The 102,150-nt window shown below is 42.3% G+C and overlaps 2 protein-coding genes across 8 annotated transcripts; one reads left to right on the forward strand and one right to left on the reverse strand.

Annotated features, from left to right (window-relative positions):
- Positions 1-2,664: 2,664 nt before the first annotated feature.
- On the reverse strand, positions 2,665-6,873 carry Dok2 (docking protein 2). Its single transcript, XM_052190991.1, is given in 6 exon segments — positions 2,665-3,679; positions 4,202-4,222; positions 4,224-4,384; positions 5,130-5,217; positions 5,445-5,726; positions 6,681-6,873. Coding segments are annotated over 6 exon segments (1,239 nt in total). The 5' UTR covers positions 6,753-6,873; the 3' UTR covers positions 2,665-3,064.
- Positions 6,874-15,169: 8,296 nt separating this feature from the next.
- On the forward strand, positions 15,170-100,835 carry Xpo7 (exportin 7). 7 transcript variants are annotated; one of them, XM_052190985.1, is made up of 29 exons: positions 15,170-15,282; positions 60,397-60,543; positions 63,164-63,257; positions 63,973-64,139; positions 65,385-65,477; positions 68,363-68,467; positions 70,562-70,727; positions 71,550-71,623; positions 73,048-73,167; positions 74,331-74,477; positions 76,099-76,271; positions 77,157-77,350; positions 77,733-77,838; positions 79,617-79,752; positions 80,173-80,246; positions 81,392-81,472; positions 82,458-82,521; positions 82,871-82,979; positions 83,863-83,969; positions 87,691-87,779; positions 89,092-89,199; positions 93,397-93,479; positions 93,863-94,077; positions 94,440-94,578; positions 95,803-95,963; positions 96,380-96,478; positions 96,676-96,831; positions 98,198-98,325; positions 99,270-100,835. In XM_052190985.1, exons 1-29 carry the CDS (start codon positions 15,265-15,267, stop codon positions 99,361-99,363), a joined length of 3,447 nt encoding a protein of 1,148 aa, XP_052046945.1. In that variant the 5' UTR covers positions 15,170-15,264; the 3' UTR covers positions 99,364-100,835. The 7 variants fall into 7 exon arrangements, with proteins under 7 accessions (XP_052046945.1, XP_052046944.1, XP_052046946.1 ...); XM_052190984.1 differs by lacking the exon at positions 15,170-15,282 and adding an exon at positions 59,734-59,845; XM_052190986.1 differs by lacking the exon at positions 15,170-15,282 and adding an exon at positions 59,734-59,845 and having other exon boundaries at positions 65,385-65,450.
- The last annotated feature ends 1,315 nt before the right edge of the window (positions 100,836-102,150 follow it).

Here is a 102,150-nt window from a genome sequence, read left to right on the forward strand (position 1 = left end):
ACCAACCCCCTCACTCCACTTTCCCCCAGTCAAGCTGCCCACCACTTCCCCTGGTGAGATCACGTGATCTTAGAGTAGCGCAACCAGAAAAGTTCTGTCTCTAGAAGGTGAAGGGCGCAGAGATAGGGATCGGCTCAAGAGCCCATATTTTGAAAACGTGTCCACACTTCCAAGGGTCCGAAGGGACCCGCTCTAAAATGTAGACTCCTGAAGCTGCCTCCCCACCCCCGCCCCCCAGATCCTTCAGGTAGAGAAATTCCTCCCTCAGGACCAGGCACCCACCGCGCCTCGCAAGCTTAATCCCTAGTTGCAGTTTCCGCAGGCTAACACTGCCCCCTGCTGGGCACATTCGGGATGAGCCGGCCAAGTGCCACGTGAGGAAATTAGCAATGTGGCCTCCTTTGCTTGGAGACACAAAGCATCTACCTGACTCACGCCCCAAGTGCTCCTCCCCTGCGTCCTGAGGAGCCTGGGAGCCTTGGGGAACTGGTCCCGCAAATTGACTGCAAAGCTTGGCACAGACAAACGAGGCAGAGAACCTCTTACCTGCTCCAGCTTACTTACTCCGTTAATAACTGACAAAAGCTACCCTGAGACAAAACCTAGGAGGCCACACACCCGGGGTCTTGAAGGCATCGATCTGCCTGTCTGTTGCTCACTAGTCTCCTGGACGCTAGAACCTCACTGTGGCTGGATGTAATGCGGCCACCTTTTAGTTTGGTGGGGGTCTTTTTTTGCTTTTTTGTTTGTTTGTTTTTTAGTTTTGCGACACGGGGTTTCTGAATGTAGCCTTGACTGCCCTGGAACTCTGCTTTGTAGAACAGGCTGGTCCTGAACTCAGAGATCTGTCTGCCTCCAGCGGGCAGGGATTAAAGACACACACCCCTGACTACTGTAGCCATCTTAACCTCAGCATGTGAGGTTACTACATTTCACTACCTGAAACGTAAGTGTCTCCTGGAAAGGTCCCTTCTCCAGCAGGAGCTAACTGTAACATCTTTTGAGGGCCAGGAGCCCCTTAGTGGAGGCTCTAAGCTCTCTCTCACCCCCAAGTCCCGCTTCCCGAGCTGCTGTCCGAAATGTATTCCTGTACCATTCCTTATCCAAAAGCTTCAAACGTCCCTTCCTTCTCCCACTAACCACAAGCCTCCCACCACGGACTCCGAATCTGCTGCTGCAGAAGTCGTTCCTCCTCCTGTAGCAGGTTTCTGTGCTGATAAGACCTCGTTCATGTTATCCTAAGTCAAAGTTGCATGTGGCACACCTGACCTAGCAAGAGATTGGAGGCCATCGGGCACTGAGGATAAGGAGCCCACCCAGAGATCAACTGGGGAGAGGTCAAAGTTCAGCATTCAGATGTGATTTCTACCGGATGGATGCTTCCTGCGATCACTAAGTCAACATTACAACTGAACAGTGACTCAGTTCATTCTGAGTCTCCAATTGTTTCCTGATCTTCTCCTGTAGCTTCATTATTGTTACTCCCTTCCAAAACACTCTCTCTCTCTCTCTCTCTCTCTCTCTCTCTCTCTCTCTCTCTCTCTCTCTCTCTCTCTCTCCTTTTTCTCTCCAGACCCCTTAAGTACCATCAAACTCCTTACCACCCTGAAAAGTCCACCTCAAACACACCTTTTGCTATGAAGCCTTTCTTGGACAGTTATTGCTTGAAGCACAGCCTTGGGCCACCTCTTGTGGCCCTTAACATTCCCTTCTCAAGGACAGACATCTGTGCCCGGTCTCAACGTCACACATATACACATTCAGGAGAGTGGGGGTGGGGGTTCAAGTCCTAGGAAAGGCCAGCCCGGGCCACACGACAGGTAAGTCTTATTTCTAGTGCATAAAAGATACAAAAAGCCACTCAGGGCTTGCGGCTCGCGAGATGGCGCAGCAGGGAAAGATCACCCAGCTGAGGTCCATCCTGGAAGCCGCACGATGAAAGACGAGAACTAACTCCTGCAAGTGCCCTTCCCCCTCCACGGGAACTGTGGCACACTCCCTGCCTGCCCGTAAACACAAACGGGAAATAAATGTAAACCCTGTCACATGCTAAGTCTCTCTCACAATCCAGACTTGCCATCAGCCCTCACACGTCCACTGCCATTTTGTAAACAAGTAGACCCTTGAAGGCTTTTTCACGCTTTGAATGGACCTCACATTTCATATGCTGAAAACGGGCTCTCCAAAGTCATATGCTCATGGATGTGGAGACCAGGATGTGGGGCTGGACGACAAAGGTGCTGCTTTTATACATGAATGAAGTCACTCAAGCCAGTGCATGATCCAGGGACGAGCTCTGCTCTCTCTGTATGCTTGCTTTCTTCTTGATGAGTCATGTCCACTGTGGTATTATCATGCAAGAAGGCGGCCCTCGCTCGATACCACAAACACTCTGTGTTCGGGGACTCCCCAGCCTTAAGATCCATGACCTGAAAATCTTTTTTCTTCATAAACTACCTAGCCTGTGGCATTCAGTTATAGCAACAAAAGACAAACTAAAATAAACATTTTCCTAGGGTCCCGACCTTCTGGGGCCTCTGACCCTGTAGACAAATGCTGAGGACCCGGCATAGGCCCAGGGAAAGCATCCCAGCCAGGGGAAGAAGCACTCAGCAGGTCAGCCCCAGCGTTCTCCCCACTCACAGGATCCAGGCCACAAAGGAGTAGTTCGAAATTGGTTTAATGTCTAGAAAACTCTGGGAGCTAGAGGGACAAGAGCCGTCCTCGTTCCTAAGCAGAAGCCAGGTTGTCCCAGGGACAGAGCATCTGTAGGCAGGAGGCCTGCACATCTGTGGAAATCCTCTGTCTTTCCAGAGAAATGGCCCCAGTTCCCTTTAGACCCAAGGCAGTGGGAGGAAGTGGAAAAGCGTAGGAGGAGGGTGGGTCCCTCCAGACCCTCTTCCTGCTCCAGGTTAGTGACTCACACAGTGCACAACTACAGCACAGCAAGCCTGGGGCCCAGGAAAGGGCAGGAACCAGAGGTCTCTACCAGAAGCCCCCATTTCCCCTCCACAGCTTCCAAAGGCCTCCCTGGGAACCACATATCTCACCTCCTGGCCATCCCCTACTTTGGGCCTTTTTTAAGTATGACATTGTCATACTCAGTTGCCTGTGGCCAGCCGGGCACAGAGGAGTCTTGCTGGAGGGAATTGGGAGCCCCATCAGCAGTGGTGTGCTCCCTCCATGGCTCCCCTGAGGACCTCTGTGTTCTTTCATAGAGGGACAGGGCAGCCATACCCTCGGGCTCATCATATATGTGGTCAGGTAGAGGGGCCACAGGGCCCTCCTGAATGCTGTCATACAGCGGATCAGGAAGGGGTAGAGGAGGACCTGCCAGGATGCCCCTGAGGCTCTTCCTCAGGGAATGAGCCACTGTATCAAAGGGTACGGCATACTCCCCCTCAGGGCCCCCTGGCCTCATGCCAGGCACCAGTGTGCCAGGAGGTGGAGAAGGCAGAGAGTCGTGGGGCCGGGAATAGGGGCTTTCGGGTCGAGGCAGCGCAGTGGGCATCACGGACCCTGAGGCTGGCAGGGGTGGAGGCCCAGAAGGGGTGGCATTCTTCTGGGCAGCGATGGCCTTTTCTAGGGCTTGGAAGATCTCATTGCCTTGTCGTGTTTCGAACTCAAAGCTGCCCTCTCCAGAGATGCAGCGTCTGCCAGCCTCAAAGGAAAAAGTCACCTATAGTGAGGAGGAGAGGGGTTATGGAGCTGTTCTTTCGTGGACCTCCACCCCACATGTCGATGTTCTGGCCCTGGCACCAGAAACTTCTCTTCGAGCCCTTGTCCCTCTGCCACTGCGTTCTGGTTGTTGGGGTTGGTTGTTTACTTGGAGAAAGGTTCTCACTATGTGGCACAGGCAGGGCCTTCAACTCTGTCATCTCCTGCCTCAGCCTCCTCCACTGACATCATAGCTGTGTGCCACCACACCTGGCGAGAACTCTCCTCTCCCTCCCTTCCGTGTGTGAGCTGACTGAGGCTCAAAAAATGTCAACAGCTCTTCATCCCTCCCCGGCCTTCTCCACCTCTTCTCTCCTCACCTAGGCCTCTTGGCTTTCACTCCTTCCCCTCCCAGGTCTGCTGTCTCCCGATGGCCTTCCTCCTCCCCCCACTCTCTCTTTATTGGTGCTCTGCCCCTCCCTGGTTGTTCCTCTTAGGTAACTCATTTTTGGCCTCAGCCAGCTCAGTTCAGCCCTTCACTCACCTTGTCACGCCCAAAGCGTCGGAAGAAACCTGTAGGGCCAGTCGTAGAGCTGTATGCCAGGCTCAGGGCCACCCCACAGCTCCAGGGCACTCACCCCGGTCCGGAGAGTGTAGGACCCTCGGAGCTGGCAGCGCTCACTGGCTTCTGTGGGTCGTATGGTCACTGCATATTCCTTGCAGACCCCTGGGGAGGAGAAGAAAAAGAGGCAGCCTCAGGGGACAGTGAGCTGCTTCTCCACCGACCCACCCTTGGTAAGCATGCCAGAAATTCTCAAGAAAAACCTGTTCCACTACCTGTGATCCCACCACAGATCTTAAAACCTAGGCTGTGACACCGCCTTCTCCCCGGAAGGCATCCTTCATGCCTTCAGCCACGCCACCCCAACACTGGGCCCACATCCTTCCTGCCACTGGTGCCAGAGTCACAGCTTGGTTTTCTCGGCATCACCTCTCCCCAAGTCCCTGCTGTTAAGCTGCTGGTGAAACCTGACCCTAAGACCCTCCGGTAACCAGCACCCATTCCCATGGGTGGAGCTTAAAGGAAGAGTTTCTCTCCTGCGTCTTGGACCGCAGTGTAGAAAGCACAAAGAAAGCAAAAACTAGGCCTCCCTTATCAGCACGGCAGTTCCCTATCCACGGGACGCCCGGCACACCAGACACAAAGTCATGCTCTCCTCACACAATCACTTCAGAACCCACAAGAGAGAGTCAAGAGCAAGACCCTCAGCCTCAGTCAGTCAGGACAGGCTGAGCCAAGGGTGAATGACATGGGGACAGGCAGGGTTCCAACAACCTTGAGTCACCCCAAGACGTCAGGAAGAGAAGCTGATAAGCGGGCCCAGGGCAACCACAAGGCAGGAAGACTTGACCTTGCAGCCCGCCCATGCCTCCTCCTCCAGCCCTGAGTGCCCCTCAGCCCCAACCCTCACCTGTAGTGGCGCTGCTGTACAACTCGTTCTCCTCCATGCAGGGACTGCCCTTCTTCTCCTCCAGTCCTGGTGACTCTTTCCTCTGCCCCTGAGGAGGCAGGTCCCAGGTCTTAGCACCAGAATGCACCTCAAGGCCTCCCTCTGACCCACGCTTTCAGTGCACACCCAGCCTGCTGGTTCTGGGTGCACTTCAAACTAGGTTCCCTTAAGGAAGAACTCCCTAAAAAGGAGTTTTGTTTCTTCTACCACCTGCCCACAGGAAGTATCTAACATTGCCCTCCCCTGTGTGCCCGCAGTGCCCTGTGTGCCCCTCACCGGGAAAGCCAGCAGGCAGATGGCCTGTATCCAGTCGCTGCGCTCTGCTGAGGGGGCTGCCAGCATGTAAAGACGCTCCGTGGTCTCCAGGATGAAGGCACTAGTGTCCCGGGGACTGTTGGCCTCGCTGCCTGCCTCTGCTACCCGTAAGCAGTCACTGAGGCGGACAACCTTCCTAGTGGCCTCTCCACGCCGTGTCTTCTCGGGGCCATCCTGGAGCTCTAGTCTGGCTAGGGCACAGCCAGACTCTCCATATAACACGGCTGTGAACCGGCGCCACTTCTGAGTCCAGGTATGGCAGGTAGAGGCCAAGTGGGAACCATTGGAGATGGAGAGACGGTCATGAGAGGGGAGAAGAGGAACTGAGCGAGAGGGAGCTGGGGCAGCCACTCAGGATGGGGAGAAAAGGTAAATATCACAGACAGACAGACAGACAGACAGACACCATGGAATGACAGAGCTTAGCCAGGAAGCCAAGATCTTCAGGCTAGTCAGGGGCCACAGTAAATGTCCTATGGACACAGAGTCCAGGAAGATGACAGGCCCATCTGCCAGGTGGTGGGGACAAAAGTTACCCAGCCCAGACAGTAACAGTGAGGAGAGGGTAGCCTAGACCAGGGACACGTCTTCATTTCATAGGAAGGCTCTGGCTCCAAAGATTCCCAACTCCCCTCCTTCTTTGTCTCACTGATTAACGGATTGGACCACGAGAGACAGAGAGACAGAGACCTAGACAGGGCCAGGCAGAGGTGGGGTAAGCACAGCTGGGTAACAGTAGGAAGCAGAGGGGCTTCTCCTTCAAAGGCTAGGGAAGGAAGCGGTTGGAACACCCTGGGGCCACAGCTTAGTAGCAGTCAAAGGTGAGAGGAACCTCTGCTGTCATCCCGAACTGGCCCCCCAACTCTTCCTTCAGTACCCTCCCAAGATACCCCCAAATTCAATACTGAGCAAAAGAACCAAAAAGAGAGAGAGAAAGAGAAGAGATGATGTCAGCATCTGCTTCCTTCCCCATAGGCAAGGACAAAGAGCCCTCAGCAAAGAGCCATTTGGGGCCTGGTTTAGGAGGCAAAGCACCTTGAGAGGGTAGACATCTTCCCCAAGTAGTGTTCTTGTCTAAACTGGTGGGGCACATGGTCTCAGAAGGGTCAGGGACATTAACATACCCCTCTACCCCAGATAGTAAGGAGGCCCTCCCCCAGGGCACTCCGCCCAGCCAGAGCCCAACCCTACTCTTACCTTGCCAAAGGTCTGCTGCTGCTGAAGATGCAGGAAGCCCTGCTTCACGGCCATCTCCTCCATCCTGACCATCGCAGCAGCCTCAGCGCGCCACGGCCATCGCCTCTGCCCTCCCTCCTCTCTCTCTGGGCCTGTTCCCCCTTCTCTCTAGTTCATTTCCTCTCTGCCTAGAGTTTTCTACACTATTCTAGCTGCTTGATGACGACAGGCTGATAGGCCTGTGGTTTCTTGCTCTCTGTGTGCCTCTTTTTTTTTTTTTTTTTTTTAGTTCGCGATCAAGCTTCCTTCCTGCATTTCCAGTGAGTAACATGCAATTTCCAAAAAAAGCCAAATTTCACACTTCTGCAGAAGCTGGTACGAAGGACTAACTGAGCCATAAGAACCAAGAGACCCCCAAAACCAAGTTGTTGGAGAAAGGCAGCAGCGAGCCAGGGTTCGCCATTCAGGCAGGATGCTGAGTGTGAGGGCTGGAAAGTCACCACAACCTACTCACTGAATAGAGAAAACCGAGCAGTTAAGAGCACTCACTGGCTGCTCTTCCAGAGGTCCTGAGTTCGAGTCCCAGCAACCACATGGTGGCTCCCAACCATCTGTACTGGGATCTGATGCCCTCCTATGGTTTGTCTGAAGAGAGCAATGGGGTGTACTCATAAGCATAAAATAAATAAATAAACCTTTTAAAAAGAGAGAGAGAAAACTGAAGGTAGAGATGGTCTGAAGGGCCTATAAGGCCACCAGCCCAGAGCCCAAGTGTCCCAGCTCAGGCACCCTGAGCCATAATACCTGGGAATGTGCAGACAGATAACACACACACACACACACACAGACATGCACACGCCTCGTATGAAAATATTTCCTGCCTGCCAACAGCACATACAATACACAACCCTATGGAGACTCTGGAAATGAGAACATTCTCTCCAGAAAGAGCTTTATTCTCCAGGTACATCTCAGCTGTTGGCCCCCTTCCTCACGAGTGTTCCACAGACACTTGGGGTTCAATTGGAACTTACCTTAAACCAAGGGAGCTTCAGAACTCCCAGTTCTTCTATACTTGCCGAGCCTGGTGTGGCCCTGGTGGAGACAGAGTGACATGACACAGCCCTACCCCTGGGACAGGGCCCTGGTGTGAGCCTCCACAAGAGTCCATGGCTGCTCTGGGCATGAGGCTTGTTTGTGAAATAATGTTTTCACATTCCTCTGAGGAAGGTCCTCTCGGTCAATGTTAGTGACTCCATGATAATCTGAGACAACTTGGGTCTAGGAGGCAAAGGTGTTGCTGTGTCTTCTGGAAAAATGGCAAACTGAGATGTTCAGGACAGCACTTAAGGCTATGGGAAAGAACTCTAAATGCATGAGTTAAAAATAAATATAATTTCTCAACTATGCAAAATATAAAGATACAATATGAATTATGAGGGGCTTCATGAATCTAAGGGACACTAGTCAGCTTATCAGAAAGATACAAAAGAAAAAAAAAGAAAGAAAGATACAAAGACAGACAGATTCCTGAGTTCAAGGTCAGCCTAGGACAGAGGGAAGTTAGGCCCAAGTGTGGTCAGGGCAGTGCCCCTCCTAACTATCTTATCGTCTATTCTTCACAAAGGCAGACAGATCTCTGAATTCTTTTGCAATATTAAGAAAAAAATGGGGGGCTAGAGAGATGGCTCAGTGCTTAAGAGCACTGACTGCTCTTTCAAAGGTCCTGAATTCGAATCCCAGCAACCACATGGTGGCTCACGACCATTCATAATGAGATCTGACACCCTCTTCTGGTGTCTGAAGGCAGCTACAGTGTACTTACATATAATAAATAAATAAATCTTTTAAACGAAAGAAATAAAAGGAAAAATATGTATGTTTGCTGTCTCCTAAGAATCAAAGGGCTGGGGTCATGGGGTGCCAATTCATAAGGTAATCTAAGGAAGCCTGGAGGGAAAGACTGGAGTGATGTGTGGAATAAGAGACTGGGCATGCGTTCTGCAGGAGATGGGCTAGCCAGAGAATGTTTAGGATAAAAAGAGAACTACTTGGAGAGTAAGCAGACATATGCACATAGAGACAGACAGACAACACACACACACAAGGAAGCATGACGTGGACAGAGAGAACTCTTAGAACAGCAAGCAAGCAGAAGATATGTGAGAAATCTCCAGAGAGAAAGCAGAACATAGAGAGACACAGGTTGTAGCAAGCAGAACATAGAGAGAAGCAGGCTGTAGCAAGCAGAACATAGAGAGAAGCAGGCTGTAGCAAGCAGAACACAGGTCATGGGCTTGGACCCATGATTTGACTTTGAGTCATTCCTTCTGCTGTTCCCGGAAACTCCTTCTCTCAGAACCCCTCCATGCCCAGGCTAACCCCTTCTCTCAGAACCCCTCCATGCCCAGACTGGTCCTTCCCATCTACTGTCTCACCAGCCATGTTTTATTCTGACAGAGGCAGGGTAGGCACAAGCACACCTGCTTGCAACTTATCTGAGATCACAGAACTGGTAAGGGGTGCAGGAAGACTGTTAATGCAACTGGGTTTTTGTTTGTTTGTTTCATTGGTTGTTCTTTGATCTTTGAGACAGAGTCTTACATATCATGGGCTAGTCTCTAATACATGTGCCTACCTAGTACAAGTTCTTTTCAACGTGTGTGTGTGTGTGTGTGTGTGTGTGTGTGTGTGCACGTGCATGCACATGCACACACGCAAGTGAGAGAAAGAGACAGAGAGAGAGAGAGAGAGAGAGAGAGAGAGAGAGAGAGAGATACAAGCATACCTGTGGAAGTCAGAGACCAACCTCAGGTATCCCTCCTCACCTCCCACACTGTTTGAGGCAGGATCTCTTGTTTGCCTTCCCACAAGTCAAAGTAGCTGGCCCATGAATGGCAGTTTCTGGAAATTCTCCTGCATCTGCCTCCCACTGTGCCTGCGGTGATTGAAGGCACCACTACTATGATAGCGACTTACAAACACTCTGGAGATCTGAACTCGTCCTCAGGCGTGCACTGCAAGCCATTTAGCCATGGACTCATCTTCCCAAATCTGTAACACAACTTCTCTCAGGCCCTAATCAGAATTCAGATGCCATGCAGAAAGAGAATCTCTTTTGGAGAAAGCAATGTTCCATGGATAAACTCACCTTAGAGCCAGGTGACTTGAAGAAGCAATATGGAGTACTTAGAGAAACCTGAGTACCAGACCTGGGAGCAATCCTATGAAGGGTGTTTATATAACTTAGTCCATTTCTTCTACTGAGCAGTTCAGTTGCATGTTGTTCAAGCTCTCTGCTGTAGATGTGGGTGCAGACCAAAACAGCTGGGAAAAATGAACATGAGAGCTCTGGGGTTTGGAGGTGTGGAGTCCAGCTCATTGCCCTCAACCCTTCTGCCAGGACCTTAGCAAGTTGGGCCAAACACTAAAGGAGAACCATGGAGTTAGAGCACGATTTGGGAAATGGCTAGGAGTATAAAATAGGGCGTGGCCGCCTCTGCCTTTAGAGCATCGTAGACTCTTTGCTTCTGAATCATTTTCACCTGGGGAATTTTACTTGAGCTCAGGTATATAAAACAGAAATACAAATCAAGCATTTACTGATAACCAATCATAAACTTTAAACATTAAAGTGTTTGGTGTATGCATTGCCATTCATTAATGACAAGCAGGACCAGAGAGATGGTTCAGCCATTAAAAGGCTCGGCTCACAACCACAACTATAAAAGCAGAAGCAAACTCACATACTGCGATGGCCACCCTTGCTCATTTTCACACAACACCTTCACGACGGCTGAATATTTGATGATGAAGCACATGGATACCTCATGAATCAATTAGTCCCCACAACCTCCTCACCGACAAGGAAGGAACTGAAGTTGGGGTGGACTGGAGAGCCCCTGAAAGGGAGCCAGAGTCTTCCGGCTCAGGCAAAGCCAAGCCACACACCCAGTACTGAAGAGCAATTTTTAAAAATTCTCCTCTCTCCATGTCCCATCTTGCCCCAGGAATTGCAGGTGCTACTACAGTATCAATTTACATAACTCTGGTTCTCAGTGCTTTTCAGAGGTAAATGCTATTCCAATTTTATAATCATTAATGCTGAGAATTCACTTCACACTCACATAGTACAGCTGGACATGGTGGTCTATACCTGGAATCCTAACACTTGGGAGGTGGAGGCAGGAGGATTGGAAGTTCAAAGTCATCCTTGGCTACACAAGTAGCTGACAAGGTAAGCCTTTGATATAGAAGACACCTCCACAACTGCATACATCCAAACATACATACATACATACATACATAGTATAAAGTGGCACTGGTATGTTTAGGGTCATATCAGAAACTATTGGAAATTTTATGCAAATCCCAAGTCAAAATACATGTAATATCTCTTGTGAAACAAGTGAGCAACTCAAAAAGCAGTTTTTAAAATAAAATATTCTAATAATATAATCCAAGGATACACTAATTTTATAGGTGCTGAGGAAGGATTGTAGGAAAATATTGGTTTTGTTTTTCTATTATTAAGCCATTATGTTTCTATAGCAGCAGATAAAGATGCATCAATTCATGGTATATGATAATTTTGGATCTGAACTAAGGCATAGTCTTTCCGGCATTACAGGGTCTGATGGTGCACACAGCAGCAGTGAGCTTGTTGTCTGTTCAGAACTGTGGCTGCAATGAAGTCTCACAGAAAAAAACAGAGAGCGCGGCCAGAATTCCCCCAGCTTCATTAGACATGTGGTTTTGAATTAATTTTTAGTTTTGCATGTCCAGAGACCTTTTACAGTTGCCAATTTTTTTTTTGCTACTCCCTCTCCCTCCATGTTCAGTTTCAAGATCCGATATGGAGTTGACTCAAGAGTTTAAGAACTTAGGCTCGGGCTGCAGAGAAGGCTCAGTGGTTAAGAGAACTGACTGCTCTTCTGAAGGTCCTGAGTTCAAATCCCCAGCAACCAAATGGTGGCTCACGACAATCCGTAAAAGAGATCTGACGCCCTCTTCTAGTGTGTCTGAAGACAGCTACAGTGTACTTACATATAATAATAAATAAATCCTTAAAAAAAAAAAAAAAGAACTTAGGCTCTAGAGAGTCTGGTCTACCTCTGTGGTCTTTGACTCTGCCTCTTGGAGAGAGACCAATAGCCTTCAAACTCTAATGTGCTGATCTTGTTAAAATGTAGGTTTGCACAGTAATGGAACATGCCTTTAATCTGGGCATTCAGGAGACAGAGGCAGGTGGATCTCTGTGAGTTCGAGGCTAGCCTGGTCTACAGAAAGAGGTCCAGAACAGCCAGGCCTACACAGAGACACTCTCTCTCAAAACAACAACAAAAATAACAACAACAACAACCAAAGTGCAGATTCTATAATCCCAACACTTGGGAGGTAGAGACAAGAGGATTGCAGTAAGTTCAAGGCTGGCCTGGTCTTCATAGTGAGTTCCAAGCTAGCAAGGGTTACACAATGGGACTGTGACTTGAAAGCATCAAAAGAAAAACGATCATAAAAAGGATACAGATTCTTATCATCAGATGGCTCTGGTGTGACAGTGCGGTGGAGTTCACCAGCACATGCCTCACAGGAATGCCAAGGACACTTTCTCAAACATCCTGCTTACCTTCCAACCAGTAGGGAAACGGGATATATACTACTCGGAACCACAAGGGGGCGCCCGAGTTTACCAGATTCCTTGGAAACTTTTTAAACCTGACCCCACATATTCCAGACACACCTCCCCCCCACCCTCACCCCGATCCCATCCCTGGCCTGCGGAAGCTTGAGACTCTTCTCATAGCCATAGTCTGAAAGGAGCTAGAATCTACTAAGAACACATCTTCCATCAAACTGAACTTCACCCAGCTAAGATGGGAATCCTGTCCGGGAGGCACTAACCACAATACCTTCTGCTTGGCCTCTGCGGAGCCACATGAGCCCAGACACAACAGAGGTGCAGAGAATTGGAGGACTTCCGGGTCTCCAGGCATCGGTGTTGGAAACAAAGGAAAGAATTCCCATAGTCCATACTGAGGGACAGGTGGGGTTTGGGCGGCTCTTGGCCCCTTTACTCAGGGATTAGGTAACTCTGAAAGATCTTCTAGGTAAAGACAGCTACCCCACGGGCAGCTCTGGGCACACCAGAGAAAGCATTAAAATGGACAGAGAGTCGCGGACATGAAAAAGATGGACTGGTCAAAGAAATGAGGATGAGGACAGATCTGGTGCCTGCCGTCCTCAGCTCGAGGTTCCTGACTGTAGGGGGTAGGGCAGTATCATCCCTACTCTCATTGCTAGCCCTTGCCCTTTCCCCATTAAGTATGTACAATGGTCCTCCCATATCCATGGTTTCATAAACTATAATTCAAAAATACAAATGGAATACAATGGAACACTCCAGAAACAAGCAACCCTTTAAAAAAATGTGTAATGTCACATTGTCACTGTTCTATTTTATTTATCTATTATTATTCATCTTACTGTGGCTACTTTATAAACTTTATCTTAGGCATATATGGAGAAAAGAGCATAGAGCTATGGCCTGTTATGTAGCTTCAGGATAAGGGAGACATATTGCACTAAGAAAAGAGTGGGTTTAGTTCCTGGCACCTTCGGACCGGAAAGGCACTGAGTTATGAATGGCAAAAGCAAGAAGAGCAGAGCTGAGCCAGAAACGAGCCGAGCATTTTGACGAGCAGGGGGACAGGAGAGGCAAGTCAGACCTACAGCGCATGCTCAGTAAGAGTCCTCTCAACGCCTTTAAAACGAGTGTAAATGATCTGTTTTGTGGGGTTAATTTTGCAGAGGTATGGGGACTGAGCTACCAAGGAGAAATACAGGAAGAAGGGAAACTATATCAGGAATCAAAATAGGACTTAAAAAAAATGTAGTCTCAGACCAGGATTTCAGCAGAGAAGACAGGAGCGGAGTGGGGTGTGCATTATATACACTCAGCAGGCATGGTGATGAAGGCTGTGGAGGACTGAATAATCAAGATTATTCCTAAGCTTATTTTAAGAAAGTTTATTTGAGCAAGGTGGTTAAGAGAAAGGGAGAACCAAACGAATCAGGAAATAGTGGACAGAGTTGTGAGTAGTCTGGCCTACCAAAAAGCTACCTAATCAATGAGTCAAGAAGAATGTCACTGCCACTGAGATCCCAAGAATCTACAACTGTAGTGTCACACAAAGTCAGGAATCCCCCGACACTACTTCCCCTACACACACCCTTGCCTATTTATACTCATGGAATTAATGATTGGCTACTGGAAGGATGGAGAAAGAGGGAGAGGGAGAAAAGAGGGCGAGAAAGTGAAAGATTAACAGGAAGAGCGTGCCAGAAACAACAGTTGAAAGCTCTGCCTTACTTCTGCCTCCTAAATCTTCTGAGTCAGTCTCTTTCACTGAGTCAATTTTGCTGGCCGAACCCCAGTTACAAGGAAGTCTGGGTAATGTAGTTCCTACTTGTCCTACCTTTGCGAACTAGAAGATACACTGCTGAAAACCAGCCCAATAAATCCGCAACAGTAATACTGTGGGCCTCACTACCACCTTCATTTGCCCCCCAAAACAAGGCAGATGTAGCCCTGTTAGCAAACTTAAAATACCTAATGCTATCAAAACCCTGCTGATTTAATCTCGGAGCCTTGAGTACAAACCGGAGTGGAATCCAATAGAAAATTAGGAATCGGCATTATCCCAGAAAATTAACACAGTAAATTGATGGGGACTCGGCCTCGGCGTTCAAACATTGCCTCACCCGACCCATCTGACCCTTTCGGGGGCTGGCGGGGACGGGGGGGGGGGGGGCTGCCTGTAGCACTGGTTAAAGTAGCAATCGATTTCGGAAGATTAAACGGCGACTTGTTACATTATTGATCATTAGTATTTGGCGGCTATATCCATGTTTATAGAGGAGAAGACGGAATTAATAAAAAAACAAAAACAAAACAAGGCGATTGCTACTGGGGTTGTTGGTGAAACCCGGATCAGAAAACAATGACCATGGTCCAGTAGAACAGGCTAGAAAAGCACAAACACAATCGCGGCCCAGTTAAGAACAGTGTCCTTGGAAGTCGTGAATGGTGCAGGTATCCCAGGTAGGAAGTCTCTGGCCCTAGGGGAGGAACGTCCAGAGACAAGTCAAGCAGGCCGCACGTGGCAGGCAATGCCCCGGGTGCAGAGTGCAGGGTGGAGCCCTGACAGCACACGGAACCACCGGCAGCGTGGTCCACTTCCACGCGGTGCTGGCCCGCGAGCGAGTTCGAGCGCGGCCCCTTTAAAACCCATGTAAACAAAGCTTTGTTCCCCCAGCTCCCCTCCCTTGCGCTACCAAGGCCCTCCGCTTCCTCCCACCCGGCGTCTCCGGGCCGCTGACGTTGCCCACGCCTCTACGCCGTCCCAGCCACGCTGCGCATTCTCCAACCCAGACCGGCCGGCCCGGGCCTGCGCAGCCGAGCGGCGCTACGCCGCGAGCGTAGAGCGCCGAGCCCCCAGCGCGCAGGCGCAGCGGCGACGGCGGCAGCAGCGGCGGCGGCAGCCCCGGCCGAGGTGCGCGCTGGGGGGGAGGGGGGGCCTGAGAGGAGCATGAATGGAGCAAAATGGCGGATCATGTGCAGGTGAGCGAGCGCCGGGGGAGGGGGCGGCCGCGGGAGCGGGGCCACCGAGTGCGGGGCGCACGCGGGCCCCAGGGCTCGAGCCCACCCGGGGCCCGACAGGCCGCGTCGCCGCCGCTCGGAGCCGCCGAGCCGCCGCCCGTCCCGCAGCGCGGGGCCTTTCCCGCCTCCCGGACCGGGGGCCTCCTCCATCCCCTCCCACCCGGCCCCATGCCTCCCGCGAGGCGCTGGAAGGACGGACTGGTCAGCGGGCGCGCACAGCCGCGGCCCGAGGCCTCCGCGCAGCCCTTGGGGAACCCTCCAAACCGGGAGGGAGAGGACCCCTCGCTGACTGTCCTAAGGGGCCCCCCAGGTCACACCGCCGGCTCTCCGTGATTAACAAAAAGAGAGCCTTACCACGCGAACCCCGCTCTCCTGACTCTTTCCGGTCGCCTTCCTCCTCACGCCCCCGAATCCGAGAGACCCCTTTCTCTGTCTGGCCCTCTGCCTCTGCCCCGAAACGCCCTCCGCTCCCACTTTCCATTGGCAAAGCCAGGAGGCCCGAGCACCCCGTCCTCCAAAATGGGAGCTGAGGCCTTGCTCGCCTCCCCTCGCGTCCCCCTGGCCAGAGCCTAGGAGTTGAGCGCCCACACCTCCAGTGAAACACGGGGTGGAGGGGGGTGTGTCTGAAACCAGAGCTGCTGGGTTGGGTGCAGACAGCCCTCGGAAGGGTCTTGATCATGCTCGGGAGCTGAGCTGGGGATGCTTTGGGGCCAAGCCACTTTCTCCTTATAGAATAACACAGGCCGGAAAAAAAAGTAGCCCACACCTAACCCAGTAGTAGCTGAAGCAAGTGCAAGCTGTTTCTTGCAAACTAGGTAAAGTTTTTGCTATCTGGGGCTTCTGATACTCCCGACAGTTACTGATGCAAATCCATTGTCAGGAACCTTTAGATTTTCTATGTAACGAACCCCACAGGTTTGAGGCTATGGGAAGTAAAGATTCGCCAGCAGAGTCGCCTTTATTTACTTTGCATACTGTGTGGCATCTTTATCCAAGTTCTAAGAGTAATCTTATTCTGAGTATGTTCAAAGAAAGTGGAATGGTGAGACTTCTACTTTTTTCTGTGATAGAGAAGAGACTGATAAAAAAAAAAAAAAGACTCACTTCGAAGGCTTGAGATTGGTGGAGTTGCACTCTGGAGTGGGTGGGACTTATCAGGGTAGAATTATATCGCAAAACTTAACCACAAATAGAAGACCACAAGATTCCTGTTCTGAAGCAGTGTGGTGGCCTACTTCAGAAAGAGCAGTAAAACCTGACAGAGTGGTGATGATAATAGTGTAGAAGGTACAGTAGTAGCTGTTTCTACTACAAAGACATGAAGGTGTTCATGTGAATTTTTTTCATCATAAAAAGTAGGTAGTGTGGTTACCCCTTTTTTCCTTTTTTTTTTCGAGACAGGGTTTCTCTCTATAGCCCTGGCTGTCCTGGAACTCACTCTTGTAGACCAGGCTGGCCTCGAACTCAGAAATCCGCCTGGCTCTGCCTCCCAGAGTGCTGGGAGTACAGGTGTGGGCCACCACCGCCCCGGCTGTATGGTTACTTCTTGAACTTAAGAGAACAGAACCAAAACGCAGAACTGCTGTGAAACTTGCTTAAAGTAAACCCAGGTGAACCAAAATTGTTGTTAAATTTTGAGCCCAGCTTCTGCTAAGGGGGTGGGATGAGCAATGAGTATTCCAGAACTTTCTGTTTGTGCTGGGGCTCAAACCCAGGGCCTTGAGAATAAAGCTCATAAACAATGCTTTGGAGAGTGCAGGAGAAGTCACTAGTTTTAAAACTATGTATGTGTATATGCCTATATAGAGAGGAAGGTAAGGGATGGCTCCCAGCACACACATGGTTACCCACAGATATCCAGAACTCCATATCTCAGGGATCAGACACCTGACCACTACAGGCATCAGGTACACACATGGTATACATACATACATGCAAGCCCTCATATATGTTGAATATATTTTTTAATTTTTAAATGAGTACGCATCTGTGGGTTCTGTCTCCCCTAAAGAAGTGTCTCTTCATGGAGCCCTCCAGTCCAGGGTTTTTTAAAGCAATACTGTTATCATTACTTATTAGAGTGTCAAAATGCATCAAAGCCACCTTCATAGCCTTTTTGCCACAAAAAAAAGGTCTCATTTTTTAGAAGGATGTTTTTCTCCCACCTATCCAAAAGTAAGTAGACCAAAGTAAGACTTAATCAACTTGTAGATGAAGGGAAGCATACTCAAGACTATAATGTGTTACTCTGAATTAATTTGGAGTGCTGGGACATGCTGGGTTTTATTTTATTAGACCAACAAGCTAAGTGTTGGTATTGGATATTTAGACTCTTTATAGTAGTAGTTAATACAGACCCTTCCCATGAAAAAGACACATTTCATGTGTCTCCCCCGGGTTGGTTAGAAACTAGTCTGCAGAACTCTGAAGGAGGTACCTGATCACACTATTGATCACACAGCTTACTAAAGGAGTGTACAGCTGACGATGGGGAAGTTGCATGTGTAGAACTATGCAGAGTGTATCTATACTTTTGTAGAACCACTAGGGTGAGCAAATTTTTTCTCTTAATGACAAGTAAGTGTTATGACAGATCTTCTCACGCTTCTGAAATCTTAAGGCATTATTTTTCTAAGGTATGTAGGGGCTTGGGGTTCTTTCCAGTATGTGTGTGAGGGGCTGGATGGAGTCCCCATCTGACCCCAAACTTCCTATGTACACAGTGCTGGCCTTGAACTTCTGATCCTCCTTCCTCCACCTCTGTGTGCTGGGATTATAGCTGTGTGCCAGGTTGTGTTTTATTGAAGATTTTAAGTGCTGCGAAACTTTAGTCATGGAAAAGTTATAATACTTGGTTTGTCTGTGAGCCCTGTTATTGTCATAGTCAAGAGTCTTTTGAAGAGTGCCCTTAATGTAATGATTTTCTTACTTAAAAGGTGTGATCTAACCTTGAATAATATAGTTACAAAGCATTACCTGGTTGGGGGGCTAAGACTATGCAATCATGAAGGATGGGTGGGTGGGTGGATAGATAGGCAGAGAAAAAGAGAGGATGTTATATAAAGTTAAGTGGAGGTGATGTGGCAATTCAGTATCTTCCCATACTAACTTGTTAATTCGACTGAATCACGATAACTCAGAGAACAGTGATATTGCAGAAGATTAAGAAGGAACGTGCTATTTCAATAGCTAACAAGAACTTGAGACTGAGCTCTGCCTTATAACTATATAACAGGGAAAACTTTGCAAAGTAATCGTAGTTTGAAATTTCAGGTGCAGTAATTAAATATTGACTGTGAATGTAACTCTAGGAAGTTATGAAGAATCAGTACAGCTGGCAGGTTAAAGTTTAACAGAGTCCAAAAATTTAGCCTGATTATATAGCAGAAGTGGTTGTTTCAGGTTTTTGAAATATACAAGGAAGGGATAGCACAATAAGTCCATTTTGAGAACTCCCCATGAAAATAGTAACTTTCATAACTTTTTCAACTAAACATATTAGTACCAAGATTCTTACTGTTTACTGTGTAAAAGATGCAAAATGAGAAAGACCCAGGAGCTTGAAGCTGAAGTACTACATACTCACGTTCTCTCTGCGCAAGCGCCAGAGAGCAGGCGTCTGTCACACAGAAGGAGACAGAGGAGACACATTCAGTGCATCTCAAATGGGAATTTACAAAAAACTGTCTGGGATTTATTTTATTTTTGTCATGGGCTCTCCTTGTGTTGTCCTGGCTAGCATTGCACTCCCCAGGGTCCAGTGATTCTCATTCAGCCTCCTAATAGCTAGAGCTGTAAGAGTGGGCTAAGCCGCAGGCGGATCTGCCAGGCAAGTTTGTCTCCGGTAGGATCACCTGTTTATATCCACTTGATAACTCTGCCACTTGTTAGATTTCCTCCTGCTCTATATGTGTGTGTGTTGGGGGGGGGGGGGTACTGTTCAAACACTAAGCAGTAAAATTGGAGTGTGACTAGGATGAAATGGTCTCTGATTTGGATTGAGATGATAGAAGCATCAAGAAGATCCCTGTCCATGTCTTACAGGAAGTAGCTTCCATAGTCACCAGCTGCATTTTTTGTTCCGGTTTGGATTTTAGAGGCAATATTGTACCATTGCCCTTCAAGAAGGGAGAATAGTCCATTTAAGCCAATAAGCTAATAGTTCTCTGTAGGTACAGCTACTTTGCTCCCTTCAAGGTGGTAAAGAAGATAGTGTTTTGAAATTTTTTCTTATTTTAATGCCAGACATCTTATCTCACAGATTTTCTCAGGGTCAGGGACCTGGGAGTGGCTTATCTCAATGGTCCTGGTTCAGGGTCTAGTGTACCGTCTACACTGTCAGCTGGGGCTGCAGTCTCAAGGCTTGACTGAGGATGGAGAATCTGCACCTTTAATAGGCTCAGTTCCCTGAAGGTTCTTGGTTGGAGTAAGGGCTTTAAGTTTCACACTAGCTACTGTTTGGAGGCTTCAGTTTTTTACCACCAGCCTCACCTAGTACAGCATTTTACAAACTTAACTTTTTAAACTCTCTAATAATGTCTACTCAGTATGAGTGACGCGTCTTTGTTTCTTGTCTAAGTTACTAAAATAGGGTCTGCCTCAAGACAGGTCAAGAAATTTCATTATTCAGCTTGATAAAATTTCATCAAGTGAATATTCCTTTGTAACAGCTCCAAAATTAATATTGTCAGTACCCAGAATTCTCCTGATGCCCCTGCTTGTACCCTGTTACACCACCACCCTCTTCCAGATAACTCCTACCCAGTTATTTAGTTTTTAGGTATGCTTTCACAACTAAGGCTTAGTAACTTAAATTCAATTGGAAGGCCAGGAGAAAAGAAGTAGTTATTCAACGTTTAGGGTATTTTCACTCATCTTTGAGAACACATTGGAAGCTGTGTGAGTACTCTGGTGAGAGAAAGAGGAAGTGTACCTATACAAAATTTTGCCCGTAATTTCAAATCATTCATGAGACTTGGAACTATAGTTTAAGGTAATGGTCCTTTATAAGTATAAATGACCACAATATTTTATTAAGTTTACAAATGGTTCTCTTTTGGCCTCTTGATCCTAGTGGAAGGGCATAATATATGTTCCTAGACAGTTGTACCCAAAGTGAAATTTTAGGTAATGAGTTATATTCCCTTTTTAATCCCACAGTAGCAGAGTCTGAAACCAGGGCCTTGCATATATGCAAGAGCCATACCTCACTTTTCACCCATCAACAATTTCTCCAGCTCTTGCTTTTCTTCTCTCCCCACCCCCTCTGGTTGGTTGGTTGGTTGGTTGGTTGGTTGGTTGGCTTTTTTTGCTTTTGTTTTTGTTTGTTTCACTAGGTTTTGGGGTTTGGGTTTGGGTTTTTGTTTGATTTGTTTTGTTTTTGAGACATGGTTTCTGTGTAACCCTGACTGAAACTTGCTCTGAAGACTAGGCTGGCCTCCATCTCATAGATTCCCCCTGCCTCTGTCTCCCTGGTGCTGAGATTAAAGGAGCGTGCCACCTCCACTACCTCCAGCCCCTACTTTTTACATTTTGAGACATATTCCCAATATTATTCAGAATAGCCTTAAACTTTGAATCCTCCTGCCTCAACCTCCCAAGTAGCTAAAATACAGGCATGTGCAACCAATCTGGATTATGAATTTCATTCTTGAGAATGATTTGTACTGACCCGTAAACCATCTTCTGTGTTCGGACCTGGAAAGGATGCACAAATGTGGTGTTCTACCTTCAGGGTTTTCTGTGTGAATTGGAGAGATAAGAGATTGTGGAGTTAAGACTTCATAATGAGAGTCCACACTTTTGTCAACGTGTCCCTAAATATGGGATTATTAATTACTCTTTCCTCACATTATAGTACTTCTGAAGAGAGCCGTTCACTCTTATTTATAGGCTCTTCAAAGGCAAGAAATTCTTAATAGAATGAGGATAGCATGAGGGGCCTGACTTAAGAGTTTGTGTTGCTGCAAAGAAACACCATGACCAGAAAGCCTGCTGGGGAGGAAAGGGTTTATTTGGCTTACACTTCCACATCAAGGCAGGAACTCAGGGGAGGAACCTGAAGGTAGGAGCTAATGCAGAGGCCATGGAGGGGTGCTGCTTACTGGCTTGCTCATCCTGCTTTCTAATAGAACCCAGAACCAGAGGTGGTGCCACACACAATAGGCTGGGCCTTCCTCCATCAATCACTGATTAAGAAAATGCCCTACAGATTCGCCTACAGCCCCATTTTATGGAGACATTTTCTTAATTAAGGTTTCCTCCTCTCTGATGACTTTAGCTTATGTCAAGTTGACATAAAACTGTCCAGGACAGGAGCATATATTAAAGTCATTTGGAAAGGAAAGTAATTGTTAACTACAAAAACTAGAACCTTAGTAATCCTCTTATCTGCATCCTTGGTCTTGACCATCCCACACAAATATGTACTTTTATGTATGCCCACACTCTTACTGCCATAAAAGTAAGATGGATATATTTGAGAGAAAATAGAAACTACCTACACATTAGCACTAATTGGACTTTTAGGTGTTTGCCATTTTATAGTGTTCTCATTTGACATTCAGAGCCATTCTATAAGATAGGTATTATAGAGATGTTAGTAATGGCATTTTCCTAAAATGGTTTGACTAAAGACCTGCTATCTCTAGAAGACTGGAGAAACACTGGAATATTTAGATATGAGTTTAGTGACTGTAACTATCAGACTTAATGAAGTTAGGGAGAGAAGGATATCATCATTTGACCTTCGAAGGAGTTTGCAGATTTCTGATATATCTTCTTTGGGAAAATGTCACACCTCACTTCTCTTGCCTTAATCTTGGAAAGGGTTAGTACTAACCCAGCATGTCTGTAGTCAAAGCCCAGATTGGCAGGAACCAAACTCAGAAATTACTTGATACATTTGTTTGCTGTTTCATTCTGGGATTTACTGCACTGTCCAAATAATAACCTCTGGCAACAAGTCACTGTTTGAATTAAATTTAAAATTAAGTTCTTTAGTCATACTATGTATCTAATTGCTGTCATAATACATCATGCAAGTACAAAATATTTACATTATCATGGACATTTTGGTGTGTGTGTTCATGTACAGGCCAGAGCTAGACATAGGAAATCTTTCTCAATCACTGTCCACCTTATCTTTCAGACAAGGTCTCTCTGAACCTGGAGCTCACCAATTAGGCAATACTAGCTGACCAGCAAGCCCCAGAGTTTCTCTTGTATTTGCCTCCTCCACACTGGAATTCTAGGTACCTGGCTTTTTGTGTGGGTGCTGGGAATCCACTTTCAGGTCCTCATTCTTACCTGGCAATGTTTTATCAACTGAGCCACCTCATCCTATCACAGACATTTCTTTTGAACAGTGCTAATCTAAAAAGCATGCTTTTGGACCAAAGAATATGCAGAAGTGGAACATGAGTTTGAAAGTGGTGTGTCCATATGCCAATAAAAATAAGCTAAAGTATCCTTTCAAGTGTGTATGAATGCAAATAGATATATTGGGTGATTTACTTAAGATTATTTCCTACATTGTGTTCTGTTCTCTTGGGTAAGTGATGACAAGAAGCATTAAACTCATAAATGAAATTTAATAGAAAAAAAACTTAATTTTTCTTGCCCAAAGCACTTAGCAAAAGCAAACCTAGGTAACAATCTTTATATATGTGTAAACAAAAATATGTCACAAACTTAAAGGTGTCTTGGAAGCTTTTCAAAGGTTCATGATAAAACAGCTTCTGCCATTTGTGATTTTAGACATAACTTGTCACATTGTTACATGTCTGGCTGTTTTTCAGATGTCCCCTAAATTGATGCCACCTAATAGCTAAGTAACAGACTGGCATTGTTTAAGACAGAATTAATGTATTGATTGATAAGGTGAAGAAATGATGGCTAAATATAGTTATCAGTAAACATTTATTAATCGGGTTTTTAAAAATCCTATTCTGTATCAAGATTGCTAGGCATATGAGGATATAAATGAGAATAAGACATTAACAGCTAGAGATATATAGCTCTAAGGGTTATCAAGTGATACCAGAGATGATATGTACACATAGAACATGAAACACAGGTGTCAGTTTTCCGTCACAGAGCCAAGAAAGTCTTCTTCATCTGAAGTGGTTGGATGGTCAAGCTAGATGTAAGAATACCTGGCAGTCTCCAAGTTGATAAGTACACACAGCAGAGAGAGTACCATATGGTTCCCAGATTACTCCAGGAAAATAGAAGTAAAATAAAGTGGGGAATAGGCTGATGGTTAGAAGAGACCAAAACATGAAGAAACCTGGTAGGTGGCAGAAACTGGCAAACATGGAAAAAAGACTAAGAAGCGAAGCAGTAGAACACACCAGATGCAGAGCTTGAGGGGAGGTAGTAACTGGGGATAGAAAATAGAGGCTAGCCCAGATACAAGTCAGGTGACAAGTACAGTGTGTATGTATACATGGCTTTGTGTGTGCGTGTGTATGGTGCAGGTATTTGTACAACACAGCTCAGTGGCAGGTAGCTTTCTCAGGCCCTCATTCCCTTATTTTTTTTAAAACTGTCTCAACCAATTAATAGTGGTATGAATGTGGAAAGAAAGAAAACCGGCTCTCATCTTTCTCGGCTGCCAAGTGGCGTGTGGGTGAGTAGAATACTGAAGCAGTGAGTAGGGCCCAAGAGTGGAGCGCGGGGTACTACATACATGTGAACACAGGTATCCCATCAGCATTGCTTTTCAGTTACCACACTGGATTAGAATCCATATTTTCTCTATGTTTTGTTTAGCTTTTGAGACAGGCTTTCACTATGTAGTGGGCCCAGGCCAGCTGCAAATTCATACGCTGCCTTAGCTTTCTGTCTTCTGTCATTTCATACATGTGCCACCTGCGTCCGGCTCATATCTTCATAGTGAAAAACATTTAGCCTTATATGTTATAAATGTTTAAGTGCTATATGTCTAGCTGGTCACAATGTATACCTATCCTGGCCTGAGTGCCAGGACTAAAAGTGTGCATCTCTACACTTGGCTAACTATCTTATCACTGACAGCAAATGAACTTGAGTAAATCCCTGATGGGTTTTTTGTTTGGTTTCTGTGGGTTGGTTTTTTTTTTTTTTTTTTTTTTTTTTTTTTTTTTTTTTGCAATAGTAGTATCTTAGTTAGTTATAATTGCTGTGATGAAACACCAGGACCAAGTGGGAGGAAAGGCTTGTCTTACATTTTCATATCACTGGGTTTTTTTTGTTTTTTTGTTTTTTTTTTTAAAGATTTATTTATTTATTATATATAAGTACACTGTAGCTGTCTTCGACACTCCAGAAGAGGGCGTCAGATCTTGTTAAGGATGGTTGTGAGCCACCATGTGGTTGCTGGGATTTGAACTCAGGACCTCTGGAAGAGCAGTCAGTGCTCTTAACCGCTGAGCCATCTCTCCAGCCCTTCATATCACTGTTTATCATTGAATGAACTCAGAACAGGGCAGGAACGTGGAGGCAGGAGCTGATGCAGAGGCAGTGGAGGGTGCTTACTGGCTTGTTTTGTCAGCCCACAGTCGGCTAGGCCCATATTAGTTACTAATTAAATAAATGCTTGATCTTATGGAGACTTTTCTTAACTGAGCTCACTCCTCATGACTCTAGTTTCTTTTTTAAAGATTTATTTATATGAGTACACTGTAGCTGTCTTAAGACACACCAGGAGAGGTCACCAGATCCCATTACAGATGGTTGTAGGCCGCCATGTGGTTGCTGAGAATTGAACTCAGGACCTCTGGAAGAGCAGTCAGTGCTCTTAATCACTGAGCCATCTCTCCAGCCCATGAATCTAGTTTCTATCAATCAAGTTGACATAAAACTAATCAGCACAACTGACCTCTTATTAAGCTTAAAACACATAACTGTTATGCCACAACTTTTCCTTTCTTGTTCATATCCAAGATCACACATTAATATAAGCATTACAATATAAAACATTTTACAAACTTAAAAAGTCCCAGTCTTTACAAATTCAAACTTTAAAATTCAGTTTCTTTAAAATCCAGAGTCTATAACTGTGGGTGACAACTGTGGGCTTTTGTAAAATCAAAATCAAGTTAAACACTTCCTTCAAGAATGAAGAGCCAGAGCCAGAGCACAGTCACGGTGGGACAAAGCATCTATTTAAATACCTCAGTGTCTTAATGTCTGGGATCCACTCAAGATCTTTTGGCTCCTCCCGAGGCTTGGGTCACCCCCTCTGGCTCCAGTCCCTGCAGCAGACACAGCTTGTTTCTATGCTCTGGCTGGCTCCACTCTGCCGCTGGTGCTGGAGGTGCTGGAGGTGCTGGAGGTGCTGGAGGAGGAGGAGGAGGAGGAGGAGGAGGAGGAGGAGGAGGAGGAGGAGGAGGTGGTGGTGGTGGTGGTGGTGGTGGAAGAGGAGGAGGAGGAGGAGGAGGTGGTGGCAGGGGTGGTGGGTGGTGGTGGTGGTGGTAGTGGTGGTCATCCCATCCATGGTTCTAGCCTCTACAACGGGCTGGGGTCTTCTTGCTGCAACTGACCTGTGCTTTCACCGGTAACCTCTTCTATGGTCTCTTCAGGGACTCCAGTTCTGCCACACAGTGCCAAGCCTCTGCTGCTCTCCATGACCCCCTTCATGCTTTCAAAACCAGTACTACATAGGTGACTTATTTTTTAAGTAAAGAATAGAGTTTATTCAGGGCATGGGGAGGGGGGTTAAGAGGTTAGTAGAAGCAGAGAAAGGCAGAGAGAGGGAGAGAGTAGAGAAATAGAGGCTGGCCATGGCCATGAGCATGTGGAGAGAGGGGAAAAGGAAGGGGGAAGGGAAGAGCCCAAGAGGGCAAGAGAGAAGCAAGCGGGAAGCAGGAGTAAGAGCCACAGGTGCCTCTTAGACGACTGAGTTGGGCTGCCAGCATGTGATACAACTTTGGCAATCTCTGGAACACACCTTTTGACTCTCAGGAAACACTTCCAGAAGATTTCACCTCACTTATGCTGTTTGCTTCTTAATCACTGCTAATTTCTCAGCTTAGCAGGCTCTTAAACCTCAGCTAACCAGAACCACATATTCTTAATTTAAAATATGCAGCAGCCCCAGTAGAGTCTTTTTTTTTAAGATTTATTTATTTATTTATTATATTTAAGGACACTGTAACTGTCTTCAGGCACTCTAGAAGAAGAGTAAGATCTCATTATGGATGGTTGTGAGCTACCATATGGTTGCTGGGATTTGAACTCAGGACCTTCGGAAGAGGAGTCAGTGTTCTTAACCGCTGAGCCATCTCTCCAGCTCCCCAGTAGAGTCTTTAAGTGACTTTCCTACTTACCTCTGGATTGTCACAAACCAGGCCCCCATTGTCTGCATTGCTTTCAACAGTCATTTCTTCCAAGCTTACACAGCTCACCAAGCTTCGAACACTCAGTGACCTTTCTACCCAAAAGTTCCAAAGTTCTTCCACAGTCCTCCTCAAAACATGTGGTCAGGTCTCTCACAGCGGTACCCCCACTCTCCTGGTACCAGTTTCTGTGTTAGTTGGGGTTTTTGTTGTAATGAAATACCATGACCAAAGCAATGTGGGGAGGAAAGGTTTATTTGGCTTACATCAGTGTTCATCAGTGGAGGCGATCAGAACAGGAACTCAAACAGAGCAAGAGCCTAGAGGCAGGAAGCTGTTGCAGAGACCAGATGCTTGCTGGCTTGTTCCTTACGTTTGCTCAGCCTGCTCTTCTAGAACCCAGGACCACCATCCTAGGAATAACATCACCCACAGTGGTGGTGGTGGTGGTGGGGGGTGGTGTCCTACAGTTAGCTCTTATTAAGGTCTTTTCTCAATTGAGGTTCAGGCCCTCCCCCTCCCTCTCCTCTCTCCCTCCCTCCCTCCCTCCCTTTCTCTCTCTCTCTCTCTCTCTCTCTCTCCCTCTCCCTCTCCCTCTCCCTCTCCCCCCCCCCACCTCCCTCTTCTAGCTTCTAGCTTGTGTTAAAATGACATAAAACTAGCCAGTACAAGTAAATTCAGATTCTGTTACCATTGGCAAGATCACAATCTTTGTGACAGTACTGAAATTAGCATTCTTGGGGGTTTGCATAAACTATACAACATTGACCACTGTGGTCATTGTGACCTCTTAGAAGTGTTTGTTAGTTTGTTTGTTTTATAATTGAGGTAAATGAAAGCAAATCTTGTTTTAAGGAAGTTCATTTTGTGAGATGGTCACAGTGTGTTGCCTTGGTTGACTTGTGACTTGCTGTGGAAACCGGCTGGCTGCCATCTCACAGGTATCCTGCTTCTATGCTATCTAAATAACCCAGCAACTAAAAGTAATTCAGCGTTAAACTGCTTTTGATTTGTTTTATGTCTATAAATGGATGGACATTATTAGTTCTAGGATCCAGGGATGAACCTAGGGCTTTACACATTATAGGAAAGAACTCTATCAAGCCTCCTCATCCTATGTTTCCTCTTGGAAAAGCCTTTTCCACATTGGCCTCATCTGCTTATCCCCCATCAACTTGTTTTGGAAATATCCAGATAAGACTTCTTTTTAAAACTTCTATAAGAAGATTCTTTTAAATCTTTTACACCACAATCTGTCTGGTCTTTCTTACTTGCTGACTTAATTTTCATGAAAAGTGTTTTTCATAGTTTATACAGCAGTTTTAAGTTTGAAAAACAAATTGAAAATGCTTTAGATTTCCAGAGACTTAAGAAGAACCAGCAGTATGGGGTGTGTATGCCAAGCCTCTTAAGAAGTATCTACTTGGGATTCTCTCACTTTGTTTTTTAAGAGAATAAATATGGAACTACGTTTTTTTTTCTTCTCAGAATCAAAGTACAGTGATCCAAGATTAAGTGTTTCTGATTTCTTTTATCTTTCTTTGCCTTAATGTTCCGTTTTGAATTTTCATACACTTCTGCCATGTTGAGTCTTTTAAAAGAGCTCCGAGTGTGTTCTGGGTTTTCTCGTGGGAAGAGATAAGGGCGATGAGAAGCTTTCTTGTGGATTTTTATGTCAGTAAGAACTCTGTGTCCTTTTTGTGCCTATATCTCTTGTCTTCTTTTTCATTCTTCTAACTTTCAAATGTTTGTATCAGGAGTTAGGCTACATGTAAGTAGGCCAGAGGAGATTCTAAGTCTTCAAATACTAACAGCTAGTCTCAAAATTATAGTTTGTTCATTATGTATGTGATATGAGTCTAAAGAAATAAAAGTCAGAATGAGAGCATTTAAGGAAAGTTAGCTGGCTGTTAACATGTTAGGGAATCAAGGGCATGTTTCTATGCAGTAGGAAAATATTACTTTGTATATGATAGATATTCTGTCATACTGTTCTGTCAAGATTATAGGCACAAATCACATTCTAGGACTTTAGAAGAGAGGTAAATTGCCTTCTCATTTTGGTGGATTTTTTAAATTAATGTTTTATGTGTACAGATACTTTGCCTTCATGTATGTCTCTGTACCACAAGCATGTCTGGTACCTGCAGAGGCCAAAATGGGCAGGGCACTGGATCCCCTAGAACTAGACAGAGTCAGTTGTGATTTACCATGTAAATGCTAGGAGTCGCCTTGTAGAAGAACAACTAGTGCTCTTCTTAACCATATGACTAGCCCGACGGTGGTGGTGCACACCTGTAATCCCAGCACTCTGAGAGGCAGAGTCAGGCAGATTCTGAGTTCGAGGACAGCCTGGTCTACAGAGTGAGCTCTAGGACAGCCAGGGCTACACAGAGAAACCCTGTCTCAAGAAAACCATATGACTATCTCTCTGGCTCCAGTTTTTTGCTGTATTTGATCTTAGTATTTTTACTGTTCTCTAATAATGTACTATAATTTGAAAATTCTTGTACTTTGAGGCTTCAAAGCTTTATAAATCATTGGTTCCCCAGGCATGTATACTTTTTTTTAACATTAGAATATCGTCCTGACCCTCATTTTTAAACAGAGATGGGAGCTGTAGAGATGGCTCAGTGGCTGAAGAGTACTAGCTGCTCTTCCAAGGGATACAGGTTCTATTCCCAGCACCCACATAGTGACTTACAACTGTCTTACTCTAATTCCAGGAGATCCAACAACCTCTTCTGGCCTCCATAGGCACCAACTGCACACAAGATACACCATTTTAACACCTATAAACATAAAATTAAAATAAAAAAATTAAGTATATAAATAAATAGATTTATGTAAAACAGTAGTTTGCTTCATGTTGAGTATTTTATTTTTATTACTATGTGACAGTTAACACTTCTCTGCCAATCTACTGGTGTTTTTGTTTACTCATAGCTGAATATTTGGAATCTTTCATTTGTGAATGCAATAATTTTACTATATGTTGGTATTTATCTGAATAATAGCTGTCATGCTAATGAAATATGATTTATTTTTATGTGTATTGAGTGCTTTCCTGTATTAATTTATATGTACCATGTATGTGTCTAATATCCACAGATGCCAGAAGAGGGCATTGGATCTCTGGAACTGGAGTTGCAGGCAGTCATTTGGTGCTGGGAACTGAACCCATGTTCACTGCTTTTTACCCTCTGAGCCATCTCTCAAATTTGTGTACCATCTGAATTTCAGTTTCACGGGTTATAAAAGAAAAAAGATTAAGAAAAGCAAAAAGATTAAAAAACGATTAAGATTAAGTATCATTAACTGTGATTAATTAAAATAAAAAGGTCTCAGCTTGGCTTCTTGTTAGAATTTACTTTTAAAAAAAATAGTGTAAAACAAGTCATGGTGGCACACACCCTTATAGCACTCAGGAGGCAGAGGCAGGTGGATCACTGAGTTCAAGACTCTAGAACAGTCAGAGCTACATAGAGAAACCCTGTCTCCAAAAACCAAACAATTAAAATAAAATATAAAAAAAGAAATAATATTAAGCCAGGTGTGGCCGGGCGGTGGTGGCGCATGCCTGTAATCCCAGCACTCTGGGAGGCAGAGGCAGGCGGATTTCTGAGTTCGAGGACAGCCAGGGCTGTACAGAGAAACCCTGTCTCGAAAAAACCAAATCAAAAAAAAAAAAAAAAAAAAAAAAAAAAAAGCCAGATGTGGTAGATTTCTGATTTGAATTCTAGGACAGCCGGGGATACGTAGAGAGACCCAATCTAAATAAATAAATAAATAAATAAATAAATAAATAAATAAATAAATAGGAAAGAAAGAACTAAAGTAAGGACATTTGCATTAGTAAATAGGCTGTCTTTCAATAAATTGCTGTTTTCCAACATGATGATCTCTTAGCACTATACTAGTTATGGTAACCATTTTCAAAAGGCTTAGCACCACAAATATTTCAGATGTGTGATTTTGTGGGGTTTTGTTGGTTGTTTTTTTGTGTGTGTATATTTGTTTGTTTTTTAGCATTTTGGAATATAGACCATATATTTTATAAGATCTTAAGAGATGGGACAGAAGTTTAAGCATGAAATTTGTTCTGTATTACTTTTTGCATAGTCTAGTTATTTTACCTAGTATTTTCAGCGTACTTGGACTGTGAACCCTCACTTAAGGTCACTTACAGAATTTTCTGTTTGTGGGTTCATATCAGCCTTTAGAAAGTTTTGTACTTTGGGTTTTCAGACTAGAAATGGCCTACCTATGTACTTAAGTTGAAGTTATATGTTATCATGTATGTGCTCAAGCACAGATCCATTTACTTACAACTTACTATGTCAGAAAAATATAACCTAATTTTTAATTCAAATTGGCTCTTAATATCTATTCTAGTATTTTACAGTATCTCTTTTCAGCCTTATGGCTAAGATCAAGTGTAGTATTTTACAATAACCTAAACTTTTCATTAAGAAAATTTAATATTCTTTGATTGAATCTATTCTATGTTGCTATTTGTATGAAAAAAAAGAACAAATGTATGTTTCATTGGATTTGGTTGTATATGTTGAAAATCATGTTGAATCAAGATCTAGTCTTGTTCCTTCCCACCCCCAAGAAGTTTTTCAGATTTTGGTTGTACAGTCCTCTTAACCTTTGTCTGGGATCTGTATCTCTGTATTTATGATGCAGGCTTCTTTCTCAGTGTTTATTCCATGAGAGTCACCCCCTTGCCCCCATGTGTGTGTGTACACCCGTGACTTTCCTTTTTCCTCTTCCACCCCTACCTTTGCTGTTTTCCAGAACAAAAACCGTAAGATTGGTATTTTTTACTTAGAATGTGCATCGACCAAGCTTTTTTGTCTGTCTGCTTGTTTGTGTGTCATATTGGGGATCAGTTCAACATTTTACTGATGCCAGGCAAGAGCTCTTCTGCTGAGCTTATTTAAATACTAGCCGTTGATGTTTGTGGCAGGAAAATTTGAAGCTTACTAGTTTTTCATATTGCTGGACCCAACACTTGCTCAGGCGCGCGCTTGCTTAACTTACTTAGTGTCTCTTAGTAGTAAGAACTACTTAGGGTAGATCTGGATGGGTTTACATTCTCAAATCCTTCTGCCTCTTCCTATGTACTGGGATTGAAGGTTTGTACCACCACACCTGACTCACACAGTCTAATTTGCAGAGTATTTTCATGGTTTTTTTTTTTTTATTTCTCAAGATTCAAGCTTCTTCCAGAATAACAAACTTTGTAAAGTGATCTTTTTACCCAAAGCCATATAACCAAAGAGATCCAGGATTAAAGTTTTAATCTCAAACTCTAGTTTAAATGACAAATGTTCCCATAGTCTCTTGTACTTGAATACTTACTTGGTCAGTGATGGTCCTTTTAGGAGGGTTTGGGGGGGGGGGGTGGCCATCTAGTACTCCCTCCTCTCTGCTAAAAGCACAGACAAACGTTCCCTCTTTCTCATAGTTAGAACTTTAAGGAAAATTACTTATTTTATATAGTATGGTTTAATAGAACAAGCATTGGATTTGAAGAAATACCTAAATTTAATATTGAATAGAGGTCCAACCTTGAATAAGTAACTTTAGCCCTTGGAGCTTTAGTTTTCTTGTGTGTAAAATGGTGTTGAGGCTTTATACTGACTAAATCCACATTAAACCTGTCAGGACACTAGAGAGGAGAGTGCACAGAGGATGAGACCCAGCTAACTGCCTGCCTGCTGCGCTGCTTCTCTATCTCCCTAACTCACATTAGGGACTCCTGGGAACCCTCTTTTTTTTTTTTTCTTGTTTATTTGTGTGTCTGTTTAAGTGTGTGCAACATGTGTGTAGGTGCCCATGGAGGCCAGAAAAGGGGATTGAGTCCCCTGAGAGCTATAGTTACAGGTGGATCAAACTCAGGTCCTCTAGAAGAGCAACAAATGCTCCTAAACACTGAGCTATCCTTCCAGTGAGGTTTTCTTTTTAAAACAGTTATAACAACAAGAATGTAAGGTTTCTCATAGACCTGTGTTCCCTCAGGCTGTTTTCCTCTTACCCACTAGTGGGTAGACTGGTCCACGGTAATAACAGCAGCAGTCTCAGCCAATGAGGTGCTGGAACCGCAGGCATGCATGAGGGAGAAGTCTCGTTCCGACATTTTTCTTTTCTTTCTTTCTTTTTTAAATAGCACCTACGGGTACTTCTAGATAACTATTACTCTGCCATGGCCACCTAGTGTCAGTAGATGTAGCCAGTGGATGATTCTTTTGTCTTTTTGCTTCCTTGTGACAGGGCATAGCATCTGTGGTCCTGCAGAACATCCAGGGCACTGGTTTTCTGCCTTTAAAGAGTGTTCTGTTCAGTAGTTCACTTATCAGTGTTATTTGCCGGGATTAAGCAATACATTCACCAGTCTGCAAAAATAATCTCCAAAGGGCCCAGAAAAGCAGCATTTCCTAAGCATTTCATGACTGTAGGTCTTAGAAATTGGGAAACTGCATATTGTTGTATATGTTTTAGTTTAAAACTGCTTTTATTTTTCAATTGGTAGTTCCCAAACTGAAATTTCTTTGATTCGTAGAAATGTTTGCTGTTGTGTAGGTAATGTTTTCTGGAGGTTGGTTTTGTTCCCATTGGGTATAAAATAATCTTCCTTCCTTTCTAGATGGTATTGAGGGTAAAAGCAAGTAGGAGTTGAGAGCTGAGTGGTTTACTGTGCTGCTGCTCGCTGTCTAACTTAATGTCCGCTACCCAAGTCAACTAAGTGCCTTAGCACAGTCAAAACTTAGGTTGGAGCCCACAGGATAGCTCAGTAAAAGTATAAAGGTGCTTGCTGCCGCAACATTTAGTGCAGAAGGAGAAAACTGATTCCTGTAGTTATTCTCTGAACGTTACATGGGCACTATAGTGCATAAGTATACACGCAGAAGTAAATAAGTATATGTTTTTAATATGTTAATTAAAATGTTTTAAGTTTTCACTTGGGATCCCTTTGTTTGTTTGTTTATTCACTTTTATGACCCAATATCAGCTCTTCTCCTCCCATTCCAAGAGAAGGGGAACCTCCCCTGGGTGTCACCTCCTCCCCACCACCACCACTAACACCACACTTCCCTTACCCCTCCCCTGCACATGGAGTTCTGAAGGACTAAGCACATCCTCTCCCACTGAGGCCAGACAAGGTCTCATTTAGGGACACAGGATCCACAGGCAGGCAGGCAACAGGATCAGGGACAACCCATGCTCCAGTCGTTGGGAGAACCACATGAAGACCAAGCTCCTCATCTGCTACAAATGTGCAGGGGGTCTAGGTGTATCCCATGTGTGCTTTTTGGTTTGTGATTCGGTCTCTGGGAGCCCCAACGGTCCAGGTTGGCTCTGTTGGACTTCCTGTGGAGTCCCCCTTTTCAGAACCCTCAATCCTTCTTCCAACTCTTCTGTAAGATTTCCTGAGTTCCATCTAATGTTTGGGTGTGAGTCTCTGCATCTCTTTTCATTGACAGCTTAGTGGAGCCTCTCAGAGGACAGTTAGGCCTGGTTCCTGTCAGCAAGCACAACAAAGTATCATTAATAGTGTCAGGAATTAGTTCTTGCCTATGGGATAGGTCTCAATTTGGGGCTGGCCATTCCCTCACTTTCTGCTTTTTCTTTGTCCCTTCACATATTGTAGGCAGCACACACTTGGGTTGAGGGTTTTGTGGGTGGATTGTCCTTATCCCCTCCACTGGGAGTCCTGCCTGGCCTCAGGAAGTAGATGAGATCCCATTTATTAATTGTTGATCTTAGTGCCTATGCTAACAGTGTTCTGTTCAGAAAGGATTTTTCTGTGCCAATGACTTCAAGGCCATTCCCTGCTTTCTCCTCCATCAGGTTCAGTGTATCTGGTTTTATGTTGAGGAGTGGGTGTGTGTGTGTGTGTGTGTGATATTTTTAAAAAAAATAGCTGTCTTCTGTTTTTGCTGAAGCAGACACGGGCAAAGATGTTTCACTAAAAGCAGACCCATAGTGTTTTGCTGGAGGCAGCTTAGAAAAAAAGACATGTGATATTTTACTAGAGCGAATGCCTGAAAGAACACGTGATGTTCAGAAGGGCCATAAATAAAGCCCGACAGGTAGTGGGTGATACTGAACAGTACTGGTACGCCTTGCCGTCCTTGCTGGTCATGGCAGGCTTGGCTGACGTCGGGTGGTATTAGTATACTTTATCATTCTTTATTGGTCATCATCTGTCATGACTTCATAGAGAAACACATACCGAAAAGCTCCTGATGATATTCTGGCAGCTTCTTGCCACCCCACGCAGTCAGGCAAATTGGCAGAGACTTAGAGTTTCTTCTAGATCAACCTGCTGTTCGTAAATAGTGTTTTCCAGTCCTGTTGTGAGTCCTGCCATTGCTGATTCATAAATGGTATTTACAAGTAGTTCGAGCTGCCACTACTAATTTGTATAAACTAAACTACTGATATTGTGACAGCACAACTTAGATTACTCCAAAAAAATACTTCTAAACAAATTCATGTCCTTCTTTGCTCTAGTAACCTTTCCACCACCTCTAATAGGCGATAGACTAAAAAAAATATATTAAATTTAAAAACTCTTATTAAAAATAAATTTAACAAAACAAAACAAACAAACAAAAAAAGCCGGGCGGTGGTGGCGCACGCCTGTAATCCCAGCACTCTGGGAGGCAGAGGCAGGCGGATTTCTGAGTTCGAGGCCAGCCTGGTCTACAGAGTGAGCTCCAGGACAGCCAGGGCTATACAGAGAAACCCTGTCTCGAAAAAACCAAAATCCAAAAAAACAAAACAAAATAAAAATAAATTTTAAAAAATCTAAACCTACAGTGGACAACCTTATCTGTTCCTAATTTTAATGGAATTACTTCGATCTTTTCTCCATTTAAGTTGATGTTGGTTATAGGATTTCTTTATGCCTTTATTATATTGAGATAAGTCTCTTACATCTCTTCGGCTTTTATCACGAAGGGGTGTTGGATTTTGTCAAAGGCCTTTTTTGCATCTACTGATGTGATCATGTAGTATTTTTCCTTTCAGTTTGTTTATATAGTGGATTATATTTGTTGATTTTCATGTATTGAACCATCGTCCCTGCATCTCTGGGATGAAGCCTACTTGATCATGGTGGATGATCCTTTTGGTGTGTTCTTGGATTTGATTTGCAAGTATTTTATTGAGAATTTTTACATCTATGTTTGTAAAGGAAATTGATCTGTAATCTGTAATTCTTTTTCTTTGTTGGATCCTTATGTGGTTTGGGTATCAGAGTAAATGTGGTCTTGTAAAATGAATTGGGGAGCATTTCTTGTTGCTATTTTGTAGAATAACTTGAGGACGATTGGTGTAAACTCTTTGAAATCCTCTGTAGAATCTTCACTAAAACCATCTGGCCCTAGGTTTCTTTTGTTTGGGAGACCTTTTTTTTTTTTCCTTAACCACTGAACCATTTTCCAGCCCTGGTTGGGAGACATTTAATGACTGCTTTTATTTCCCTAGGGGTATTAGGTCTGTTTAAATTACTTATTTAATCTTGACTTGACCTTGAGAAATGGTTTTGGTTTTTCCAACATGGTGGATTACTGGGTTTAAAAGTATGTCTGGATTCCCTAAGTGTTTTTATGTCCCCCTTTTCATTTCTGATTTTATTAATTTGGATTAATCAGTGTTTTAGTAAATTTGAATAACAGTTTATCAATCTTACTGATTTTTCTCAAGAACCAACTCTTCCTATTGATTCTTTCTATTGTTTTTGTTATTAATGTTGTTTCTTTTCTTTTTTTCCCAGCCCTGAGTTTGATTACTTCTTGCCTTCTACTCCTTTTTCAGGTGTGGTTTCTTATTTTTGTTCTAGCGCTTTCAGGTTTTGTTTATTTGTTTGTTTGTTCTTATGTAGACACTTAGTGCTATGAACTTACCTCTTAGAACCACTTTCACTGTGACCTATGAGTTTGAGTAGGTTATTAATTCCTTTCATTCAGTTCTAGAAAGCTTTTCTTTCTTAATTTCTGTCTTGACCCACATTTCATTCAATAGTGAGTTCAGTTTCCATCAGTTTGTAAGCTTTCTGCTCTTTCTGTTGTTGTTGTTGTTGTTGATAACAACTTTAATCTGTGGTAAGATAGGATGCAGGATATTATTTCAATTTTCTTGTATCCATTGAGACTTGCTTTGTGTCTGAGTATGTAGTCAGGAAAGTTGTCTGAGGTACAGAGAAGAAGGTGTATTCTTTTGTGTCTGGATGAAATGTTCTGTAGATAACTGTTAAGTCCAAATTGTGTTTGGTGCATAGATGTTAAGAATTATAATGTCCTCTTGGTGAACTTTTCTTTTGATGAGTATGTGGTGTCTTTCTAGTCTCTTCTGATTAGTTTTGGTTTTAAGTCTATTTGGTCAGATACTAAAATGGCTTCATCAGCCTTAGGTTCATTTGTTTAGAATCTCTTTTTACATCCTTTTATTTTGAGGTGATGTCTAATCTTGACGTTAAGGTGTGTTTTAGATGCAGCAAAAGGATGGATCCTCTTTTCACATCCATTTTGCTAATCTGTGTTAGTTATTGGGAAATTAAGACCATTGATATTGAGAAATATTAATGAGCAGTGTTTGTTGATTCCTGTTATTTCAGGAATCAACACCTGTGATGATAGTGGTGGTGGTGGTGGTGGTGGTGGTAGTGGTTCTGCTGCTGGTGTGTGTGTGTCTGTGTGTGTGTGTGTGTGTGTGTGTCTGTGTGTTTCCTTCCTCTTCTATTTGCTAGTCTGTGGTTATCTATTCCCTGTGTTTTCTTAGGTTTAGTTAACCTCTTTATGTTGGACTTTTTCTTGAAGCACAATGTTTCTCAACCTTCCTAATGCTGCAACGCTTTGATACAGTTCTTCATGTTGTGATGACCCCCAACCATAGAATTATTTGTTGCTACTTCATAACTATTATGAATTGTAATATAAGTATCTGATGATGTGCAACCTCTATGAAAGGGTTATTGGACCTTCTGAGGTGTCACCATCCACAAGCTGAGAATCGCTGGCTAGATTTCTAATAGATACTGTTTTAATTTGGTTTTCTTACAAATGTCTTATTTTTCTCCATCTATTATGACTGAAAACCTTGCTGGGTATAGTAGTCTAGGCTGGCATCTATGGTTTCTTAGAGTCTAGCTTATCTGTGGAGGTCCTTCTGGCTTTTAGAGTCTCCATTAAGAAATCAGGTGTAATTTTAATGGCTCTGCCTTTATATGCCTTTATATTCTTTCTTTGTTCTGTACACTTAGTGTTTTGATTTTGATTTTTTTTTTTTTAAATTATGTGGCAAGGAGACTTTTTTTCTGGTTCAGTCTATTTGGTGTTCTGTATGCTTCTTGTACCTTGATAGAGTTTGGGGAAATTTTATATATTTTCTGTGCCTTTTGTGCATTTGATTTGGGTTTATTTTCTTTCCTGTTTGTGTGTGTGTGTGTGTGTGTGTGTGTGTGTGTGTGTGTTACAGTTATTCTTAAATTTGGTTTTCTCATGGTGTCCCAGATTTCTGGATTTTTTTTGTGCCGGGAGTTTCTTAGATTTAACATTTTCTTTGACCCAAGTACCCATTTTTTCTATCCTGTCTTCAGAGCCTGTGATTCTCCTGTCTGGTGAGACTTATCACTATGGTTCTTATTCAGGTTCCTAAATTTTTGATTTCCAGATTTTCCTCAGAGTTTTCCTTATTGAGTAGGTTTCCACTTTCAGGTCTTGAACTATTTTCATTTCCTTCTACTGTTGGCTGGCTGGCTGGCTGGCTGGCTGGCTGGTTGGTTGGTTGGTTGGTTGGTTAGTTTTATAGATTTTTTGTTTTGTTTTGTTTTTTCGAGACAGTTTCTGTGTAGCCCTGGCTGTCATGGAACTCACTCTGTAGACCAGGCTGACCTTGAACTCAGAAATCCACCTGCCTCTGCCTCCCAAGTGCTAGTATTTAAAGGCGTGCGCTACCACCGCTCGACTTTTTATAGATTTCTTTAAAGGACTTACCCATTTCCTGTCTAAGGACCTCTGTCATATTCACGGAAGCTGTTTCAGGGTCTGTCTTGTGCTTCAGCTATGCTGGAATACTCAGGGCCTGCTGTGGGAGGGCTGCTGGGCTCTCGTGGAGACACGCTGTCCTGGCTGTTATTGGTTGTGTTCTTAAGTTGATGGCTAAGACATCTGGAATTGGGAAGACTGTAATTCTAGGTGCTGAGATCTGTCCTTGTCTTTGTTGGGTGGATATTTTGTTTCTTGGTTTTTGTGTCCTCTCTGGTTCTTGGGAGAGTGTGGTGTCTGTGTTGCCTGGTAGGAAATCCTTCTGGGATTCTGATAGGCATAGCTGCTGAAAGCTCCTGGTAAAAATGTGTTTCTGGATATTGGGAACTAACACTTAGGAATGGGATGGACTGGCCTGGGCTGAGGGGTCCACAGAAGCAAGGAGAGCTGGGTATTCCACAGGTTCTGCTTAGTCCCCTGAAAATGGGGGCAGAGACTAAACAGAGGCCTTAAACAGAACATCTGCTACAGGGCTGGGAGTAAGACTAGGGAAATTAGAGTGGCCTGTGGGTTGCTTCCAAGGGAGTGCCTGCTACAGTTGAGATCTGAGATAAAACAATGAGTGAGGGGAGGAAGTTAGGAGATCTGTGTGATCCACTGGAGATTGTGAAGAGGGAGTGACTGTCTCGTCCACCGTTCTATTGATGTGAAGATACCCTGAAAAATGATGTGAAGCTACACCATGACCAAGGCAACTGTCAAAAGAAAAAGCCTGTTTCTGGGAGCTTGCTTACAGTTTCAGAGGTTTAGTCCATTATCATTGTGGCAGGAAGCATGGTGGTAGGCATGTGGGCACTTGGAGCAGTAACTGAGAGCTACATTCTGATCCATTGGCATAGAGGTAGAACTGAGCCTGGCATGGGTTTTTAAAAGTCCACTCCCAGTGACATGTTTTCTCCAACAAGGCCACACTACTCCTAATCCTTGTCTAATAGTGCTACTTCCTGATGACTAAGCGTTCAAATATGAGCCTCGGGGGGGGGGGGGGGGGGCTTTTTTTTTTTTTTTGGTTTTTTTTTTTTTTTTTTTGGTTTTTCGAGACAGGGTTTTTCTGTGTAGCCCTGGCTGTCCTGGAACTCACTCTGTAGACCAGGCTTGGCCTCGAACTCAGAAATCCGCCTGCCTCTGCCTCCCAGAGTGCTAGGATTACAGGCGTGCGCCACCACCACCCGGCTTCGGGGAGCCATTTTTATTCAAACCACCACAGTAGCCACAGCTGGTGATCAGCTGAAGAGCTAGGATTGAGCTTGAAGATTGAATTTAAAGAAAAAGGAGAGGCTCTGCAGTTAGTTTACCTGCTTCCCAGGTCAGAGTGCTCATTTAGGCATTGTTTAAGAACATAATTAGGAAACACATTTGATCTAAGTTTGTTATCTAAACATATGGGTAAAGGTCCATGAGTTCTTATTGATAATTTAAAAGCATAACGAAGTGATCAACTTCAAGCCAGGTTGGAAATCAATGTATTGTCTACAAAGTTGATAAGGAAAGGAAAAGAATTAAAATGGAACTGGTACAATGGCTCCGTGAGTTAGATTGTACTATTGGGTATTTCCTCCGTGGAGCCCCTCCCACTTCTTTCTTACTTTTTCTTAATAAATCTTCCTTTGACCCAAAAATGTACTGTCCTTACATGGCTGCCAGGGATTCAGCACACTCTCATGGACTCTTGAGGGCACTTGAATCCTGGTGAACATACCACACATATATGCGTGTGTGTGTGTGTGTGTGTGTGTGTGTGTATGTGTGTGTATGTATGTGTGAGATGGATCACATTTGATGGATCTGAGTTTGATCCCCAGAACATGGGTGGTGGAAAACAAGAACTGACTCCTACAAGATACCCTCTGAGCAGGGATTGATAGCATACACCTATATAACCTGAGTATTTCAGAGATAGGCTGAGTTCAAGTATATATGGACTGCTGGGGTTGGTTTTGAAACTGGCTCAGCATATAATAACCCAGACGGGCGTTTAAAGCTCTCCCCTACCTCAGCTTCCTGGTGTTTCAGTTTTTGTAAATTTCTTCCAAATCTGGCTTGGTAGAATATGGCTGAATTCTCATGTTTAATCCCATATTTAGCTTATGATGATTCATTCATTGTATAGAATACAGTGTTCGAACAGAATCCAGTTTCACACAAATATTGTAGTGGAAAGGGAAGAGTATTTTACTAGCCTTTCCAGATTGTTTTGGGTATTCTACAAGTGGTAGTTTTGTGAAAGTTAGCTGCATTTTTTTATCTAAAATCTTTTCTGAACATTCATTCCTCTGGTTAGTGAAAACCAGTGGTGTGCAGAAGTATTTTATATTTCTCATATTGTTACATACAAATACTTTATATCCACGGTTTTAATTGCACCACTGACTGTGCATGTCAGGAAGCAGGATGTGAGAGTGGTCCAAGTGATACCATCTGTGTCCAAGGGTATCAAACTCAGGTCATCAGGCCTGGCAGTAAGTGTCTATACCTGCTGAGTCATTTCTCTGGTCCTTAAGATTGAGATTTAGTAAAAGTAATTTTTCTCCATTAAGCACAATCTCAAGTAAAACTGGCTAAGTTTTTATTTTGCTTTAAAGGAATGGGTGGCAGCCAAGAATTCAAAGACTGGCCATATGCTTTGAAGTCGTCGTGGTTTGTGCTAAAGACCTATGGAATTATCTACCATTACTATAGTGCCTTTTCTATACCATTTGTGCAAGTGTCAGTACAATAAAAAGATATAAACTATTTTCATGCAGTTGTGTACAGTCTTAGAGATCTTGGAAGTCTCAGGAAGCTCCAGGGGTCTGTGAACTCTATTTTTGAGAGCTTTAAACCAGAGGATTTTGTATTTGTTGTATCTATTCAGCATGCTTCTTGTTTGTATTTGGAAGAAAAAATTTTAAATAACATGTTTGTAAGTATCTGGCACACAATATGGCTTTCCTTGGCTCATGAGAAGTTAAGAACTTGATATTTTATGGCTGTTCCTTTAGAATGTCATCAGTTAAATAAAGTATTTAGAATTGTTGTGTTAGAATTGTAGAGTGATTGACCGACAGTGTGTTTCAAAACACTCATTCACATCATCTGAGATATGTAAGCCCCTCCTCTTTGTACTGCTGCACCTGAGCACATTCTTTTACAAGCGTGTGTTTGTTTTAATGCATATGTTTGAAGAAAAGGATTTTATGATAGAAAAACAAATTTTGATAATACTAAGGGATGGGTTATATTATTAAACAGGCATAATATTCCTTATGTTGTTCCCATTCTAAGGGTAAAACTAAAATGAGACTTCTCATTTTCTCCCCAAGTATCACAGACATTTAAATGTCTCTATAATAAAGAAATCTGTATTTGGGCCTCTTGACACTTGCCAGTAATCCAAGCATTTGGGAGGCTATGACAGAATTGCTGTGAGTTCAAAGCCTGAGCTACATAGTGAGTTCCAAGCAGATCTGCTTTGTCTCACAAAACAAAATAACCAAAGGTACCTATTTATTGGCTGTATGCATACATATACCATATACATATATACCAAGTATACATTCAAAATATTTGAATATTGTAATCAAGTAAGTTATAAACTCATCCTACTGTATGTGTGGGTCTGAGCTAGGTCTCTGCATATATGTACTTTATGGTTGTATAGCTTGATGTTCTTGTGGGACTCCCAACGGTGGAAGTTGGGAGTGTCTCTGACCCTTTTGTCATCACTTAGGACCCCTTTCCTCCTACTGGGTTGCCCTGTCTAGCCTTGATATAAGGGTTTGTGCCTAGTTTTACTGTAGCTTGTGTCATGTTTGCTTGATATCTTTTGGAGGCCTCCCAGAGGAGGAGTGGGTCTGGGAGAGAGTAGGTGGGAGAAGGAACTGAGACGAGTAGAGGGAAAGAAACTTGGTAGGGATGTAATGTATGAAAGAAGAATAATTGAAAATTACAGATCAAAGGTATAAACTTATTAAGCAAAAAATAAGTTAACATGATTATGTTGTAAAAATATGTCCTGCTGAGTACTTGAAATCAGTCAAAGTAATGTTGTAAGGTTTGCTGATAAGATTTGGGGGAAAGCTCTGGATACATTGCAGCTAGTTTGTGTTTTACTGTGGAATTGCAGCTTTCCCCCAAATCTCATAGACTGATTTAGTTGCAGAGGCTTACACCACAAGCCAGGTTCATTTATTATCAACTTCCATATTTATGTTAAGTGGCTTCAGGTGTAGTCTCCTAGTAGAATCATCCGTTGCTCTTTGGAATTCAGTTGTTCCAACAACCATCAGAGACTGACCCAGCTTCTTGCCTGCAGAGCCACTACCCTCCGGCAGGGCCACTTTCCCCTGAATAGCATGGCCCTGACAGAAACTGAGATGTGTGAGGCCGCCCCATAACTGCCATTCAGGGGAAATTGATTTTATGCATTAATTGTTCCTGAGTAGTTGCAGATATTTGAAGTTTAGAAAGTTCGTTCTGATATTTCTGATAAAATGGTTGCTAACTGTGAGCACTTTAATTACCAAAATGGCTAAGATAAGTTAAAAATACAAAATCTGTTTTTGTTTTGTTTAATTTAATGACAGCATTAATCTGTGTAGCCCTGGCTGTCCTGGAACTTGCTTTGTAGATCAGGCTGGCCTTGAACTCAGAGGTTGGCCTGCCTCTGCCTTCTAAATTCTGGGATTAAAGGCATACACAACCACAGCCCAACAACTTGGATCATTCTTACTTGGGATTTAAGTTTTGTTTGTTTGAGGTTTTAAGAACTGTATGCACACTAGGTAGTTTGGTTTTGCTTTGTTTTGCTGCTTCACAGTCATACCCTAAAATATTTACATATCCAGTTGGGCTGAATGGACCTAAAATTACCTCATTTCCTCAGCTGAAATGCGTTTAATCTTACTTATTTCTAGACTTTTAAGGACATTTCCAAAGAAACACTTGCCTGAAGATTTAATTAGCATAGTACCATTTGTGGAAAGAATACTTCATGCTCAGAAGCTACAGGAGCTAATTTCTGCTCATCCGAGGAGGAGCAGATTGTGTCCCTGTCAGCCGTGTAAGATTTGTTAGTGGGGTTCTGCTGAGATGTTTAGGAAGCTCACGTCTGTGTTCTGGGAACGTGGTTGTTGTCAGCTTCTACAACGTCAAGTGACTTCCAAGTGACCATGTACACAGAGGGTCTGCTGCCACCTCAGGATAAAACCTTAAGCTAGCTGATGTAAAACAGCATGTGTACCTTTTATTATATTTAAAATAAGAATTACTACAAATCTTAAATTTATACAGAAAACAAAACATGTATAAAGTGCCTTGCACATTGTTGGCATCTAACAAACTAATCTTCTTAGGAAGACTTAGTGTGCTGTCATATCCACTGAAGACACAAGTATATGTCCCTGCCTATTTAGCTAACCCCACTTGACAGCTAAAAGTTTGGACTCATTTTTTTTTTTACCTGAGAGCTGTCATAACTATCCAAGACTAGCCTGCAACCCTGTACACCTTACGATGCTTTCTGGCTTTCATAGTGTTGATCACCCCTCACATTCCGTATAACGTGCTTCATATGTCTGGTACATTTACCTTCCCTTACTGATGCCAACGCCAGAAGGCCAACAATCTTTATTTTGCTCACTAGTATTACCAAGCATTTAGAACGGTATCGGCACATAGATTATGTCTGTCATGCAATGGATCTTATTTTGCATGTGATAGAAAAGGGACTTTGAAGAGTAAGGCTATTTCTGATGTTATGAAAGCAGTCCAGCAGAACTACACATAAACTACTGCAAACCCTCCTCGGTGTTCTTTTCATTAGCCTACCATTCTACCCATTTAGCTTCAATATCAATTCAGCCCTCAGCTCTTGGTCTCACTTGAAGAAAATAGTAGCCTTAGATAGGTGATCAATTGGTGTGCTACTGAGTTACTGCTGTTTTCAGAACATTATGTTCTTAGCCAGTAGTTTGAGAAATACTTTTTAAAGAATATTTATGGTACTTAGACTTAACTTTATGCTGACAATAATTATATACATAATTGGCTTGTATCTGACTATGAGTCATGTGATTATAATGATGCCAATGCTGTCAAGACAGTGGGAATCCCTACCTGTGATGGAGGATTGGTGACAGCCCAACCAAGTTTTAGCAGGCGGAAGTAAAAATCATCCAGTCCCACACTCATTGTAACCTCCAAACATGTCAGATACATTCTCCCTATCTTTTTTCTTTATGAGAATTTAGTTTGGAAAAAACATGATCCCAGTTTAGGAAGTAAAATGAAGGTAAATTACCTTTAGTAAATTATCTGCAATAAGTTTTAAATATATAGCTAAAAATAAAGAATTTGTAGTGTTCTTTTACGTCTTCTGCAAACAGATCTTAGCAATAAATTGATTTTGAGTTTGTGGGTTTCTTATTGACTATTTTTATTGCCTATTATAAAAGTGCTTTGGTTTTTTTTGTTTGTTTGTTTGTTTGTTTGTTTTGGGAGGTGTGATGACAGCGCCTGCACTGCCATGGTACCGAGTATTGGGCATAGGCCTGGGGGATTGACAGAAGAGACAGACACGGGTCATTCTGTAAGGAGAATGCCAAAGCTTTACTGAGGGACCAGCAATATATACTAGAGGCCAGGGAAGGGAACAGGAAAAAACAGTTATAGCCATAGGTTAGACACCTGGGAAGTCCCTACCACACCGGGAGGGAAGGCAGGAATCAAGCTAAGCTGCTGGATGTTTTACTCTCAAGAAACCTGTGCAAACACCTCAGCTGGGGGCGTTGAGCTAAGCTCGCAGATTCTTAACAGTGTTGGGTTGTTTGGGTTTGATTGATTGATTGATTGATTGAGACAGGCTTTCTTTCTATTATCCGTGGCTGTCCTGGAACTTGATCTGTGGACCATGCAAGTCTCAAACTCAGAATCAACCTGCCTCTGTGTGTAATACTTCCTAGGTGCTGAAATTAAAGGTGTGTATACCTCTCTGCCCCTCCCCCATTGTGGGTTTTTTTTGTTGTTGCTGTTTTAAGGATTTATTTATTTTTAATTACGAGTACACTGTAGCTGTCTTCAGACCCACCAGAAGAAGGCATCAGATCTATTACAGATTGTTGTGAGCCACCATATGGTTGCTGGGAACTGGACTCAGGACCTCTGGAAGAACAGTCAGAGGATTAAGCAGGCTCTTAATCACTGAGCCATCTCTCCAGCCCTCCTGTGTTTTTCTCTTTCTTTTCTTTCTTTTCTTTTCTTTTCTGTCTTTCTCTCTCTCTCTCTCTCTCTCTCTCTCTCTCTTTCTTTCTTTCTTTCTTTCTTTCTTTCTTTCTTTCTTTCTTTCTGTTTGCTTGTTTTTTCGATGCAGAGTTTCTCTGTGTAGCCCTGGCTGTCCTGGACTCACTTTGTAGACCAGGCTGGCCTTGAACTCAGAAATCTACCTACCTCTACCTCCCAATTGCTGGGATTAAAGGCGTGCGCCACCACCGCCCAGCTGTTTTTCTCTTTTATTACTATATTTATTTATTGGGTGAATGTAGAAGTCAGATGACAACTTTCCAGGAGTTGGTGCTTCCCTTCCACATGTGAATCCCACAAACTAAATTCAGGTCATCAGGCTTGCTAGTAATTTTTACCCAGTGAACCATCTTACCAGCCCTGTTTTTTAATTTTATTGTTAAATTTATTTTTCTGCACTTGACTTTTTTTCTAATTTACTGGAATTTTGAGTAAAAAGCACAGTTCCTATATAACCGCTCATCTCCTGTCCTATGCTCCATAGTTTACTTATATTTCTCATTTCTACCCTCCGTGGAATGTGTTGTTAATGTTTGAGTGTTAACAGGGCTGATAGTAATATTTATTTGCTCTGGTATCATACAGTCATTTCCCTGCTCTAAACACCCCTGTGCTCTCCTGTTCCCCCAGCCGACTCTGAACGGGCAAGCACTAATTTTTTACTTCTTCTACTCTGTGGTGTTTGCCTTTCCCAGAATGTTTACAGTTGGGATCATTCAATATGTCACTTTTTCAGTTTGGCTTTGTGTATATTTAAGTTCTTATTTCTTATCCAAATTTTGCTATAAAGATTGTGTACGGGTTTTGAGGCAGACATGAGTTTTTAATTTTGAGGGATATATATGAAAAAAATCAGTTGGTATATGTTAAGTATGTTTAATTTCATAAGAAACTGCCAAACTGCCATCAGAAGTGGCTGTGCAGGTGTACGCCCTCACCAGCAGTCTTTATGGTTTATATCTTTGCTAGTATCTATATTGTGGGTGTTTACGTGAGGGTAGCTCCCTGATGTTTGAAATTAAGTGCTTGTCACATACTTACCTGCCAGTTGTGTAGTTAGTGAATGTCATAGTCTTCGAGAGATTTGGGGGTCAGAGATTGGTTTGCTTTAGGAAGTTTTTGGTTATTTTGTTTTGTTTTCTGGTTTGGGTTGGCTTGGTTTTGTTTTGTTTTATTAAGACAGGGTTAGGCCAGGTGGTGGTGGCGGCCCGCCTGTAATTAATCCCAGCGCTTTGGGAAGCAGAAGCAGGTGGATTTCTGAGTTCGAGGCCAACCTGGTCTACAGAGTGAATTCCAGGACAGCCAGGGCTATACAGAGAAACCCAGTCTGGAAAAAACCAAATCCAAAAAAACAAACAAACAAAAAAGTAAGATAGTGTTGAACTCTAGCCCAGGCTAGCCTCAGACTCAGAACAGTCTACCTGCCTCAGCCTCCCAAGTATGGTGAAGTTAGAGATATGAGCCACTCTGCCCAACTTGTGTGTGTGTGTGTGTGTGTGTGTGTGTGTGTGTGTGTGTGTTTAATTGGGATGTTTTCTTATTTTTTAGGTGGAATTTTAAAGGAATTGTTGAGTTTTAAGCAGTCTTTGTATTGTTTTTAGTGCCTGCCTGGTTTCAGGTTTTGGCAAAGATTTTTCTTTTATTCTATTGCTAGTCTTTTCATTCCTTTAAACAAGTTAGATTTCCTTTGTTAGTGTACTTTATGTTAATCATAGAAACTGTAAGGGCTAGAATTGTAGAAAGAACAGGAGATCCTGGCGTTCAGACAATCTAATCACTGAGTGTCGTTCTTGGCAACATAGCTAAAGCCTGGAATAGATAAATATGATCACTTCTCTCCTTTGTTCTGTTGGATACGATTCAACTATTTTAATTTTAATATTTTACTATTTTAATAGGATTTTGCATAAAATACTCTTAAGTTTGAATGTGATGCAAAAATATTATTAAATGCATAGATTTAAAATCATTAATGTACACTACGCAGCAGGAGCCCATTATAGTGTAAGTTACCTAATAATTCAAATAGCTCTTGAAAAGTAAGTCTACCAACTTAAAAGTTTATGTAACATTCACACATTGACTCCTTATCACTTTCTGAACTTTGAGAGTCAACTGTTTAACTATTCTTGCTACATAATAAAGATCACTATTACATTTCTTTAAAATCTGATAATATCTACATAGTATCACACCAGTTTAACTTGTTAGAGTTATGGGGTGACATGTTAACAGAAATGTTGAACTGTTGGGAGGATTGATTGTTCTTCCTATATAGTCCTGCTTATAGAAACACAGTTTTTAGGGGAATGGTTTGTTAGTTATATTCTTGTTGCTGTTATAGAATACTTGGAAAAAGCAACTTAAAAGAAGAAGTACTTATTTGTCTCACAGTTTAAGGAATAGGATGGTGTGGCGGTGGAATAATCGCTGCGCTTTGGTGGTAGAACATTTAATGTCTGGTTCACATCTCTTGGCAAGAACTAAGACTTCAGCCTCTAATCATAAGCTTCTGCGGCCTTATAACATTGAGGCCTTGTCTACAGTGTTCCATAACTTCCCAAACCAGTGTTTCCAGTTGACGACCAAGTACATGAGATATGGGGACCAAACCATAACAAATGCTAAAATAGCAGATAACGTGTATTTACATGTGGCTGTTTTAAACTGCAGGTTTGTGCTCCCAAATAACTAGGTCTGCTTACTTTCTTGGGGTGACCTGCTTGCCGTACATATTTCTTTTTTTACCTTGCTATTTTCATAGCGGTGTACATTGTTTTTGGCCTTTCAATGCTGTTAATATGACAGAATCAAGTTTTATAAAACAACATTAGAGAGACAGCTTGGTGGCTTTTATGAAGAAGGAAGTGAAGGTAACAAACACTAGTGGGGGTTTTTGTTTGTTTGTTTTTTGTTTTCCTTATTAGAACACCATTTATAAAGCAAACACACACACACACACACACACACACACACACACACACACACGAGGTGGGGGGGGGGGGGGGCTGTGGAGATTCAAACCAAGTGGGTACCAGAACGGAGAAACTGAGAAGGGAAAATAGACATGGGCTCCAACCCCTGACCAAGAACCTTTGTTGAGTTGATACCTACTAGCAATAGAAAAATCACTCTTTCTCCAACAGTCTCACTGGGTCTATTAAATCACTTCTCAGGGCAGGCCCTGCGCTCAGTCGTTGTTGACCAACACAAATGAAATTGTATTAGAGTTTTTGTTTCATTTTGCTTTGTTTGGCTTTTGGGTGAAGGATTATTGATCTTTTGCTTATATATTTTCATTTGTGGGTTTGGTGGAGGGTGTTTCTTGGGTTTTGGGGTTACCAGCCTGGCTGCTTTCTTTCTATGAACTAAACTTTAACATGGATTAAGCAGTAATGGCTAACCTCTGCTGTGTATATTGCAATGTCAGAAGGTTAGAAATCCCTACACTTAGGTGAAAGCTTAAAGTGAGAATTCACCCCCTCCTCAAATATTCTGTCTTCAGTCAGGGATTGAAAGTGCTAGATGACTAAGCATGACTTCCCCTTAAACTATTTTGCTTTTATATGACTGCTCTCTGCAGCCAGCTCACAGTTGTCTCCTTGGGACTCTTTGGTATTCTTGGCCTATCTTGCATTTCTCATACCTTCTTAAGGATTCCCCCTGTTTAAGTGAAGCACTTTCTTAAGCAGTTCCTAGAAAGGAGGAACATAGAGAAATTAGTGTAACTTTGCATGTCCCTTTGTTCAGCCTTCACTCTGCCTAAGTAGAGCCTTCCTGGTTGAAGATCATTTCTCTTCAGTTATCTGAAGGCATTGTTATTGGAGCTTCTTCTGTGGTCACTAGTGTTTTTATGATGGCAAGCGCCATCAGATTCTTTTATTGATTTGTATTTGCCCTATGTGTATACATATGTACCACAACACACATGTGGAGGTCAGAGGACAATTGAGAAATCAGTTTTAGACTTCCAGTCCATGTGGTTCTCATAGATTGAATTCAGGCCATCCAGGCTTGAGAGCAGGTGGCTTTCCGTGCTGAGCCGTATACCATTGTTTCCGTTTGTACTCGGGGCTCTTGGATATAGGCTGCTTTTCATCCATTACACTGGGCACATCCATTACAATGGACCTTTCCAGTCTGCTGTTCTTGAGTTCTGAGAAAGCCTTTGAAATTACTCTGCTGAGAAGTTCTTTCCCATCTCTGTTCTGTCTGTAACTCCTATTACCTGGATGTTACAAGAACCTAGACTCACTGCTCCTTCTCATAACTTTGCTCTGATTTTCTGTCTTAGGCTTTTTGTTCCTTTATTACCAACCTCTTTCTCTGCTGCCATATTTTTATTTTCTAAGATCTCTTCAGTGTCTCTTCTCCCCTTACATCCTAGTATTTCACAGTCATGGTTTATTATTGTTTTAAATCTGGTGAGGTCATCCCTTTCCCTTTCTTCTCAACCTTTCCTGCTTAGTTTCTGTTTGTTCTCAGTTGGTTCTTGTTCTTGTTTATTGTTTAGCTCTGCTTTCTAAACTAAGGTCTTCTGCAGATTGCTGCTTATCCTTAATTAATTGTTCATAATCAAGATGAAGAGTCCATTCTGAAACTAATGGGGAGCTCATAGGATGAGGTAAGTGAGCTTGGGTGTCAGTAGAGCTCTCCATGTGCATTTGTTGTGTCCATGTCAGGATATCTTCAACACTCAGTATTTGAAGGGGAAATTTGTCCAAGCTCCTGCCTGAAGAGTGGGGTCTGTCCACCAGAATGATGAGGAGAGACTCAGTCGTACTCCATGTGAAAGCAACCAGTTGTGAGCCTGCTTGGTATATACAGTGCATGTCCTCAAGTGTATTGTCTCTCTGTCTCCCATACTTATAAAGAAGCATTTAGAACCATAGAGTAAGAGAGAATAGCTACGTATCTGACTTTTTAAAAGCTTGCCTGTACTTTTTGGGGGGCCAGCCACTTCACTCTCCTCTGAGCATGCATTATAAATCAAGATAAAGGAGGATACAACCTGCTGGATAAAGGAGAAAACAAAATCTTAGACCAAAATCTTAGACCATTTAAATCCGTTACTGCTGACATTTCTGGACTTGAAAGTCCTCTCTTTCCTATCCTTGTTTGGTTGAGTTGACATCTTTTTTTTCCCTCACTAATCTTTTTACTTGTTTTAGTTGAGTTTAGGGAAGAGTAAAATTAATGTGTGCACAATCACAATTTTAACCCAACGTCGCTTTAGAACTTTTCTTAAGAATTTAGCGTTACCTATCTAAGACATGTTCTCCTACTGTGTGCCAGACATACTCTTGTCTTTTTCATTCAGTGTTTGTATTAGTGCTTAGTAAGACTGTGTGTGTGTGTGTGTGTGTGTGTGTGTGTGTGTGTGTGCGTGCGCGCGCTAGTAGTAGCAGCAACAGCAGTTAAAGCAAACACTTAAAATAATGGTCCAAGAATTTGAACTACATTATAGACATTAATATAAAAGTTATACAAATAGAAAAAGTAAATTCCTATTTGATCAACTATGAGGTCAGAAACACAACTGTATTATAGCCTCATTATTTCCTGCAATTATGCTGAATAAAATGACTGGGGACACTGACTTGGCAGCTTCTGGAATATTTCTCCTAGGACAAATACAGGGTTAGGTTCCTGCCAACCTTTGGACACATTTTAATCATCCAGTCAGGCTGGCTTCTATTTAAAGACATATTATTTAGTATTTATTATTGACACATTAACATTGAAAACCCTTGGCCAAGAGCACTATATAATTCATGCCTCAACAGAACTTTATTTGAACACATACAATTTCTTCATAAAGCACATCACAGCCTTCATAAACACAGGAGCACTAATTAAAAACTACCCCTTGAGCACTGTGTTTGAGGGCCATTTTCAACAGTGAAATCATCAATAAGAAGCACAAAACTTCAAAAAGTGAAAGCCCAAAACATAGTATTAAATAAAACACAAAAAAGGCAATTCTGGCCTTTCCCTGTGTATGTCCAATGACTTAGAGAACTGTGAGTGAGTATAGATTAGTGGGCTATAAATATGTTTTAGCAAGTAAATGAGTTCAGAAGAACAGAATTCATAAAGAGTAAGAACCTTTGTCCTCAATTCCTCTAGCTCCATAGGAAAAAGACATTTATCCCTTTAGTAGAACCATTGCAGATTTTATGTACATTTATATGCAAGCAAATGTAAAGGCTCCTCTAGTGATAACCAGTATGTATGTATGTATGTATGTATGTATATGTATATATGTATATATTATTATATTTATTTAATGTGTGTATATATATTATATATTATATATTATATATATTGGTTTTTACAGCCTTATGGCAGCTTCTGGAACACCTTATGAAGTAGGTGTGACTTCTGTTTAAAAGAAGGAGAAATTAAGATGATTTCAAATACATTCTCTTTCCTTCTCTATCCTCAGCTAATAGAATAGAATAAATGTAATTCACTCCTTATGGAAGTCAAAGGTCAACGCCGGGTATATTCTTCAAGAGCTGTCCATCTTGGGTGTTTTGAGAAGGGCCTTACTGGAACCAAGGAGTTCACTGTTTAAACTGGGCTGGCTGACTTGCAGTTTCTGGGATCCACTTGTCTCAGCCTCTCAGCACTGAAGTTTTAAGCATATGCCACCATGCCCAGCTTTTTTAACCCCTAACAGAAATTTAAACTCAGATACAAGCACTTTTTTGAGTCCAACTCCCCCGCCTATAATTCACTCTTTTTTTGTTTTGTTTTGTTTTGTTTTTTTGTTTTTTGAGACAGGGTTTCTCTGTGTAGCTCTGGCTATCCTGGAACTCACTCTGTAGATCAGGCCAGCCTCAAACTCAGAAATCCGCCTGCCTCTGCCTCCCAAGTGCTGGGCTTAAAGGCTTGTACCACCACCGCCCGGCCTATAATTCACTCTTTAAAAAAGGGGGGGGGGGGGGTCCTAATTGTTGTTCTCATAACCACTTCAATTTTCTTGTCTTATTAAAAGTAGAAGGATAAGCCAGGCATAGTGACTTATGCCTTCAATCCCATCACAGAGAGGCAGAGGCAGCTGCTTCTCTTAAGTTCCGAGACAGCCTGGTCTACATAGTAAGTTTCAGCATAGCCAGAACTATGCAGTGAGACCCTATCTCCAAAAAACAGACATTCATATAATAAAATCTGCTCATTTCTACAGGAAATGAGATCCTGTAATTAACTGGCCCAGAGTAACACATTTACAAGATCAGTATCTAGGCTGCTTTACATTTAGAATTACTCTTCTCTACCTAAGTTTTATAGCCCTCTGTTCAAAGGATTATATTGGCAAATTTTGGCAGAGTTAATAGCAGTGTTAACTCAAAATTTGGCAGTGTTAATAGCAGAGCTTAGCCAAAGTTTATGGTACATTTAGAATCGATCAGGATCATTACACCAGTCTTCCTGGAGTGAACCACTAGAGTGAGAGTTTGTTGTAGGACACAAGGAAAGAGCCAGGTCCCTAAAAGAATTTCCTTCTTGGCAACATCTGTCTAATGACACTACAAAATAAAGAACCAGGGTTTTCCAACCTAACTTTTTGTGGAAAGCTGGAAAACCAGATTTTGTTCAACAATTTTGTCAAACTTTAAAGCTACATCTTGAGGCCAAAATAAGAAATGTCTGTTATTTCAAGCTGTTTGTGTGAAACCTCTATTTGCAAATACATCTAAATGCTGTAACTTGTGGGCCTCTATATTGTTTGTCACTGTGACAAGGAACCTAAGTCAGCTTCTAGTGACAGATTAAATGAATGCTGATGGGTTAAATATATAATCAAAAAGAACATTAAATGTTCGAATAGTCAGTCTGCTTACTTCATAAAATAATCTGTTAACATTTGGCTATATATTACCCACATTTCAAAGATCATGTGTGTTTATTATGTAAGATTGATTCATATTTTGAGTTCATATGGTATTTTGCAGTCTCACATGGTGGCACATTTGCTATCCTTATCTAATACACACAGCCCTCTGCAGAGCAGTATCAGTCACTGAAGTGTGCATTTTATCTTGCTTTAAGTCAGTAGACATTACACCGCACCTGCAGCCAAAAAATGTTACCCTCTCAGTACTCTTAAAAGTAGGATGTCCCCAAACACATCCAGAAACCTTGCCTTAGTTATTTGCTAAGCAAATAGCAGGAGGCCTAGTTCCAAAGGCATGTGTTAATGTAAATAGTTTCCAGTGTAGTTTCAGGACATTGATGTCCATCTCACTAGTTAACATCAGAGGAAAATGGGCAGAATAATACCTGGAGAATTGGGAAGAGCTGTGTCATTTGTCTGTACATCAAAAGGCTGCACAAATTATAAACAGCTCAGTAAATATAAAGTAGGCATCCCTGGGTATTCTGCACTTAGAGTAGGAAGCAAAATATTTATTAATGGGAATTTGGCATTCCATTTGGGAACCACTTGCACATAAGTTTAGCTTGAATAGACCCTACCAGGTTCTGACGTCTGTGAGTCAGCTCAGAACTGACCAACAGTATGTGAATCTGTTTGAACTACAGCCCAACAGTGATCTTGGCTTTTCCATTTTAACCATTCTAAAGAATATCTTTGTGATTTGAACTAAATTCTGGAGATGCCAGAGATTATGAACCTTTGCTACCTCTAAAATACATATTAATGTATTTTGTACACTGGTTTCATAAACATTTTTCTTAAACATTTTTAAAGAATTTGCATGTGTAAACATTCAGAGAGCAGGGTAATTTTTCCTGCTGTCGAGACTGACTAGTAAATATGTAAACAAACCAAATTAACCAAGCTGACTTTGGCCCCAAAAGATTACCTTTCAATAACATTATAAATAGGAGAAGACTTTAAATGGATTTTTCTTTTTCTTCTTCTTTTTTTAATCATTTAAACTACCGATATTGGAGCTGGAGAGATGACTCAGTGGTTAAGAGTACTGACTGCTCTTCCAGAGACCCTGAGTTCAAATCCCAGCAACCCCCTGGTGGCTCACACCTATCTATAACTCTAGTTGCAGGGGACCCGACACCTTCACAAAGACATACATGCAGGCAATATGCACATAAAATAAAAATAAACAAATTATTAAACTACCAGTATTTGTCAGGCTTGGTGGTACATATCTTTAATCTCAGTAATTGAGAGATCGAGTTATAAGTCAGGCTCACACAAAACAAAACCCAATATTTAGGACAAAATAGAAACTACTTACAAATACAATTTTTCATTAACTTCTGGAATAGACTCTGACTTTTCTGGCTTTATAAATTCTGATTGCTATTAATAAATCATTGCTGCCAGGTATGATGGTACATGCTTGTAATCCCATAACTGGAAGCAGATGCAGGAGGATTGTTGCAAGTTTCAGGCTAGCCAAATTAAATATATAAGACCATTACTTATAATTTCTAAAGGAGTTGATTTCTAAAAACAAGAAAGAAAGAGAAGGGGGGAGAGAGAAGGAAGGAAGGAATGAGAGAAGGAAAGAAAGAAAGAGAGAGAGAGAGAGGGAGGGAGGGAGGGAGGGAGGGAGGGAGGAAGGAAGAAAGAAAGAAATTTGAACTGACTTTAAATAACTAAAAGTAATACTTTTTTCCTGCTTATATAGAGTATTATAAACCTTATCATGGGTGCTGAAGAGATGCCTGCAGCTTAAGAAAGCTTACTGTATGGGGTGTGGTGGCATGCTCCTTTGAACCCAGCACTTGGGAGGCAGAGGCACGCCAATCTCTGAATATGAGGGTTAGCCTGGTCTACAGAGACAGGTCAGCCAGGACTACACATAGAAACTGTGTCTCAAAAAAACCAAAAGTAAAGACTCCATACTGTTGTTACAAAAGGCTGGAGTTTGGTTCCCAGCATCCACATAGGGTGGCTTATAACAGCCTCTAACTCCAGCTCTAAAGGATCGAAAGCCCACTTTGGTGTTTGAACACCTGCATTCACATGCACAGATACACACATATACACACAATTAAAAATAAAATATTTCTTAAAATAATAAGACTGAAGAGATGGCTCAGTGGTTAAGAGCACTTAATGCTCTTCGAGAGGACCCAAGTTCAATTCTCAGTACCTTACAACTCTCTGTAACTCCACTTTCAGTGAATCCAATACCTTTTGGCCTACATGAGCACCCACATACACATGATACTCATAAACTCAGGTGCACACACATACACATAAATAAAAATAATTTATTTAATTTAAGTTATAAAAGTATAGTGACTTGCTCCTATAATTCCAGCACCCCAGTGGCAGAGATGAGTTTGTGGCCAGCCTGGTCTGCATATTGAGTTCCAGGCCAGTAAAAGCTACACAGAAATTTTTCTCTGTTAAAAAAAAAAAAAAAATCAAGGGCAGGCAGGATGGCTCAGCAGGCAGAGGCCTTATTACCAAGCCTGACCTGACATCCTGAGTTCAATAACTGGATCCCATGTTGTGGAAGGAGAGGCCTACAAATTGTCCTCACGCTCCAGCCATAGCAAGTTCGTACACACACACACACACACACACACACACTCTCTCTCTAATATAGTTTTAAAAGGTGAACCCTTAAATTTCTCAAGTTATAGAAATTTGAAGTCTCCCATAATCTTACTTCTCAGTGGTAACTAACTTTAGATTCATCCACATTTTCTTATATAAGTTAATATACAAATGATAATATACTCTACTTGGCTGTTTGTTTTCTCTGGGGGTGGGGGGCTGGCGCTGACTTGCTCGTGAACTCTCTCCCCCTCCTTGCGTGTGTGTGTGTGTGTGTGTGTGTGTGTGTGTGTGTACAAATGCCGTAGTGGGTGTGTTGAGGTCAGAAGACATCTTTGTGGAATCCTTTCTTTTCTTCCATTTTGGATTCTGGGCTTGCCCTATGAGTTTAGTAGTGAAAGATGCTTAGCTGTCCTAGAGTAAGCAGCCTTGTCGTAATGTACATCAGCAACGTCTTACATGGCAAGCACCTTTACCTGCCATCTTGGTGGCCATCATTTGTTCTTTTAGCCTATGAATAATAATTTCCACTCAGTTTTTGAGAGTTCTTTAGTTATTATCTGTAATGGTTAGATACTTATTATTAACAATAAGATTCCTTCTTCATTATATTCTTTTTCTAAGTATACCCTTGTACATCAGATTTACCTTCCAGGTCCTTATACCCCCATTTTCTGGCAAAGTTCAGTATCTTATCTTCTAATATCCCTCACACTAATGTTTTTTCAGTATGCAGAATGCCAGTGAGGAGGATCTCACTGGGTTGGGCATGACCTGATTTTTTTTTTTTTTTTTTTTTTTTTTAGTTGAAACATCCTAACTATGAAAGTTCATCCACTAAGTTAGTGAATACTCTCTGGTTTTGGTTGGGTAATTGGTTGTTTGGTTTGTTTGTATTTGTTTTCCCATTGGGACTTGGGTCCTACACCTTCATTTTGTAATATCATGGTGGCTTCTGTCACTTCACGTGATCAGCCAGCAAGTCAAAGGGCACACTCTCAGATCCCTGCTCAGCTGATCCATGGGCTGTGCTCATTTCCATTTCACCACTTGTATTTAACTCATGGGAAAGGATTGAGCCCTTCCAAAAAAGCAAGGATCCTAGTCTGTGTGTGGAAATCGCCCAAGGAGATTTTTTAAGCAGTGGGGCTAATTTGACTATTAGGTAATTTGAAAAACAATAGTATACAAACCAAGATAGATTCCAAGCTAATCCCTGCTCTATGAGGTAATATAGTATCCAATGTACAAACATAATTATTATCCTTAATTAGAACCAACTCTTCAGCTAAATCATCATATTGTGAGGTCTATAGTCTCTACAACAGTCTTATGTTGAAATGTGAATAATTGAGCTGCATTTTATTTATCTAAGTTGAGTATGTTATAACATTGCTGGTAAAGAATGCATGGTGAGCCAGGCATTGTGGCACACGCCTGTCATACTAGCTTCCATAGGCTTAACAGTCAGAAGATGATGATTTCCGGCCAGCATGAGCTGTGTGGCAAGTTTGAGGTTACACAAGCTACATGGCAGAACCATGTCACAATAAATAAATATCAAAGGTGATTGGCTCTATTTTATATGTATGTACACAAGAATGTGTGTCGGGTTGTTTTGGTTTTGGTTTTAACATCATTGTAGCTACTGGCAAAATTAGTCTGGTTCTAAGCTTGGGGGCTAATAGTCTGAGTTTCTTGTAATAAAGCAATACTTTACTATTTAAAGATCCCCTTCCATTTGTGAATGTGCCTTTTTTGGTGGCACCAGGTAGAAGCTGCTCTGAACTATAGGCATGACAGTTGTCGGAACAGAAAGTATACTTTCATATCTGGTGTGTGTGTGTGTGTGTGTGTGTGAGAGAGAGAGAGAGAGAGAGAGAGAGAGAGAGAGAGAGAGAGAGAGAGAGAGAGAGGGAGGGAGGGAGGGAGGGAGGAACAATATCATAAGGTCAGGCTGTGTAAGGTCAGGTTTGTTTTCTTGTTTTGAAACAGTCTTGTTTCATGAGCTGAGAATACATTACCAGTTCTACTCATCAGTATGTTTTGTCTGCTAAACTAGCAAATCAAAACAGCAGCTAAAGCCCTACCATGCATGACCTGTATATAGGATTTGGTAATAAGGAATGCTTAGCCATCCCAGAAGGAACAGACTGGCCAGACCTTAAGGAGTGTCATTGTACTCCTTCTCTATCTAAAGGGTTGTTGGAAACCCCTGTGTACACTGTGAAACTCAGGCAGTTGATAGGATTTCCTAATATCAGATTTAAAGCCAAGCTTTCCTGTTGAGCTATGGTGTCTTCTTGATGTTGTCCCTATTGCCTATTTTAAATAAATTTGTTCCTTTTGTTGTAAGGGAGTCAGTCATTTTACATGAGGAAATTACATGAGAAGTCTGATGTTGAAACAAAACCTTGTGAAGAAAACTTAATCCTTGGTTCAAAAATGTAGGGGTTAGCCAAATATGGAGGCACACGTATTTAATCACATTTGGGAAGCAGAGGTAGGTGGATCTCTGTAAATTCAAGGCCAGCATGGTGTACATAGGGAGTTTGGTGGGATATATATATAGTTAGGTTTCTCCTGTATTTCTGTGTTTGTAAGCCATGTAGAATGGGTGAATCAGGTAGTTCTCACAGAACTTCACACTTGAAATTTGGTTTCACAGCTACAGATTTCTCTGTTCGATGGTGTTTTATGTTTTGAGGATTTTTCTGGAGTGGCGCTGATGGTATCTATCTTTGTTGCCTTTTACTTAATGGTGGGAATTTATTAATCATGTTGAATAAAATAGGACTTCTACCTTAAGGGCTTTCCTGCCTTCTGGAAGTCATGACTAAAAGTCACTGCATAAAAAGCATTAGGCAGGCATGTAATACATTACAAGCAATTTCCACAGCTTGTTTCATTATCACTATTTTTATTCTTGTCAGAATGGTCACTTCTAATAACAAGATTCTTGAAACTACTGAACCCAAGCCTTGCTTACTACTGTTGAAAGTTCTTAAAGTCCAAACCATTCCTTAAAGACTAACAGATGTGTGGATTAAATATAAATTTAACTAGTTCTTTTTGCCTTTGCTTTGAACACATGTTGACTAGAAGTAGATTTGTTTGCATCCCTTTGGGGGTGTAACCAAACCACACACCCATACTCTTCCTGCCTCTCTGGAACAGGTTCAAGATTTGGAGAGACGGGTTTGTTTGGGGGCGTTTCCCTTGCCTTATCTCCAAGTAAGCAGATGCTAGGGTTGAATTTATTTTGACCTCTCACTTTAAATGTGGAACTGAAGCAAGAATTTAAACACATCAGAAGAGTGTGCTGCACTTGAGACATGCGCGACTCAGGGAGAAAGGTGTGTACTATATTCTCCAATGCTCTCTAGAAGCTTTTCAGAGGTAATGTCTTTATCCATATAGGTGGCTGCAAACTAGCAACTGTTACCCAGAAGGAAAATATTTTAAGACCAAGTAAAGAACTGTGTTGCATTTAAATTGTGTTTTATGTGCTTGGTTTTAGCAGCATTTCCCCTAGTGGTGCTTTTACACTAGCGACAAAATTAAAAAGTTTTGAATTTTTGTTGGAATTTTTTTTTTTTGGCAGAATTTAGGAGGTAAATATTTGCAAGAGAACATATACCACTTATTTCCCAAGTTAATGACTCAACTGTATAGACATTTTTTTAAGTATTCTGTCATTTTGTTTTCTGCTTCAAATAAAGAGAGGTGCGTGTGGTTATTAAATAAAGGCTCCTTAGCTTCTGGTGAGTGGCAGTTCCGGGCTGGGACCGTCCGTGGCAAGTTCTTGCTTCACTGAGCATGGTTGACTTTGTCCAGGAATTTTAAAGTAGAGGACACTAGATAGGCAGTTGCCTAGACTGACATTTTTCTTACTGCTCTTTTCCAGAGCCTGGCCCAACTAGAGAATCTGTGCAAACAGTTATATGAAACAACAGATACAACCACTCGACTGCAGGCAGAGAAAGCCTTGGTTGAATTCACCAACAGCCCTGATTGCCTGAGCAAGTGCCAGCTGCTCCTCGAGAGAGGAAGTGTACGTAAGCGTTAACAAGTCCTGAAGAGTACCGGGTTAAGGAAAAGGCCCTGCTTCTACCTTTAGGGACAGACTGGGATAGCCGCTGCCCCAAGTCTTCAGGTCTCTCTGAACACGATCATACCAGCCAGGGTGATAAGGGCCTCGTCAGTAAGCTCTCTACACATGTACTCTCTCTGCACCATAGTCCTGGATGCAGGACTATCTATGCTTCAGTGTCACCTCCTGTCCTTTACAGGCCGTAGGAGGGTATAAGTCCTTGCTTTATAAACTTGACTGTCTCCTATCCTTTCTCCTCAGTTCTGCTTACTGCTTACTTAACAGATCTAAGGAAACATGACTTTAAAGTGTTTTCTTTTGTTAGTTTTTTGAAGCAGAGTACAGGGTTGTCTCAAGTTTACTATGTATCTCAAGATGACCTTGAACCCCTGGTGCCTTGGCCTCCTGTGCTGACTAAGATTTAGTGTGACCATGTCTGGCTGGGAAGTTTAGGGTTTAGAATTAGAATCTCTTCCAACTGAGGCTGAGGAGATGGATCAGTGGTTAAGAGCACAAACTGCACTTGAAAAAGACCCAGAGTTTGGTTTCCCAGTACCCATGTCAGGTAGCTTGCAAACATCTGTAACTCCAACTTCAGCGGGGATCATCACCTCCCTTAATGAAATAGCATACACTTAAGTTCAGTCCTGCTTTTTTTATTTTACTTATTTATTTATTTTTTAATCTCCCCCAACCCCAGCCCCAAGACAGGGTTTTCTGTGTTACCCTGACTATCTTGGAACTCACTTTGTAGACCAGACTGTCCTTGAACTGAGAGACTCACCTGCTTCTGCCTCCCAAGTGCTGGGATTAAAGGCATTCAACACCATGCCCAGCTTGTTCTTGTTTTTCTTAATGCCCAGACAACTTTCTGGACATACCTACCCATATTTTTCACAGACAAAAGGAAAGAAACTAAGAAAAGGTACAAATATTAGCTATAATTACTGTGAGCCTGATAGAGTTGGAAATAGAAATGATGGTGCAAATTTTGTATCTTGAACAATAATGTATTCTTAAAAACTTGTTTGTAAGTATTTAATTTTCAGAAGCCAAAGGTAGTGAGTAGCTCATGCCTGTAATCACAGCAGTTGCCATGAGTTCAAGGCCAGCCTTGGTTATAAAGTTAGACCCTATCTCTAAAACCCACTAAAGTAATAATAATTTATGTTCTAAATAACCTTTTAGGCCAAAGGAATATAAAAAATGTAAAAGGACTAATTTGTTAGGAATAGAATTCTAATTGACTTACTGTTTAGTTTTCATTAGCATTATCCAAATGTTTATACAATAATTAAATTATAAATGTTTAAGATCATCCTTTTGAAGTTCAGGGATCTAGCTCTTTTTTTTTTTTTTTTTTTTTAATATCTGAAGATTACAAAGTCATGCCAGAATACTGGTCTGACTGAGGTCTGCACATAGTATTTGTGCATTTTCTTTAATGACTGTGAACGGGTGCACAACGTGTGTCTTAGGAGATGTACAGCCAGCTCCTTCCTTTCGTGCCTTGCTCCCAGAGCCCACATGCACTCTCTGAACTGTTGACTGTGGGTTTTTTGGTGACCGTTAACAAGATAGAGGAAAGCAACTGTGGTGGATTCCTCGTATTTAATCTGCAGATTTCTCAGAGACTTGGCAAGTCTATTAAAATTATGAATAAAAACTTTAGTTTATATTTTTACAGTAAACTCCAAGTGTATGAACATAAATCATATCCAAGCCACTTTCAAACTTTGTTTTCTGTTGTATTAGTCATTTTGTTTTTGAGATAGAGTCTTGTGTATATAGCATTAGCTAGCCTTGAACTCACAGCTGCCCTTCTGCCTCAGCTTACAGGGGTAAACCACAAACATTTTTTCGTAGTGTTAAGAATCTTTTCTGCTTATTGGTATTATATAAAAATACTAGCATGTGAAATTTAAGACTTAATTTCATGGACAATTATCCTTGACCTGCAGTTAAATTTTTTAGTTCTAAATCTGTTCCTGTTGCATGTAAGATCACCACACATGATCCATCCTGGTATGTTATGACCAATTGGAATGTTTTTGTGAACTGTAAGTCCAAAATGTATTAAAAGCTTCACTGGAGAATAAGACAATATTCTATTATTAGACGCTGGAGAAATGGCTCAGCGGCTAAGAGCACTGAGTGCTCTTCTAGAGTTCCTGAGTTCAGTTTCCCCCAACTTCATGGTGGCTGACATTCATCTGTAATGGAATCTGATGCCCTCTTCTGGTGTGTCTGAAGACAGCTATTATTGTACTCATGCATAAATAAATAAATCCTTAAAAAATATTCCATTATTAGGACATCATTTTTCTCAGAAATAGTTAATCTGAAGTTACTGTAAAACCATAATATGTACTCCCCAGAGCTGTGCTGATGGACAGATACAGTTTGAAGATGAACTATGCATCACAGTGGGCTATTCCGTCTAGAATAAAAGTTTCCCTTTTATTCTAATGCTATACTGCAGAAATGTCACAAAATGAAATGTTATGAAATATCTCAAACAAACACCGTAGTGCTGATTGGCCCAGCACAGTGTTGACTCTCCTTTCCCTCTCTCCCACAGTCGTCCTACTCCCAGTTGCTGGCAGCTACATGCCTTACCAAGCTTGTGTCTCGAACAAACAACCCCCTACCGTTGGAACAGCGGATAGATATCCGTGAGTACACAAGAGTGGGATTAAATGTTTCTAGCATTCAGGGGGGGTTCCCCCAAAGTTTGGGGTCCAGTGCAATTACTTCAGATGATTCCTAAGCCATCCTTTTGGTTGCTAACACACATTTTTTATCACTTTTTTGTTTTCTTTTATTAGTTTTTGAGATAAGACCTCCCTGTGTGGCATAGGCTGGCCTCAGGCTCACGGAATTATTTAGCCATGTGGGAATACAGTTAAGGCTGTTTTATTTTAGATTTGTTGTTATGATAATATAACAACAAATCTAAAATTCAAAGCCTATATAGTAACTTTTTCTGAAAAGAAAATCATTATTTTAAATGTGTCCATCTTGTCTATTTATAAATGTCAGCATTCTCAGACTTTGAAAACACTTTTTAAAGTCCTTAACAGTCTTTAAATTATTCTTGGTGATCTTGATAACCCTTGCCCAAACCTGCGGTCAGCTGGGCAGGCTTACAGCAGCCTTAACTTGGAGGCTGAGAAAGGGCTCAGCAGCCCTGGGTCAGGCACGGAGCCCTGACTTCAGTCCCCAGAGTCACGAAAACCATTACCATCTTAAATCTGAAGCCCCATTTTTTTTCAGTAGCATAAAGAATTGAAAGAGTTGAGTCTTAATTTACATTTCCGGCTATTTAATGCATGGTAAGCACTGGCCCTCCTCTCAAGCCTCCTTAGCGAGCGCGGTGTCGTCTCACAGGGAACTATGTGCTCAACTACCTTGCCACTCGGCCGAAGCTGGCGACGTTCGTCACCCAAGCTCTCATCCAGCTCTATGCCCGCATCACCAAGCTGGGCTGGTTTGACTGCCAGAAGGATGACTATGTCTTCAGGAATGCCATCACCGACGTCACACGGTTTCTACAGGTACACTGTCCATACGCGTGCGTGTGTCTGTGTTCCACACACATGTGCCATGGTCAGAATGGGGAGAGCAACAGAAATAGACTCGACAGCTTATCTACTGTTTTAAAATTACATAAAATGTCATTATCTGAAATACTCTTCAACATCCTTTAACCTGTGTGATCATTTTTGCATATTAGCATAAATCCTGTGTATTCTGAAGATTCCTACACACTGTACCAAATTAAAATGCAATAAATTAATTAAGTGGTACTCTATAAATGAACATTTAGTTTGCTTCATTTGGGAGCTATCAAGTATTCAGTAATTATCACAACACACACGTACACTTTGTTATCTGTCAGGTGAACTAACCTTGAAGATAATTTGTTAGATGGATAAAAGTACTCTGACTTTCAAAGATATTTCCAAATTATCTTCAAAAAAATTTCAGTTTTTAAGAATAGACTCTTCCTATACCTCAGCTCTAGAAGCTAAGCATTTTTGTTTTTAGGTAAAAATATTTAATTATTTGGATTATAAGTGAGGCAGAACAAGTTTTTATGTGTTCATTTGTTGCTGTAGTCTTCTGTGAATTCCTGTCCAATGTACTTGGATGTTTTACGTATGTCTACGGACCTGGTGCCTGCTTGTACCTGCTCGGTATTCCCTGGGAGTTGAGTTATAAATGATTATGAACCTCCATGTGGGTTCTGGGACTTGAACCCAGGTCCTCTGGGAAACTGCTGAGCTGTCTCTCCAGCCCCCATCCTCACCTTCTTATTAATTGTTATAAACAATCTTTTTTAAAACTTTTATCATTGGCCTTACAGATATGTTTTACAGTTTCTCTTTTAGTAATGTTTATGCTATGGTACTTTGATGAACTTCCAAATTTTATAAGGTCAAATGCAGCAGTGGTTTGCTGTTGTTGTTGTTGTTGTTTTAAATAGAAGGTGGTTTATGGCTGGGCAGTGGTGGCGCAAGCCTTTAATCCCAGCACTGAAAGGCAGAGGCAGGTGGATTTCTGAGTTCAAGGCCAGCCTGGTCTTCAGAGTGAGTTCCAGGACAGCCAGGGCTACACAGAGAAACCCTGTCTCGAAAAAAACCAAAAGGAAAAAAAAAAAAAAAAGCAACAGGCTGAAACTAATTGCTTGCTGCCTTCTTTAGGCTGTTTTCTTGGTAACAAGGAATCTGTAATCCAGTAGTGTGAGTGCATTCCAAAGCCAAGCCTTACCCATTCTCTCCTGTGTGTTTGCTTACCAGGACAGTGTTGAATACTGCATCATTGGTGTCACAATTTTATCTCAGCTCACCAATGAAATTAATCAAGTAAGTGCTACAGCCTTCTTTATTGAAGTAAGTGACACGTTTTTTTCTTAGTATTAGTGTTTTCTGCTGTGTGTGGGGTGATCTTTTTTGGCAGTTGTGTGCTTTTGCGGTAAGTGATTAATGCCCTCTTGAAACAAAATAGATCCATTTGGTTTTCCTCTGTAAAGGCGACCCACATCACTCTTTATCCTGACCCACCAGAGTTTCTGATCTCTGGGATTATCAAAGTAATTTACTATCCCATATAAGTTCTCCTTATTAGTATCAGTGTTCTTTTTAGAGATGAGAATGTTGATCCTATGTCAAAACCATACCAGAATGTGGGGGGATCTACTAAAGTTATTTAAAAGTCAGTCCCCAGGCTTAGGGGTTTGGTCAGTTAGTGAAGAGAACATGCACCAGACCCTGGTCCTTAGTAGACCTACACACTCTAGGCACAGTTGTTCCCTTCTCTAAATCCCAGCAAATGGCGGGTGTAGACAGAATGATCAGGAGGTCAAGCATAGCCTGCACTAGAGATCTGTCTCAAAAACAAACAAAAAAAGATAAAGTACAATTTTAAAATCTATGACTAAATAGAAGTCAGCCCCATGTGTTACTACTAAAGATCTTGCTGGGAATCTTTTCATAGTGAATAAAATGTTCCTTTACCAGTCATTCTTTCAGTTAGTCACGGATGTTACCACATATTACAGAGGAACCCCAGTGGCTGCTGTTCTCCTCTTCCTCCTCCTCTTCTTCCTCCTCCTCTTCCCCTTCCCCTTCCTCCCTCCTCCTCTTCCTCCTCCTCTTCCTCTTCCTCCTCCTTCCTTTTTCTGTTTGCTTTGGCTTTATCATTTTGTTGTTTATTTCTGTATCTAGCTAAAATTTTATAATTATTGACTAGGCCAATATTGATATTAGTTATAACAACTCACACTTAAGTTGCCAGCATATTAATTGCATTGGCATTACTGTTGCTATTGCTAATAATTATGCAGCTGTTTTATTAACCCTGAGAACTTGTATTTTAACTACTCTTTTAATGCTCTAGATTACAGCCTGTTAAGATTGGAAGTCCTGTTGTGTTACCGCTTAGATGCAGTTGCCATTGTGAGCAGTAGTTATCTAAGTATCACTAGCTTAGCCTTTTGAGTAATTATGATGGGCCAGCCACCATTCTAAGCTCTTTAATGAAAGTTAACAGATTTTATTCTCGAAAGTCTTATGAGGTGGTTATTGTGGCTCCCATTTTCTAGATGAGGAAACTGAGATAATGATAATTTGTTACAGTTTCACAATTAGTGAACAATAATAATCTTAATTTGAGCCTAGATAATCTTATATCAAACCCCGTGTTAATAATGGACTATTCAACCACTGTTGCATTCACAGTAAAGAGCATCCATTAACTAAATGGACCTAGTGTTCTCTCTTTCAATGCTTGTTCCTCACCAAATACACAAATGTTGGTATTTAAAAATAATACTACTACTACTAATAATAATAATAATAATGCATTCCTGGGTTTCTTAAGTGATCAGGACATAGCCATAGCTCCATGGTAGAGCACTTGCCTACAAGCACAGGGGGCTACAGTTCAGTCTCCAGGTTAGGAGAGGGGGGTTAAATGAAAATTGGCTTCTCATACTTAACGTGCTTATTATGGTCAGTACAGCAGTATATGGAATATATATGTGTATGTATGTATGTATACATATATATATTAATCTAGAAATTGTCTGGCATGGTGGCACATGCCTGGAGTCCCAGCACAAGGAAGGCAGAAGCTAGTGGATCTTTGTGAGGTCATGGACAGCGTGGTCTGAATATCAAGTTCTAAGACAGCCAGGGTTACATAGTGAGACCTGTTTCAAAAGTAAAAAAGCATAGATTCTTCATGTAAGACATATATGACACAGTGACATGGACAATAGAATGGGAATATTTTGATCCTCTAATTCTCCATTGTGCATTGGTTGCCACACTTAAGTCAGAAGATACACTTCTCTTTACCATTCCTGTTTGAACCTAGAGGTGACATTATGGAAACTTTTACTATATATGATTCTTCAATGTGACTAAAACAAAGTGAGACCCTCTTAGATGAATCAATCAAAAATTGAAGAAATTTGCCAGGCGTGGTAGCACACACCTGTAATCCCAGCACTCTGGGAGGCAGAGGCAGGCAGATTTCTGAGTTCGAGGACAGTTTAGTCTACAGAGTTCCAGGACAGCCAGGGCTACACAGAGAAACCCTATCTCGGAAAAACCAAAAAAAAAAAAAAAAAAGAAGAAGAAGAAGAAGAAGAAGAAATTTAAGTTTTCAGTGAGTGGTTACAATACAAGTATTATAGACATTCTTTTATTCCATTTGTTGAGTATCTACTGTGTGTTAAAAATATAGGACATTCTGTACTGTGACTGCTGGGAAAAAACAATGAAACAAGAGACCCTTGGACCCATTCACGTTCTCATTTCCATGTAGAAGTAGGTTAGAAAATGAAGTGGGCTACAGGTCGTTCCTTTATTCAAGTTCCTGGCTATTGGTGACTATTTTGAAATTGCTTGAAATTGAAATCATTTGCTTTAGCCCCGATGGGTTACCTTACCGAGCCCTGGTCTTGCTACTGTGCCCAGTTTTGTAACTAAGCCTTGGTATGACATGGCAGGTACTAGCAATATACACCAACAGTGTGTGCAATTTTTCCCTTCCTCTATACAATAGAGAAATTTAAAGTCATGATAGCCAGGAGCAACCCCCTGGGTTCACATCCTAATTGATCTAATTTAATAATAAATTAAGCTATAAAAATGAATTTTGTGTTTATATTGTGTTATTTGGAAATCCTTCTGGTTTATTTAAAATCTATGTGAAACCCCCTCTCCCAATTAATTTTAAAACTTGCATTGGCTTATTCTTTCTTTCGCAGGCAGACACCACCCATCCTTTAACCAAACACAGAAAAATAGCCTCTTCTTTCCGAGACTCATCACTGTTTGATATCTTCACACTTTCCTGCAATTTACTAAAACAGGTATGGTGATAAATTAGGTCATAATTCCCACTTCCTTTTTGAGAATAAGAGTGAATGGAATTTGTCAGAGGTGAGCCCATCATCTATCGTGTCATATACATCTAGAGATGGAGAAACAGCTAGCCAGGTTGATCTCTGACTTAGAGAAAGATCCAGTGGTTTCCCCATTTAAAGATTTATTTTATGTATATGAGTACACTGTAACTGTACTGGTGGTTGTATGCCATCATGTGGTTGCTGGGAATTTGAATTCAGGACCTTGGCTCGCTCCAGTCAGCCCTGCTTGCTCTAGTTGGCCCTGCTATTTATTATTATATCTAAGCACACTGTAGCTATCTTCAGACACACCAGAAGAGGGCATCAGATCTCATTATGAATAGTTGTGAGATAGATGTGGTTTCTGGGATTTGAACTCAGGACCTTCAGAAGAGCAGTCAGTGCTCTTAACCACTGAGCCATCTCTCAATCCTGGTTTCCCGATTTAAAAGCTGTTCCTCTAGGTAAAAAGTGATAGATGAACATTTATTCCTTGTTCCTGCCTTCAGGGGATCTAGTTTACTACAAAGTTAGAGTTTTTCTGTTTGTTGTTTTATAGCTACTCAAAAAGTCTCTATATAAAATGGAAGCATGTTAGCTTTATGGTGTTAAGATTCTTACGTGTTCTGCAAGCAGGTTCAGGTTACATTGTTACCACACAAAACTAAGTGACTTCTGTTCCTGCTGAGTTAACAGCAGCAAATAAATAAGCAACATCTGTAAAGAGGAGTAGGTTTTAAATTTTTTAGTATCCACTTAGATTTAATAACCTGAAGGGAGAGGCAGTATCCCATAAGGAAATTATCTGCTTTAAATAGAGAGCTGGTTTTAATTTTATTTATGGGTAGCATTGAATTAATAACAAAAAGTCAGGTAGAGTACTTACCTACATGCATGAGAGCCTGGCTGGGTTCAGTCCCCAGGGCCACAAAGACCCTGTCACAGTGCAGCATGCCTAGGCTACAATAAGGCCGTGTCTCAGGTCGACTACGGAAGGGATGGGGAGAGTCATGCACATGTATAACAGTGCCAGGCAGCTTTTTCACCATGGGGAGCTGATTAGGGACAGCCTCTGGCTTTTCGGTTCACTCTTACATGGTTTTATTCTCTGAGTTTCTGATCTTTTCCAGTTTTAGCTTCAAAGACAAATTTTCTATTCTTTCTATTGTCGTTATTAATGATACCCATTTAGGGGTTATACTTCAAATTTATAAATGTTCCTTTGTCCAGCAAGCTGTCAGACAAAGCTGTGGTACCAGCAAAGCATGGCATCCTCTGAGAGAATTAGCTTTTGAGGAAACTAGGGATCAAATCCTCCCTGATCCTATCAGAAATAATTCGCCAACACTGAGGGTCCCCCCCCCCCCATAGTTCCTTGGAAATTGCTACCACAGTTATTATGGTATAGAATCTAGCTGTAAGTCTACACTGCAGATAGATATATAATATCCAGGAGTAACTTTGTTTTCATTCTCATTAGAAAAAAAAATTTGGTAATGATGGTTTTACAAAGAGGAAGGAAATTGTAAAGCTTACTCTGACCTCTGCCCATAGTTTTATTTCAGCCATGCCTAGAAATTACTAAAATGAAACATCTTAACTGCCACATCCCATATTGTAGCCATTATGACTACAACATATGAAGAATAGTGTTAAGCGGGGAATTTCTCTAAATAGCAGCTTAATATTTTTATATACATGTTAATACTAAAAGAAAGAGTAGTTTTTTCACAGTAACATTGTGTAATAAAAGTGTAGCTGGCATCTGCTGGACAGTGGTGGCACATGCTGCCTTTGATCCCAGCAAGAGGCAGATAGACCACTAGAATTTGAGGCCAGCCTATACTACACATCTAGGCTAAGGATGTTCTAAGACATCCAGGGCTACACAGAGTTACCCTATCTTGAAAAACAAAACAAAAGAAGTACAGCATCTTTCTGGAGTCAAAACATTTTACTATGCTCAAGTAGAGTCCTCCTTTTTCGGCTTAATAGCCGGAACCTAGGAACCTGGGAAGAGAGAATTATTTGGAGCTCATTGTGTGACAATTTTTCCAGGCATCAGGAAAGAATCTGAACTTGAATGATGAAAGTCAGCATGGCTTGCTAATGCAACTGCTCAAACTTACCCACAACTGTCTGAACTTTGATTTTATCGGCACATCTACTGATGAATCCTCAGACGACCTGTGTACAGTTCAGATCCCCACCAGCTGGAGATCAGGTAACAGAGCGCTCCAACCTAAGTCAAAATCTGCCTGCCCTGTGTCTGTAGGATAATCCAGAGAAGCCTTGTAATTCTTTATTTACTTTGAACAAAATCTCATGTTTTCATGCCTTTGTTTACACCATGGTAAGGGTTCATGGCATAGTAAATTCATGGAGAAATGAATAACACCTCTGCCCAGACATTTCAGGGGATGGGTAATTTTATGTGTATGGGTGTTTTACCTACATGTATATTTGTGTACCACTTGTGTGCCTGGTACCCTCAGAGGCCAAAGAGGATATTGAATCTACAGGAACTGGAGTTACAGACAGTTGTGAGCCGCCATATGAATGCTAGGTCCCAGGGCCTATGGAAGAGTACCAAGTGCTTTTAAGTGGTTACCCATCTCTCTAGCCACTATTTCTATTACTTAAAAACAATGCCATACGGTGTCAATTAGCCGTAGTCCCAGCTGATATAGGAGGATCCCAGGTTCAAGGCCAGAATGTGTGGCAAGACCCTGTCTTAGAAAAACAAAAAAATGTAAAAAAGAATTTCAGCTTGTGTTTTTTTCCTAAGGATAAACATGTGGAAAGAGGGAAAGATTATCTAAAGCTCTTTGAGAGTCAAAAAGACAAACACATCATAGAGGAGTTTAAATTGTTTTTTTTTTAACCTAGAGAAAAAAAAAGAAAGCAATCTCTACTAGTCTGTCACTTTCTAAGAAAATGATACTTCTTTGACAAATAGTCAGAAGAATATGGTCCCTAATATATAAGGCAGAGAAAAATGCATTTAGACTATGCAGGCATAGTAAAGGTGTGTCTTTTCTTCTAGCATTCTTAGATTCTTCGACTCTGCAGCTGTTTTTTGACCTGTATCATTCCATTCCTCCCTCATTCTCACCTTTGGTAAGTCAGAACCACAGTTTGTAAAGCAAGCCTGTTCCTAGAAGGTAGTGTCGGTGAATAAATGGTGGGTCTATTTTGTTTTGCTTGACAAGTATCAAATGAATCTTTGCTTTGAATCTGGCCTGAGGTGTTTTTAAAGTCCTTCAGGGGTTCTTGTAATCCCAGCACATGGGAAATAGAGACCACTATATTGGAAATTCAAGGTCATTCTTTCTCCCACATAACAAGTTTAAGGGAAAGAAGAAGGAAAAGTCCCTGGGGCCAAAGTTACATAGTGATAAATGATAAAATGAAAGGCCAATGTGCCTTTCTCTCAAAAATGCATTGGGATGCTGTCAGGAATGGTATGTCTGTTCCTTAAAGCAATAACTTAACCTTAAATCTGAAGGTCGTTCAAGTTTTAAACCTTGTAGGTCCAGGGATTTGTGGACTTAAATACTAATGTACATCAAATAGACATAGAAACACAATAAAGTAATGAATGTAAATCACTTCAGGAAGATACATCACGGTCAGGAAGAGGAGTCAGTTAAAACAGACTTTTTACAATGTATCAACTGACAGTGACCCAACAAGGCAGGTGACATGTGCCCTTTGGGGCTGGTGGGAGTGGAGGCCTACAGGAGCTGAGCCTATATACTGGGAGACAGCATTACAGCAAAAGCTATGGCAGTTCATAAAGAAACTGCCTGTTGTGCTGCAGTGGGAGTGGGAAGGAGAGCACCTTTCCCTCTGTACCTTCCAACCTAGTGCTTCCATCTGACGCCAGGCCAGAGCAAGAGCAACAGCTGTGCTGCTGCTGACAAAGCTCCACCTTCCTGGGAACAGATTCTACAGAAAAGACCTGAACCTAGATCTGGAAGGACAGACTAGCGCAATGGGAGAGGGAAGAAAGCACTTTGTTTCAGGACATGAATTTGACCTGATTATTTTATCATAGTTCTGTAAGCAGAATTTGATTTTATTAAAACAAAAAAGCTGGGCAGTAGTGGCACATGCCTTTAATCCCAGCACCGGGGAAGCAGAGGCAGGTGGATTTCTTGAGTTCGAGCCCAGCCTAGTCTACAGAGTGAGTTCCAGGATAGCCAGGGCTACACAGAGAAACCCTGTCTTGAAACCCCAAAACAAAACAAAAAAAGCAAAACCAAACAAAAAACTGTAAGTTGCTTGGCATTTTTCAGGCTTGATATATATATATATACATACATACATATGTGTGTGTATATATATATATAGAAGGATCAAAGAAATGATTGGAGTAGTCAGAGATACTATCTAAGGGAATTTTCCAAACTGAATGTAACCATGAGGCATTGCTGTGGTGAACTTGGGTTGGATGCTTCTTTCTTTGATAAAGCTAATGAATATTACAGAGGCCATAGCTGACGGTCTTACTGAGTGTGTGGGCTGTGCTTTGCTTGTAGGTGTTGTCCTGCTTAGTACAGATCGCCTCAGTCCGGAGATCCCTATTTAACAATGCTGAGAGGGCCAAGTTTCTCTCTCATCTTGTTGATGGTGTTAAACGAATACTGGAAAATCCACAGGTAAGACTTCTGAGAATATATATACTGAATTAGAATATGGCTAGCTGTAGAAGTCTGAAGGAAGTTCATTAAGGGTTACAAATGGTAGACATCCCAGGAAGCTGCTTATTCCACACCTCTGAAGATAAAAGGGTAATTGTGGCAAGGATTTGCTCCAGAGAGGAGCTTGGGCTACGTAGCTCAAAAATACAGTAATCAGGAGGAGAGGTCGTCAGATACAAGCCAGCAAAGATGAAGACAAGAATTTTGAAGGGGAAAGAATTTTTTTTTCCCTCAAAAAAGGAAGAATCTAAAGATTGGTTTTGTTTCTCAGTGTTTAACCTTGATATGAGTGACCTAACATTCGAGACTTTATGTTGGAAGGGAAATACTTTTTTCTAAAAATAAATTCCATAATTTGATGACTTTTTTTTCCTTTAAAAACCACTTTTCTTCCAATATTCTCTATAGTTGGAAAAGAAAAAAATTCTAGATCAGTGGGTTTTTTAAATATACTTAACTTTGTCCCTCTCTTTAAAAGTGCCTTTATTCATTCAACAAACTGTATTAAGACTTATTATGTGCCAGGGTTGTCTAAGTGAATAAAACAAAGTTTCTGTCCTGATCACTGGTAGAGAATAATATTCATAAGGAAATACAAATATACTGATAATTAACATTTTTATAGTACTGGATATAATTATATACTAGCATATAATAAACATCTAATAGTTGTGATGCAACGTGAAACACTTGCTCAGCTTTTGTTGATAAAAACTAAGGTGCTTCATTTCAACATACATAGAAATGAAATTAATTAACTTCCCTTTGATCTATGAGAAGCAAACATATCTGAGAGATGCCCATTTATGCCATTGATCACCTTTATATCATTAGGCAAGTAGTATCCCTCTGGTCCTGTTCCATCCTCTGCCACTTGAGGCTAATGATCCCATCTCATGGGTACATGTTTTGAGTTGATGGGATAATAAATGTGATCAAACCTTTTAAAAGGAACATTTGACTTGTTTCCAAGCCTTCTGTAACTGTGTTGTTCTGAGTCATGATTATTTGCAGCCCAGAAACTGAAATAGACTCTTGCGCTTCCCCTTGCTATGCCAAGCACATGTCATTTTTGGATTATGGTGATCACATGTTCCATTTTCTTCTTATGCCATTGCCAGAGTTTATCAGACCCAAACAATTACCATGAGTTCTGCAGACTACTGGCTCGGTTAAAGAGTAACTACCAACTGGGAGAACTGGTAAAAGTGGAAAACTACCCTGATGTTATTCGGCTGATAGCCAACTTCACAGTGACCAGCCTACAGGTTTGTCTCTGATCTCTATGTCTTTCCGTTTAATTATTGGGATCTCTTCTCTTGCATACTAATTTTAACACTATAAAAACATTATTGGAGTTAGAGTATAGCTTGGTGCTTGATCGCTTCCCTAATATGTGTGAGTTCTGATTTCAATCTTTAGAATCACAGGAAGAAAAAAGAATATTTTATACCTATAACATACCCTGCAAAGTGGTTACTATTATAAACTATTTACATTTATGAGTCTAAGGAAAAGGTTGGGATTGTAATTCAGTGATAAAACACTTGTCTCATATTTGTGAACCTGCATTTGATCCCAACACCATAAGAAACGCACTTCAGTAACTTTGGTTAGAGGAACGTGTAGAAATTATAAGGACAATATTTAAAATTGAGAAGGGCTAATGACCTAACTCAATAGTAGAGTGCTTAGCTACCATACTTAAAGCCCTTCAGTACTAAGAGAAGGCTTTATTATCTCTCTGAAAAGCAGAAGATAGAACAGGGACCTAGACTGAAGAGAGACAAAATAGAACCCCTCCCCCCACTCACACACTCACTCACTCTTCATGTAGCAGCACATGGAAGCTCTCTTGCTGTGTGATTTGTATTGCACAGCGTTCATCCGAAAGCTTGTCTCATCCTGGTGATTCTGGCTCACTAGTCAGGGTGGGACCTTGCCAACTCATAATTTCTTTTTTTTGGGGGGGGGGGGGGGATTTGGTTTTCTCTGTATAGCCCTGGCTGTCCTGGAACTCAACACAGTAGACCAGGATGGCCTCGAACTCAGAAATCCGCCTGCCTCTGCCTCCCAGAGTGCTGGGATTACAGGCGTGCGCCACCACTGCCTGGCCAACTCATAATTTCTTAGAAGCTAAACAGCAATTTTCTGCATTCTGATGTCTCAGACTGACTTTCATGCATCTTTCCTTGTCACCTTGATTTATACAGCTAACACCGACCGAAGCAACTTCTTTCTCATTATACTCTTGAATCTGAAATACTAGTGTATTCATTACTTTTTTGCTGATGCAATGAAATACCATAACTAAAAGCAACTTATAGAACGAAGAGTTTACTTGGTTTGTGGTTCCAGAGGTATGGACCATGCATGGTAGTACTTGTCTTTAATCCCAGCACTCAGGAGGCAGAGGAAGGTGAATCCTTATGAGCTTCACCTATGTAGTGAGTTCCAGGTCATCCAGAGCTAGATAATGAGACTCTGTCTCAGAAGAAACCAATACAAAGAGTCCATGGTGAGAGAGGCAAGCAGCAAGGGACAGCATGGTGGCAGGATCCGGAGGCTGAGAGCTCACATCTTCAGTAGCTAGAGAGTGAACTTGGACAAAGCCATGAACTCTGAAAACCCTGCTTCTGTAACAGACACCCTCCAACAAGATTGCACCTAAACCTTCCCAACAGCACTACCAACTCGTGACCAAGCGTTTAAATGCCCAAGCTCACGGGGGAACGTTTATCAAACCAGCACAGCTAGTGTCTGCTTTAAATGAGTTTGCATATACAGACAGGAACCCCTAAATACTCACTTTGTTATTCTTTGTGTCAGATGGCCTGGGATTTTGTGTACAGAAATGAAAAACATGCCTGTGTTCTTTGTTGATCTTAGCACTGGGAATTCGCCCCAAATAGTGTGCACTATCTCCTGAGCCTGTGGCAGCGGCTGGCAGCCTCTGTACCCTATGTCAAAGCCACAGAGCCCCATATGCTGGAAACATATACTCCTGAGGTCACCAAAGCCTATATCACATCCCGTTTGGAATCTGTGCACATCATTCTGAGGTAAGGAAACGTACTACCACCATATTCCCTTACCAACAGACTTGTGTCAGGTTTACTAGATATCAGGTCCCAAACGAACAAAGGGAGAACAAAGTGTATTAGCACTATGTTTGTGGCCAACTGTCTTTGTCTTTCCCTCTAATACCTTGTTCATGTCCTTTTGTATGAACATCTACAGCAGTATCTGTGTATACAAACACACTGTATACTATATGTGCTTGTCCTTCCACTGATAATTCTTTAAATGTGAGGACTGTTTATAGGACATAGGAAGTAAAAGATAGAATGCCTAAGTGTGGAATTTAGTGAGACTTCCTAAAGAAATAAGTACATAGGTGAGATTACAAGGTCAAGTCATAACTGACTATAATTTCAGAGCTTGTAAGGAGACGTCATTCTAGTAAGTTTATCATTGATTAGTCACATTAGCATAAAAGTTCACATCTACTTTGACTACTAACTGGACCAGAAACCCATAAAAAAGAAATGTCAGACTGGCTGGAAAGATGGCTCAGCAGTTAAGAGCACTGGCTGCTCTTCCAAAGGACCTAGGTTCAATACCTAGCACTCAACCAGCAGCTCACAACTATCTATAACTCCAGTTCCTGAGGACCTAACACCCTCACACTGATAGAGATGCAGGCAAAACACCAGTGCCCACAAAATAAAGATAATTATTAAAAAAAAAAAAAACATTAGACAAACACTAAGCAATTGGGAACACTCAAGGTCAACAAACTATCTGGTGCTGGGACCAAGACGTCTGTCATAAAGCTTTTTAAATATCCTTTCATGGGTAAAATTAATGTTGCTCCTCTGTGGTTAAGAGGGAAGGGCTGCTGTGTCAAGGAAGTAAAAGAGAGCTGCCTTCTGTCTTGGGAGCAGGGACGGCCTGGAAGATCCCCTGGAGGACACAGGTCTGGTCCAGCAACAGTTGGACCAGCTGTCCACCATCGGGCGCTGTGAGTATGAGAAGACATGCGCGCTCCTTGTGCAGCTGTTTGACCAGTCGGCCCAGTCCTACCAAGAGCTGCTGCAGAGTGCCAGCGCCAGCCCAATGGACATCGCAGTGCAGGAGGGTGAGTACAGTGTGCAGGGAGCACAGAGATAGGGCCAGTCCCCTTCACCTCTCACTGCCTCTGTTGGCTCCCCTGCCAAAAAAAAAAAAGGATTTATTACCTGCTATCACCTCCATGCACAGAATGAACGAATGAACAAGTGCCACAAAGGACTAGGGCAGAATACTGCATTGCTAAAATAATTCTTGTCTGATGCAGGAATGCTCATTATCAGATCACTTTCCCTCTTGGTATCAACCTTGCCAGAGTAAAATGGTAGCTATCTTCTGTCAGAAAAGTAAGATTTACTAGAGGATTCTCAAGGTCAAGGAGCCTTCTAGTAAAACGTGTGCTTACAACAGTGGCAAGGGGACAGTCACCGAAGAGTCTTTTTCCTGCTCAGGACGTCTGACATGGCTGGTCTATATCATTGGAGCTGTTATTGGTGGCCGAGTTTCTTTCGCCAGCACTGATGAGCAAGACGCAATGGATGGTGAGCTTGTCTGTCGGTAAGTGTGCCCCGTGGAAGCCTTTCTTCTGCGTGACTGCTCAGTACCCATTAGGGCCCTACCGACCCTTCCCATCAACTCCAGAGAATCTTCTGCAGCTGAATGCCCATGAGGACGTGAACCTGCTGCCCTAGCTCAGAGGTGGTTTCTAGGGGTTAGACAGTGTGGGCTGTATCTGCAGTGTTGGCGCTTCTAAAAGGAAACTGGTTTCTTGGTCTCACCAAAAGTTAAATGGCAGGACTCCTGTCTCTGGTCACCACCCTTTGCCATACATTTATTGAACCACAGGATTTTGCATTGTTTTGTATATGTAGTTCTCCTTTTATTAAAAATAAAATAAGAATAAAAGCCCACTAAATGAGTGTTAAAAGTTAAAGTTTTCTAAGTTAAGTGGGGCGGAGTGGGGAGGAGGTAAGTAGATCTCTGAGTTCAAGGCCAGTCCGGTCTATATGTCAAGATCTAGGCTATATAAATAAATAAAAAATAAATAAAAGTAAGTCATTTTACTATAGTAATGAGCCCATTACATGCAAACACAAATACTTTAAGACCGGTGTGGTTGCATAGGCCTGTAGTTCTAGCTACTCAGAAAAAACTGAAACAGAAGATTCTGTCTGAGATTTCTACAAATGGGAAAGGGGGCTGAGGACACAGGTTGATGGGAAAGCACAGCCTAGACACTGAAGGCTGTGGGCTCAATCTCAGAAACAAAGAAATGAATAAACAAGAAAGGTGTTTATGAGAACATTTAGTCAACAGTTTTCAAACCTCTGTTATAGAAGATAACCAGGAATCTCATCCCTGCATCAGTCTGTGGTAATACCACACACCCTACAGCTTCTAGAAAGGACTGTACATTGCTGTAAGAGTACAAGAGGAAGAGGCCAGAATGTCGCTGTGTGCTTTAAAATGACTGTGGAGCCCTCCGGAGAGGTGCCACCATTAAACATCATAAACTTTTCAGATGTCCTTCCTAGGGAAGTCTCCCAGGAACCTGTGTCTTACAAAGCATTGTTCCCTAAACACTCAGTCTGTAAATCTGAGTCTTCTGAAAAATTCCCATTTGTGTCTTTCTACCCCATGTTGTTTATCAGATGTTCTTTTGCCTTTTCTGTGGCAAAAGGGTGCATGGTATTGTCCTGCTATCAATTCCTAAAGGGAGTGAACAAAGATGCCATCAGAATGAAATCAGAATGCCTTTCTGACACCACATGTGTCGTAATAAATGCAGTCTGGACAGAGTCTTGTAGGCTGTCCTCTTGGGTGTTACAACACAGTAAATGAATCTAATTTACTCTTAGGTCACAAATGGTTGCTATCTTCATTCTGTAAAATGCCAGTTAATTCACATATAAGAATGCCATTCTTACTTACTCTACTTTGACCACATTCTTGTTTGGCAAAGAAGGGTACAGAGCCAAAGAGTGAAGTCCCTGGAAGTGGCTTCTGCCCATGATCTTTCTGCCATGTGTCTCCCTTCCTTTCAAGGTTCTGTGAGAAAGGAAGATTAAGAAGCCGTGGGCTAGTCCAAACCTGTCTTCTGCATAGATGAATCTGAATGCAGAAGGTTGTTCCATCCACAGTCTCCAGAAGATGACTTGTATTTCCCTCTGTTTATAAGCAGTGGAGACTTGGTTTCCTCACATTTAGTGCCTGCCATAAAGACAGTTCCCAGAGTGAGGGATGCAGACGTGCTTGGTGCTTGTGAGCCAGCACACATCGGTTACGCTGCCCAAGATATTTTGCTGTTGAGAGAATCATTGCTCCTCTTCTTCCAGGGTGCTCCAGCTTATGAACCTGACAGATTCCCGCTTGGCTCAGGCTGGTAATGAGAAGCTCGAATTGGCCATGCTGAGTTTTTTTGAGCAGTTTCGTAAGATCTACATTGGGGACCAGGTGCAGAAATCCTCAAAGGTAACAGACTCACAGCTCCGCTTCTCACGTCTCAGATGTGCAGTTGCTGATGGAGAGGAACAGTTGATCACAGTTACAATAAGGGTCCAGGTTTCCAGTACTGGATAGTCCAGATGTTTTTGAATAATCAATACTTTAGGCCTCTTTCTCTAGTGTTCCATATGCTTAACAAACAGCCAGTGGGAACATCTGCTGTACTCCCCTGACTGGCAGTTCTTAGTCTCTATACCTGAACTGGTGTAGAGAACATAGCCTCCATCTAGAATTTAGAACATTGAAGCTATCTTGTCCCTTCAGTACGTGCTTCCTAGGACTGTCTGACATCTTACACCCTGAGTATAGACATTTTAGAGAGCACAGGTTTGTGATAGTTCTGATCTGTGTTGTCTGATTATTTTCTCTTACTTTGCATGACACAAGCTGTACCGCCGACTCTCAGAGGTTCTGGGATTGAACGACGAGACGATGGTGCTGAGTGTCTTCATAGGAAAAGTGTAAGTGTTGTGGCTCACCGTCAGCAAGAGGCCCTGCTGTGCTGGTGCGGCTGAGCAGTGACCCAGGCACTGCGCTGCCACTGCCTTACTATCCCAGCCTTGATCGTTTGCGTCAGAGAATTGTGCATTTGAGTGTGTGACGCGCTGTGCTTAGATATGGCCCGGCCCCAGAGCATTCCAGGCTTGTGTAGAATTTTGCCGAATCTTCTCTTTAGCCTCTGGAATCACAGTTCAAATCCTGTCACGGCACTAACAAAATGGAGCTGCTCCCTGGTGATTGGTGCTTGTCCTTTCATTCTCCACCATTGAGCTGTCTGGGGTGCCCAGAGTAGGCATTTGTTTTCTGGTGCTGATTTCCGTTAGGAATGCCTGCCCCACAGCCATGGGGAAAGCAAGCCTCACTCTCACATGGGCTCTCACACGTTTTCAGGAAACATCATTTCCTTCAGGAGTCTTGAGTATCCAAAATTTGCTCCTGCTATTTGAATGTCTTCAGAGTCAGTGCTCCTAATTGGCCCTTTTTCTGTTTTTGTTTTTGTTGTTTTTAAGTTATGTCCCTTAGTTACATTTTCCTCTTTAGGAGCTCAATTTATTAAAGTACACAGTAGAAGTCAAATATTAATAATAACCCAGGGCTGTGTGCAAAGTACCATTTTGCTTCCTTGCAACTGTCCAAGCCTAAACACTGATATCCATGAGCTGGTTGATAATTTAAAATGGAAAAGGCAAAGGAGGTCTAAAGGACTCTGCCAGCCAGGAATCCAGACGCAAGGGCTACTAGAGTTCTGCAGCTAACAGTGGATGGTGCAGGTGCAGAGTTGCATACGTCTGCATGTTATCACTGCCGCAGAAATCTCTTACCCTTGCTGCAGAAATCAGCCCTGGAGTGCCCCAGAATTCCAAGGGCCTGGGTATGGGCCAGTGTAGCTTTGGAACCAAGTAGTGAAGATTATCTGAAGGATAATTTTTCTAGTCAACCAAATGTAAGTACAGAGATTTTATACCCTTTGTTTTTTTCTTGTGGTCGTGATGTCTGTGAATTGGTGATGCAGATGTGTGGTGACTTGATTGATGAATTTCTTCTTTCTCCTCAAGGAAATCAAACACATCAAAAGTCTCTCTTCTTTTTTCTTTTTGTCCTTCAGCATCACCAACTTGAAGTACTGGGGTCGTTGTGAACCAATCACCTCCAAGACACTGCAGCTTCTCAATGACCTCTCCATTGGATATCCTTTAAACTAGACTCTGAGCAACTCGGAAATTTGCATAATTTCCTGCTTATATTCAGGTGTCTTCTGTTTTCCTGGTGCCCAAGGCAATACCTACACATAATCTAGAATAATTCCAAGTCCCTAAAAGTGAGGCACCACACAATATAATAGTTGACTACAGATTTATCTCTGACTGAGTCTAAAATTTATAAATAAATACTAGGGACCCAGAATATAGCTCACTGGTATGTTCTCTAACTAAGCTTTTAAGCATCCATGGGGAAAAGCCCCGTGACTCTTCGGTGTAAGCGTCCTGACACCAGGCTTCCCACAGTAGTGGTTTGCTACCCTTGATTTGAACATCTTCTATAATATTTGGATTGCTCCACAATTGGGAGCCAGCAAGTACAGGAACCACTGTACATTTTTTTTAAGTAACTTTTTCTCACTTCTTCAAAAGATTGTTTATAGCTAATACACCTTTCAGGGTAAGAGAGGAGTCTAGGGGCTAGAAAGATGGCTCAGTGATTAAGAGCACTGACTGTTCTTCCTGAGGTCTTGAGTTCAATTCCCAGCAACCACATGGTGGCTCACAATCATCTGTAATGAGATCTGATGCCCTCTTCTGGTGTGTCTGAAGACAGCTACAGTGTACTCATATACAATAAATTTAAAAAAAGGGGGGGGGGAGGAGAGTCTATTCGCAGTGCCCAATGAATACTCAGGCAGGGCTTTAAGGCATAAAGTCTCTCTTGAAATCCCTGCCAGAAGGAGCTACTGTAGGATAATCTGATTCTAAGGGAAAATTTCAGTGGTACTGATTTTCTTAAAAGTAGCAGTTTGATATGGGTGTTCTCTTATTAATTAAATACTAACAGACACTTTTTTTTGGCAGTACTGTGCTCACGTGGCTTAGAAAATAAGGTATCTAGGGGAAGCATCCCTGGAACATTTCTTAGTCTGTGCCACACTTTCCTTGACTGTGACCCTTTGTCTTTACATACAGTAGCGTAAGGAAACTAGTGAAGCTTAGCGCTGTACAGTTCATGCTGAACAATCACACGGTGAGTGAGCTCGGCCTCTGTCCTTGTCCCTTCTCCAGCCGCCCGCACACACTTCGCAGTTGAGTCCTGCATCCTGGGTCCTGCATCTCTGCCACATTACACTCCCATCACAGAGATGCTTTGGGGATCAGGATGCCTGACATGTATTAGTCACCTACTGCTGTATACTCTTGGGAAAAACCAGTAATAACAGCCACAATAACTTTAAAAAGGGAAGCATCCTTGTATTCTTAAAGACTGGCCATGGGGCTAGCATGCAAGGGCTCAGTAATTCTGAAATTACTGACTTGTGTTCTACCTATTAACATGTCTTTGCCTTTTTAACTTTTCTTTTTTTTTTTTTTAATAGAGCGAGCACTTTTCATTTTTGGGTATTAACAATCAGTCCAACCTGACAGACATGCGGTGTCGAACTACCTTCTACACAGCACTTGGGCGTCTCCTCATGGTGGATTTAGGTACTGCAATAAACCCTAGGGACTCAAGAAGTAAAGTAGAAATGGAGCAAGTCTTCTCGGTTGTTTCAACAATGACCAAAAACATCTGAAATAACCCCCTTTTCACAAAGAACACATTAAACTGCCGTGCTTCCTCTACTGGAATAAAGTAGCAATTTGCAACCAAGTTTTCATCTTGATATGCCGTATCTTTAAAATTCTCTTCAAGCTGAATACAGTAGTGTGAAGTTATTATTCATTGTTTGGGAGACTGAGGCAGTAAGGCTGTGGCTTTGAGACCAACCAGAGAAATATAGTGAGATTCTTGTCTAAAATAATTTTTCAAATGTAGAATTCTCTTTTTGACTACAGTATCTATAAAATAGAATTATTGAGATTCGAGATTCTTATTGACCAGAACCACCTCCACCCCACACTAATGAGCAACCCACCTGACCCAGTCAACAAAGGTTTAATTATGTAGATCTCCAGTGCGGATGAACAGGGAAGGACAATCACTTAAGTAGCACTGGTGGGTGTCATTGTGGTTTTGAGTTTTTTCATTTAATCCTACTAAAATGGCAGGACACCTTCTAGTTTGTGAAAGACTAAGAAAAGTGAGTAAAGCTTCCAGAAGCATCTCACCTAGTTCTAACACAATAGTCTCGGTCCTTTCTCAATGGATATGGATCCGTCTCCCTGAGTACAAAATAAACAACAAGCAGTGTCTTGTGCGTATGCATGCCTCAGCTGGGGTTTGACTTGAATTAGTACTAACACCCGATGGGATAGGAAGGGAGCCTTTGGGTTACCCTGGGGCCTCCTCCTCTTTCACCCAACTTCTCAAGCATTCACAGCTTGACTTGTTGGTATCTAAGTCACACCTGGGGTTGTTCCCTTGCAGGAGAGGATGAAGATCAGTATGAACAATTCATGCTTCCTCTAACAGCGGCGTTTGAGGCTGTGGCCCAGATGTTCAGCACGAACAGCTTCAATGAGCAAGAGGCAAAGGTGAGTCCTCTACCCATCAACCAGGGGCTTCTGGCTGAAGGCAGGCCGGTAAGTCATGGACTAGGGAGCTGCCAAAGGGTTTGCTTATTTACAAACCATCCATCCCTGCTTGATATCTGGGTCTCTTGAGATTTTACATTGAAGTCTTTTCTTCATATTAAAGTGGATCTTAATCTGTGCCTAGAGTACTAACATCGGGTGTTAGTACTAATTCATGATGTGTCAACATGAAGTAACCGTTTTTTACTGTCTTTGGGATCACTGCTATATCTTGACTTGTGTCCCATTTTAATTTCTAATGCTGTTTACTAGTGACTTCAGTGTTGTTCTAGAAGAAGAGTCCTGTGGGTTATTAGTCTTTACAAAAAGCAAAGAAACTTTTTTACTTTATTTTTCTGTTTTTTGTTGTTTGTTTGTTTTTTAACTTTTGTTTTCATGGTTTTTTTCATCTCTTTCATATTATAAAGCTGTAAAACTAGGCATATTATTCCAAAAGTATTTCTTTGTGTGAATGTTTTTAGTTTGAAAGTCAACTTGGTCATCTTTACCATTTCACATGTACAGTGATCACAATGTCCCTTCCTCTAACTTCTTCCAGAGTTTTCCTGCCTTCCCACCCAGTCAAAATACATTGTTAAAACCCATAAATTTGGTTCATGCATTTTCATTATCATTGAGTTTTGTAATTCCTTACTTCTGTGAAGGTTTCTTTTGAGGAACCTAGGAATTGTGGCTCTGTCATATTCCACTTCCTAGAACACTTAAAGCCCCTGGGTTCAAACCCCAGCACTACTATAAAACAATAAAACAACAAATAAAAAATTATGCTTTAAATTTCCATATTCTGTATATTAAGTTTTAAGCTAGCTTTTTCATTCTTGATTTCTGGCTCTAAGAATTGTCATTTGATTGTTACTCTTTTGTTTTTACTTTGTGCATACATACTCACCTGACCTGTAGATACCATAGCAAATTCAGAAGACCTGAGGATGTTAACATTGGGAGTAGGACTGTTGCAGGGTGGTCCTAAGGGCACCCAGGCTAAGCAGAGAGCTGCCACATAGCAAAGGGGACTGATGAGAAAATGTGAGGTTTTACCTGACAGTTCATCTTTTAAAGCCTCTTAGGAAACAGCACAACGGCTCAGTGGGTAGGACACTCCACCAGTCCTGACAACCTGAGTTCACTCTCCATTACCCACACAGTGAAGGAAGAGGACTAACTCTTCAAGCTGTCTTCTGACATGCACTATAGCACGTATGTGAGCACACAAACACACACACAAAAATAAATGTTCTAAAACTTTTTTTTTTTTAATTTTGAAAGATGGAGGCCGGGCAATGGTGGCGCACGCCTTTAATCCCAGCAGTTGGGAGGCAGAGGCAGGTGGATTTCTGAGTTCGAGGCCAGCCTGGTCTACAGAGTGAGTTCCAGGACAGCCAGGGCTACACAGAGAAACCCTGTCTCGGGAGGGAAAAAAAAGATGGAAAACTAAGAGACTTTACAGCCAGGCATCAGCAGTGCCAGTCTGTACAGCTTTCTCCACCATATGCCTGTGTTGGCCTGGGTGTTAGAGGGGGAGAGGCGGTGAGGAGTGTCAGTGAGCGCCAGCTCCTTCCCATCATCTCAGCGAGTAGCGAGACTACCTAAAGAAGCCACACTGGCAGTGAGCTGCAACGGCCACCCCATCTGTCATGGCCCAGGTAGCAAGTCTTTTAGGTTGATGTATCTCAGGCTAGAAAGTTGAGCCATGGTATCAGCTCAGAGAACTGTTTGCTTAAAGAACGCTACTTACTTGATAGGATAGGACAGCGCTTCTGCTAAACAAGTCAACACCCTCAAATCCCAGGCATTCTAATGATAATATAATTGGGTTTTCTGTTTTGTTTGTTTGGTTTGGTTTGGTTTGGTTTGGTCTGGTTCTTTTTTTTTTTTTTTTCAAGATGGGGTTTCTCTGTGTAGCACTGGCTGCCCTGGAACTTTCTCTGTAAACTAGACTGGCCTAGAACTCACAGAAATTTACCTGCCTCTGCCTCTGCCTCTGCCTCTGCCTCTGCCTCTGCCTCTGCCTCTGCCTCTGCCTCTGCTTCTGGATCAAAGATGTGTACCACTACTGCCTGGCTTATAAAATAGGTTTTTAAAATAGTCATCTTACTAATCAGGATGCCCATGTAGAGACTATTGAGAAAGAAATTACTGGATTTAATAGCTCCAGAGAGAAGGAAAAAGACAGAGTATGTGGTATGTGGGTGCAGAGGTATGGTGTGTGCTACAGAGTGTATGGAGGCAGGAGACAGCTGTCTCCTGTCAGAGTGTGCGAAGTCAGTTCTCTTCTACCTTTAGATGGTTCAGGGATCAAATCCAGGTCTTTCAAAGAAAGCACAGGAGGTGGTGATGCATGCCTGTAATCCCAGCACTCTGGGAAGCAGAGGCAGGCGGATTTCTGAGTTCAAGGCCAGCCTGGTCTACAGAGTGAGTTCCAGGACAGCCAGGGCTACACAGAGAAACCCTGTCTGGGGGGGTGGGGGGGTGGGAGGGAAGCACACCAAGCCATCTTCCAAGTACCAGGTCTGGCATCTTGACAGAAGCTACATGCCCTACTCTGAGGAGCCACACAGCCACCGGAAAGTTACTAGGCCTCTTCTGTGACTCTAATATGCCGTATGAATAGCTCTGAGGTTTACCACATCAATCTTATTTCAGGGTAGCCAGGGGACATGCATACATGTTGTGTATGCTCCCTTTCTCTTCTTCTTGGTGCAGCCTACACTTAACGTTCCTTTAGGATGCAGAACTCAGAGCATAAACCTCTTCTGCCTTTATATGAGCTTTTTCCCTTTGCCTTTGGTACAACTGGGTTACTTTGCTTTCTTGATCTTTATATATTTCTTTAATGTCTTAACATTTACCATGTTCAAGAGTCTTTTTAGCATACATGAGGCCATGGGTTCAAGCTCCAGCATGGGGAACAAAATAGCTTAACTTCATGTTTGCAGTAGTGTGAAATAAACCATGCTGTGTTTCTGAGTATAAAGTGTACATCCCTTCTCTGAAATGCTTAGCCAGAAATGTTTGAGTTTTCGGGGGTTGTTTGTTTGTATTAATAGATTTGGGCATATTTACATATATATAATGCGATATTTTGAAAATGGGACTCAAGTCTAAATACAAAATCCAGTGTGTTTCATATACACTTTATGCACTTGGCCCGAAGGTAATGTTGTGCTTTTATTAGTGGTCATGAAGACTTTCTTATTCTTTTGTAGTACAGGGGTCTTTAGGGATCAGAGCACTGACCTGTCTCCTAGCCCAGTGATTCTGTATAAGAACAGTTTCATAACATAGAATTTTCCACTTACTGGGCATACTGAAAATTAATTTGAGATTTTAGCAGTATAGGATATGGAAATCAGGTAAAGTGCTTTTCTCACACATGTGAGGCCCTCAGGATTGCCCTGCCCCGCTTACCTAAATAATGTTTTCTATATTGTAGAGGATTTTGGATTTCAAATTTTGTTACAAGAAATCTTCAGCCTGCTTATAAAGTTTCAAAACTAATTTTTCAGATGAAAAGATTTCATTCTAGCATTAAGAAATAGATTTAGAATATTGGGGGAAGGATGTTTTCTTGAGTTGTGGAAGAGTTTGATTACAATTGCCTGGAATTTTTGTCAGAGGATTATAATTGAGGTGTTTCTTCTCTTTCTGCATCCTGCTACAGAGAACTCTTGTTGGCCTAGTGAGAGACCTGAGAGGGATAGCCTTTGCCTTCAATGCCAAGACCAGTTTTATGATGCTCTTCGAATGGATGTATCCTAACTCAGACTGGAGACAACATATTGCACAGACCTTACCTGAAATGTGATTATATGATAGAGTGGAAAGGAGAAGGGGAAGGAAGGTTGGTGGCTTAAGAAGATGGTTATCCAAAGGTCCGCTGTCTCCTAGGAGCCCAGTGCAGTGGGCTCATGATAAAACCCTACCCTCTGATTAGTATATAATTCAAGTTCTTTCCCAGTTTCTCATCTGGGTTCCAGATAAACATTGCTGTGGAACCAAGTCCCAGTGTAGAACTGCTGCTTGTGCATTGGACTATGTGTGAAAAAGGCACATGTGGTGGTGCACACCTTTAATCCCAGCACTCAGGAGGCAGACACAGGAGGGAGGAGCCTTAACTTGAAGGCCAGCCTGGTCTACACAGCAAGTTTCATGATAGCCATGGCTACACAGAGAAACCCTGTCTTGAAGAAATAAAGAAAGCTAGACATGGTCTCCTATGCAGCTGACTAAGACGCCTTGTAGAGCTAGGAAGAAAGTTTTTGTTTGTTTGTTTTGTTTTGTTTTAGGTGTATTTATTTTTATATGCATTAGTGTTCTGTCCAAGTGTCTGTGTAAGTGCGCCAGATCCTCTACAACTGGCCTTACAGACAGCTGTAAGCTGCCATGTGGGTGCTAGAATTGAACCAGGGTCCTTTGAAAGAGTAGGCATGGGCTGGAGAGAGCAGTTTAGAGCACTGAAGGCTCTTCCAGAGGTCCTGAGTTCAATTCCCAGAAACCACCTGGTAGCTCACAACCATCTGTAATGGGATCTGATGCCCTCTTCTGATATGTCTGAAGACAGATAGTGCACTTACGATAGATAGATAGATAGATAGATAGATAGATAGATAGATAGATAGATAGATAGATAGATCTTTTTTAGAAAGAAAAAAAAAGAAAAGAAAGAGTAGTCAATGCTGTTATCCAGTGATCCATCCCTCTAGCCCCAGGAAGAAAGTCTTAAGTTTACAACCTTGTATCTGTCAGTCATCAAAATCTGAGTACCTGTTTCTCCTGTAGTTTCTCCAGCATAAAAGAAATAGTTGATCTCTTGTCACATAAGTGATAAAGTATAAATTAAAATAGGGAATACACTGTGTTCTTCAAAATAAAAGCACTAAGAATTGAGATGTATTCCTTAAGTCTGACAGACAGACATTGCTCACTTAGAAAAATTCCCCAGATTAGTAAACACAACAGGAAAATAAAGAGCTATAGTATGGATTTGTGTTTGAAGAGCACTGAAAATTTTAAATCTGTGACGTCTGGATTCAGAATTTCTTCCTTAGCACCTCCTTTATAGATACCCCTCCTACATGCCAATTCTCCAGCGGGCAATTGAGCTCTGGTACCATGACCCAGCCTGTACCACCCCTGTGCTCAAGCTGATGGCTGAATTAGTTCATAACAGGTAAGAATGATGGTCCCTGCTCTGCTACTTGAGAACCCTTGTGCTGTGGGCAGATTGTGGCTCACTACTATCAAATTTGCAAACTTCTAAAAGTATGTGTGTTCTTGATATTTGAAAACTATTCCCAGCCACACAAAGCCATTGCTATCTGCTGGAAATAAATTACCAAGAGAGCTCAGGATATCCTGTTTTATTTGTTTGTTGTGGAAAGGGAAGCAGGGTGTTCTGTTTTGAGATAGGGTCTCAGTAGCCTGAGAACTACTAATCTTCATCCCTCCTCCTGGGTTCTAGGATTACAGGATTACAGGAATGTACCAACATACCTGATTTTTGCAGTGTTTAGGATCAAACCAGGGCTTCCTGCATACTAAAAAAATACTCTTAACTAACTGAGGTAGATCCCCAACTCAAGGTGGCTATTCTTTTTTTCCCCAGTACCCTAGGATATCAATTCTTAAGTAATTTTGGCAGCCCAGATTGGGTTTTTGGTTTGGTTTGGTTTGGTTTGTTTGAGGAGGGGGGTTGTTTTGTTGTTGGTTGTTTTGGTTTGGCTGGTTGGTTTGGTTTTTAGCCTTGGCTGTTCTACAACTCACTCTGTAGACCAGGATGTCCTCCAACTAATGGAGATCCACCTGCCTCTGCCTCCCAAGTACTGGCATTAAAGGTGTGTGTTCCCACCACCCTACCCCACCCCAAAACACACCTAGTTAAGAGTGGTGTTTGTTTTCTTCCACTGCCCAAATGTGCACAAGTTGATACTTGGGGGTGGTGCTGGCCATTTTGTATTTCAGAGTAAGATTTACAAGAAAGATACACTGTTTTAAAATACCTATAGTTTGTCTGTTTGAGAATTTATTTTCTTTTTAATTGTGAGTGCAGGTGCCTGATGAGGTGAAAGGCATTGGCTATCTCTAAAACTGTGATGTGATTAACTACAGGTGGTTGTAAGCTCCAGGATGCGGTGCTGGCAGCCAAACCTGGTCCTCGGAGACAAAATTTCTCTGTGTAGCCTTGGCAGTCCTAGAAGTCGATCTGTAGACCACCCACCTGACTCTGCCTTCGAGTGCTAGGATTAAAGTAAAGGCTTGTGCCAATGCCACCCAGCTTAAATCCTTTCTTAATAAAGATTTATGGCAGATGGCTCGCTCTCATGATCCTGATACTCAGGAAGCTAAAGCATGAGGATTGTTTCAGGGTAACCCAGGCTACAAAATGAGATCATGTCTCGGGGAAAAAAAACGAAAAAGGTTAAGGGTAAATGCTTGCGTACAGGTATGAGAATCTGAGTTTGTATTCCCAGCACCCACATAAAAGTTTAGTGTGGCTATACAGATTCATAGCCCAAAAACTGAAAGAAGAGAGAAAGGCAGATTTTTACCATGTGCTGGCCAACCAGTATAGGAGACACTGTCTCAAAATATAGTGGGGAAACCAGGCATGGTGGTACATGCTTTTAGTCACGGCACTTGATAGGTAAGGCAGCTGGATCTCTGAGTCTGAGTTTGAGGCCAGCCAAGGTTACATAGTAAGACCCTGTCTCAGAAAAAGAGATGGCGGGCGAGCAGTGTAAGAAGACCCTAGCCTCTGGTCTCCAAACACGTGAGCAAGTACACATGTATACACACATGCAAACACCGCTCGCTCGCTCACATGCTTATGCTCTCTGTCTCTCTCTCTCTCTCTCTCTCTCTCTCTCTCTCTCTCTCTCACACACACACACACACACACACACACACACACACACACACACACTGTTGATTAGCCTAACTATAGCTAAACTAAAAAAGATCAACCTTTTTTTAATGTAATGAAAGCTTTAGATTTTTTTGAAACAGACTTTCTTTGTTTAGCCCTAGTTGTCCTGGAACTCACTCTGTAGACCAGGCTGGCCTCAATCTACCTGCCTCTGCCTCCTGAGTGCTAGAATTAAATGGTGTGTCTCATCACCACTTAGCTTTTAAAGGAAAGCCCCAGGTAGCAACCATGGTCTCATGAGTACATTTCACTCAGGACCTGTTCGCTTGTTTGTTTGTTTGTTTGTGTTTTAGTTTTTCAAGAGAGGGCTTTTTTATGTAGCCCTGGTTGTCCTGGAGCTCTCTGTAGACCGGGTAGGCCTTGAACAAGAATTTTTAAAACTACCATAATGATGAGGTGTGTAATACTCAGAGCGGCTATAACTTCCCATGAAACCTATTCAAAAACTATTAATTTAATTTATAAAATAAGTATGTCGGATCTGAGAGTACCCAGTCTTTGTCAAGCAACTCCTTAGCTGTTACAGACAGAGCCTCTGCCCTCAGTTGACGTAACAGAGTGAGAAAGACACTGAACGTGAGTGAGTACATGTTGAGCAAGTGGACTGCTGTGAGTCTCAGGTCAGGGTAGGCTTTCCCCATGTGTGTGGGTGCACTGTCACTGTCCTCAGACACCAGAAGAGGGCATCAGATCCCATTACAGATGGTTGGGAGCCACCGTGCGGTTGCTGGGAATTGAACTTAGGAACTATGGAAGAGCGGTCAGAGTTCTAACCGCTGAGCCTGGGGTGCAGCATCAGACCCTATGCCCCAAAAGTATAATGTACAGAAAGAGTGTTAGCAGTGACTAAATATTGTTTTTTTAAAAGTAATAAAATCAAAAGGCGTTAGAGGGAGGGTCCAGGAAAACCTTTCACAGAAACTGATATTTAGGCTGGGATCTGAATGACAAAAATTCTGGTGGAACTCCAGGTAAAAACTGTAAGCAGATATTACTGTTTTAACATCCTACGATAGGCTCCACTTGCTGGGACTTGAGGCACAACATTGCTTCCATGACTGGCTCCTGGTGAGCAAGCACAGCCCGCAGAGGAAATCAAGTGTGTGGGCAGAGGTGCTAGTGCTCAGCCTTTTGAAGAGCAGACATTTTTCTTTAGGAAGGTACTAAGCATTTTATGCAACTTTGTCTGTGATTTGGTTGCATCATTTAAGGTTATTCTAGCTACCTGCCGTGTGAAGACTCGGCTGTACTAAAGCAAGAGTAGAAACAGAAAACACTAGGAAGTGAGTGGCTTTAAGGCGTATTTTAGAAGTACATCTTAAGTGTCAGCAGGGTGTCACCAAAGATCTCTGGATCTTGAGGGCCTTAATGATCCAGATGACATTTGCTCCAAGATTAGATAGCTAAAACACATATTCTGACTTTAAGAACAGTCTGGAACCAAAACTAAATTATTAACATTTATCCTTCCCTATGTGGTATTTGAATGTTAGAGCATTCCAGATCTCTTTGTATTCTTAGAAAGTGGTAACAATAAGCCAAGCAGTCAGTGGTGGTGCAAAGCATGAATCTCAGCACTCAGGAGGCAGAGACAGGCATGGTCTACGGAGAAGTTCCAGGACAGCCAGCCAGGGTTAGACAGAGAACCTTGTCTCAAAAACCAGTGGTTTTGCCAGGCATAGTGGCACACTGCTTTTAATACCTCCTAAGGAAGTAGAGACAAGCTAGTCTCTGTGAGTTCAAGACCAGCCTGGTCTATTGAGTGAGTTCCAGGAGAGTACATACTAAGACCATGTCTCAAAAAAGAACAGACAGAGATGGGGGGGAGGCAGTGCTCACCTCCTTCTCTTGCCACCAAACCTGTGAGTATATGCAAATGAAGACTTGTGAGTTAATACCAGTAAATGACTGGTAGAAGCTATACCATAAAGAAAATTGAGAATTTAAAAGCCTTAGTTTTATTTACTGTCCTGTTGTTATGCTTGGTTTAATTGGTTGTATTTTAATGGTTTTATTGTTTGAGGAGCAGAACTTGAACCTAAATTGTTGGGCTTTAAAGAAATCCTGTCTTGAAGAGAAAATAAAATAAAAAGCAACATCAGCTAGGTTGTAGTGGTGTCACATGTCTTTAATCCCAGCACACAGGAGGCAGAGGCAAGCAAGCGGATCTCTGAGTTTGAGGCCAGCTTGGTCTGCAGAGTGAGTTCCAGGATAGCCAGGGCTACACAGAGAAACCCTATTTGGGGAAAAAAAAAATAAGTGAATAAGTAAATGAATGGGGGGGAGCGACATCATGAATAAAAAGTGTGGTTCTTTCCGCAGCAGAGTGGGCAGTTTGCAGCAGTAGTGCTGGGTTACCCAGTGGGGCACCAGTGAGTACCAGAGGGTCCTGGTCTCCTAAGAATACCTTTGACGTTTTGTCTTTCTATATTTTCTGCTCAGATCTCAGCGACTCCAATTTGATGTTTCATCTCCCAATGGTATCTTACTTTTCCGAGAAACCAGCAAGATGATAACAATGTATGGTAGGTGCTTTAGAGAGATATGCCTCTAGAAGTGAATCCAACAGTGTATGGTCTCAAATTATATAAACAATAGCTAGGATAGCATTTCCATGGTGTCCTGTGTTCCTTATTCATACGTATTAGACTGCCAGATGTCACCAAAGATCTGCTGAAATGTATATTGTATATGCCTTTGGAATGGGAGTGTTAGGATGACTTTAAAACTATGAATACCAGGTGTGGCGTCAAATGCCTTTAATCTCAACACTTGGAACTCACAGGGCAGACAGACAGACCTGTGTGAGTTCAAGGCCAGCCAGAACTATATTGTAAGATCCTATTTCTAAAAAAAAAAAAAGTACTATGACCGTGATTGTATGCCTAGTTCCTGTATGTTTTTGTAGGCAATCGTATCCTGACACTGGGAGAGATGCCAAAGGATCAGGTCTACGCTTTGAAGCTCAAGGGCATCTCCATCTGCTTCTCCATGCTAAAGGCTGCCCTCAGTGGGAGTTACGTCAATTTTGGCGTCTTCCGTCTCTATGGCGATGATGCCTTGGAAAATGCCCTACAGACCTTCATCAAACTGCTCCTCTCTATTCCTCACAGTGACCTCCTGGTAAGCCCTAAGTCCTACTGGCAGCGTCATGCTCAGATTGTGTTCATTCTTTTTTCTGCCTGTGACTGTGATTTAATGTTTTTCCTAAGGAACTACAACCTCACGCCTTTAATCCCAACACTTAGGAGGAAGAGGAAGGCAGAGCTCTGAGTTCAAGAACAGCCTGGTCAACAGCAAGGTCCAGGCCAGCCAGGGCTATATAGAGAGATTGTGTCTTAAACAAACAAGAAACTACAACCTCATTCCTTTCCATTATAACTAAGTCTTTTTTCTCAACTGAAAGAACTATTTTTTGCTAATGACCTCCCTCCCTACTAAAGTACCAAATGATTCAACTGATTTTCTTTTTTCTCTCTGCCTAGGATTACCCCAAGCTCAGCCAGTCTTACTATTCACTACTGGAAGTCCTAACCCAGGACCATATGAACTTTATTGCAAGCCTGGAACCTCATGTCATCATGTACATCCTCTCTTCTATTTCTGAAGGACTTACTGCACTTGGTAAGTACCGCGCTTGTCTGCTTTGTCTGTAATTACACCTTACACGGGGTGAGTGCAGAGGAATAAGCAAGCTCCAGGTCATGAGAAGATGGGGTCATGGAAAGCCTCACATCAAAGTGTGCATGTAAAACCAGGATAGGAAGTCTGTGGGGATTACAGGAACAGCAAGCACTAGCATTTATAGGCAAGAGGAAACCAGGAAATCTAGCTGGCTTGTGCAGAAAGGTTATAGAGGAATAAAATCAAGCTGAAATAAGCAGGCATAATGCAAATCAGGCAAAATCCCCTTAGGCACATTAGGAGGTTGACACTCTCCTGAGCATAATAGAAGCTATGGAAGTATATTCCTTCCTCGACCATATTGTCTTGTCAACCACTTTAATCTTTAGGCTAAATAGTCCTGATAAAAAGAACTTTTGAATTATCAACTGTGAATTATCCACACCTCACTGCCACTTCCATGATACATCGATATTTCTCTCTAGGACAAAGCCATATGAAGGGCAGTCTAGCCCCAAGGTATCAGACCTTGCCTTGGGAGGCTCTCTCTCTCCACATTACCAGGTTCCTCCGGAGAATTAGAAATGATTTTTGTGTTCAAATAGTCGTCACTTACCCTAGTAGCCTTTCCTGGCCGGCATGTACTACTGTGTCCCTTGGTGAAAAGCACACATATGTGCATCTCCCCGAGCTGCTGTATTAGAGCTAGAGGCCGGCACATAGCCCACTCTAGCCAAGGCGGGTGTTCTCAGGCTGGATAAAAATTATCTGGGACAATGTCCTCCACCAATAACTCAGGCTTCTGCTTCAGGCCTGTCTGTTTCTAGCAGTGTAAGTTTAGATAAGACTCACTAGTTTTCCAAGCTGGGGTCTGTTGCCAGAGGCCACACTTAACTCCTAGAATTCTCAAGAGCATATATTAGAGACAGTATTTGGAAAGGGTTTAGCAAAAATATTTGGCACAAATAAAGCACTTGTTTAATAGGAATTTCTTTTAATAAAACAAACTACATGAAGCCAATAATTTAATATTTATATTATATATTAAACTCCATTTTGAAATTGGGCCTTCTGTATACTCAATGGTGGCCTTGGCTAAAGTCCCGGGCTGACCGAGTACCCATGGGATTGCAGCCAGTATTCATCTGTTCTCCCAAACCAGCAGCTCAGCAGTCCTGATCTTCTACAGCTCAGCAGTCCTGATCTTCTACATCTTTTTTCCAGACACCATGGTGTGCACAGGCTGCTGTTCCTGCCTAGACCACATTGTGACGTATCTCTTCAAACAGCTGTCACGGAGCACCAAGAAGAGGACAGCACCCCTGAACCGGGAGAGCGACTGCTTTCTGCACATCATGCAGCAGCATCCAGCGATGATCCAGCAGGTAGGGGTCGGAGGCTCATTGACGGCGGTGCACCCCACACCTTCCTTCATCCTCTCTCAGGAGCACTCTTTCTTCCATGAAAACCACATTCCTCTCTCTCAGCTGGGAAATGGAGTCTGAGTTAACCCTATCTAGCTTTCTTAGACTGGCTTGTGCTCCTTTTTTGCAATGTAGGAACAAGAGTGCAGCACTTGGTGGGTGCACAAAGGCCCTGGGTTCAGTCCTCAGCATTGACAAAGAAACCAACAGGGAAAGACCACCTGTAAATAAAATTTCACCCTAAAATTTTTCCTTTAAACAAAAGGCCAAAATGAAGCTTCCCAACGTTTCTGGTTTACCTTACCCAGAAAAGGCCTGTTTGAGCCTGTACTCGCATCCTAGGTAGCCAAAGCAGATCTCTGCCTTCTTGCTTGTAGATGCTGTCCACGGTGCTGAACATCATCATCTTTGAAGACTGTAGGAATCAGTGGTCTATGTCTCGACCCCTGCTTGGCTTAATACTACTCAATGAAAAGGTAAGCAAGGACCAGCCAAGGCTTTGGAGCTCGGGCACTTAAAGCCAACCCTGGCAGCCTGAGTTTGGTTTTTGTTGTTGTTGTTGTTGTTGTTGTTTTCTTTTTTTTAATTAAAATATTTTATTTTTTTTATGTCTGGGTATTTTGTCTGCATCATGTGTTATGTACACCACATGTGTTCCTGGTACTCTTGGAAGCCAGAAGAAAACATGTCTTCTCCTGGAACTGGAATTACAGGTGGTTGTGAGCTACCATATGGGTGCTGGGAACTAAACAGAGGTCCTCCAGAAGAACAGCCAGTGCTCTTAAATGCTGAACCATCTCTCCAGCTGCCACTCCTCAAGAGAATGTGTGTATGTGTTGATAGGTGTGGTAGTGTATACCTTTAATCCCAGCACTTAGGAGGCAGAGGCAGGATGATATCTCTGAAGTCAAGACCAGCCTGGTCTATATAGCTAGTTCCAGGACAGCCAGGTAGTGAGACTCTTGCTCAGAAAGAAAAGGGGTCAGAAGAGATGGCTCAGTGATTAAGTCTGTTAGCTATTCTTCCAGAGAGACCAAAATTTAAATTCTGACTCCCACATCAGATAGCACTCAACCATCTGTAACTCCGTTTCCAAAGAATCTAACACTTCTCTGTCATTTGTGGGCACTTAGACACAAACAAATACAGAAATATAATAGAAATAAAAAAATCTCTGAAAACTAAAAGGAAAGACAGGTAAACCATAGGCTTATAAAGTAATAATTATCCACACAGCTATGATTTGCAGACACTGTGAAACTCCTACCACCACTTGGCAAGCAAGTAGGGGAAGGCATTGACTAAATTCTGTTCCTACTTCCGTTGAAGTTCACTGTCTGTACACAGTCAGGTTCGGTGGCCCAAGCATATAATCCCAGCATTTGGGAGGTGGAGGCAAGAAGATCAAAAGATTAAGATCGGGGCTGGAAAGATGGCTCAGCGATTAAGAGCACTGACTGCTCTTCCAAAGGTCCTGAGTTCAAATCCCAGCAACCACATGGTGGCTTACAACCATTTGTAATGAAATCTGACACCCTCTTCTGGAGTGTCTGAAGACAACTACATTGTACTCACATATACTAAATAAATAAATCTTTTTAAAAAAAAGGGTAAGATCATCCACAGCTACACAGTGAGTTTGAGGCCAGTCTGAGCTACATGAGACACTGTCAAAAACAGCAAAAGTCCGCAACACAACCAATTAGTGGAAAAGATGGAAGAGCACTTTTCTTTAAGTAATGAGATAAATCCTTTAAAAGGGAACAATTTTCCTAGACTCCAAAGCACCCAAGACCCAAGCTCTAGGTCTAGCAGTGTCACAGAGCCTTGAGGTTCCCCTGAAGGGGCATCGGATGGCAGGTCGAGTAGCGAGTGCTTACAGATCCAGCTCTTGGGAAGTGGAGGAAGGAAGGCAGATCCACAAGTTCAGAATCTTGAGTTCCAAAGCATCCTGAGCCATTTGAGATACCCTGCCTAAAAAAAAGTATGGTGACCAGGCCATGGTCAGCAGGGAAAGAGTGGCACAGTGATCTTGCAAAAGCTACCTTACAAAGTTTGTTTGTAAATAATATGAAGATGTCATCCTTTGACTGCTTGCATTTTTAAAATATACATTGAATTGTGGCAGATGCTGCCTTCTTTGGAGATCACTCATCTACCGCCTTTCACTTTCTGTCTTGTTCCTTGGCCCACAGTATTTTTCTGACCTAAGAAACAGCATTGTCAATAGCCAGCCACCAGAGAAACAGCAGGCCATGCATCTATGTTTTGAAAATTTGATGGAAGGCATTGAGCGGAATCTTCTGACGAAAAACAGAGACAGGTAAGTGTCTGGTCTTGCCAAGAAGTGCTTTTATTTTTCAAACCCTTGAAACAAGCACTGTTCCATAAGCATCTTTATTCACCAGATGTGAATTGCTTAAAGCAGTACTGCCTCACAGAGAGGCAGGCCACGTGTGTAATTTAAATTTCTCCATGACAAGTTTTTGTGGTAACCTGAAACATCTACAGTGATTTTGGTGTATGATATCTTAAAATTGAGAATGTAAACTTTACTCATTTTTGAGAATGTAAGCTAAATCTTTTTATAAGCATTTCTATATTACAACTGATGGCATACCTAAACTGAGATGCTAAGTTTGTGTCAGAAACACGTAATCTGAATTATATTTCACAAACTTAGAGTTGATACAGGATTCTGTACCCTAGTTGTGCCAGACATCAAAAATGAACTATCTGGTTTATCTTAATTGTATAATCTTAGTGAAATTGTTTTAATATAAAAGTGATTCAAGTGTGAATGGAGAACTGACTTTAAATTTTATTAAATATTGATTCAGCCCTCACTGTCACTGGCCATAGGCAGGTGCTCCCTAGTCTAGCCATTTATAGTTAGCAGCTTCCACAGTGGACAGCACAGCTCTGTGTCCTTAGGCTCTCGCTCTGAGAACTGTAACAACCTCATGTCATTTCTGCCTTTACTTCCTAAGGTTAATTCCCATCTCTTGTCAAGCAGCTAATATTTCTGTGTTGCTGCCACAAGCCCAAGGTGGCCCTCCCAGATTCAAGTTTGACCATCTCTGGTCTGCTGTGAAGTTTCCAGGAAAAAGTAAAGGTGTAAATAAAGCCACCTTTCCCTAATAGTCCTGAGACTAAGGTTAGCTGACGAGACAATTTGCTGTGTTTGCTTCTCAGTAGCTATTTCTGTGCTTAGGAAAAGACCTTTCCTTTCTATCCTCCCCCAACCCACATGCATCCTCTCTGCAGGTTCACACAGAACCTGTCAGCATTCCGTCGAGAAGTCAACGACTCAATGAAGAATTCCACTTACGGAGTGAATAGCAACGACATGATGAGCTGACAACTCTTGGATCTACCTTGCAGAGCAGCGTCCCTTTGGTCTGGTCCAGAGGGTGAACAGTTGCGAGGGAGAGAGCCTGGCTGATCCCGGCTCCTTCCTCCAGGGGTGTGGGGGAAATGGCAGAGGTCAGCTAGCTATTTCCCCAGGAAGCACGGGGGTGTGCGTGCACTCACTGAGGGGCAGGGCGCTGCTGGTTCCTGGGGAACTGGGTGGGAAGGGGTGGTGGGAGGAGACAGGCACAAGCATCTGAGACTCCGGCCCACTCCTGGGGTCACCCATGCAGGGAGAACCCAGTGTCCTGCCACAACCTGCCTTGTATAAACATGTACATTTTTTCATAACATTTTGAACAAGGTTTATATTGACTCAAGTTTAAAAACAAAAAGTGTGATTGAAAAATTTTTACAGAGTCTAGTGCACCAATGCTGATGTGAGGGGTTATGTGTGGCGAGTGAAGAAAATGTGTATTGTGGCCTGAAGCTTTATTGGACAAGGATGTGTGAAAGTGCAGAGATATATTTAGTGACACAGTGTAGAGAGGCAAAAAAGGAAAAACTCCAAATGTATATTTTTTCTTAATGCCCTTTCCCCTCCCACCCCCAATGATGTGTTCCTGATGCTGTATTAACCCTTGTTATTAGGAACTCTGAGCCGTGCGGGAGGGAACATCACCCTCCCCACCCATGGATGCTGCCCTGGGTCCTAGCCTCCTGCAGTGACAAATAACTCCAGCTAAAAGTTTCTGATGTTCTCATCTCCATCCTCTCTCCCATTTTACTTCCCCTCATCCTCAGAAAGATGCCTCTTGCTGTTAAAAGTTGGATTTATGTTTTAGGATTCTTGGTCTCTGTAGGGAGACGACGGAGAATTGAGCCATTTGCTCTCTTGTTGAGCAATTTGCATGAGTCCACCAGAGGCCTAATATGCCTGGCCGTAACTTTTGTCTTCCCCAGCCCTTGAGGCAGTGTGTCTGGATGTGTGTGTGTGTGTGTGTGTGTGTGTGGATATTTATGTATGTACCCTGCACTCATGAATGTATGAACTGGAGGAAGTTACTACAGGGGAAGGGTTCTTAATAACAAGGTCTACCTAGCATGAAGTATTTAACATTCTCCCTTGAAAAATATACATTTTTATAAAATAAAAACCATAATAAATGTTTTGAATATTAAAAAAGAAAAGTGACCCTCCAGAGGAACATTGGCTGGAGAGAGCTTTCTGCCTTGTGCTGCCCACAGCTGCTGCAGCTGCCCACGGCTCTAGTCCAGCTCCTACCACGGGACAGTATCAATTAGGTTTTATTTTTATTTTCCTCAGCCCTCACAAACAAGCTTATTAATTTTCCTTCTCCTCTGGCAACTGTGTGGTGAATCTTTTCTTGCGTGATCAGGTTGCGGATAGACTTGTAAGGGTGTTTGCTGCATACAGTGTAAGCATTGTGACCGCCAATAAACTTCGATGGTTTCTACTGACCTGGTTTCAGCAGTCACGTGTAGTGTGTTCAGGGATGTGTCTCACTGTAAACACATGGAAATATTTAAACAAACAGGTTTGGTTTTGTTTTTTAAGCCAGTAGGTGCAGAGGTCCCTCTACCTTGTAAAATTAACTCAGACTATGTCTGGCTTAACTTATGACTGGTTCAGCTGGCATGCTCAAAGCATAAGAGTTGTCACAATGAAGACTGTCTACCTCCTTCCAGGTAATAAAGTGATGACCTATGTACCAGCAGTAGCTGAAGAAGACCCCATTGTGTTAGTCCTTACATCTGCCTCTCTGATGGGCTGGGCTTCATTTATTAGGCCTTGACCAGGTCAGTGGCGAAATGATTTCCCCTGGAATATTACAGAACACACAGCCCAAACTAAGCAAATAATGAGGATTACTTTCTGCTGTATGGACCTGTGCTGCACAGTGCTTTCGTTATGAGGGAGCCCACGGCTAAGACCACTGAAGAGCAGGAGCATGTAGGGCAGTTGTGAGTCTTTCCTGCAAGGGCCCAAGAGCCTGTCCTGGATACCTTCTTAGGAGTCCCGGGAAAACCATCCTGGCACATGCTCAGGAGAACCTGGGATAGTAAATCTGAACTAAATAAGACAAAGGGGCTAGGAACCTTTCTCACAAATACTAGAAAAATCTTGAGATAACAGTCAACAAAATCCCAGTGTCCTTCCTTCTCTCCTACAAAGAAATTCCAGGGGCACAAAACTCACTGTGGATGCTGGTGTCTTGGGTGCAGTCATGGCAAAATGCTTCTGCTTGAGGTCCTCCATAGTCCCAAGCTTTGTAAAACTTAGCTGACAAAGGTTTTTCCCTGGCATTGTATACATGCCTGTAGCCCCAGCAGTTGGGAAGCAAGTTAAGTTCGAGGTCAGGCAGGACTACAAAGAGACCGTGTCTCCCCTAAAAAGAGGTGTGTGTGGGGTACAGTTTTTAGAATTTGAGAAGTGAAAATGGGATTAATTAAAGGTATACCTTGGCTACACAACAAAGCCATTCTGGACTACATGATATCCCTCCCACAAATACACATTGCTAATTTCATAAAAGGTAACCTAATATGAAATCCAGTTTTTTCTTTTCTTTTTTTTTTTTTTACAGTCCAGTCGTTATCCCCCTCCCACAGTTCCTCATCCCATTCCTCCTTGCCACCCCCCCCCCTCTCCAAAGGGATGTCCCCACACCTCCCTGCATCCCACCAGGCCTCCCTATTCTCTGGGCCCTCAAGTCCTGAGTGTTAAGTACCATCTTCTCTCATTGAGACCAGGACAGGCAGTCCTCTGCTGTAT

This window comes from Apodemus sylvaticus, chromosome 8 (genome assembly GCF_947179515.1).
Source record: "Apodemus sylvaticus chromosome 8, mApoSyl1.1, whole genome shotgun sequence".
Classification (NCBI taxonomy): domain Eukaryota; kingdom Metazoa; phylum Chordata; class Mammalia; order Rodentia; family Muridae; genus Apodemus; species Apodemus sylvaticus.

Coding starts and splice junctions, on each gene's coding strand:
- Xpo7 (XM_052190984.1), top strand. CDS start 59,825: ATGCGCGACTCAGGGAGAAAG. Junction 87,780..89,091: donor ATGATGCTCTTCGAATGGAT/GTATCCTAACTC, acceptor CCTCCTTTATAG/ATACCCCTCCTACATGCCAA. Junction 96,479..96,675: donor TAATACTACTCAATGAAAAG/GTAAGCAAGGAC, acceptor TACTCTTGGAAG/CCAGAAGAAAACATGTCTTC.